The sequence below is a fragment of the Castanea sativa genome, chromosome 6 (assembly GCF_040712315.1).
Source record: "Castanea sativa cultivar Marrone di Chiusa Pesio chromosome 6, ASM4071231v1".
Taxonomy (NCBI): Eukaryota; Viridiplantae; Streptophyta; class Magnoliopsida; order Fagales; family Fagaceae; genus Castanea; species Castanea sativa.
Window position 1 is genome coordinate 36,011,976 of NC_134018.1, and position 131,359 is coordinate 36,143,334.

At 36.9% G+C, this 131,359-nt stretch overlaps 2 protein-coding genes and 2 pseudogenes across 2 annotated transcripts; all 4 read right to left on the reverse strand.

Moving 5' to 3' along the window:
• Positions 1 to 8,580: 8,580 nt before the first annotated feature.
• Positions 8,581 to 14,359, reverse strand: LOC142639869 (xanthohumol 4-O-methyltransferase-like; annotated as a pseudogene).
• A 44,904-nt stretch (positions 14,360 to 59,263) lies between these two features.
• On the reverse strand, positions 59,264 to 61,635 carry LOC142639870 (xanthohumol 4-O-methyltransferase-like). The gene is made up of 2 exons (XM_075814007.1): positions 60,877 to 61,635; positions 59,264 to 59,569 (listed from the first exon to the last, which is right to left on the reverse strand). The coding sequence occupies exons 1-2, from the start codon at positions 61,633 to 61,635 to the stop codon at positions 59,264 to 59,266; spliced, it is 1,065 nt and encodes a 354-aa protein (XP_075670122.1).
• A 1,508-nt stretch (positions 61,636 to 63,143) lies between these two features.
• Positions 63,144 to 120,868, reverse strand: LOC142641706 ((R,S)-reticuline 7-O-methyltransferase-like; annotated as a pseudogene).
• Positions 120,869 to 122,490: 1,622 nt separating this feature from the next.
• LOC142638368 (xanthohumol 4-O-methyltransferase-like) lies at positions 122,491 to 125,886 on the reverse strand. The gene is made up of 2 exons (XM_075812389.1): positions 124,938 to 125,886; positions 122,491 to 122,899 (listed from the first exon to the last, which is right to left on the reverse strand). The coding sequence occupies exons 1-2, from the start codon at positions 125,703 to 125,705 to the stop codon at positions 122,600 to 122,602; spliced, it is 1,068 nt and encodes a 355-aa protein (XP_075668504.1). The 5' UTR covers positions 125,706 to 125,886; the 3' UTR covers positions 122,491 to 122,599.
• Positions 125,887 to 131,359: the final 5,473 nt, after the last annotated feature.

Consider the following 131,359-nt stretch of genomic DNA (forward strand, 5'->3'; position numbering starts at 1 on the left):
GGGATATTGAATATGAGATTGGGTTGTCGTTACATATTTTATATTATGGTTTTATTAAGGTTCCATACTATATGTTTATATGCTAAATTAATAATGTCTAGTTTACTAATTATATTCATGTTTATTATTTTTAGATTTAAAATCATGGCATCATTTAGCCCACCTGTTGCTATTCTTAATCAAAACAAACTGACTAGATCCAACTATGTTGACTGGAAAAGAAATTTAGACATTGTTCTTACTGTTGAAGAGCACAAATATGTGCTTACTCAACCATATCCTAGCTTTCCATCATTAGATGCCCCTTTTGAGGAAAAACAACGATATGATCGTTGGCAGAAATCTAATGAGATGGCTAAGTGCTATATCCTAGCATCTATTTTAAATGTTCTACAACATTAAATGCACGATGTAGAACTAGCTTTGGACATAATGCTAAGTTTGAAGGAGATGTTTGATGAGCAAGGACGTTCTGCAAGGCAAGAAACTATAAGGCAGATTTATAATACCAAAATGGCTAAAGGTACTTTAGTGAGGGAGCATTGTCTTAGGATGATCTCTAATTTGAATACATTGGAAGTTTTAGGTGCCGACATTAATGGAGAATCCCAAGTGGATATGATACTCCAGTCACTACCAGAATCATTCAAGAAATTCACACTTAACTATAATATGAATTAAAAGGTTTATTCATTATCTGAATTGATGAATGAGTTGGTAGCGGCAGAAAGCATCCTTGGTACTTCTAATGTTGATGCCAATATGGCTGAAGCTTCTACTTCTCAACCTAAGTCGAAAGATAAGGGTAAAAAGAAAAAGAAGAAGAACTTTGCAAAGCAAGATGGTAAACAAGTTGCCTTAGGAGTTGCTAACAAAGGAAAGTAACCAAAGGAAAGTGTTTCCATTGAGGAATTCTCCAATATTTAAGACTGCCAAGAATAAAGGTATGAAAAGAACATTCTTTCTTGAAACATGTTTGGTACAGAATCCCACAGATTCTTGGTGTGTGGATTCAAGTTGTACTAATCATATCTGCAAATCTTTGTAGAGGTTTCAGGAGACCAGATAGCTGAACGAAGGGCAAATGTTTCTTACCTTGGCTGATGGAAGCATGATTCTAGTTGTAGCTATTAGAGTGTTTAATTTATGTTTTGAATCAAGATTTTTAATATTGGAAGACTGTTTGTATGTACCTAATGTTCGTAGGAATTTAATTTTTTCAACTTATTTAGGTAAACATGTATATTATATTATCTTAAAAGACAATGTTGTAATAAAAAAGGATAAAATGTTTATCTGTTCTGGCAATAGTGTAGATGTTCTTAATATTTTAACTCCTGATAAGCATGAATTATATAATTCTGAACTAGATAATAACTCTCATGAAAATCATTAAAGAGAAAGTTTCCTTCTACAAGTGATGCATATCTTTGGCACTTGCATTTGGGTTATATTAATTTAAACAGAATTTAAAGACTAATCAAAGATGGACTCTTAGGGCCTATGGACTTTAATGGTTTTCCAGTTTGTGAATCTTGTTTAGAGGGTAAATTGACCAAACGATCTTTTAATGCAAAAGGTAGAAGAGCTTAAGAGTTGCTAGAACTAGTACATTCAGATGTATGTGGTCCTATGTCAATCCAAGCAAGAGGTGGCTATGAGTATTTCATTACCTTCACTGATGATTACTCTAGATTTGGTTATGTGTACCAAATGAAATGGAAGTCCGAAGCTTTTGAAAATTTCAAAGAGTTTAGGGCTGAAGTTGAGAATCAATTAGGTAAGCGCATAAAGGTCATTCAATCTGATCGAGGTGGCGAATACCTTCTTGGGGATTTCAAGAATTACTTGACCGAAAATGGGATTATATCCCAGTTGACTGCACGTGGAAATCCACAACAAAATGGTGTAACAAAAAGAAGGAATATGACTCTTTTAGATATGGTTAGATCCATGTTGAATTATTCGACTCTACCAATTTCTTTTTGGGGATATACCTTAAGTACTGCAATGTATTTTTTGAATTTAGTACCTTCGAAGTTTGGTCCTAAAACACCTGTAGAGTTGTGGATTGGGCGTAAGCCTAGTATAAGAGATTTCCATATTTGAGGTTGTCCAGCACATGTGTTGAAAGGAAATTCTGACAAGTTACAGTCTAAAATAGAAGTGGTATTCTTTATAGGGTATGTAAAAGGAACTGTTGGAGGTTTATTCTATAGTTATAAGGATAATAAAGTGTTTGTTAGCACAAATGCCAAATTTTTGGAAAATGACTATATGAATGATTATACTCCTAGAAGTAGAGTTTTTTTTGCTGAAATGAATGAACCTGTAGTTGAACAACCAATAGATGAAACTAGGGATGATGTGGGTGTATTAGATACAACACAAGACATTACTCATGAGATGTCTAATACACAAATGCCTTGTCGTAGTGGGAGAATTTTTTGGCCTCCTATAAGATTTATAGGTTTGGGAGAAACTTATGAAGCTATCCCAGAAGAGGCTGAATCGGATCTCTACACTTATGAAGAGGTGATGAATGATCTAGATGCACATCATTGGGTCCAAGCTATGAAATTTGAATTGGATTCTATGTATTCCAATCAACTATGGGTACTTGTAAAGGTGCCGAACGACATTAAACCTGTTGAATGCAAATGGATTTACAAGAGGAAGAGAGGGATAGACGGAAAGGTTGAAACTTTTAAAGCAAGATTAGTGGCGAAAGGGTATACACAAAAAGAAGGTATTGACTATGATGAAACTTTTTCGCCAGTAGCCATGCTTAATTAAATCTATCAGAATTCTCTTATCCATTGCTACTCATTATAATTATAAAATTTGACAAATGAATGTTAAGACTGCATTTCTTAATGGAAATCTTGAAGAAGAAATCTATATGATGCAACCAGAAGGTTTCATAGGAAAGAACCAGGAGCATATAGTATGCAAGTTGAAAAGGTCCATTTATGGACTTAAGCAAGCATCTAGGTCATGGAACATCGGATTCGATCAAGAAATCAAAGCATTTAGTTTTGAACAAAATCTTAATGAACCATGTGTGTACAAAAGACATCAAGACAAAATTGTAATGTTCCTAGTGCTTTATGTTGATGATATTCTACTCATTAGAAATGATGTAAGGGTAATGTCATCAGTAAAGGTTTGGTTGTCAAGTCAATTTGAAATGAAGGACTTGAGTGAAGCTAACTTTATTCTAGGGATCAAGCTTCGGCGGGATCGCAAGAATAAGATGTTAGGTTTATCACAAACTGGATATATAGATTAGGTTCTAGTACGGTTTAGCATGCAAAACTCCAAGAAAGGATTACTTCCTTTTAGACATGGAGTTCCTCTGTTTGATGACTAAAGGCCTAAGACTCTTGAGGAAGAAAACATAATGAGACAAGTTTCTTATGCTTCTGCAATAGGAAGTCTCATGTATGCCATGCTATGTATTAGAGCAGATATCTGTTATTCAGTTGGCATGGTCAGCTGATATCAATCCAATCCAGGACTTAAACATTGACAACTTGTAAAGCATATTCTTAAGTATCTACGGAGAATGAGAGATTATATGCTTGTTTACCATAGTGAGGATTTGATTCCTATTGATTATACAGATTCATATTTTTAGTCAGATCTTGATTTCAGAATGTCCACTTCAAGTTATGTGTTCACCTTGGGAGGTGGAGCCATAAGTTGGAGGAGTGTTAAGAAATCTTGTATTGCGGACTCCACCATGGAAGCTGAATATGTTGCTGCTTGTGAGGCGGTAAAGGAAGCTGTTTGCTTAAGAAATTCCTTTCTGATCTTGGTGTTGTGAGAATGGAGCAAATTCCTATCATATTGTTTTGTGACAATAATGGAGCTATTGCACAATCCAAAGATCCAAGCAATCATAAGAAAGGAAAACACATTGAGAGAAAGTACCACATTATTCGAGACATTGTTACTCGAGGAGATGTAATAGTAGCAAAGATTGATAGTACAAGTAATCTAGCGGATCCCTTTACCAAAACCTTGCCCCAAAGGACTTTTGAGTCACATTTGGAGGGAATGGGAGTTAGATTAGTGCACAATAGTCTTTAGGGCAAATGGGAGATTGTTAGGATCTGTGTCCTTAAATCCTATTGTATGATGCTATGTATGACATTATGTATGACTTAATGATATGATTAATAAAGTTGTTTTATTATTATCTAAAATAATGGTAAGACGAATATTTGGACATTGTCATATAGTCCATGAGATGCATAGTATGTGATTTATGTGAAAAGTCACAGAAGATATAAATCACAAGTTCTTTGTAAACTCAGAATTATAGTTTGTAGTCGATGATGAAATTGGGCATTTCATCTGTGAAGATTATAACGTATCAACTAAGATGATTTGTCTTGATCATGGAAGTGGAGACTTCTAGTTGGTACGTTGATATGTTTTAAGAGTTAAGACATATTGAATTGGATCGCTGTGAGATTTATTATTCTCTTAACGACTGTCAAATGAATAATAAATCTCACAACTTCTATTTGCATGAACTCTTAATCCTGAGAAAATAATGGACCTGATCATGAGGTGTAGGTTGCTTTGATATATTAGGAGTGAGATCTAAAGTTACGATCAAAATCTCAGTATGTTAGGCAGCCACATTTAGTGTAGATGGAACATATATTCCCAAGATGGAATTCATAATCTCTTAACGGAGATATAAAATATTCCCTTGAGATAAGTTTAATGGATTTCGTTTTTCAGAGTGTTCGGCCTAATCACTTTAGTAAGGAGATACTAAAGTATATATTTATGAAATTGGATTTCATAAATATATGATGAATAACTTAGAGAATTAAACCGGGTACTCAAAGATTAAGATGTAGTAATCTTCAAAGTGGCAGTCTAAATTCATAACTTTGTATTACTACAAATATTTTATGAAGGGGTTACATGTATAAAATACCCAGTAAACCATACAGGAGGCAGAAGATTCTTCCCTAGTGGATCACACAGCTATACTACTCCTCAGCGAGTCCATCCATGCTACTCCTCAGCGAGTTTTTCACCCAAAGCAAGTTGTGAAAGGTAGAAGATTCCTCCTCATGCACATCCACTCCTCAACGAGTTCTTTACTGTCCCTAGTGGATCCAAATCGTGCACATATCCTCCAGAAATTGAACATGCAAGCACGGTAGAAAAAGGTAGAAATAGAGATAGAGAAAGGGGCTTAGGCCAACTCGAGGCAAGAGCCTCACCAGAAAAGGTAGAGAAAGAAGTGAAAAAGACAAAAGGAACATGTTATCTGTAGAAGTTTGAGGCAAGAGCCCCGGATGGACACCACAGAGACTATATCCTTTTGTTATTTGTTGGGTTCGCTCATAAGAGCACCCTTTGTTTTCTTTTTTCTTTTTAGTGACTCTAGGATAATGAGTCACTCGCCATTTTCTTGCAAGTGGAAAAACAAGTTTTGGGATAACAAACCTGTTGTTGCTCATTTCCCGAGCTACAGAGGTGGGAATTCAGACATACAACTCCCATACAGCTCTTCGAAGTTGCACCCCGCCCCATGTATGTGTGATTTGTGTCATATGCATGGGTTGGGCCTGAGCTGTACGTCAAAAAAAAAATGTTTTGTCTCTTATTCTTTTGATTTCGTTAGTGAAGCTCAGGAATCAAAAGAGGGGCATTTGTAGGCACCACATTTTGTACCCTTTACGACTTGAGCCCTTGTTCTCTAATGATACTCGAACTCTAAGGCCCAATGCAGGTTTAGAGCCCAATAAGATATTAAATTGACTTGAAGAGTGTTAAAATGGAAAATATAACCTTTTAAATGAGCAAAAATTCATTTTTGAAAATAAAATGACCAAAGAGACCCTTGACCTGCGTACGCAAACTAAAGCATGCGTACATAGGCACATTCTTGCGTACATAGTTAGGGTTTTAGAAGCATAAGAAATGCAAGTTTTCTGAAATAATGACTAAGGTTTGGAATGAATCCCACATCATTTGGGAGCCGTTCCAAATCCCATTTTTTCAACTATAAAAAGCCTCTCATGGTGCATTTTCAAAACACACAAAAACCCCACTAGAAAAGCCTAAGATCACTAGAAAATAGTGAATCAAAAGGGAGTTTTTCACAAAACACCCTCAAGTAAATTTTATTTGATCGGGACCTTTTTTGGCCCTAAATCCTTTAGTTTAACGTTACTAATCACTTTCTTTTGCGTTTTAGTTTTGTTTCTTGCGTAGTTTATGTTTGCATAATGTCTATTTAGGTTAGTTTTTTAATCCTTTTCATATTCTATATATGTTAGGTTGCTAGAATTGTTGTTTTAAAGTTTTGATTTGTTTATGCATTTTTAGGTTTTTTGGGCAAAGATCTGCATACACATGATCTAGCCTGCGCACGCAGGCTCGATTATGCAAACGCAAGCCTGTTCTAGCATGCGTGATGCCATTGCCCAGAAACCCTAAATTTTTTGTTGTTTTGTTTCTGCCTTCATATCATTGTTCTGTTTAGCCTCTTTTTCATATGTTTTAAACCCCATAAGTTCTTGTTCACCATTTAACATGCTTGTTTGTTATCATATGTTTATATTAGGGTTTGTCTTAGGGTTTCTTAGTTTTAATGTCATTCATTCACATGCCCATGCATTGATGTCATAGGTGTTGTGTTGCTGCAAGGTAAGAAAAAGTTAAGTCACGCATTGGAAATGTTCCTACACTTGTGATATGACCTTGTGTTGATGATAGAGATGAACGTGAGTACTTGGACCTTTCCTTATACTTGTGTTTCTGCTTTGATTTGATTATATATGTTGCTGCCTTGAATGCCATGATAAATGCATGCCAGGGTTCGTGATGAAATGCTATGATTATATGTATGGTTAGGGTTTGGGATGAATGATGCCATGTTGTATGCTTAAATGTATGCTAGTGTGTGTGTGAATTAGAATACAAGTATTGAACATAATTTTAATAAGTTTAAGATATAAGACACAATGATGGGAGGCCAAACTTAGGGTTAGGCAATTTTAGGTGCCTAAAACCTTCCCAAGAGTGTACCTAAACTCCAAACTCATATCTCTGGTAGTAAGATCAAAAGGTCCTTCCTCGAAGAGACGCTATATATATGGTTCCTAGACCATTGCAAAAACTAGGTGGCGACTTCCCACTTGTGCCCACTGGTAACTGTTTTTTAATTAGGCAATTATCAAACTTGTGCACTCTTGTTTCTACCATGTTTCTTGTGGAGGGATAGGATGGTATCACAAGCCTAAAGGCCCAAGGCAGATTAGAATAGAGAAGAAAAAAGGGGACAAAGGGAACACTAGGCCAAGCCCAATAAGATCACAATATGAAATGAAAGGGATGGTAGAGCTTAGGCACTAGAGAGAACAAGGTGTAACCCACTGAGGTGTCTCCATTCCTTGGAATGTAGCCAAGGAACCGAGTCATCACTAGGAAGGATAAGGATAACAACATGACTAATGAAAGAGGACAGCCAAGGAACAAGAGAAGGTAGAACCTTAAATCGGCAACAAACCCCTCCGCATTAAATGGTTGTACTTACCAGACAAAGGTTATTTTAAATGCCTAATGACCCCGTTAGAACAATATCCTCCACCAAAGAATCCACTTATTCCTTGAAAAAGGAGGAAGAAACCCCTGATGGGATAAGTATCTCCCTTCCCTAGAACTCAAATCTATAAGGAAAGAGTTGGGAGTCACTGATTCACCTCCATCATTTCAATCACTAACTCCAGCAACTCGTCTCCATCACTAATTTGCCTCCAGTCTCTCAGGTTCAATCTCTCTATTCCTTCTCTCAAATTCGATTATATGAGAAATTGGTGTCTATTAGTGATTTTGTTCTTTGGATTTGTAGATCCATTCTTTGGGTTTGTAGATTTGTAGATTTTGTTATTCAAGAATCAGACTTTAGTGTTTGATCTTTGTATTTTGGTCGAAATTGAAGCCGATCGCTATCCACCCAAGTCCGATCCAACTCGACCCGTGGTTATTTGTGGTCGACGGTATGTCTGGACCTTCTCCACCCAATTTGATCAAGTCAGTTGCAGATTAGTCACAAACTCAGCCTAGACCAACACATGGACAACCCTATTTAGAGGTTTAAATATGTCTCATATTCTAATCCATATCCATAACTATATATACTAATGTAATAATATAAAATGAAAACTATTAACTTTTTGTTTACTTCTTCAAAGTTGCCATACAAAATTTTCAAATCTCAATTTTAAAGTTTAAACTAATTGTTTCCTAAATATGTTTAAACTAATTAGAATTTACAACCTTTTTAGATAAAGCAACGCAACACAACACTAAACAAATTCAAATAAATTGGGTTTGATCTTCTATAGAGAAATTCTAATTAAATTAGTTATATTATTTTCCAAAAGTTTTGTAATTAAAATTTTTATTCTTTAATACTTATTAATATAATATATTTTTATTGATACTTATTAAAATAAAATAAAAATTACCAAACTTCCTCATTTATTGCATAAGATAAAACTACTAAGATTACTATAATAAAAACACTACATTGTAATCAAATCACTTAGGGTACGCTTCAATAATGGATGGTAAAGCTGGAATTTTGATGAGATTGCAGCGAGGAAAGCCTGCTCCTTCCAATAGTTTTTTCCACTCAAGTTCAGTCCTTTCCCTACCACCTGAGGTGTGTGCAAGCATAAGCAAATCGAATACAAAGCCTGTGTCATCAAATAGACCATCACCATCTGGCTGTAGCACAATACCTACAATAATGACCTTTTCAGTCTCTTTCGGTATTGCTTTTCCGTAATTTTTCAAAATCTTAACAGAATTTTCGTCGCTCCAATCATGTAGGATCCACTGCATTATTGTTGAGAAGGGCAATGTCATTAATTTTTAAATATGACTTATTTGTCCACATTATAGTGAGTTTGGAGTTTGGGAAAAAAAAATATTTAATTTACACATTAATTATAAAAAGGATAAGGTTTCAAGTAAAATGTACTTTGAAACATTAGCCATATTTTCTACTCATTATACTTGTAAATATTTTTTCCTTTTTTTTAAGGGGTTCATAACACGAGGCAGCAATTTCGACCCAATATGATATTCCAAAAACTTGAGGTTTAAAGAAAGAGTAAACATAATCTTTTTATTTATTTAAATAATTCGATAGGTATAATAGAGAAGGGAAATTTTAACCTTTGTCATTTTCGTTGGTAACATCAAGTGGTGCTAGTTAAGTTAGAAGATTCTTGATAGTAAAATTAATCATTTAATCATTATTCTAACACTACTCCTCACAAATAGATCGAAAGTTATTTTCTATGTGTCTCTGATAATAATTAGGATCTAATTGAGATTTTTAACCTTTTAATTAGGAGTTAGAGAAAAGGGTACAAAGTACAAGCATAAGTCAAACTGATTGTTAACTAGCTGGCTCCAAAACCTATCAATTGATACTGAAATTTTAGTTGTTATGAAATGGGTGACTTTACGGTTATACCGGATTAAGCGAGAACTGGCCATCAATCCGGGTTTTTAAACATAAAAAACAAGAACTCTTTGTTTTGCAGCAAACTGTTTGAACCCCGATCAAACTGTCTGGTTTGTGGAATCGGGCATGGGTTTTCTGGTTTTCTTCCCCACATAATATTGCTAAAAATCTCTGCCTTTCATCTCATTTGTCAACCACATCACTAGATTTCACCGTTTAATGAAAGACCAAGAGAGGGGAGGGAGAGAGAGAAAGGCGAGAGTGATAGAGATTAGAGAGAATGAAGTAATATAGTAATGGAAAATGGAGAGCAAACTTACACTAGCATTAGATTTCCTGGAATAGAAGTTGAATCATGCATTTTTGAAGAGATGTTTTGTAGGCATTCTTGGAGCTAACCAAAACGAAGAAAGAGAAGAGAAAGGAACAAAGTATCAGACTATTAGGAAGACTAGAATAGAAAAGATAGAAAGCTAAAGAGATCATTTTGAATTGACAGCGAGGATGAAGTTTTGAATGCGAGAATATTGGGATTTGTTAATTGATAAGACTAGAGAGAACAGTTTATAAAATAAAATAAAATAAAATAAAACTAGAGAGAATAAGGCAAGACAGGGGAACACATGAATGAGATAAGAATGAGAAGAAAAAATATTGGGGAGTGGGGCCGGGTAGAGAAAATGAATGAAAATTGAAAACAAGTAAAAGGAAGTTAAAAAATTCATTATGTTGTCCAAATTTTAAAAAATATAAGACATATTTTTTCATTTTTGTAATAAATTACAAAAAATATAATCTTTTCTTTAATTAAAATACATTTAACCTCTTTTATATTATTTTAATTAAAATTGTTAAATTTCTTTACATGTATTTTATTATTTTTATATTAAGAAATTATTAAAATAATTATTACGTCATTACGGTCCAATCTTGATCTAACCTCGGTCGGACTTCAAAAACCTTGAACCTTTCTTCTTTACGGTTCATTGAACAGTCTGGGTCTGAAAACCATGGTAAAACCTTCTCTCCGAGACAAAAAGATTAGTGTTGATGATGCTGGTTATCCGCTTCAAATTTGTGGTAGATATAATAACGTGAAGGTTTTGGTTTTAGTAAATGCTAAAGAGTTGATTTGATCATCCAAATTTCTTCAAGCCTAACATAGACTTCCACTCACTTGAAGTATTGGTTCTCTCTCTCTCTCTCTCTCTCTCTCTCTCTCTCTCTCTCTCTCTCTCTCTCTCTCTCTCTCTCTCTCTCTCTCTCTCTCTCTCTCTCTCTCTCAAATGACCAATACTCACCCAAAGTATTGGCTTATTCTAACATATTGCGAGATTTTATCGAACTATACATTCTAGTTTCTAAGCACTTTATCCTAGATGCATGCTAGACTCACTGTGAGTCAAAATATCATGCAAAAGTCTTATAACTTAATTAACAATTTTTTTGTGATTTATCATGGACAGCAATCATTCAAGCAAAGAGCCTTATAACCTAATTAACATTTTTTTATTCGAATAAAGACATCTAAGGTTCAAGTCTCTCATCACTCAATTATTGAATTGTAATATATATATATATAAAAACACACACGCACACACACACAATTATCATGCAAGTTTTAATTTTCCTTAGTGAGCAAAGGAAAACGACAATAAAAAAAATGGCTTATCAAAAGAAGAAGAAAAGACATGAATCTCTTATGCATTCGAGTAATACTAGGGACAATAACTTTGTGCCAACATGGTGAGTTGTGATTGGTAAGAGTGTGTCCCCACATGGCCCATTGACACACCTTATCAATCACAACTCGCCATGTGAAGAGTTGTGGTATAAAATTGTGCCAAAGTTGGTGTCCCACCATTACTCTAGGAAAATTTTTAGGTACTCCCAGAGCACAGAGAAATAGTGTTTCCTCTTCTCACATTCATGGTGGAATCCACCATGAATTTAATAAGTGAACCCTACCATGAATGTGAGAAGAAAAAACATAATTTTTCGTACTCCAAAAATACTTGAGAATTATTCGTTACTCTATACATATACGTACCTTCATGAAAATTGAGTCAACATTTGGAATGGCGTGAAACATGTCACCTCCAACGTGTGTGATTCCATCATAAATGGGTGTCATAGCAGCAGCATGTGGTAGATGAAAGTTGATACCTTTGATGTGTGGATAGGATTTCTCAATCTCAGCTAGCCCACTACTAGTCCCACCTCCCACGTCCACCAATGATTCCACAGAGTCAAACCCATGTTTATACTCAGAGAGAATAGTATTCATCCCAACACTAGCAGTACAAGCCATGGCATCATTGAACAACTTGTTGAATTTAGGATTTTCAAAAGCAAAGTCCCAAATCTCACGCCCATTAATCTTCTCAAAGCATATGCCACCGTCTTTGATACAGTGGCTAAGAGCACTCACTATAAGGATTTTAAAATAACTCAAAAGTTATTTTAGAGTTATTCTAGCATCTCAACCACACAAAAAAGGCCCTACAACAAAGTTGCTATAGCAAAAAGTTATAGTTATATTTTAGTTTCGTGCTACAGTAAGCTGTTATCAATAACAGCTCAATGTAGTAGGAAGGTAAACATTTAAAAACATTTTTTTTATTCCTCCTCTCTCATTTTTTTTTTTCATTTCTTCCTCCCTCTCTCCTCTCTCACTTCTCTGTTATCTAGGTTTGATTGTGCTCTGGTTCGTGCGTCTATGAGATCGTGGGTCTATGCTCCGGTTGTGGATCGTGGGTCGTGAATCGTGGATTCGTGATATGGGTTCATGGGTCTGTGCTCCAGTTGTGATATGGGTTTTTGTTGGTTATGCTCTAGTGGGTTTTTGTTGGTTGTGGTGGTCAAATTTGTGGATTTGGCCATGCTCGATGGCATTGCCATCAGTTTGGCCATGGGTCATGGGTGTCACTGTCGGTTCGGCCATGGGCCATGTGTCGTGGTTGTGGTGCTGGGTAGCGATGGTGGTTCGATGGTCGGTTGTACTTGTGTCGTGGGTTGCCGTCTGACTTGTGGTGCTGGGTTGGTTATGCTGTGGGTTATGGTCTGAATTTTAGGTTCAGTGGTTAGTTGTGCTATGGTTTGAGGCGGAGAGAGGATGAGAGGGAGAAGAGGAGCCACAGTGTGCCGTGGGTTGAGGCTGTGGGTTTATGCAAGCTTGTGGTGGTTGGTTGTGGAGGAGGTGAGTGTTGGGGTGTGGCCTTTGGGTTTGTGAATGTGGTGAGTGACATTGTGACAAAAAGGGAGAGAAAAATGATTTTAAAAAATGAATAGTTTTTAGCTGATGTGAAAAATAAAAGCTTTGATGTTAGTTATATTGTGAAGTAAGATGTTAAAATAGATAAAGTAGCTTTTTAGATTGTCAAATGCAAAAAAAAAAAAAAATTATCTCTTTTACTATGAATGGTCTAAGAGCATCCGCAACCCATAATCCTATCCTATTCCATTTTACCATCCCAAAAAGTTAATTTATCAATTATACAATACCATTTTACAATTCTCCAGCATCCCAACTTTTATTTTACAATATAACACATTAAAATAATATTTGTCCACAATAAAATAATATATCCAAAACCCAAATAAAAACAAAAACCCAAAATCCAAAACAACTTTGCAACCACCTGCTACCACCACCACCATGAAGAACATACCCAAATGGTTGTTTTTCTTAAAATCCCAAATTAGTAAGCAACTGGCGCACGATCACACCGTACGTCAAGGTAAACAGCTCTGCTCATTACCGCCGGAGGTCGGTTCTTTGGCCTCTAGCAGTGCGGTTCCTGGACTCGGTTCGATGCGGTGCATCAGTAGATCGACATTCACAGCCACAAATTGATACCCACAACCACAGATCGACACCCTTAAATCCAAAAAAAGCAGGTCAACAATCATACATCCAAATATCTACACCCACAAATTGAAACCTAGTAACCCACAAAGATCAAAACCCATAAAACACAGAAAACTTAATTGAGAGTTGAAGCATATGAGTGTTGGGTAACGAAGATCCGAGTTTGAGGAGAGAGAAGAGATCGATGGTGGCGGCGGTTTGGGTTTGGTGAGAAAATGGATCGGTTCGGTGGCTTGGTCAGGTGGTTTGCAGTGGGGCCTGTGACAGTGGGTCCAGCCATGGTGGCTTGGTGATGGCGTTCATGTCCACCATGGTTTTGGGTCCGAAGAGGAGATAACAAACAAGAGAGAAGAAGACAAGAGAGAGAGGGAAATGAAAGAAAGAGAAAGGAAGAGAGAGAAGAATCAGATAATATAATAATAATTTTTTATTATACAATCTTGCTACAGTAGCATCCTAGAAATAGGATGGTACCGTAGCAGTATTGTAAAATTTTTTACAATTGGCACGTTTGGCAAGTTGGGCTGGACCAACATTTTAAGCCTGGAATGGTAAAATATATCAAGATATCCCATATACCATTTGGGCTGCGAATGCTTTAATAGTTTGCCAGGGAGTCATTAGCCTAGGATGGGTCTCCATGAGTAGCATAGGAGCTAGGCTCATCTATGAATCTTGCAATAGCTATCTTGATGGGTCATGCCATACTTAGTGTCTCCACCTTCTGATGGGTGATGTTCGGTGAAGATCTTTCTGCGTACTAGCAATCTCATGATGCGTTTGAGGTAGCTGACATTTGGAGAGAGTACATCAGGAATATCAGCTACTATCTATGATAATGTAATTGGACAACCATGCATGTTTATAATGTCAGCTATGCGGAGCTCCACTGTACATTTCACTGCCATGGAGTTCCATATATCAGCTTGTGCTTGTAGCTCTGCCCCAGCTTCCTTTGGCACCACTTCCTCTCTCTCTTTTTTCTTTTTCTCTCTCTCTCTCTCTCTCTCTCTCTCTCTCTCTCTCTCTCTCTCATGTAATGTGAAATGGAACCTTAAGGCCTTAAGGGGGTGAAGGTGGGTATAATTTGCTGAATGAGTGAAAGTAGGAGAGGTTTAGACGAAGTTTGTTAATCAATTTTTCTACAACCACAAAACAAAGTAATTAAAATTTTATTTGACACGTGTATAAGTTGTGTCAAAATATGTTGCAAGAATGTGTTGTTAAACTTTTCCTTTGTCAAGGGTACTCCTAGATCCTATAAAATAGAGATACGATCCTATAGATTCGATTATCTTCAACTAGGCTAGGAAACATCTATCAGGGAAGGCGCAAGAGCGAGCCATCAAGTTTATTAATGAAATTACTGCTTTAGACGATGATAAAGATATTTCAAACTTCTCAGATTCAAGCAATGATGATTTCCAAAAATTCCTACCTATGAAGATTAGACGTTGTTGTTAATGTCTAGACATTCTGTGTAAGACGTAGTGTTGTTGTCAATGTCTGACAATGATGATTATGTACGTTCAACTAAAGTATGGAGTGCATTAATGAATGATATGTGAGTCCCACCACCTATGGACGCATATTAACAAATAATAGATAGGGAGACCAGCATACAATCTCGTCTATTGTAACCACTTTTATTGTTTTTGCATTGTTGATTTGTTAATAAAAGCCTTCTAGAGTTATCAACATGACCATAAATGCTACTTATTATTATTATTATTATTATTATTATTATTATTATTATTATTATTATTATTATTATTATTATTATTATTATTTTTGCATCATATTCTTATAATTATGTGTTATCCTTCATTTCACTAACCATCTTATAGCAATCTAAGAAAAATAAGGTATATAGTTGATTACTTCTTGCTATGCTAAAGATTCTCATTCTCTTGTGATTAAAATTTACTACAACAAACAGCCGAAATCACACCAATGTACTCACCTAACACTCATTCAACCAAAAAAAAAATTAGTACAATATCAAATGAAAATACCATTGCCATAAAATTTTGGTATGGGTTTTTTACCTGAGGTGATAGAAATTTCAGTTCAGTCTGGAAGCAGCTGTAGATCTATGGAGTAGCAGTGGAATTCAGTTCAAACTGAAAGGAAGACAGTTTGAATGGGAGCAGATGTAATGCTATAACACGAGTATAACTCGATTTTGTACAAGTCGATTTTGCTTTATAACTCGATAATTTTATAGTCAATTATATAACCAAATTTTATAGTAATCGAGATATCTATGGATTCAAAAAAATGAAAATGCCACGTTGGCAAGGTAGTGTGGAAAAAAACTCGTACAAACTCGATTATAATATCATCGAGTTTTACAAAGAACTCGATTATCGTAATGTCGAGTTTTAAAACAGGGCATATCTCTATATAGTTTGAGAAAATGGGCAAAATGCTGTAAAGTTTTGCAAAAAGGGGTTAAACCCCATTTTGGCTGTCATATATTTTGTAAGAAGATCTCTGTTTTTTCAATGGAAATCAAGAGAGTTTCATTTTAATAGAAATCAGGATCTCTATTTTCTTTTTGGACAGAGTCTGCTCCACTAGAAATTACTTATGTCCTTTGAGCTAATTTACTAGCATTTCAAATAACTAGCATGTCCGGTTTGTTTCTTAAAAAAAAAAAATATAGAGTTTCATTTCATAGTTAAAAATTGATTTTCTAAAGCTAACAATATAGTAAATATACTGAATACTATGTCATTTAAAATTTTAAATGATGTACCACTCTTTATGCCCCTTATTTGAAATATTTAATTTGAATTCACGCCTAAATTGGAATTCTCATAGAAATAGATATTAATCCGGTATTCTTTATTATGTAGGAGTAATGGTTTAACTTAACCAATCATGTTATATTTATTTTATTTTTTTGAATCCAAATCCAAACTTTATTAATCCTCATAAATTGTCAAAATACAAAGCTTCCAAAGCCACCGGAGGGGAGTCCTCCAGCCATACAATTTCATCGTCAATATTGTTTGCAAAACAGGCTAGAGAATGAGCAACAGAGTTGGCCGTACGGCTCAAACAGCTCCCTGTGAGATTACTTATCCCTGCTGCCATACACTTGACATCAACATACAGGTGTCCCAGCCGAGAATATGCAGTCCCCGAACTTAAGATGGCATTCATGACCACAGTATTGTCTCCCTCCACAAGTATATCTATGAACCCCGTGTCCACTACAAACTCTAATGCTTTTCTGCATGCGAGAAGTTCAGCCTTACTATCAGCGACAGTTGGTCCTCTAACTGAGAATGATGCCATAACTTCCCCTCTCTCATTCCAGATTATAGCTCCAAATCCCGACGCTGGAATTTCCTGGAAAATAGCTGCATCGAAGTTAAGTTTGAACCGGTGTCCAGGCGATGGTACCCATCTCGAACTCTTCTCCACCACATTCGGTACAGCTAGGTGGTCCTGGGATGCTCTGTTTTCCTTCAGAAAAACAGAGGCGCGCTTCACTAGTTGAGACGGATCTTGTATAGCCCCTCCTGTTCTAACCATATTTTGCTGTGTCCATAACATCCAAGCTTTATTTCACATGCAAACAGTGATATTAGATTGCTTAGATAGTTTAGGATTCTTTGCTTTTATGGAATTCGGTTAATGTTAAGAATTACCTAAGAATGAAATTTGGAAACTAAGTTAATAAAGCCAAATCATGGGTGTAGTACTAGTGCTAGAGCAATTAGATTTATGTTGACTGCTATAATTCCTGTTTTACTTAGCTAACTGAAATAAAGCACGGAAAATTATTATATACTCTCGGACTGTCATAAATGCGTACTCTCTCCTCTCACATGAATGGTGGGTCTCACTAATTAAATTTATAGTGAGACCCACTATTCATGTGAGAGAGGGGGACTACGCATTTATGGTACTCCGAAAGTACTTAATAATTTCCATAAAGCACTAGGTAGAAAGCAACTCACTCACTAACATATCATTACAGATCTTCATATTGCCCCCCCTTAAAATGGAGTCCAAATCTTCTGTTCCACTTTTCCTGCTCCACTCTATACTCCATCAATAAAAACTTGCCACTTGTTCACCTAATTAATTAAATACTACTATTAATTAATAACGGTAGCATTAATAAGTCAATAATGATAGTATTTAATTAATTAGGTGAACACGTGACAAATTTTTATTAATGGAGTATAGAGTGAAACAGGAAAAGTGGGACAAAAGATTTGAACTCCTTAAAATGAGTCTAAATATTCTATCCCATTTTTCCTGTTCTACTATATACTCTACAAATAAAAATATGTCACATGTCCATCTATTTTATTAAATGCTAAATTTATGACTTCTATTATTTCAATTTCCTAAAATAAATAAATAAACAACCCGTCATATTTAGGTAATTGAGATAATAGAAACATAAATTGAGCATTTAATAAATTAGATGGACATATGACATGTTTTTATTTGTGGGGTATATAGTGGAGTAGAAAGAGTGTGATAGAAGATTTGGATTCCCTTAAAACACATTGCCCACAAGGTGAGGAAATTGGTTTTGAGAAGTCTGTGAATTCTACAAAGTTTCACCTTCTGGTGAGAAGCCATGCCAACTGAACTAGGACTTCAGTAACTGTCATGCTCCTAAGCTGGTGTGACCTCTCCTACTACGTACATAGCAGCTGGTTAAGGCGAGAGGATACCAACTTGGTCCATTTCTGGAAGAGTAGGTTAATTAAGAAGTCAAATGCTGGCCTAGGTTAATAATTTACAAAACTCTTTGCAAAGTATGTACTTATTTAAGATCCATTATGTTTATACTAATTACAATATATATATATATATATATATATATATATGTGTGTGTGTGTGTGTGTAAAAATGTCTGTGTCACTAAATTTATTCAACTTGCTACTATTCTAAATTCTGACTAAACAAAATATGAATTTATCATATGTGTAAAAGATATTTTAAATAAATAGTAGATGATTTTAAGACACGTAGATTTTATGAACTATCATATAATAGGTGAGATATTCCTCCAATTTTAAAAAAAACCTTTGTACATTTTTTTTTTTGAAAAAGGATCATTCATATTTGGCCGACTCTACTCTCCCTTACTCCCCTTCCCTCATTCTCAATCCAAACATGCCATTTGAGTCCCTTAAATAGTAGTATAAAGTATAGATATATACAAAATTGTATTTTTTATAAAGTACAATTTTAACCCTTTTTTCTTATCATTTCAATTAAGATAAAATATAAAACAAATTATCAATATATTTTTTCTTATCTTTATCTTTTCCCGCCAAAAAAACATAAACAGTATAACTATCGTTTCATATTTGTCATAATTTATAATTTATATATTTTTTTCATTATTTATTTAGAGGAAGAATTTTTTTTTTTTTTTAAGGACTTGGTAGTTCACATTCAAATCTAAAGGATAGAATGAGAAAAATAAATAATTCATTGAAGATTCCTGGGAATAAACCAAATATTATCATCTCACATTTCTAAGAATCTTATTAGATTCCCAATTAAACCAAACATAGGAATAGCTATATTCATAGGTATCGAGATTGCAAGGAATCACAATCCCAAGAATCTGGATGCTAAGAGTAATGTAAATTCTCATGTACCAAACGTCACATAGTGTATGCCTTAATAACTATAACATTTTTAACAACTTATTAAAAGAATATGTAATATAGATAACAATTTATTTGTTAAACTTTTTTGTTCATTACATAGGTTATCAACTATAGTGACATTACAATAACAACAACTACATTATAATCATCTCATTTCCGTTTGGGAGTTTATAAGGGAATGAAATGGAATGAAATGTATTTGAGTAAGGGAAAGGAATAGAAAAGAATGGAATGGAATTGTGTAACCTTGATTGGATGTTTTAAAATAAAGGAATGGAAATGAATGAAAATGAATGGAATGTAAGTAATCTTGTTTGGGAGCAACGTGGAGGGAATGGAATGGAATCATTTTATGACAATATTACTATTAGACCCATATTTTAAAATAAAGGGTATATAGGGGTATTTTGGAAGTTTTAGCCAAAAAATCATTAAATCTAATTTTATTCCCTCCTATTCCTCCTAATTTCGGGAGGAATGAAAATTTGAGGTTTTAAGGGAATAGAGAGGAATGAGTGTTCCCTCTTACCAATTTCATTTCCCCCCACTTAAACTTCCAAACAAGGGAATGGGCTTTCTATTTCCTCCATTAAAACTCTCAAACAAAGGTAGGGAAGAATATTCTAAAATTATTCTTTTCATTCCATTCCATTCCATTCCCTCCTCCCAAACGAGGTCTTAGGGAACACCTTAATAATGGATGGTGAAGCTGGAATTTTGATGACATTGTAGCGTGTGAGGAAAGCCTCCTGCTTCCAATACTTTCTTCCACTCGAGTTCAGTCCTTTTCTTGCCCCTTGAGATGTGTTCAATCATAAGCAAATCAAATGATATACCTGTGTCATCAAATATAGCATTACCCTCTGGCTATAGCAAAACATCTACAATAATAACTTTTTCAGTCTCTTTTGGAATTGCTTTTCCACAATTTTTCAAAATCTTAACACAACTTTCATCATCCCAATAATGAATGATAATGATATACCTATGTCACCAAATATAGCAGTACCCTCTGGCTGCAGCACAACATCTACAATAATAACTTTTTCAGTCTCTTTCAGAATTGCTTTTTGGCAATTTTTGAAAATCTTGACACAACATTCATCGTCCCAATCATGCATGATCCACTGCATGATTCAAAAGTGGCAATGTCACAATTAAGGGTCGTCAATGGGCCGGGTCAGGCCGGCCTAACCCATTTTTACTTGGCCCATGGGCACAATAGGCTGGGTATAATGGACTATTAACTAGTTAACGGTCCGGGTCGGGCTGAGCCGAAAGAGAAAACCCCAACCCGTGACCTTGCCTATGGGCAATGCCCATTTTGTCTTTAACGAGCTGGGCTAACGGGTTGGACCTAATGGGCTACCCATGGGTTTGTGTTAGCATATTATTTTATTATTTTTATAAGGAAAGAATCAATTTTTTATAAGGGAATAATCAATCTATTTTTTAAAAGGAAAGAATTAAAGAATTTAATACTTAATTACAATTTTTTTTTTTACAGTCAATTCTATATAATTTTTTGTTTTGTTGACAAAAACCTATTTAATTTTTTTTATTAAGGCTTTAAATATTTTTTTTTATTATCAACATTCATCGTCCCAATCATGCATGATCCACTGCATGATTCAAAAGTGGCAATGTCACAATTAAGGGTCGTCAATGGGCCGGGTCAGGCCGGCCTAACCCATTTTTACTTGGCCCATGGGCACAATAGGCTGGGTATAATGGACTATTAACTAGTTAACGGTCCGAGTCGGGCTGAGCCGAAAGAGAAAACCCCAACCCGTGACCTTGCCTATGGGCAATGCCCATTTTGTCTTTAACGAGCTGGGCTAACAGGTTGGACCTAATGGGCTACCCATGGGTTTGTGTTAGCATATTATTTTATTATTTTTATAAGGAAAGAATCAATTTTTTATAAGGGAATAATCAATCTATTTTTTAAAAGGAAAGAATTAAAGAATTTAATACTTAATTACAATTTTTTTTTTTACAGTCAATTCTATATAATTTTTTGTTTTGTTGACAAAAACCTATTTAATTTTTTTTATTAAGGCTTTAAATATTTTTTCTTTTTATCTTTAATAAAAAAAAATGTCAAATGATTAATTCAAATTTGCTAGACTACTAAATCTTTAACACTAATAGAGCACGGTGTGGTAGGGCAAGGGTATATTGTCATCCTAGTTATTAACTCTTAATAGGCACAAAGTTATCAATCCTATTCTGATCACTATTCCAGTTTATCTATTGAAACGAGATATTTTGATATCAGTCTATTTTGATATCATTTTAACAATAAAGTTATTACATATAAAATAAATATACCTAAGTTTTCATTACATAATACTAGCTTGTAATCCTATGCATATGCATGGATGCGCTTAAATATATATATAATAACATGCATAATATAATTCATATATGTGTGTGTGTGTGTATATATATATATATATATATTTTAAATACTATTGATAGTCATTTTTAAATTTTGTGAACTCTTTAAAAACTTTTGTAAGGATTATATTAGGTATAAAATGTAAATTGTCCATTTTTTTTAATTATTGTGAAGCACTTTATTTTTTTACAATTCATTTATTCTAGACTCTTTGATTTTTGTACTTTATAACTCACTTGGATGAATATTTATGATATGGTCCCACATTTGATTCTAAAATTAAGAAATAAAACTCTTTAAGAATAAATAATTTATGACACAACGCAAAATTGGAAGTCTAATTTGGAATTCTCTCAGCTTCACATATATATATATATATATATATATATATATATATAGATAATACCATATCAAATTATTAATTTAAAATAATGTACATTCTTAATATCATCTACATAACTGACATCACTTTTTTACCCATCAAAAGCTTGTCATGTAGAATTTGTTATAAAATTATTATAGACATAAAGTTACTCATAAAATTAGCCAACATAACAACAAAAATATTCCAAACGACAACCATATTAGGCCAAACAACCACAAAACATTTAATAAAAAATCCCATTTTAGGCATTTCAAAAACAAAAAACAAAAACAAAAAAAATCCTTTAATAATTCAATGATTACATCAACCCATTCCGATAAAAAAAATCTCTAATTTTCTATTGAAGTTTTTTTAATGGCTATCCTAAATTAATAATAATAATCCTAATGCCACCACCAGCACCAACAACAATAATGGCTTAAAGAAAAGAAAACAAAAATGATAGGCCAAGAAAGTATTGACCTCTTGTGATAAATAAACCAATTAATTAGCCAAGTTAATTCATTAATTCAATTAACATGTAATACGCGTGGTAGCACACACAAATCACCAACTAAGTTAAATGCAACGGAAAATGAAGTTGACACAGTAATTTGTTTACGAATGGGGAAAATCTCCAAGGCAAAAACCTTACTGGGTGATTTTAAGGTCACCACTCCTAAGAATTCACTATTATCACAACAAGCGGTTACAAGTAAAGAAATCCCAGTACCTTATATCAACCTACAGTTGAACCCTTACCCCAATACACAATTGGACGTGTTCTGTAGTGACAATCTCTCATTTTCAATGCACGGCTCCTAGTACTTGACTAACCAATTGATGCACGGATCCAAGTATATGACTAACCACAAACTTGAGAATGATATTGGCTAAAAATTTCTTCAATTCATCAACACGATGAAGATCTCGAAACTCCTTGGTTACAAAACCATACGGTGTACAAACGCAGCAACTTCTTCAAGAGAAAGATGAATTAGGGCAAATTGTCTCCAGTCATAATATGCTTGCAACAACAAGTGCAACAACCTTATGACGGCCATTCAAATAATCCTTATATATGTTTAGGGTTGTGAGAAAAGAAAGCCTAAACACATACATATGAATATGCGTGAAATCATATTTGAAAAAATGATTTTCGTAAATCTCAATAAATAGGTTATCTGTCGAGCAGCTGTCGAGCATCGGGCTAAAACTGCCTTTTAAACCTCAATAGATGCTATCTGTCGAGCTAGCTATCGAGTTTTAAAATATAACACTTCTTCACTTGTTTCTAGAAAAGATTTGCATGGCTTTAACTCTTGACTTGAACAACATGTTTCTTGAAGACTTAAACTATTCTAGATCTACCCAATTATAAGTAAAGTGTGTTTTGTCAAAGGATTGGCCAATTCTAAATGACATATGTTCTTAACATAATTCACATATGTCCTAACAATCTCCCCCTTTGGTAATTTGTGACAAAACCACAACAAACTAATAAACATATGAAAGAAGTCATAAATCACTCAATTCATACTCACTTGTTGAATACAATAAAATCTATCCTAACACAAACTCTTGAAAAACTTTACAAGAAGCGAGTTCATGGCAAGAAAGACTTTGACAACCTGTATTTTTGAAACACCCAAACAAAACTCATCACGGCATCTTAGTGTGAAATAGAAATAAAAGATTGCATACAATAAATAAGTGAAACTATAATAACAACCTCAATATATATAACAATAAGAGTAAAAGGTTTGCTATCACAATGTAAGAACAATGTATCTAAAACAGAAAGAAAAGAAAAGATACAAAAAGTCCTCACTACATCCCTAAAAAAAAAAACACTCCCCCTAACAAAAATATCTCCTATACTAACTTATCCCTGAAGTACATGACTACTCTCATACCCAAAACTACTCCCCCTTTTTATCATGAATGACAAAGGGTAAGTGACTGAGAAGCAGTCATCTCATCGTCACCAGAAGAGCTAGAAGCCTCATCCTCATTAGCTGTTAGGATTAGTGCCCTTAAATCCTATTGTATAATGTTATGTATGATATTATGTATGCCATGATGTATGACTTAATATTGTGATTAATAAAGTTATTTTATTATTATCTAAATAATGTTAATATGAATATGGGACATTATCATATAGTCCATGAGATGCATTGTATGTGATTTATGTGAAAAGTCACAGAAGATGTAAATCACAAATTCTTTGTAAACTTAGAATTTATAGTTCGTAGTCGGTGATGAAATTGGGCATTTCATCTGCGAAGACTATAATGTATCAACTAAGACGATTTGTCTTGATCATAGAATTGGAGACTTCTAGTTGATATGTTGATATGTTTTAAGAGTTAAGACATATTAAACAGGACTGCTGTGAGATTTATTATTCTCCTAACGACTGTCAAATGAATAATAAATCTCACGACTTCAATTTGCATGAACTCTTAATCCTGAGAGAATAATGAACCTGATCATGAGGTGTAGGTTGCTTTGATGTATCAGGAGTGAGATCTAAAGTGACGGTCAAAACCTCAGTATGTTGGGCAGTCACATTTAGTGTTGATGGAACATATATTCTCAAGATGGAATTCATAGTCTCTTGATGGAGATATAAAATATTCCATTGAGATAAGTTTAATGGGTTCAGTTATTCAGAGAGTTAGGCCTAACTACTTTAGTAAGAAATTACTAAAGTATATATTTATGAAATTGGATTCCATAAATATATAATAAATAACTTTAAATAATTAAACCGGGTACTCAAAGATAAGATGAAGTAATTTACAAAGTGGCAGTCTACATTTTTGACTTTGTGTTACTACGAATATTTTATGAAGGGGTTGCATGTATAATAAAATCTTGGGATATAATTTATTAATAAGGCCTAGAGTGCAATTATATTTTTATAGTGGTATTAAATATAATTAATGGTAACTTTGGACTTGTCAAGAGTTGACGGAAAAGCCCAAGGCCCATTAGAGCTAGTGTCTTATTGGTCCATTTTGGTCCCACTCCAAGCCACACACTAAAGCCCAATTGGAAAGGCCCATTAGGCCAGCCCAATTAGATAATCAGTTAGTTATAAAGGGAGAAACATATAGAATTTTTATAAGTGGAATAAAAAAACGGTGTGTGAGAAAGTATGAGACACACTTTCATTCTCCCTTTGAAAACTGATTGAGAGACCACACATCTTGGACGTAAAGTGGAATTGGAGTGAAGATTAAAAGTGTTCCCAAGTGCTTCTAATCTTTGTTTTGAATTTCCCCACACCAAGGTACGCCATCTTGTTCTTAATTTCTGAAATTTACATAGTGCACGTTATCAATCATGAATGAAATAGATCCTTGTTTGTTGCTTCCGCTATGTGTTTTGTATGAGATACAAAACCAGAATTTTTCCTTCATTAGCATCACCATTAGAGTCACCACCATCGTCCTCATCCTCAAAAGCCTTTGGAGAAAGAGAGGGAGACTTGACAAAGCCACCAGGGTAAGCCTTTTGTCGTGCAATACGACTGACACGGGTGTTCACCTGACACAACTCATCACTAAGAGTGTCAAGGTGAGCATCCATGGTTAAAACTGCACCATGGCCGCCTTGAGGGTCACACCACCCACAGAAGAAGAAGGGGTGGATGAAGATGGAGCAAAAGAAGTCGGAGGAGTCTCCGTCTCGGTCCGTGGCCGCTTCGGTCGAAGTTGGGCCTCGCTCGATCTAATGGTCGTCACATCAATGGCACACATGACAGGCAAGTGATCAGACTCGGGATAAGAGACAGACACATGGTGAAATATCCGTGTGATAGTAGAAGGGAAAATAAGCTTATCATGGGTCTCAGTATCTTTATAGACATCTATAAGGGAGAGTATGAAGTGAGAGGGAAAGTCTATGGTAAGCCTCTCAAGGAGGGCCTTAAAAATTGAGCACGAGGCTCAATAATCAAATTATAGTAAGACAAGGGATGTAAAATAAATGTCATCACCATATTGAGGAACCTCGGACCTTTAGCAAAGGCTGAGCAAGGGGTGTTTTAACGGTCACCCCAAGATGAAGGTGTCTCACAGAATAGAGACATAAGCTCGTCTTTAAACACAGTCTTAAGAAGACGGCAGCCGGGGTAGTCAGGATGTGCTACCCTCGGAATGTGTAGCACCTCGGATATAAGATCTAGAGTGACTACAATGAACGTACCTCGAACGTGAGTGATGAAATAAGGTTCAGAATAATCAAATCCGTGCATATTGGAGAAAAACTCCTGTATGATCACGGAGGGACAAGTGACTGGGATGTCACAAAGGGACTCCCAACACCTACTTTAGATGATAGTGGGAAGGTCAAATCGGAAAAATCCGAAAAGATGACTTAGCGTTCCGGATGAATGCTGCATCGAGAAAAGTTCTCCGAAAAGTCCTTATGGGCTTTATCATCACGGAACTTGACATGAGAGGGGGTAGGATCAACAGAGGAAGAAGATGATGCACCAGAACGAAAAGAGTTCTAGGACGGAGTAGACTTGAGCTTAGGTGCCATTGCGTAGACTACCCGAGAGAGAGAGACGCAGAAAAGTACCAAACATAGTTAATATCAATAAGAAGGAATGAAATGGTACGTATGCATGAAAAATGCATGAACGTGTGACATGCAACAATAAAAACATCATGGGCTCAGCCCAATCCAATCCTACCAGCACACATGAGTTCAACATAGTAAGCACACATCTATAAGGCATGAAACATTATTAAAATGAAAATGTGATGCAATGCATGAGCATATGGGATCATTTAAGCAAAACCTATCCCAAAAATTTTGCAAAAACCTCATCATTTCTGAAAAACCCCAAAATTTTTCAAAAACCCCAAAAACCTAGATCTATATGAATGAAATGCATAAAAAAGAGTAAAAACAAGATCATACCAAAGATAGGAAGATCAATCTAGGTGGAAGATCCACTGGGTAAGAGGTTTAGAGAGAGAGAAAAGTGTTTGGGGAGGTGAAGGGTCAAAAACTATTGAGAAAGATCGGAGAAAATGAGAGAAAAAAAATCGCACTAAGCTATATATAGAAAACACAAAACTCGATGGATCAAGAGGTGTCGAGAAGCTATCGAGCACTAAATCCCAACAGATGAAGCTATCGAGGTGCTATCGAGAGCTGTCCAATGCAAAGTGACCTCGATGGATCGAACTGCTATCGAGCAGACATAAACTTTCTTGATGGATTGAGAATCTGTCGAGAAGCTATCGAGACAGATTCTCAAAAACTTTGATGGATCGATATTGTGATAATAGCTGTTGAGAAAGAAAGATCAAGAGGCTCGATAGATAGCTTAGCTATCGAGAAACTGTCAAGATGAGCAAAAATAGTTTTTCAAAGAAGAGAAAAACACAAAAATGAATGCAATCAAGCATGCTACTCAACCACAGATCCAATCAACATTTAAGCTCTCAAAAACATCTCTCAACAAGAAAAATGACAGGCATTAAGATCCAAAACACACACACACACACACACACTAAACAAGTCTAACTAATTTTATATTTCAAAAACAAGACAAGACAGTTTAGTGAGCATACATTAACACATGTATCTCTTGTGATTGCCAAGTCACATTGTACTTGCACATGTATCAAAAGTAGTAAAGAATATTGCGTATTGTGTGTGAAAAATATCGCAAGATTGCATAAGTGTCTACATGTTATGACAATTTGAGATATGAGAAAATCAGTTTAACTCACACATAATCATAACTGCTTGATGGGGACTATTACCTTCGAGGTACATCCTATAACTCTCACATCTCCTAGAAGACACGCTTGCAATCATATATAAAGCATTTTGATTCTTTTTGCTTTTATTTTTCTTTGCATATTTTCTTTTAAGCATACCATACATGGGTATATAAGAGAGAGAGAGAGAGAGAGAGAGAGAGAGAAGAAATTCCCAATGATGTTAAGCTTTTGGCATTGCACTTTTGCTATGCCGAAGCATACAGATGTCATTTCATGATTGGCAGGCAACAATTGTGAGATGGTTATTTATGCCTTTCTCTTAGGATTTTTATTCCTTCCTGTCAAAAAGAGTGATACGAGTGTTAAGTACAAAAGATTACTTAATCTTATTCATCACAAACATGAGCCACAAAGCTCACTTGCTTAGTCTTTATGCACAACTAAGCAAGTGAGCTTTGTGGCTCATAGAGATGCTCGTCTAAGCTACAAAAGAAACAAAGTTTAGAAAACTTTGTTTCAATGGTCATCTAAGGTACATAAGTACCAATGTACATAAAGCACACGCTGTTTTTATTTTTATTTTTTATTTTTCAACTTTTTTTTTATGAAAAAAAATAAAATAAAGCAAAACTGAAAACAAGCAAACAAAAACATGTTAAACAAAGCAAATGATAAAACTAGACTGGCTCAAAACAAGAAAGCAAAACACATAAGTAATGCATAATCAAAAAGAGAGGGAGGGAGAAAAGTGACTAAATCACTTAGAGCCTTTTTCCTTCGACACCTTGGAAGAACCTTTCCGTTTAGCAAACCCTTGTCTGGGGGTGAGGGGGAAGAATTGAAATCATTTAAGTTCAAAAGGAACATGAGGGCTTTGAGTAGATCTCCAAAAGGAGCAAAAGAGGATGGAAACTGATTTTGGTTTTCAGATGCTGTTGCTCTATTGAGTGGCTATTCACTTATAGCAATTAAGTCGAGTATGTCTAGTTGCTCCACAGTAATAATAGAGATGTTGCTTCATCTGTTTAGACTTTTGGGTATTGCCCTTCTTAACCCTAGGGTTTTTAGTCTCTTTCTTATCAAGCTTAGGGGGCGCTCTTAAGATAGATTTACCCTTGTTTATGTTCTAACTGGCCAAAATAGTTTTCACATCATTATTGTCATATTCAACATTATTAGCAGGAGAAACAAATACAATAGTACTTGAAGAAGCAATATTAGGAAAAGAGAAATCATACCCCAAACCAGTTCGATCGGAAGCAGATTTCTAAAGGTTAAGCATCTTATCAAGTTTTGCACTTGAAGTCCTCTCCAACTGACCTCTGACTGGGAACAGTTCTGCCTCAAGCTTCTTCGTCTTCTCATCCAAGAAATTGTTCTCAAACCACAGTGCTCCAATAGTCTGATTAGCTTCATCAAACTTTGTGAAGATTTCTTCTCGTTTAAGCTCCACATCATTGAGCTTCTTGGTGACCAACCTATACAATTTCTCATGCCTTTCAAAGACCTTATACAATTTGGCATAGGCTGTATGGATGTCATCTTGTTCATCCATCTTCTCAAATTTAGACTTCACCAAGTCCTTCTCTTCATCCACTTCTTCAACAATCCCCTCAGTAGGATTTACAGTGGTAGTGAAGGCATTCGGGATTCCATCTTCCTCACTATCCGAATCATCCTCAAGCTCGATGTCACACATGGTAGCAGCAAGGTCCTTGCTATTCCCAATGGTCTTGAGATACATTGGACATTCTTGTTTCATGTGACCAAATCCTTGACACCCATTGCACTTTGGTCCTAAGAGAACAGTGTACTGACCACCATTCCTAGCATCCTTCTTCCCTTTACCTTGGCTCTTGAATTGTGAAGAACTAGATTGCTTTCAGTCCTTGCCAATTCCTTTAACATTGGCAATCTTCATAAACTTTTTGAACTACCTCGTGATGTAGGATTTCATTTTAACATCTTCATCGTCAGAAGACTCATCCGTGTCACTACTCTTGACCTTCAATGCCATGCTCTTACCCTTACTCGATTTTCCAATCCTTGTCAATCCCAACTCATAGGTCTGCAGATTGCCAACCAACTCTGTCAAAGGAATTTTGTCAATGTCCTTTGATTCTAAAATTACGGTGATCACGGTGATCTTGGCATGAAATATCTCAGGTAGAGATCTAAGCACATTTCTAACAATCTTGGGTTCGGGAATGGTTTCCCCAAGATTAAAGGCTGAGTTTACTATGTCCTTGAGCTAGGTATAGAACTCATTGAATGACTCATCCTCCTCCATCTTAATCTCTTCAAAGCTTGTGGTAAGCCTCTGAAGCTTTGAATCCTTTATAGCCTTAGTTCCTTCATAGGTTGTCTAGAGGATGGTCCATGCTTCCTTTGTAGTTTCAGTAGAGGATATCTTCTTGAATTGCTTATTTGTGACCGCACTGAACAAAGCATTTAATGCCCTACTATTGAAGTTAGCTGCTTTGATCATAGCATCATCACAGTCAACTGAAGCTTCCTTAGGCTTAGTCTAGCCTATCTCCACAACTTGCCACACTTTCTCGTCTAGAGACTGCAAGAAAACTCTCATGCATACTTTCCAGTATGCATAGTTAGTGTTATCAAATAAAGGAAGTATAATCAAAGATTGTCCTCTATCCATGACAAACAGGGGTCAATGGATCACACAGCAAAGATTAACCATAATCAGAGTGTGCCTACTCTAATACCACTTAATAGGCCAGGAATGTATTAAACCCTTGTGATAAATTAACCAATTAATTAACCAAGTTAATTAATTAATTCAATTAACATGCAATATGCGTGGTAGCACAAACAAATAACCAACTAGATTAAATGTAGCAAAAAATAAAGTTGACATGGTGATTTGTTTACAAATGGAAAAAACCTCTAAGGCAAAAAACCCACCGAGTGATTTTAAGGTCACCACTCTCGAGAATCCACTATTATCACAACAAGCGGTTACAAGTAAAGGATTCCCAGTATCTTCTACCAACCTACAATTGAACCCTTAGCCCAATACACAATTGAACTTGTTCTGTAGTGACAATCTCTCCTTTTCAATGCATAACTATCGGTACGTGACTAACCAATCGATGCACAGATGCAAGTACGTGACTAACCACCAACTTGAGAAAGATGTTGGCTGCAAAGTTCTTCAGTTCATCAACACAATGAAGATCACGAAGCTCCTTGGTTACAAAACCCTATAGCGTCCAAACGCAGCAGCTTCTTCAAGAGAAAGATAAACTAGGGCAAATTGTCTCTAGTCACAATATGCTTGTAACAACAAGTGCAATAACCTTATGACGGCCCTTAAAATAATCCTTATATATGTTTAGAGTTGTGAGAAAATAAAGCCTAAACACATACACATGGATATGCGTGAAATTAGATCTGAAAAATAGATTTTCATAAATCTCGATAGATGGGTTATTTGTTGAGCAGCTATCGAGCATTGGGCTAAAACTACCTTTTAATCCTTGATAGATGCTATCTATCGAGCTAGCTATCAAGCTTTAAAATACAACACTTCTTTACTTGTTTCTGGAACAGATTTGCATGGTTTTAACTCTTGACTTGAACAACATGTTTCTTGAAGACTTAAACCATCCCAGATCTACCCAATTACAAGTAAAGTGTGTTTTGTCAAAGGATTAGCCAATTCTAAATGACAAATGTTCTTAACATGATTCACATATGTCCTAACAAAAAACAAAAACAAAAGCATACAACTTTTAAAAGATTCGGTTAATGTATGCCCTTAGGATACAACAACAGCAACAACAACAACACCAACAACAACAACAATAACGGCTTAAAGAAAACAAAACAAAAACATACAAATTTTAAAAGGTTCGGTTAATGTATGCCCTTAGGGTATCCATTAACCATCCATTTTTGAAAAACTTTTAATGAGAATTGAAAAAACTGTCAAAACAATTAATCACTTTTTCATTTTTCCATTAAAAAAATTGCCTAAAATGGTTTACTAATGTATGCCCTAAGAGCACACATTAGTAAAACCCCTTAAACAATATCCTTATAAATGTACCTTCATGAAAACTGCATCAGCATTTGGAATGGCTTGAAACATGTCACTTCCAACATGTGTGACTCCATCATAAATGGGTGCCGTAGAAAAGCAATTTGATTCTTTTAGCTTTTCATGTTCTTTGCATATTTTTCTTTTAAGTACAAAACGACATATCATGCATGGGTATACAAGAGAAAAAAGAAATACCCATTTATGTTAGCCAAACATCTTATTCTTGCTGTGCAAGTGCTACGTCTTACCGAGCACAGCTTTTATGAATTGCACACAAATGTTATATGATTGACGAGTTTTAGTGGTGAGATAATTATTTATGCATTTCTCTTAGGATTTTTTAGTCCTTCCCATCAAAAAGAGTGATAAAGATATGAACAATAAAAGCTTAACCACATCATACAAATCACACAACGAGCCATAAAGCTCACATTACTTAGTTGTGCATGAAGATGCTCATCTAAGCAACAAGAGATACAAATTTAAGAAACCTTGTTTCAATGGTCATCCAAAGATACACAAGTACCAATATACATGAACACAATGTTTTTGTATTTTTCAAATTTTTTTTTTATTAAAAGCAATAAACAAAACAAAAAACAAGCATATCTAAAAGGAAATAAAACTAGACTAACTCAGAACAACAGAAAAACACAAGAGGTGTAAGATAGGTGAATGAATCACTTAAATGAGTCTTTTTCCTTCCAAACAATAGATTTGGTAGGAGAAGCGGCGTTCCTTTTTTTGAGACCTCTACTTAGGTGGATAAGAAGTTGATTCCCCAAGAGGAGCCAACGAGTTTTGAAGTTGATTTTAGCTTCCAAAAGTTGACACACTATTGCTTTATTGAGTAGCAAACCACTTATAGCAATTTGAACGAGTGTGTCCTGGTGCTCTACGATGATGACAGAAGTGAGGTTTCTTCTGTTGAGACTTCTTATTAGTGGAGCGATGATTGTTCTACTTAGTTTCTTTCTTAACAAACTTAGGGAGTGCTCCTAGAATTAATTTACCCTTATCATGTTTATCCTCACTAAAAATTTCAATTTTAGGCTCAGTTATCTTAGCTTTAGCATTAGAGGCAGGAGGAACAAATACAACATTATTTAAAGCACTAGAGGAAGTACTACAAGAAGAGAGAGTGATCATAACTAAGACTAGTCAACCGTTTGGAAATTTAATATTTTATCTAGCTAAGCACTTGAAGTCTTTTCTAATCAAGCTCTTACTTGAAACAGCTCAGCATCCAGTTTCTTAGTCTTTTCAGCCAGAAAGTTGCTTTCAAACCGCAGTGCTCCGATGGTTTGATTTACTTCATCAACTTTAGTGGAGAGTTCCTCTCATTCCAACTCCACTTCACTCAGCTTCCTTGTGGCTAGCCTATAAAACTTTTCATGCTTCTCAAAATTCTTATAGAGCTTTGAGTAGGCAGTATGGATATCATCTTTTTCATCCATCTCTTCAAACTTGGACTTCATCGGATCCTCTTCCTTATCAACCAGTTCTTCAAATTCCTTGGAACAATCAATAGTGGTTATGAATAAGCTGATTATTCCTTCTTGATCACTATCCTTTGAATCTACTTCTGGTTCAGTATCACTCAAAGTGGCAGCTAGGGCTTTGCTCTTGCCAATTTATTTGAGATAAATTGGACATTCTTTGATAGGCCAAGAATGTATTGACCCCTTGTGATTAGTTAATTGATTAATTACCCAAGTTTATTAATTAATCAAATTAACATGCAATGTATGTGGTAGCACAAACAAATCACCAACTAAAGTATAATGCAGCGGAAAATAAAGTTGACACGGTGATTTTTTTATTAATGGGGAATACCTCCAAGATAAAAACCCCACCGAGTGATTTTAAGGTCACTACTACCGAGAATCCACTATTATCAAAACAAGCGGTTACAAGTAAAGGAATTCTAGTACCTTATACCAACCTACAGGTGAACCCTTACCCCAATACCCAATTGGACTTGTTCTGTAGTGACAGTCTCTCTTTGTATTGCACGGCTCCCAATACGTGACAAATCAAAAGATGCGCGAATCCTAGTATGCGACTTGATCACCAACTTAAGAAGGATGTTGGCAATAAAGTTCTTCAGTTCATCACACGATAAAGATCATGAAGTTTCTTGGTCACAAAACCTTACGGTGTACAAACACAGCAGCTTCTTCAAGATGAACTAGGGCAAACTAGGTTTCTGATCACACTATTCTTCATAGTTGTGGAATAGTGCTCTTGTGCAACTGTGCTACCTTTTATAGCTCTTAAAATAATCCTTATATATGTTTAGGGTTGTGAGAAAAGAAAGCCCAAACATACACTCATGGATTGGATGAAAATTAGATACCCTATCTATCGAGCAACTGTTGAGCCTCGGGCTGGAACAACTTTTTAAACCTCAATAGATACTAGCTGTCAAGCTTTAATGAATAGCACTTCTTCACTTGATTCTTGGACAGACTTGAATGGCTTTAACACTTGAACTTGAAACCTTGTTTCTTGAAGCATTAAACACATCCTAGATCTACCCAATTACAAGTAAAGTGCGTTTTGTCAAAGGATTAGCCAATTACATAAAACATTGATATATGTTCCTAACATGAATCACATATGTCTTAACATTCTTGCTTCATGTGTCCATACCCTTGACACCCATATAGCATTTTGGACTAGCCGAAGGGTTGCTACTTTGTCCAACTTTTTTGGATTCTCTCTTGAATTTATCTTAAGACTTAAATTAATTGAATCCAGATTGTTTGCGATCCTTGTCATTTGCCTTGATATTCGCATTCTTGATGAACTTATTGAATTGTCTAGTAATGTAAGATTTAAACTTTGAGTTCTCATCTTTAGACGACTTGTCTTCTTCATCATTCTTGGCTTTTAGAGCCATATTCTTGCTCTTGCTTCCCTTGCCAGTCCTTACTAAACCTAATCTGTAAGTTTGTAGATTCCCAATCAACTCCATCAAAGGAATGGGGTTAATATCCTTTCTATGGCGGTGATCTTAGCATGGAATTGCTCTAGAAGAGATCTTTTCACCTACAATCTTAGGCTCTAGAATCTTTTCACTCAAGTTGAATGGTGAATTCACTATGTCCTTTAGGTTGAAATAAAATTCATCAAATGACTCATCGTCATCCATCCTTATTTCTTCAAAGCTAGTAGTGAGGCTTTGAAACTTAGAATCTTTCATAGCTTTAGTGCCTTCATAAGTGTTTTGAAGAATTGTCCATGCTTCCTTGGCACTATTAGTGGATGAGATCTTCTTAAATTCCTAATTAGTTATAGCACTAAACAAAGTATTCAATGCTCAACTATTGAAATTTGTAGCTTTGATCTTGTCATCATCCCAAGACGCTAGTGGATCAATAGGTTTGGTTCACCAACCTTGACAGCCAGCCATACATTTTCATCGAAAGACTGCAAAAAAGCTTTCATGCATACCCTCCAGTATGCATAGTTAGTACCATCAAATAAAGGAGGTATAATCAATGATTCTCCATAATCCATAACAACAGAGGTCAACAGAATACATAGCAAAGATTAAAACTTAATCAGAGTGTGCTCGTTCTAATACCACTTGTTGGGTTAAGATAGATTGACCCTGGTTAATTAATTCAATTACTCAAGTTGATTAACTAGGTCAAATTTCATGCAAATCATGGAGGCACCAACAACTCACCAAATAACTAATATGCAGCGAAAAATAAATTAACATGGTGATTTGTTGAAAAATAGGAAAAACCTCTCGTAAGGGAAAAACCTCTCGTAAGGGAAAAACCTCTCGTAAGGGAAAAACCTCACCTGATGAATTTAAGGTCACCACTCTCTAGAATCCACTCATCAATAATCTATCAGTTACAAGTATGAGGAATCTTACCACTACCTTGGCCTATCCCAAAATACCAACTTACAGTTGAACCATTGCTCCAATACCCAATTGGACTTGATCTTGTAGTAACATTCTTTCCTTTGTTCCACAAATCTCCAATCTATGACCAACTCTAGCAACTTGATTGATTGTTGTTGGTTGCAAAATTCTTCACTTCATAAATGATAAAGATCAGGAAGCACTTGGTTACAAAACCCTAAGATGTACAAACGCAGTAGCTTCACACAGAGTATATGAGTTCTAGGTCTCTGTTTCTATGAACGATGATTTTTAAAATAATCTTTATATATAACTAGGGTTGTGAGAAAAGAAACCCTAATCATCCAAGTCATCATGGGTGGAATTTCAGATCTGAAAATTCTAAAATCGTAGATTTTGATAGATCGAGTTTATGTCAAGCTTCTCCATTAAACTTTGATAGAAGCTTTTGTCAAGCTTGCGTAGAGACTAAATGATACAGTTTTTCTTCACTTGTTTCTTAGATCAACCTTCATGTATTTAATGATATCACTTGATATGTTTGAACAACATGTTAGGATGTGTGCCCTTAAATCCTATTGTATGATACTATGTATGTTATTATGTATGACATTATGTATGACTGAATGTTGTATTTAATAAAGTTGTTTTGTTATTATCTAAAAATAATGGTAACATGAATATTAGTACATTATCATATAGTCCTTGAGATGCATAATATGTGATTTATGTAAAAAGTCACAAAAGATATAAATCACAAGTTCTTTGTAAACTCAGAATTTTAGTTCATAGTCGGGGATGAAATTGGGCATTTCATCTGCGAAGACTATAACATATCAACTAAAAGATGATTTGTCTTGATCATGGAAATGGAGATTTCTAGTTGATATGTTTTAAAAGTTAAAACATATTGAACTGGACCGGTGTGAGATTTATTATTCTCCTAACGACTGTCAAATGAATAATAAACTCACGACTTGTATTTGCATGAACTCTTAATCCTGAGAGAATAATAGACTTGATCATGAGATATAGGTTGCTTTGATATATCAGGAGTGAGATCTAGAGTTACGGTCAAAACCTCAGTCTGTTGGGTAGCCACATTTAATGTTGATGGAACATATATTCTCAAGATGGAATTCATAGTCTCTTAACGGAGATACAAAATATTCCCTTGAGATAAGTTTAATGGGTTTGTTATTCAAAATGTTAGGCCTAACTACTTTAGTAAATTGTTGCTAGAGTATATATTTATGAAATATGATGAATAACTTATAAGATTAAACCGAGTACTCAAGGATAGGATATAGTAATTTACAAAGTGGCAGTCTACATTCATGACTTTGTGTTACGACGAATATTTTATAAAGGGGTTGCATATACAATAAAGTCTTGGGATATAATTTATAAATAAGGCCTAGAGTGCAATTATATTTATATAGTGATATTAAATATAGTTAATGGTAACTTTGGACTTGTCAAGAGTTGACAGAAAAGCCCAAGGCCCATTAGAGCTAGTATTTTATTGGTCCCTTTTGGTCCCTTTTGGTCCCACTCCAAGCCACACACTTGAGCCCAATTGGAAAGGTCCAAAAGGTCAGCCCAATTAGATAATTAGTTAGATACAAAGGGAGAAACATACAGAATTTTCTAGAGAGAATTGTAAGAACACTATTGTGAAGTGGTGTAAGAAGTGTTAGATACTTTGACATTCTCCCTTTGGAACTGATTGAGAGACCACACATCTTGGGCGTTAGTGGAATTGGAGTGAAGATTGAAAGTGTTCCCAAGTGCTTCTAATCTTCGGTTTTGAAATTCACCGCTCCAAGGTACACTCTCTTGTTCTCAAATTCTGAAACTTACATAGTGCATGTTAACATTTATGAATGAAGTAGATCCGTTATTTTTCTGCTGTGTATGTTTTGTATGCGATACAAACATGTTATTTTCCATCACAACATACTTCTTGATACATTAAACCAAACTTAGATCTACCTAATTACAAGTAAAGTGCATTTTGTCAAAGGATTAGCCAATTATATACAAAATATGACCTTAACATCTATGTTAGAAAGTATGGGGATATTTTCCATCTAGCATAATTTTCAGAGACTATTTTGTTAGTAAGCACAGTTTTGAAACCGTTTAGGAAACTAGCATCTTGAGTCTATGAAGCTCAAGTTTAGTACAAACTCGAGCCTCAAAGACTTGAGTTCTAGTGCTAAAGCGGAACAATTTATCTATGTGGAACTTAACTTTCTCAGACTCGATTTCTATAGAAGTATCTAAAGAACGAAGATGAAGATGAAGAAGAAGAACTAGAACTATAGGAAGAAGAACAAGATCCGAAAGAGGAAGAATAGAAAATATGATCTAGAAAAAGAAAATCCGAAGAAGAAGAACAAGATCTGAAAGAGGAAGAATAGAAAATACGATCTAGAAAAAGAAAATCCGAAGAAGAAGAACATAGATCTAGAGAATGTAGATCCAAAGAAGCAAAAGTGGAAGACAAAGATCAAAGGAAGAATCCCTAAAAGCAGATGAGAAAGAAGAAGAACATATGAGAAAGAAAAAGTACAGGGGAAGAAGGAGAATGATCTGGAATGATGGAACTTAAGTATTATAACTCGAGTTCTATGTGGGTTCCTTGTGGATAATTTTGTTGCTAGCTTAGGACCTTGAGCATTTAAAACTTGAGTTCTATCATCAAACTCAAGTCTTGGAAACTCAAGATGTTATTTTTCGATATTGTTTTGGAAATGTGACCACTAATGAAATTGTTACAAATTTAAGACTAAATGGAAAATAAATTCCAAAAAGTATGGCTTAATATTCAATTAAGCCAAATATTGACATCCACAGATAGCATGCGTGAAGAAATACAACAAGCTTGCATTATTTTCAACAGAAGTTCAGAATTTGTTAACTTCTTTGTCAACAGAAGTCTTGCATTATTTTCATGTGCTGAACTATTAATAATTTGGCTAGGCCTTTAGCTATAAATAGAGGTGGAGCAAGAGAGCTCATATGTGAGATAGCAAAAAGCTTCTTTTATGTGTGTGCACCAGAGAGGAAGCTAGATTGTCCTGCAACTCTTGTCTAAATACAATAAGATGTTCTCTATTTATTTGTGAGAGAACAAATGATGTATTTAAGGTTTGGGTTTGTGAGAGTGTCTTCAAGTTATTGTTGTAATCTCCAAAGTTATAGTGAAACTTTATTCTATCGTCTCCCACGGACATAGGCATATTACTGAACCATGTAAATTCCTTGTCATATTTTCTCTTCTCTTTACACCCTTTAACCTTATGTAAACTGATTATTTCACAGTTTTTTGACAACGACTTGTACTAGAGCTCTAGGTTGATATATTCAATGGAGATTAACGCTTCTATTGGCAAGGTAGACGTAGTTAAGTTCGACGAAACTAGTAACTTCAGGTTATGCAAAGAAGGGTGAAAGATATGTTGATACAACAAGGTTTGATGAAGGCTTTGTATGGGAAAGTAAAGAAACCAGAGATGATGACAAATGACGAATGGGAAGAACTCGATATGAAGGAGATAAGTACAATTCAACTATGCCTAGTAGATGAGCTTATGTATGATGCCATGGATGATGCGTCAACTGCGGCTGTATGGTTGAAGTTAGAGAGCCAATATATGTCCAAGTCCCTTAAAAATAAACTAAATCTGAAGTAAAAATTGTACGAGCTTAAGATGGCAGAGGGTGCGGATTTGGTTCTGCACAACCATAAATTCAATCAAATTATCAGTGATTTGTTGTGGATCAAAATAAAATTCGATGATGAGAACAAGGCAATGATGCTTTTGTCATCTCTCCCCACTTCCTATGAGCATTTAGTTACAACTCTACTTTGGGGGAAAGAGACTTTAATATTTGAAGAGATCTTAGGAGCCCTATTGGATCACTACCAATGGAAATAGAATTCGAGTGAAAGGGCTTATGGTAAAGGTAATCAAGATTGTGGAAGGAAGAAAGACAAAGATCATAATTTTTCCAAGGAACATAGTAGATCCAAATCCAAAAGCAGGATAGTGAAGTGTTAAAAATGCCAAAAGAAATGGCATATTGAGCGAGACTGTCGAGAGCAGAAAAGAGGCAAGGACAAAGACAAGGAAGGGTCCTTAAGATATGCAAATGTTGTGGTAGCAGATTCAAATTCAAATGGAGATATGCTTTATGTTTCCTCTAGTGCCAACTAACTAATCGATTCTTGGATTCTAGATTCAGCATGTTCTTTCCACATGATCACAGAGATTGGTTTGACACTTATAAGTCGATTAACTGTGGTTTTGTGCTAATGGAAAACGGTGATGCTTGCAAAGTTGTTGGAATAGGAAAAATTAAGATAAAGATGTTTAATAATGTGGTAAGGACATTAGGAAAGGTACAACATGTTCCAATGTGCAAAAGAATTTAATTTCAATCAAAATCCTAGACTCTAATGATATTTAACTATAAGTCTGAGAATGGGTTAATGAAGGTCTCAAGGGGTGCAATGATTGTAATGAAGGGGCAAAAAGTAGAAGGCAATATCTACAAGATGTTCGGCAATACCATTGTTGGTGGAGCTGTTGCGGTTATTGAATTTGATTATGATGATACACTCCTATGGCATGTGCGACTAGGGTATATGAGTGAGCGTGGTATAAGAGAATTCCAAAAAAGAAATCTGTTAGCTGGAGCTAAGTCATGTAAGTTAGATTTCTGCAAATACTGTGTCATGGGAAAGCAGTGTAGGATGCGATTCAAAATAGCCACGCACAAGGCAAAGGGTATATTGGATTATGTACACTCTGATATCTAAGGACCGGTGATAGTGGTCTCTAAAGGTGGAGCTCGGTATTTTATGAGTTTCTTTGATGATTATTCCAAAAGGGTTTAGGTTTACTTCTTGAAGAACAAGTCTGGGGCATTTGCAAAGAGAAGTGGAGAGCCTAAGTGGAAAACCAGACTAGAATGAAGATCAAGTTCAAAATCATTGTTAATGTCTATGTTGGTAACTATTTTTTAATTAGGCCATTATCAAACTTGGGCACTCTTGTTTCTACCATGTGTCTTGTGGGGGAATAAGATGACATCACAAGCTCAAAAGCCAAAGGCCCATTAGAATAGAGAATAAAAAAGGGGACAAAGGGAACACTGGACCAGGCCTAATAAAATCACAAGATGAAAAGAAAGGGACAAGTTTGGTTGCTATTAGAGCTCAGCCATTGGAGAAAAGAAGGATTAACCCGCCGAGGTGTCTCTCTTCCTCGGAATGTAGCCAAGGGACCGGGTCATCACTAGGAAGGATAAGGAAAACAAAAAGAGTGATGAAAGAGGACAGCCATGGAACAAGAGAAGTGTTAGGAAATATGTGAATCATGTTAGGAACATATGTCAATATTTTATGTAATTAGCTAATACTTTGACAAAATGCACTTTACTTGTAATTGGGTAGATCTAGGATGTGTTTAATGCTTCAAGAAACAAGATTTCAAGTTCAAATATTAAAGCCATGCAAGTCTGTCCAAGAAACAATTGAAGAAGTGTTGTTCATTAAAGCTCGACTGCTAGTATCTATTGAGGCTTAAAAAGCTGTTTCAGCTCGAAGCACAATAGCTGCTCGATAGATAAGGTATCTGTTGAGATTTAAGAAAATCAGATTTTTAGTTCTAATTTCATTCCAATCTATGAGTATGTGTTTGGGCTTTCTTTTCTCACAACCCTAAATATATATAAGAATTATTTTAAGGGCCATCACAGAAAGCACAATTGCACAAGTGTGAAGCAATGTGTTGTTCATGCAAATTGTGACCGAAAACCTAGTTTGCCCTAGTTCATCTTGACGAAGCTGCTATGTTTGTACACCGTAGGGTTTTGTGACCAAGCAACTTCGTGATCTTCATCGTGTTATGAACTGAAGAACTTTACAACCAACATCCTTCTCAATTTGGTAATCAAGTCACGTACTAGAATCCGTACATCTATTGGTTAGTCACATACTGAGAACCGTGCATTAAAAAGAGAGATTGTCACTACAGAATAAGTCCAATTGTGTATTGGGATAAGGGTTCAACTGTAGGTTGGTATAAGGTACTGGGATTCCTTTACTTATAACCACTTGTTGTAATAATAGTAAATTCTCGAGAGTGGTGACCTTAAAACCACCCGGTGGGCTTTTTGCCTTGGAGGTTTTTCCCATTCGTAAAAAAATCACCATGTCAACTTTATCTTCCGTTGTATTATATTTTAGTTGGTGATTTGTTTGTGTTGCCACATACATTGCATGTTAATTTGATTAATTAATAAACTTGGGTATTTAATCAATTAATTCATCACAAGAGGGTCAATACATTTTTGGCCTATCAAGTGGTATCAAAGCGGGCACACTCTGATTAGGTTTTAATCTTTGTTGTGTGATCCATTGACCCCTGTTGTCATGGATAGAGGACAGTCTCTTATTGTACCTCCTCTATTTGATGGTACTAGCCATGCATATTGGAAAGTACGCTTGAGAGCTTTCTAGCAGTCTGTAGAAGAGAAAGTGTGGCAAGCTATGGAGATAGGCTGGACCAAGCCGAAGGAAGCGCTAGCTGACTGGGATGATGCTAAGATAAAGGAGGCAAACTTTAACAGCAGGGCATTGAATGCCTTATTTAGTGCGGTCACCAATAAGGAGTTCAAGAAGATATCCTCCACTAAAACTGCAAAGGAAGCATGGATCATTCTCCAAACAACCTATGAAGGAACAAAGGCTGTCAATGACTTGAAGTTTCAGAGGCTCACTACTAGCTTCGAAGAGATTAAGATGGAGGAGGATCAGTCGTTTGATGAGTTTTATGCCAAGTTCAAGGACATAGTAAACTCAGCCTTTAATCTTGGGGAAACCATTTCTGAGCCCAAGATTGTTAGAAATGTGCTTAGATCTCTACCTGAGAGATTCTATGCCAAGATCACCGCTATTGAGGAATCAAAAGACATTGACAAAATTCCTTTGATAGAGCTGGTTGGCAATCTGCAGACCTATGAGTTGGGCTTGACAAGGATAGGGAAATTTGGTAAGGGAAAGAGCATGGCACTGAAGGCCAAGAGCAGTGACACGAATGAGTCTTCTGATGATTAAGATTCTAAAATGAAGTCCTACATCACTAGGCAATTGAAGAAGTTCATGAAGAATGCCAATGCAAAGGGCTTCAACAAGGACCGTTGGTAGTCGAGCTCTTCTTAGTCTAAGAGCCAAGACAAAGAGAAGAATGATACTAGGGATGGCGATCAGTACATTGTTCCCTCAAGACCCAAGTGTTTCGGGTGTCAAGGCTTCGGTCACATGAAACAAGAGTGCCCTACTTATCTCAAGTCCATTGGGAAAATCAAGACAATTGCTACAACTTTGAGTGACACCAAACCTGAGGATGATTCTGAAAATGAAGATGACGGAATCCTAAATGCCTTCACCGCCATTATCAATCCTACTGAAGGGATTGTAAAAGATGTGGATGAAGAAGAAGAAGGCTTGGTGGAGTTAAAGTTTGAGAAGATGAATGAACAAGATGACATCCACACTGCCTATGTAACGTTATACAAGGTCTCGAAAAAGCATGAGAAATTGTATAGGTTGGCCACCAAAAAGCTCAGTGATGTGGAGCTTGAACGAGAAGAACTCTCCATAAAGTTTGATGAAGCCAATCAAACTATAGAAGTACTGAGGTTTGAAAATAATTTCTTGGCTGAGAAGACCAAAAAGCTTGAAGCGGAGCTGTTTCAAGGAGCTGTTTCAAGTCAGAGCTTAGTTGGAGAGGACTTCAAGTGCAAAGCTTGTTGAGATTCTCTTCTCCTAATGTTGCTTCTTCCAGTACTATTATTTTTTATTGTCCTACTTATAATGTTGAATCTAAGAACAATAATGTGAAAAATGTGATAGCTAGCGAGAACATAGATAAGGGAAAATCTATCTTAGGAGCACCCCCTAAGCTTACTAAGAAAGAAACTAAAACCCTAGGGCTAAGAAGAGTAATACTCAAAAGTCTAAAGAGAAGAAGTAGCATCTCTGTCATCACTATGGAGCAGCTAGACATACTCGACCTAATTGCTACAAGTGGCAAGCTACTCAACAGAGTAACAGCATGGTCTCATCTGGAAACCTGAGTCAGTTTTCATCCTCTCTTGCTCCTCTTGGAGATCTCCTCAAGTCCCTCATGTTCCTTTCGAACTTGAACTGTTGCAATTCTCCCCCTTCAACGCTGGTTCAAGGATTCGCCAAAAGGAAAGGTTTTTCCAAAGTGTGGAAGGAAAAAGACTCAAAGTGATTTAGTCACTTTTTCTCTTTCTCTCCTTCTTGTTTTTGTGTTTGCATTACTTGTGTGTTTTGCTTTCTTATTTTGAGTCAGTCTAGTTTTTATGCATTACTTTGCTTAACATGTTTTTGTTTGTTTATTTTCAGTTTTGTTTTATTTTGTTTTCCTCTATAAAAATAAAAAAAATTGAAAAATCAGAAAAATACAAAAATAGTGTGTTTGTATGCATTGGTACTTGTGTACTTTGAATGGCCATTGAAACAAAGTTTTCTAAACTTTGTATCTCTTGTAGCTTAGATGAGCATCTCCCAACTAAGCAAGTGAGCTTTGTGGCTTTTATTTGTGATGAGTAAGATTAAGTTATCTCTTATACTTAACACTCGTATTATTCATTTTGACGGGAAGGACTAAAAAATCCTAAGAGAAAGGCATAAATAACCATCTCACCACTGTTGCCCGCCAATCATGCAATGACATCGGTATGTTTCGGCATAGCAAAAGTGCAATGTCAAAAAACTTAACATAAGTGGGTATTTCTTTCCTCTCTTATATGCCCATGCATGATATGCTTAATAAAATAAAATATGCAAAGAAAAATTAAAGCAAAAAGAATCAAAATGCTTTAAAATATGATTGTAAGCATGTATTCTAGGAGATGTGGGAGTTATAGGATGTACTTCGAAGGTGATAATCTCCATCAAACAGTTATGATTATGTGTGAGTTAGAGTGATTTTCTCATATCTCAAATCGTCATAACATATAGACACTTATGCAATCTTGCGATGGTTTTCACACGCAACACGCAATATTCTTTACTACTTTTGATACATATGTAGGTACAATGTGATTTGGCCATCACAAGGAATACATGTGTTAATGTATGCTCACTAAACTATCTTGACTTATTTTTGAAATATAAAATGGGTTAGACTTGTATAATGTGTGTGTGTGTGTGTGTTTTGGATCTAAATGCTTATCATCTTTTGGTTGAGAGATGATTTTGAGAGTTTAAAATGTTGTTTGGATCCTTGGTTGAGTAGCATGCTTGATTGCATTCATATTTTTATTTTTCTCTTCTTAAAAAACTGTTTTTAAGCAATCTCGACAGCTTCTTGATGCCTCTCAACAGCTAGGCTATCTATCGAGCTCTTCAGCTTCTTTTTATCGCAATCTCAATAGCTTCTCAATAGATCCTCGATCCATTGAAAAAGCTTATGTCTCCTCAATAGATTCTCGATAGCTTCTCGATCCATCGAGACCCTTGTGTTATGGACACCTCTCAACAGATCCTCGATAGCTCATCTACAGCTGATTCATGCATTTTAAATCTTGACACCTTTCGATCTGTTGAGATTTATGTTTTTCTATATATACGGTCAGCGTGAAAATTCTATCATTTTCTCTGATCTCTCTAGATAGATTCTCTCTTCTCTCACTCCAAAACTCCTCAAACTCAACCCTTTCACATTCCTCACTTGATCTTCGGCCTAAATCAAGTGTTTCTCATCTAGTATGATCCTTTTTCTCTCTTGTATCATGCATTTCATTCTTTTTGACCTAAGTTTTGGGTTTTTGAAAAGTTTTTGGGGTTTTTCAAAATTAATGAGGTTTTTGCAAAAATTTTAGGTTGGGTTTTGCTTAAATGAGTTTGAAAACATCATGTATTACATTACATCTGCATTATAATAATGTATCATGCATTTTAGATGTGTGATTACTATGTTAAATTGTTGTGTGCTCGTAGGTTTGGATTGGGCTGAGCCCATGATGTTTTTAAGTTTGCATGTCACATATTCATGCATACATACCTTCTTTTATCTTTATAATGATATTGATATTGTTGGTGCTTTTACGCGTCTCTCTCTCTCTCTCTCTCTCTCTCTCTCTCTCTCTTGCGTTAGTCTGCTCTATGGCACCCAAACGCAAATCCACTCCATCCTAGAAACCTCTTTGTTCTGGGGCATCCTCTTCTTCTGATCCTACTCCTTCCCACATTCAATTCCGTGATGATAAAGCCCGAAAGGACTTTTCGGAGAACTTCTCTAGATGAGGCATTCATTCGAAATGCCAAGTCATCTTATCGGACTTCTTTGATACTTACCTACCCACAGTCATTCATAGTAGGGGTTGGGAGTCACTGTGTGACGTCCTGGTCACATGCCCTTCCATGATCATTCAAGAGTTCTACTCCAACATGCACGGGTTTGACACTTCAGTACCTCATTTCTTCACTCGCGTTTGAGGTGTGCACATTGTGGTCACCCTGGATATTGTATCCGAGGTGCTCCATGTCCCGAGGGTAGCGCACCCTGACTACCCCTGCTGTGATCGTGTTAAGACTGTGTCTAAAGACGAGCTCATGTCTTTTTTTTTATGAGCGACCTTCATCTTGGGGTGATAGTTAAAACACCCGATGCTCGGCCTTTGCTAAAGGTCTGAGATTCCTTAACATGATGATGACATTCGTTCTCCATCCATTGTCTGACTATAACTCTATTATAAAGCCTAGTGCTTGGTTTTTGTTATCTTTCATTGAGGACATTTCTATTGACTTCTCTTCTCACTTCATCCTATCTCCCATAGATGTTTATAGGGATACGACGACTCGTGATAAGCTCATTTTTCCTTCAGCTATCACACAGATCATTCGCCATTTTTCCGTCTCCTTTCCTTCGTCTGACCCCTTTTTCGTCATGGGTGCCATTGATGCTGCTACCGTTAGACGGAGTGATGCTCAGCTTCATTCGAGGCGGACTTAGTGATAAGTTGTGCCAGGTGAACACCCATGTTGGTTGTATCGCACGACGACAAGCTGTCATGGGTGGTTTCACTGCGACTTCTTCTCCATCCCCACCGGCTTCAGAGGATGAGAGTGATGATCGCTTCGGCAGTGATGATGTTGATGAGGACGATGGTGCTAGCTCGCCCAGTGATGATGAAATCTCTACTTGATGTACTTACCCTTTGTCACTCGTGACAAAAAGGGGAAGTAGTTTTGGATATGAGAGTAGTCATACTCATATGGGGAGAGTTACTATAAGAGATTTTTGTTAGGGGGAGTGTCTATATTTTGAGAGATGTACTGAGGACTTATGTATCTTTTTCTTTTCTTTCTATTTTTAGATACATTGTTCATGTACCTTTGGTCTTGTGATCACTTTGTGATAGCAAACCTTGTACTTGTTGATGATATATATACATTTGAGGTTGTTATTACAATTCTTTCACCTATCTCTTCATGTGTTGTTTCTTTTCTCGCTTTATGCACATGCTTCTTATATATTGTATGCAATCTTTTATTTCTGTCTCACACTAAGATGCCTTGATGAGTTTTGTTTAAAGTGTTTCAGAAATACAAGTTGTCAAAGTCTTCCTTGCCATGAACTCTCTTCTTGCAAAGTTTTTCAAGAGTTTGTGTTAGGATAGATTTTATTGTATTCAACAAGTGAGTATGAGTTGAATGATTTATAACTTCTCTCATATGTTCATTTGTTTGATGTGATTTTGTCACGGATTGCCAAAGGGGGAGATTGTTAGGACATATGTGAATCATGTTAGGAACATATGTCAATATTTTATGTAATTGGCTAATCCTTTGACAAAATGCACTTTACTTGTAATTGGGTAGATCTAGGATGTGTTTAATGCTTCAAGAAACAAGGTTTCAAGTTCAAGTGTTAAAACCATGAAAGTCTGTCCAAGAAACAAGTGAAGAAGTGTTGTTCATTAAAGCTTGACAACTAGTATCTATCGAGGCTTACAAAGCTGTTTCAGCTTGAAGCTCAACAGCTGCTCGATAGAAAATCAGATTTTCAGTTCTAATTTCATTTCAATCTGTGAGTATGTGTTTGAGCTTTCTTTTCTCACAACCCTAAACATATATAAGGATTATTTTAAGGGCCGTCACAGAGAGCACAATTGCACAAGTGTGAAGCAAAGTGTTGTTCATGCAAATTGTGACCGGAAACCTAGTTTGCGCTAGTTCATCTTGACGAAGCTGTTGTGTTTGTACACCGTAGGGTTTTGTGACCAAGCAAATTCGTGATCTTCATCGTGTGATGAACTAAAGAACTTTGCAGCTAACATCCTTCCCAAGTTGGTGATCAAGTCACGTATTGGGATCCACACATCTATTGGTTTAGTCACGTACTAGGAGCCGTGCATTAAAAGGAGAGATTGTCACCACAGAACAAGTCCAATTGTGTATTGGGGTAAGGGCTCAACTGTAGGTTGGTATAAGGTACTAGGATTCCTTTATTTGTAACAGCTTGTTGTGATAATAGTAAATTCTCGGGAGTGGTAACCTTAAAATCACCCGGTGGGGTTTTTGCCTTGGAGGTTTTCCCCATTCGTAAACAAATCATCGTGTCAACTTTATTTTCCGCTGCATTATAGTTTAGTTTGTAATTTTTTTATGCTGCCACGTACATTGCATGTTAATTTGATTAATTAATAAACTTGGGTAATTAATCAATTAATTCATCACAATGAGTCAATACATTTTTGGCCTATCAAGAAGGTAGCAACTAAAATTGGTGACAAGCCCCTCCGCATTAAATGGTTGTACTTTCCAAACAAAGGTTATATTAAATGCCGAATGACCCATTAGAACAGTGTCCACCACCAAAGAACCCATGTATTCCATGAAAAAGGGGGAAGAAACTCCTGATGGGATAAGTATCTCCCTCCCCTAGAACTCAAATCTACGAGGAAAGAGTTGGCTGTCACCTATTCACCTCCATCATTTCCATCACTAACGTCACCAACTCGTCTCCATTATTGACTTGCCTCCATCTCTGTCAGGTTCAATCTCTCTATTCCTTCTCTCATATTCGATTATATGTGAAATTGGTGCCTATTGGTGTTTTTGTTCTTTGGATTTGTAGATCCATTTTTTGTGTTTGTAGATTTGTAGATTTTGTTATTTAGGAATCAGACTTTAGAGTTTGATCTCTATATTTTGGTCGAAATTGATGCCGATTGACAAGCCAAACACGTATTGACCCCTTGTGATGAATTAACCAATTAATTAGCCAAGTAAATTAATTAGGTTCAATTACTTGCAATGAGAGTGGTAGCACAAATAAATCACCAAATAACTAAATATGCAGCGGAAATTATTTGACACAGTGATTTGTTTACAAATGGGGAAAACCTACACCGCAAAAATTCCACTGGGTGATTTTAAGGTCACTACTCCTGAGAATCTACTATTATCAAAACAAGCGGTTACAAGTAAAGGAATTCCAGTACCTTATACCAACCTACAGTTGAACCCTTACCCCAATACCCAATTGGACTTGTTCTGTAGTAACAATCTCTTCTTTTCAATGCACGACTCCTAGTACGTGACTAACCAATATATGCATGGATCCCAGTACGCGACTTGATCACTAACTTAAGAAGGATGTTGGATGCAAAGTTCTTCAGTTCATCACACAATGAAGATCATGAAGTTGCTTGGTCACAAAACCCTATGGTGTACAAACATAGCTGCTTCTTCAAGATGAACTTGGGCAAATATTGTCTCTGGGCACAATTTCATGAACAAGACTTTGCTCAATACTTGCGCCACCCTAGACGACCCTTAAAATAATCCTTATATATGTTTAGGGTTGTGAGAAAAGAAAGCTCAAACACATACTCACGGATTGGATGAAAAACAGTCTTGAAAAACTGAGTTTCATAAATCTCAACAGATACCCTAGCTGTCGAGCTGCTGTCGAGCCTCGAGCTGAACAACTCTTTTAAACCTCGATTATTACTAGTTGTCGAGCTAGCTGTCGAGATTTAATGAACCGCACTTCTTCACTTGATTCTTGGACAGACTTGCATGGCTTTAACACTTGAACTTGAAACCTTGTTTCTTGAAGTATTAAACATATCCTAGTTCTACCCAAATACAAGTAAAGTGCGTTTTGTCAAAAGATTAGCCAATTACATAAAATGTTGACATATGTTCCTAAAATCAATCACATATGTCCTAACATCGATCACTATCCACCCAAGTCTAATCCAACTCGACCCATGGTTATTTGTGGTTAATGGCGGGTTTGGGAGTTCTCCACCCAATTTGATTAGGTTAGTTGCAGGCTAAGCACAAACTCAACCCAGACCAACATATGGACAAACCTTATCTAGAGGTTTAATAATATAAATTGAAAACTATTAACTTTGTGTTTACTTCTTCAAAGTTGCCATACAAAATTTTCAAATCTCAATTTTAAAGTTTAAACTAATTTGTTTCCTAAATATGTTTAAACTAATTAGAATTTACAATTTTTTTAGATAAAGCAATGCAACACAACACAACACTAATAAACAAATTCGAATAAATTAGGTTTGATCTTCTATAAAGAAATTCTAATTAAATTAGGCATATTATTTTCCAAAATTTTTTTAATTAAAATTTTTATTCTTTAATACATATTAATATAATATATTTTATTAATACCTATTAATATATATAAATTACCAAATTTCCTCATGTATTGCCTGAGATAAAAACACTAAGATTACTATAATAAAAAGACTACATTGTTCTTTGGATTTGTAGATCCATTCTTTGGGTTTGTAGATTTTGTTATTTGGGAATCAGACTTTAGTGCTTTATCTTTGTATTTTGGTCAAAATCAATGCCGATCGCTATCCACCCAAGTCCGATCCGACTTGACCCCGTGGTTATTTGTGGTCAACGGCAGGTCTAGGACTTCTCCCAATGGGCGGCTAGCACTGGTGTATCTTGATACACTAATGCTAGCCTCCCATTTTCTTCATTCCTCTATAATAGCCCCCCCCCCCCCCCCTCCCCCCATTTTTTAGAAAAATCATGGAGAAAAATAGGAAGAAATAGTTGAAATAGAGAGAAAAAAGGTGAAAAAAAATTAGAAAATAGTAAGAAAATTATGGAAAATACCTTTAGAAATTCAAAAAAAAAGTTTCTCTTTCCTCTCTCTCTCTCTCTCTCTCTCTCTCTCTCTCTCTCTCTCTCTCTCTCTCTCTAAGAAACCCATACAAAATAAGCTCCATCCATTTTTGTTGTAATTTTAGTGGGAAAGGCTATAGGGATGGATTAGTTTCTTAATAACTAAACCCAACCAATCCTTTTATTATCCATAACTATATATACTAATGTAATAATATAAAATGAAAACTATTAACTTTTTGTTTACATCTTCAAAGTTGCCATACAAAATTTTCAAATCTCAATTTTAAAGTTTAAACTAATTTTTTTTCTTAAATATGTTTAAACTAATTAGAATTTATTAGAATTGTAAAGTTGTTATTTACAACTATTTTGTGTTGGCCTTAATTCTATGCCAAATTTGATTGTAATTTTGTTATTTAATGAAACTATTTGATTATTTACAACTATTTTTTTAGTTTACCCTGCATTTTATGTGGGATTTCATTGTATGGGTTGTGTGTGAGAGAGAGTGTGAAAACTCAAGCTTGCATTGAAGAATGATTGGTTTTTGTGGGAATCTCTCATGTAAACTTCTCGAGAAGTAAGCCACTTGCAGAGCACTTGACTAGAATATGAAGAGTCGTGGCAATCTGGTGACAGCTAGCTTTTGCAAGTAGCTCCAGGTAAGGCCTTCCTACGAGATACTCGCGAAAGATTTTGTTTTGCTATTTTGGCTTATCTCGACACCATGTCTTCACCCACACTATATATAGCAACATTACCCACATATTGTAAGGAGTGCTTTTTAGAGAGAAAACCTTAGCAAACACACTTGAGAGTTAGAGATTGTATACCAACAATCATCTACACAATTCTTTATGATTTTCCTCATACTCCTACCTCTCCATATTCATATTCTTGAGAGTTTGATAGCCCAAACACTTACCACACCCAATCTAAGTGTCAAGTGAGGTTTTGGTGCTAGTGGGAAGCATTGGAAGAAGCCAAGCTTTGGCGGATGCAATCAGGCATATTGCGGTATCCGGAAAGCTAGATAAGACACGGTTCCGAGAAGCCTTGTTGGAGTAGGAGCTTGGAGGGCTTAGGTGCACTGGGTAGATTAGGCTTGAAAGGTCTCTTGCTATTCGTGTATCCCAACTTATTGTCTAGTGGATCGATTTACCGCTTGGAGGGCGGCAGAGAGGTTTTTCGGCGAGTTCTTCGGTTTCCTCTTCGATAACACATCGGCGTGTTATCTTATGTTACATTTCTCTTCCCTACTCTTTTAGCTTTCATTTTACTACATGTTTTGATGAATATGGCTTAGAGTAGTTTTATTGTTTATTCACTTGCATTTACTCTATTCCACACTTAGTTTAAGTTAGAGTAAAATAAACCAAGTCATAATCTTTTAGTTTGGGGTCAGAACAACTCTTGTATTTTTAACACAAATCTGAGCTCTCAATTGGTATCAGAGCGGGTGCACTTGCTGTGGTTTCATTACCTTAAGTGTGATCCTAGACTCCTTTTGTGATGGATCGATCACAATCTTTTAATGCTCCACCATACTTTGATGGGAGCAAATATGCGTTTTAGAAAGTCCGTATGAGGGCATTCCTTTGTGCTATAGATGAGTCCATGTGGGATTCTGTTGAGAATGGGTATGTTAGACCCACGACAGCCAAGTCCAAATGGGACAAGGCAGCTCTTGCTTTGGCAAATGTTAATAGTAAAGTAATTAATGCTATCTTTTGTGGTGTGTCTACAGATGAATTTCACAGGATATCTCATGTGAAGACCGCCAAGGAAACGTTAACAATTCTTGAGACTACTTATGAAGGTACTAAGAAAGTCAAGGACACAAAGCTCTAAATGCTTACCACCTAAATTGAAGAGCTCAAGATGAGTGGCGATGAGTCATTTGATTCATTCTATGGGAAGCTCAATGAAATCGTGATTGCTAAGCTCAATCTCAGTGAAAAGATTAAGGATGCTAAGTTGGTGAGAAAATTTTTGAGGTCCTTACTGGAGAGCTACTGTGCAAAGGTTACAGCTATAGAAAAAAGAAAAGATTTGGATGAGATCAAGATTCAAGAGCTCATTGGATCTCTCCAAACATATGAGCTTGGACTGCCTTCCCACAAGCCAAGCAAATCATTTGCTCTTAAAACCATCAAAGAGAGAGTGGATGACTTCTCCAAAGAAGATGATGTGGGGAAGGAGTTAGCATCCCTTGCAAAGAACTTCTGAAAATTTCTGAAGATGAAGAACAGTGGGAAGTCTTTCAGCATAGGAAATTTTTCATCCTCCAAAGGTAGTAGAAAGAAGTTCAAGAAGAAAGATGGGAAGGACTCTCGACCCCTTCAAGGAATTGTGTGCTACGAATGCAATAGCCATGGACACCTTAAGAAGGAATGTCCCAACTATTTGAGAGGGAAGGGTAAGGTGTTTGCCACTACTCTTAGTGACTCCGAAAGCTCAAATTCAAACACAGAAGGAAAGTGTGATAGTGACGGAAATTATAAGGCCTTCATCGCAATTACCTCTGTTGACTCTAAGGGTGATTTGAGCAATTTGGTTAATGAACTTGGTGAGCATTCCAAGGGTGAGGAAGTTGAAGAATCGAAAGATGAAGATGTATGCCAAAATAAAGGTGAGAACAACTTTCATGAAGCATATGATTCTTTGCTAGAAGATTGTGGCAAATACGCCAAGGTTGCGAACCATGCTTTGAGAAAAATGAGGAAGATTGAAGAAGAGCATAGGTGTACCCTTGTGCAACTTAAGGAAGCAAAATGTGAAGTAGAAGGACTCAAAGGAGAGCTAGTTGAAACTTATTCTAAGATCAAGTTTCTTTAACTTGAAATAATCCAAGCTAATGTCAAGGTTGAGCGTATTTCCACCAAGAAACTTGACAACGTGCTGTCCTCACAAAAATCTTCACATGATAAGATTGGTTTGGACCTACAACAGAGAAGGAAGATCCAACAGCGAACCCAAGAAGGAAGTGAGGTTCGTATCAGCCAAGAATGTTGAGAAACTCAAAGAAGTGAAGCCTAAGATTGAGACCCATGCTACTGTAAAGAGAACCATTGGTGTAAAACCGAAGGATAAAGGGAAGTCATTACTTAAAAACCAAAGGGGGCCTCAAGTAAAGCATATGTGTCGTACCCTTCTTCACCCACACTTTATTAGTATGTTGGTTATACCCATCCATCTAAGGATCTCACCCAAAACACTCGTAAAGTGTGGGTGAAGAAGGGTACTCATGCATGATCACTCTCTATGCCTATGCATTAATTCTTCCAATGTGTAGGGTCATAGGTTCATGCATCGTGACAGGCATAATCATCTTGTGTCATTGCTTTTGGTTTATAGCATGTTTATTTTACAAGTTTTGTTTTGTACTTGTTTTTGTTGATCTTACTTTACTTGTTCTGTTTTTTAGTGTGTTGAAAATTTAAAAAACCCATAAAAATTTGAAAAATCTTCAAAAAGTTTGATCGCTTGTGTTGTGGTTATCACATGTGAGTTTGGCCTAGTACCTTCGTACTAATAGCGTAATGCATTTACGAGCTTAGCTTGTTTTGTATGCACATCTATTTGTGTGGGAAAAATCTTGAAATATATATGTGATTATTGTAAATCGATCTTCAAGCTTGTCATGAATGATTAGTCAATAGTCTTGTTGATCTTGATACTTACATAGACTTGTGCCTATATATCTTCCCACGTTTTTATGTTTTTGCTCTATAACTCAACAAATGTAAAATCTCGAAAAGAGATAATGAGCTGCAAAAACCGTCACACATACTAGTATTTGACTAGGAAAAAGGGAAAGTGACTTGTATTGAAATGTATGGTGCCTCAAAAAAAAAAAAAAAAAGGCCAAATGCTTACTCACAAAATTGAAATATTAAAAATTTCAGGCATTGATCTCAAAATGAGATATAATGTTTTTATATGATCAAAGGTTATAAGTTGTTAGAAGCTAAAAAGTAAATCTTCAAAGTTTTATGATCATTTTCTTGTGGGAGGTCATATATGCTCATTTCTATAATTGAGATAGACCATTTCACTTAGTACTAGTTGTGTATGACTTGATTAAATTGATTATTAAAGCTTCACTCTAGACTGGGGACTATTCCACACTTGATACACACACAAGTCTATTGTTCAATGAATGCTTATTTCATTTGTGTTAATGTACATGTTCAAATGTGATGTGTATACTCAATTGCTTGTCGATCAAACCTAAATTTTTTTTTGAGTATTTTATATGTTTTTGAAAGTGTTTTTATACTTTTGTGTTTTGAGTTATTGTTCATAATGCATTTTCTATGTTTTCATCAAAAACTCCTTCAGAGGCATTTTCGCGAGAAGCTCGCGACAAAGCTCTTCTTGCGAAAATGAGATAGGCAAAAAATGAAAACACCTGAAATTTAGATAGAAACTTTCACGACTGTCTCACGACTAAGCTCTTCCCACGAAAAGTTTTGTGCTTCAGTGGCATTTTTCGTGAGTAACTTCATGAGAAGATATCTCACAAAAAACACGTGTTTTCAGTTTTTAAAGACGTGAACATGACAGTTTTTCAAACTCACACCCTTTGCCTCCCTCGAGCCTCTCTCAACCCAAAACCAATTTTTTCTCAAAAACCCAACTAAATTTCAAGAGAAATCACCTTCAAATCATATATGAGGTATGACATTCAATCTTTTCTCTCTATTTCATTAGATCATGCCTTAGTTGATAGATTTTGCATGTGTTGGGATATTTTTGAAAAAGGGTTGGGAAACTTCTATTTTGTGAAAAAAAAAAAATCAATTTCTTGTTTGGTCTCTGTCCCATTTGTTTTTTTTTTTTTTTTTGTGTTTGTGTTAGCCCTTTGTGGCATTTTAACTTGTATTTAGGCAAGATTCACACATGTTCAGACATTGTTTACATCTTAGTTGTGTGGGTGCATATCAAGTGTTTGATAAAATGTCCAAATGGCATTTTGGTGTTGTTTTGGACTCCGATGAGTACCAAACTTTGGGGATTATCATGATTATGCATGTTTATCATGTTTTGATCATTGGTTGTGTGTTTTACACACTTTGACCCATATGTGTTTTGTCATGCCTTGATCATGCATCACAGATGCACACCACATGCACACTCTTGTTCACTTGTCATGTTTTACATATCACTCATGCTAGATATTTGTTATAATATATTTAGCACTTGTGACATGAGCTTGTGACCGTGTTTACATTCTATTTAGGACTTTGTAGTTGTTTTATGGACTAACTTGGTACTAATCAAGTTTGTGTTCGTGTGTTTATGTTTTTGCACTTGTCTTGTTGTGTTTTGTCTCTGTATTTGCAGAGGTCTCCCTTCAAAAAATCAGCTGTGAAAGGGGGTAGTAGCAAAGGGAAAGAACCTGTGATTGATCTTGATAGCTTTTCCTCGAAGCCAAAAAGGACACGATCATCAACAGGGTTCTATGATGTTGACAAGTTCCGATCATACGCCACATTTCAAGTCTATGAAAAATATTTCGAAGATGCTCCCTTGTTGGTTGGAAGGGCAGCTAAGCAAGCAATTCTTCTCAATACGAGCATTCCAAAATGGTTTGCCACCAAGGGTTGGAATTTTCTTCTATCAAGCTTTGATGAACCGAACGAGAATACGGTGAAGGAATTCTATGCGAATGCCATTTCCAAGGGAGATGAGCTGAAATGTTGGGTTAGAGGAAAGAGCTTCACATTGACACCCACCTATCTTGCTTACATACTGTGTATCAACCAGCCTATGTTTGCAAAGCCACCGGTATATGATGACTTAGATCCGGAGCAAGATTTACTTCGGGAAACTCTAGGATAGAACTTGGAATTCTCTTCCAATGGAAAAGCGGTGAGTGTTGCATCACTATCATCCGAATTGAGGCTACTCACAATAATCATGTTCCACAACCTTTATCCTCTCTCAAGCACAAGTTACATGAATCTCGGTTGGGCCTTATTTCTTCATAACCTGGTTAATGGTGAGGAGATTGATGTTTGCTCTCATATCTTCCACATCTTGAGCAAAACAGCTGAAAGGACTGCCTCAAGGAACTGCCTTCCCTTCAATTGCCTTATCTCAAAAATTCTGAAGCTCAAAGGCGTTCATCTGTTGGAAGATGAAAGACCATACCCATGGTCAAATCCAATTAACATTCGCACTCTCAATGCTAGCATTAGTCACACCCAGAAGGGGACCAAGCAAGAGAGTCATGCTCCCCATGCTAGTTCAAGCTCTAGCTCTCATTCCTATGATGAGAAGTTAGATAACATCATGTCATCTATCCAAGACATCAGCACTAAGTTATCCGGACTTGCATCTATCATGCACTCCCAACACATTTGTTTTGACACGAAGTTCACATCTCTCCAAACTCAATTGGATAAAATTCAAAGGAAGTTAGAGGAAGATGAAGACTAGCTATTCCATGACAAAAAGGGGGAGATGGTCCATGATAGGGGGAGTGTAATGATAGGGGAAGAAAGAGCTAGATTGAAGGGGAAGCACTGGACATCAAGATCAAAAGCACAATATTTTGTTCTCTTAGTTATTTACATTGCTTTCTTTTAAAGCTTTAAAGTACTCTAGTTTAAAACTTCAGTTTATATTTAGTACTTTATTTTATGTATCTTTGCTTTTGTAGCTTTTTAAAGTACTTTTAGATTAATGCATACATTATATTTAGTACTACACACTTGTGCCCTTGTTGGATCTTGTATCCTTAATGCAAATACTTTGATGTTTTGCATTGGTTGTGTGGTTAGATATGCAATTGATTATTGCATTGCTCTTAATTGCATTGCATGTCCAGATGATCTTTTACTAGTTAAATGATCATTGTAGTCGTTCTTTAATGACTGTTCATGTATGATCAAGTTATGCTTCATAGTTTATATCTTGCTTTTTACGTTGATCGCATTGTACTTGTTCCTATACGTACCTTGTATTCAACTTGTCATAAGCTTAATGAAAGTTTTGTTTGTGTGCGAGTGTTTCAGGATATAGGTGTATACATGCAAGTGCTTCACAGCTTCTAGAATAGGTGTGAGTGAGTTTTGCCATTGTTCCCTAACTCATGTCTAAGTCTAGTGTCTGTTTTAGGGGTTTTGTCATGGAATAGCCAAAGGGGGAGATTGTAAAGTTGTTATTTATAACTATTTTGTGTTGGCTTTAATTCTGTGCCAAATTTTATTGTAATTTTGTTCCATCATGTTTACCCTGTATTTTATGTGAGATTTCATTGTTTGGGTTGTGTGTGGGAGAGAGTGTGTAGACTCAAGCTTGCATTGAAGAATGAGTGGTTTTTGCGGGTATCTCACAAGTAAACTTCCCACGAAGTAAGCCACATTAAAAGCACATGACTGGAATATGAAGAGTCGTGACAATTTGGTGACAGCTAGTTTTCGTGAGTATCTCGCGGGAAGGGTAGCTCATGGGTAAGGTCTTCCCGCGAGATACTCGCGAAACATTCTGTTTTGCTATTTTGGCTTATCTGATCCACCATGTCTTCACCCACACTATATATACTCACATTACCCACATATTGTAAGGAGTGATTTTTAGAAAGAAAACCCTAGCAAACACACTTGAAAGTTAGAGATTGTATACCCACGATCATCTACACAATCATTTGTGGTTTTCCTCATTCTCCTACCTCTCCATATATATATTCTTGAAAGGTTGATAGCCCAAACACTTACCACACCCAATCTGAGTGTCAAGTGAGGTTTTGGTGCTGGTGGGAAGCATTGGAAGAAGCCATACTTTGGCTGATGCAATCGAGCACATTGCGGGATCCGAAAAGCTAGAAGAGACATGGTTCCGAGAAGCCTTATTGGAGTAGGAGCTTGGAGGGCTTAGGTACACTGGATAAATTAGACTTGGAGGGTCTCTTGCTATTCGTGTATCCCAACTTATTGTCGAGTGGATCGATTTACCTCTTGGAGGGTGGCGGAGAGGTTTTTCGCCGAGTTCTTCGGTGTCCTCTTCGATAACACATCTTCTGTTTGGATTCCTCTTCCCTACCATTTTAGCTTTCATTTTACCGCTGTATTTTAATGAATATGACTTAGAGTAGTTTTATTACTTGTTCGCTCGCATTTACTTTATTCCGCACTTGGTTTAAATTAGAGTAAAATCAACCGAACCGTAATATTTTATTTTGGGGTTTGAACAGTTGTTGTGTTTTTAACACAAATCCGAGTTCTCAAGAATTTACAACCTTTTTAGATAATGCAATGCATCGCAACACAACACTAAACAAATTCGAATAAATTGAGTTTGATCTTCTGTAAAGGAATTCTAATTAAATTAGGCATATTATTTTCCAAAAGTTTTGTAATTGAAATTTTTATTCTTTAATACTTATTAATATAATATATTTTATTAATACTTATTGAAATAAAAAAATTATCAAACTTCCTCATGTATTGCATGAGATAAAAACTACCATGATTACTATAATAAAAAAAGCTACATTGTAATCAAATCACTTTAGGGTATGCCTCAATAATGGATGGTAAAGCTGGAATTTTAATGACATTGTAGCGAGGAAAGCCTGCTCCTTCCAATACTTTTTTCCACTCAAGTTCGGTCCTTTCCCTGCCACCTGAGGTGTGGGCAAGCATAAGCACATCGAATACAAAGCCTGTGTCATCAAATAGACCATCACCATCTGGCTGTAGCACAACACCTACAATAATGACCTTTCCAGTCTCTTTCGGTATTGCTTTTCGACAGTTTTTCAAAATCTTAACACAATCTTCGTCGCTCCAATCATGTAGGATCCACTGTATTATTGTTGAGAAGGGCAATGTCATTAATTTTTAAATATGACTTATTTGTCCACATTATAGTGAGTTTAGAGTGTGGGAAAAAAATATTTAACTTACACATTAATTATAAAAAAGATAAGATGTCAAGTAAAAAGTACTTTGAAACATTAGCCATATTTTCTACTCATTATACTAGTAAATATTTTTTCGTTTTTTTTAGGGGTTCATAACATGAGGTAGCAATTATTTATTGGATATTTCAAAAACTTGAGGTATAAAGAAAGAGTAAACATAATCTTTTTTATTTATTTAAATAATTCGATAGGTACAATAAGGAAGGGCAATCTTAACCCTGGTCATTTCCGTCAAAAACGTCAAGTGATGCTAGTTAAGTTAGTAGGTTCTTGATAGTAAAATTAATTATTAAATCATTATTCTAACACTACTCCTCACAAGTAGGTGACAAGTTCTTTTCTATGTGTCTCTTATAATAATTAGAATCTAACTAAGATTTTTAACCTTTTAATTAGGAGTTAGAGTAAAGAGTACAAACATGATTCAAACTGAGTGTTAACTAGCTGGCTCCAAAACCTATCAATTGATTCCAAAATTTTAGTTGTTATGAAATGGGTGACTTTAATCATTATTATAATAAAACCTTCTCTCCGAGACAAAAAGAACAGTGTCTATAATGTTGGTCATCCGCTTCGAATATGTGCCAATTTGAATAACTGGAAGGTTTTGGTTTTAGTAAATGCTAAAGAGTTGATTTGATCATCCAAATTTCTTCAAAGCCTAACATAGACTTCCACTCACCCGAAGTTTTGGCTCCCAAATGACCAATACTCACCTGAAGTATTGGCTTATTCTAACGTATTGCGAGAATTCAGCGAACTATACATGCTGGTTTTTGAGCAGTTTATCCTAAATGCATGCTGGACTCACTTGCTGGTTTTTGAGCAGTTTATTCTAAATGCATGCTGGACTTACTATGAGTAAAAAAATCATGCAACAGTCTTATAACTTAATTAAGATTTTTTTTGTAATTTATAGTAGAAAACAATCATGCAAACAAAGAGTCTTGTAACTTAATTAACGTTTTTTTTGTAATTCGAATAAAGACATAAGATTTAAGTCTCTAATCACTGAACTATCAATTGTAATAATAATAAAAAGTATATATACACAATTATCATTTATCATGCAAGGTTTAATTTTTCTTAGTGAGCAAAGGAAAACAACGATTTAAAAAAAAAAAAAAAAGGCTTATAAAAAAAAAATAAAAAGAAGAAAAGACATGAATCTCTTATACATATACATACCTTCATGAAAATTGCGTCAGCATTTGGAATGGAGTGAAACATGTCACCTCCAACGTGTGTGATTCCATCATAAATGGGTGCCGTAGCAGCAACATGTGGTAGATCAAAGTTGATACCTTTGATGTGTGGATAGGATTTCACAATCTCAGCTAGCCCACTACCTATCCCACCTCCCACATCCACCAATGATCCCACAGAATCAAACCCATGTTTATACTCAGAGAGAATAGTATTCATCACAATCCTGGCCGAACAAGCCATGGCATCATTGAACAACTTGTTGAATTCAGGATTTTCAGAAGCAAAGTCCCAAATCTCACGCCCATTAATCTTCTCAAAGCATATGCCACCGTCTTTGATACAATGGCTAATAGCGTGCAAGGGAGTCATTAGCCTAGGATGGGTCTCCATGAGTAGCATAGGAGTTAGGCTCATCTGTGAATCTTGCAATAGCCATCTTGATAAGTGGGTCATGCCGTACTTAGTGTCTCCACCTTCCGATGGATGATGTTCGGTGAAGATCTTTCTGCGGACTAGCAATCTCATGATGCGTTTGAGATAGCTGACATTTGGAGAGAGTGCATCAGGAATATCAGCTACTATCTGTGATAATGAAATTGGACAACCATGCATGTTTATAATGTCAGCTATGCGGAGCTCCACTGCACATTTCACTGCCATGGAGTCTACATGGCTCAACATGTATTTCCATATATCAGCTTGCGCTTGTAGCTCTGCTTCAGCTTCCTTTGGCCCCATTCTCTCTCTCTCTCTCTCTCTATTTCTCATGTAATGTGAAATGGAACCTGAAGGGGGTGAAGGTGGGTATAATTTGCTGAATGAGTGAAAGTAGGAGAGGTTTAGACGAAGTTTGTTAATCAATTCTTCTACAGCCACAAAACAAAGTAATTCAAATTTTATTTGACACGTGTTTAAGTTGTGTCAAAATATGTTGCAAGAATGTGTTGTTAAACTTTTCCTTTGTCAGGGGTACTCTTAGATCCTATAGAATAGAGAGATATGATCCTATAGATTCGATTATCTTCCATTAGGTTTTATTTATTTATTTTTTTTTTTTTTTTGACAAAGGTAAGTGAAGTATTATTAAGAAAGATCCAAACAAAAAAGCAATATAAGTTCAAGGCAAATCCGAATGGAAAACATCTTCCATATCCTTAGGTAAAGATTCTACTTATACATCAGTGTTTGCAGATAAAACTGTTTTTTTAGTTAAACAATGAGCTAACATATTTCCCTCTCGCTGAACATGCAAGAACAAACGGCTCCTCAACGTTCCTCCAAGTCTCTTAGATTCACCAATGATGTGACCAAACAAAGTAAGGCAACGACCAAAGCCCTTCAAAGCATAAAGAACCCGACTACAATCACCTTTAAAAATCACTCTAAACAAACACAACTCCTTAACAAACATCACAGCCCTTCGAGCCTATAACTAGCTTTTTCTTTTTTCTTTTTTTTTTTTAGCACATGTTTTTATTATGATATAGGACAAGGATCACTTTTTTTTAATAGATTAATTACCGTTAATTCTTTAACGAGAATTTTCTGATTCAATGTAATTCGTGAATGACAATGCACATGTGGCTCTCTAAGCATTTCTCCTCTAATTATTGCTAGTCTGATGCATAACACCCAGCAAAAGAGTACGCTAAACAAATTGATGATCATTATCATCTATTGAATTTAAAATGTCATTGTTGTTGGACTTAATTTTTTTTTTTTTTTTTGTTGAGAAAAACTCAATAGTTAATACATCATATGGCAAAAATAAATAAATAAGTTTTTAAGTTGTACAAAGTTTTTTTTTCAAAAAAAATTGAAGGAATATCTCACCTATTATATGATAGTTTATAAAATCATTTAAGTGTCTTAAAATCATCTACTGTTTATTTAAAATATCTTTCACACGCATGATAAATTCATATTTTGTTTAGTTAGAATTTAGAATACTAGCAAGTTGAATAAATTTAGTGACACAAACATTTTTACACATATTTATATAACTATTGTAATTAGTATAAATATAATGGATCTTAAATAAGTACATACCTTGCAATAACAATAATGACTACATCATAACCATATCACTTAGGGTATGCCTTAATAACTATAACATTCAAGTTCTTAACAACTTATTAAAAGAATATGTAATATAGATAACAATTTATTTGTTAAACTTTTCTGTTCATTACATGGGTTATCAACTATAGTGACATTACAATAACAGCAACTACATTCTAATCATATCACTTAGGGAACGCCTCAATAAAGGATGGTAAAACTGGAATTTTGTTGATATTGTAGCGAGAAAAGATTCCTGCTTCCAATACTTTCTTCCACTTGTTGATGCTCATTTTGGGAAAGCACAGTAGGAAGAAGAAGCCCAACAATGTGGCCAAAAGAGAGTTAGTAATTGGATAAAGCCATTAAGCCCAAGCGGTAGGAATAATGGATCATAGGTCAATAAAACAAAAAAAATGGACTTTGAGGAAGCAAACGGGCCTAAAAAGGCCTGAAAAGAGAGAAGTAGCAAACTCATGGGCAGTATGTGATGTAAAAAAGTAAGAATTGGCCACAGCAACCATAGCAGGCCCGAAGTAATGCAAGTAAAGAAAGTAAGGGGTAATGGAGAGTCCATAAGCCCTAAGGATGAAGGATAGAGTAATTGGGCCAGGGAAGTCCAAGGAGTTAGTAAAAGCCCAAGGGAAACATAAAATTAGAAAAGGCCAAGGATGCCCAAGGAAAGTAAATGAGCCAAAGATGCCCAAAAGGAAATAAATGGGACACATGAGCCCGCAAGTAATGTAGTAAAAAACCCAATGATCATATTGGGTCATCAAAAAAAAAAAAGCAGCAGGCCCAAAGAGGCCCAACAAGTTTGGGCCAAATAACATCACAACAGGAATAGCAGAATGATGCGGCAGGAAAATGATAACAAGACCGCAAGAAGAAGCAAAAGAGTGGCCTGAGGGAAGGAAAGCCCACAATCAAGCAACGCCCAGCCCCCTAAAGGAAGCAAGCCAATAAAGAACGAGAAAATGGGAAAATAGCTCACGCTGCAAGAAGTCAAGGATGGATGGCAGAATGTGCAGACGGGCCTTCAGACCACGGTGAATGCATGAGCAGCAAGCAGGTTTTGGACGAACATAAAAGTGAAGCACGCACAAGGCCCAGACACCACTAGCCTGTACCCAGCCAATACAAGAAGTAGTGGGTCATGGGTCAGAGATAAAAGGGCATGGTCTAGCAATGGGGAGAGGGCAAAACCTATTCCGTGGTTCTTGCTCAAGCTATTTTAGGGGAAGTGTCCTGCTAGGATGACATACTGCCCAAAAGAAGTAAGGATGAGTTGGAACCACTAGGTGCATGCCATGAGGGATGGAGAGAGAGAGCACCCACGTCGTGGTAGGTAAGAATGCCACAACAAGCAAACAAACAAAATAATCCTCTTCCTCTGGTGATGTGAAGTGGTGTGGCCAACACAGGTTAGTGATGCTGGCTATGCAACTAACTAATCAGTAATGGTCAGCAAGGACACCCACACCAGAAAAAGGTGGTTAAAAGCTAAAATAGTAAAAGCCAACCGCGGTAGACATTATATAAAGGAGGAGGAAGAGCAAGAACAGGGCAATGGTAACCTCTAGGAAAGAATCACAACAAAGAAGCAAGCATTGAAAAAGAAAACGGAAAGAAAAGAAAATGAGAATTAGAAAGAATAAAAATGAGAGAACATAGAATGGCAGGCATGCATCAAATAGGATAATCCCCTCTCTCCCTCTAAGCTCCTACTCTCTGCCAAAAAATAAGAAACTCTTCTGGGCACAAACCACTTAGCCCCGTTCCCTCAAAGCAATGAATTTCTTTTTTGAGAGAGATTCTTTGCATTGAGAAAATGGTTCCCTTCTTAGTTCCGGCCCTGTAAGATACTTTGGCATGGCAGACTAATGTTCTACTCTTTAATTCAATAAAACTTATTACTATCATTTCCCCATTTAGTTCTGTTGTTTTATGTATGGGGAGTCTTTTGTTACCCCCTTTATTTATTATGTCTAAATAGTGAACGCATTTCTTTTGTTATCTTTATTATATCTGTCTGCCATAATTTCCCATAGCAGCCCTGGCTGCCATGGGCATGTGATAAAAAATATTGACAAATAGGGCATATTTTGTGCACAAGCCGGACCAAGGTAGGTTGCAATTGGACTGGTCCCAACTCCCTAGTCCAGAACATTTTGGGCCTAGTACAGCAGGAGGCAGCCCAGCCTAACATTACAAAAAAGGCCCACCAAAATTTTTACAAAGGTTACGCCATTATTTCTTGGCTTACGAGGTGTGGCTAATGACTAAGTCCCATGCCATCAAAGCCTTGTTCTGACAACTGATTCTCTCCGGCAGAATATCCTAGCGATTATTACAATTGTCACAGTATGATTTGAAGGCGGGAACGCCCAAGGTGGTGAAGAGCCAGGCTATAGCAAATCTGTTGGCACAGTTCCCAAGAGAAGAGGAATTCCCATTGGATGATGAAGTCCCAAGAGAAGTAGCCATGGCAGAAGAAGTTAAAGAGCAATGGGTAATGAAATTTGATGGGTCTTCTACCACTCAATCAAGGGGAGTGGGAGTAGTTTTGTATCATGAAGAAGACAAGGCTATGGCATTATCATTCAAATTAGAATTCTCCTGTTCAAACAACACGATCGAATATGAAGCCTATCTAATCGGGCTAGCCACGGCCCTCGAAATAAGAATCAAGCACTTAAGAGTTTAATGGGTGATTAGAACCTAGTGGTTTGCCAGACCAAAGGGAGCTTCTCCCTAAAGGAAGTCAGTCTAGCCCCGTACAGAGCAATGGCCCTGAAGATGGAGGAAGAGTTTTCAACCTTCGAAATAGAGTATACTCCAAGGAGCGAAAACCGGTTTGCGGATGCGCTGGCCGCATTAGGCTTATAAATAGTTTTCAAAGGGGATAGCACCAGGATAGAAGTCAGCAAGAGGAAAGAGTCTATTATTGAAATGTTGAAGGAAAGGTTCTAGGAGGAACAGTGTGAAGGAGATTGGCAAATTCCCATAAGGGAGGCCTTGATGAAAGAAGGAGGCTTTGCAGAGTTAAAGGTGCTAAAAGACTACACCCTGGTAAGAGGAGAGCTATACCGTAGGATGCTAGGTGGGGTCTTGTCTAGATGCGTTGGGCAGGAGGAGGCCCAAAGAAAGTTGAAGGAAGTGGATAACAAGACTTGCGGATCCTGTGGAGAGATCAACCTTTACTGCAGACTTCAAAGGGCAAGCTTTTATTGGCCAAGTATGGGCAAAGACATGGACCAAGTCCAAACCTAACGCGAGACCTGCCAGCTTGCGGCAAACAGAGAAGAAAGTTACCCTGTATTTGTCAGCAAAGACTGGAGAAGTCCATTCACACAGTACTTAGTAGAAGGCATCCTGCCACAAAAGCACAGTGAACGATAAAACTTAAAAGATTGGCAACACGTTACTTTCTACACAACGGGGTACTCTTCAAGAAAGGGTATGATGGGGACCCATTACGATATGATAAAAGAAGTGCACGCGGGAGAATGTAGGGAACACCAGGGGGAGAAGAAGTTATACAGATGCCTGCTACAAATGGGTTACTACTAGCCCACCATGAAAAGGATACGACAAAATTTATAAAAAGATGCCACAGCTGCCAAGTACAAGCCAACTTAATTCACACCCACCCATAGAACTTACATAGTATGGTTACCCCATGGCCCTTCCATACTTGCGGGCTTGATTTGGTGGGGCCAGTTAACCCACCATCACGTGGATACATATGGATCCTAGTGGCTACAGAGTATTTCACTAAGTGGGCAAAGGCAGTGCCACTTCATAAAGCCATGGGAGGAGCAGTAGCAAACTTCATCAAAGAAAACATAATTGTGAGGTTTGGGGTACCTCATAGGATTATCAGCAACAATGGCACGCCATTTGTCAACAGTGACATAAGGAAGATGTTGGAATTTTTCCAAGTCAAACACCATCGTTCATCGCCCTACTACCCACAAGGAAATGAGCAAGCAGAGGTGACAAACAAAACTCTCATAAAGATCATCAGCAAAATGAGCTAAAAGTATACAGGAGAATGGGCAATGCATCTGCCAGACACCTTCTGGGCCTATAGAAATTCGCCAAAGTCGGCCACAGGGTTCTCACTTATTTCCTTAGTCTACGGGACAAAGGTAATGAGCCTAGCAGAAGTAATGACTCCGTCCTTGGGGGTTATGCAGATGTAGAAAAAGGAAAGAGAAAAGGAGGTTTTGCAGCAAAAATGTATGAAGACCTAGAAGGGCTTGATGAAAGAAGAGAAGAGGCTCAAGAGCGCAGCCACAGATATAGACAAAGGATGACATAAACCTATGGTGGAATGACTAAAGAGAGAGTATTTGCAGGAAGGCAACTTATGTTAAAGGTAGCAGACTACGTCAGGCGAGGCATGGCAGGACCATCTAAGTTTGCACCAAAATGTGAGGGACCCTTTGTGATAAGAAAGGCACATCCCAGTGGGTATTACCGTTTGATCCAGATGGATGGCAAGGACTTGATGGATCCCATCAATGGAAAGTGGCTGAAGCGTTATTATGCGTAAAAAAAAATTAAAAATAAAAAGAAGGAGAGGTTATGAAGTTATCCCTTTTGTTTAATGAGTTTTATGTTTCCCTTTGTTTTCTTTTCAAGTGACTATGTCACAAAACAAAATTGTAACGTGCTTTCATGAAGTATGCAATGAAAAGTTTCGAAGTATTATAAATGCACTCTATGTCATAGCAATAGCAAAAGCGGTAACAAAGTGTAGTGTTTTACAGTTACAAACCCAAACTGTGGCAGTCATATCAAATCTGCCAGATGAGTGCTAAAAAAAAGGAAAGACAAAGTGTACTAGATTAAAAAAGGGAACCACATCATCATCAACGAAGCCCAGAGATAAGGGACTAGTCTCCAAAACGGCTAGATCCACCAATACAGGAAAGAAGGCGCTCACGAAGACCCTTAAAGTCTACCACCTCCTTCCTCAGAGCCTCAAGGCGTGTATCAATGGCATCAACAGCAAGCTGAACCCTCCTTAAGAAGAAGGCTTGAGCGATCTCACGAAGATGATCCAGGATGAACTCCATAGCAAACCCCATGCTAACAAGCTCCTGAATTGTAGCCCTCCACTATAAGATCCTCTCAGTAGAAACGGTGTCAACAAAATTATGCTCAATGTCATTCATCACGCTGCCCAGCAATTTCAGAAAGTGTTCCCTAGCAGAATGGCCAAATCAGAATCCCTGCATAAAGTCACCATAACTGCTGTAGATTGCCACTAGATGAGAAGCACAATCCTCAGGTACCCTAAAGCCATGAAAGTCAATGTAGGGAGGCCCAGAACCCCAGAAGTCTGCAGGATCGAGGTCATTGACCTCATGCTGGTCAAAACGAGTAAAGAAGGCTGCAGCCTCACTCATCGAATCCGAAACTGTGGTAGAACTGCTGCCCACCTCAAACTAAGGAGGAACGGTGGAAAGCGGACCTGGTTGGAGATGTGAAGAGTGGTATAAGAAATCATGAAGCAAACAAATTCAATTTTTTATGAAAGAATGAGGAAGAGAAGGGAAGGCAGCGGACTCACTAGGGCCTGTGAGGAATGGGGGTTGTGGGAATGGCAGAAACTGGAGTCGTAGTAGCGGCAGAAATAGGTACTACTGGTGCAGCAGGAGAAGTGACAGTAGGCATCGTTGTGTCTGCTGCAACCCCTGGCTCCTTAGGGGTCTCTACAATCAGAGGAACAGATATACGAAGTAAAAGGGGATCACATCAAAGGGATATATAGGTGCATATACATATAAGAAAAAAAAAAGGAGGGCAAAAGAAAAAAAAACATATAAAGGGGAAAAAGGGAACTTAAACAAAATAGAGAAGCATACCTATCATTTTAATCTCATGGTCCACGCTCTCCTCTTCCTCGGATTCAAAAATCCTCTTCTTCATGATAGGTTCGTCGTCAGGGTCCTCAAGAACATCCTTAGATCCCTCAAAAGACAAGTCCACATTAGGCCCACGTGTGGCAAAGCTAGGGATGGAAGAAAGAGTAACCACCAAGGAAGAACCATCCTTCGCAGCCTGAGATAGAGCCGCGAAGGGATCACTGGTAGAGATAACAAGAGGTGTGGCAGGAGAGACAACCTCGGTCTAGGCAGCAGCAGAAGGAACGGCCTCCTCCTGGGGAGTAAGTGGTTCAGCAGGAATGGGAGCAGTCTCACTAACCCTCTCGATAGGAACTCCCTGTGCGGTAGCAGGAGCGGCAGAAGCCGTGCCAGGGAACACCACATCAACCCCATCAAAGAAACCCTCCATAAGTGTGCCCACGGAGGCAGAAATCTCCTTAACTGTGGGGTGATACATAGAGATAGGCTCAGGCTCGGCCTAGGAAACAAGGAGGAAGGTTAATGACATTTAAAAAAAAAAAAAAAAAAAAAGTGAAAGAACAAAGAAGGAAAAAATACCTTGAACTCGGGCTCGTCAAGTGAAATAGGATGGGTGGCAGACGAATCTTCCTTGTACTTAGATTGTAAAAAAAAAAAAAAAAAAAAAAAAAAAAAAAAGGGACAAGAAGAAGGAAACAAGCCAACAAGTACACGGCATTAGCCGCAAGAAGAGCCTTATACAAAAATAATAAAGAAAAAGAAAAGGTAGAGATAACATACTCTCTGCTCAGTAGTAGTGGGTGCAAGAGGAGGAGAAGTCTTCCTTTTGCTGCCTCAGGTCCTGTTGGAAGGAAGAGCATCAGTAGATGGCCGTAGAATAATAGGCCTAGACTTACCTGTGCAGGGCGCCTGTTGGAACGGGTACGAGCAAAGAGGGGAGTAGAGCTCTCTAAAACTATGTTGCCCATGGGAGGAAGATCACTCTCAAAGGGTACAATTTCTGAACAGGTCTCAGAAGAATCATCACCTTTCTTCTTCTTCGCAGACTTAGACTTGGTAAAACTCTTCTTCACGGGCACAGAAATGTTGGTCACCTTTACCCTTTTCTCCCAGCCCGTGGGATAATCACCGACATGCCAAAACCACCCTTTCTCTTCCTCAACCCACTCAAATATGGTGGACTGACTCTACTTCCTAGCACACTCCAATACAGACTTAGTAGGCAAAAGTAATCGAGGATTGGTAGAAACAACTATGCCAAGCCCATCAGGAGGAATAAGAGAAAATCCATGACTGCTTAACAACTCTTTCTCAAATGAAGTCATCACTACCTGCCAATACCCGTCAATAGCAGTGGTACAAACACCCTCCCTCTATGAACCTGGAATAGTAACTGCAGTAAAGCGCTTGCTCCAAAACTCAAGGGCTGTCTGCCGCAGGAATGGCCAAATGGAAGTAGGGGACTCCATGAGAAAAGAAATATCATCAGGAATATCCTGATCCAGCCCAAACTACCTCCTTACTCTGTTAGCAGGATAGTGCACAAATCTGACACCCTTATCAGCCAAGTAAGGCAACCACCCAACATTGGTGGTTGCCAAGTAAGTGATACCCCTCTTCTCAAAACCAATCAACAGGGTAGTGGTACTAGCAGTATCAACAAACGGACCCATCACAGAATCCGCACATGTGTAACCCGTGCCAAAGTTCCTATATGCCCTCCACATAAACCCAACTCCCTTATCAAATAACTCAATAGCAAGATGGTCAATTGGTTTCAAGCCAACCCAACAAAAAACCAATAGAAAATCATAGTCAAACCTGCCACAGAAACTAGTGATAACCCTTGAGCACGAACAGTACTTCTCTTTAGCAAAACAGGTAGGCCTACACTTTGCCAAATGCCTGGCACAATGCTCATACAACAAGTGCTGTAGAATAGTATTATGAACAGAGGTAGTGACTATATGGTAGGAACCCGCTTGATTCTCATCGCTCCGCAGGATATCTAACTGGACATACAAAAGTCCCAAGAACATGGGAGCCAATTGCATACTTATCCCTGCAGATATCTTAATAGCTAATCGACAATATAAAGGCTTCACAGCATAGTGGGGATGAGAGCCAAAGACAAACTTACAAAGCCAGAACGTGATAAAGGCCGCACGGCAAGTAGCAACGGAGAGCTTGGAATGGGAACCAATCTAAAATAACAACTTTGCATTGCCACTCATTCTTTTCTTCAACTTGGCCTCCACGGCCTCTTCTTCCAGAGAAAGCTCTAAAGCACCAGGATCAACATCACCAAGGATAGGCAAAAGTAATTAGTTCACCATATCTTCCAAAGTCACAGTAATCTCACCGCAGGAAAGAAAGAAAGTGTGAGTAGCGGTGCACCACCGATGGACCAAATGGCAGAGATTGAACAAATCTCTGAAGTTAGATAAACAGCGGGATCTATAAGAGGAGCGCACTCACTATTGGGATCACATTGTTCCTCTTCCTCGTCGGAATGGTCCTATTCAGAATAGGTGGCCTCTTCGCCTATCTTGCGCACAACAGGATCATCGACAACCTCTTTTCCCTTACGGTGGGAAGAAACTTGGCTTTTCACCGACGTCATAAGGTATTGGTTGATCGGAGTAGATGGTTGGTGGTGTTTAAGAAGGAAGACACGGAGAAGAAAAGGGAAGGAGAGAATGTTTGTGCTTGAAATGTGAAAAGACATTTTCTTATAAACCAACGCCATTAAGAGTGGCACAAAGAGATGAAATGGGTCAATCATCAAATAAGGGAAGGAATTAATGAAGTGGAGCCTATGTTTCAGAATAACTCTAAACTAAGAAATTTGAAGAGACAACATTGTTCATGGCAGGAAAAGAAAAGAAAAGAAAAATGTGTATATATATATATATATATATATATATATATATATATATATATATATAGACGAGTTAGGGTCCACTATTCGAAAAAAACCCGCGAAGGAAAAGAGGAAGAAGAAAACACGAGGGATGGGAAAGTCTTTATTTGCATATGAACCGCAGGAGCATTTCATATGCTTAGGGGGCTTAATGTTGATGCTCAATTTGGGAAAGCCCAGTAAGAAGAAGAAGAAGTCTAACAATGTGGGCAGAAAAGAGTTAGTAATTGGATAGAAAAGCCATTAAGCCCAAGCGGCAGGAATAATGGATCATAGGTCCATAAAACAAATAAATGGACTTTGATGAAGCAAACAGACCCAAAAAGGCCCAATAAGAGAGAAGTAGCAAACCCATGGGCAGTATGTGATGTAGAAAAGTGAGAATGAGCCACAGTAGCCACAGTAGGCCCGAAGTAATGCAAGTCAAGAAAGTAAGGGGTAAGTCCATAAACCCCAAGGATGAAGGATAGAGTAATTGGGCCAAGAAAGCCCATAGAAAACGCAGAATTAGAAAAGGCCAAGGATGCCCAAAAGGAAATAAATGGGACACAGGAGCCCGCAAGTAATGTAGTAAAAAACCCAATGATCATACTTGTTCATCAAAAAAGAAATAAGCAGCAGGCCCAAAGAGGCCCAGCAGGTTTGGGTCAAATAACATCACAACAGGAATAGCAGAATAATGCAGCAAAAAATGATAGCAAGATCGTAGGAAGAAGCAAAAGAGTAGCTTGAGGGAAGGAAAGCCCACAATCAAGCAACGCCCAACCCCCTAAAGGAAGCAAGCCAATAAAGAACAAGAAAACATGAAAACAACTCACGCTACAAGAAGTCAAGGATAGACGGCAAAATGTGCAGATGGGCCTTCAGACTGCAGCGAACACATGAGCAGCAGGCAGGTTTTGGAAGAACATAAAAATGAAGCACGCGTAAGGCCAAGACACCACCAACCTATACCCAGCCAATACAAGAAGTGGTGGGTCATGGGTCAGAGATAAGAGGGCATGGTCTAGCGGTGGGGAGAGGGCAAAGCCTATTCCGTGGTTCCTGCTCAGGCTCTTTTGGGGAGAAATGTCCTGCTGGGATGACATACCGCCCAAAAGAAGCAAGGATGAGTTGGAACCACTAGGTGCATGCCATGAGGGATGGAGAGAGAGCACCCATGCTGTGGCAGGTAAAATGCCACGACAAGCAAACAAACAAACAAACAAAATAATTCTCTTCGTCTGGTGATGTGGAGTGGGGCGACCAGCACAGGTAAGTGGTGCTGGCTAGGTAATTGACTAACTAGTAATGGTCGGCAAGAACACCCACACCAGATAGAGGTGGTTAAAGGCTAAAATAGTAAAAGCTAATAGCGACAGACATTATATAAAGGGGGAGGAAGAGCACGAACAGGGCAATGGTAACCTCTAGGAAAGAATCACAACAAAGAAGCAAGCATTGAAAAAGAAAATGGAAAGAAAAGAAAAGGAGAATTAGAAAGAATAAAAAGGAGAGAACATAGAATGGCTGGCATACACCAAATAGGCTAATCCCCTCTCTCCATCTAAGCCTCTGTTCTCTACTAAAAAATAAGAAACTCTTCTGGGCACAAACCATTTAGCCCCGTTCCCTCAAAGCAATTAATTTCTTTTTTGAGGGAGATTATTTGCATTGAGGAAATGGTTCCCTTCTTGGCTCCGGCCCTGCAAGATAGTTTGGCACGGCAGACTAATGTTCTACTCTTTGATTCAATTAAACTTATTACTATCCTTTCCCCATTTAGTTCTGCTGTCTTATGTATGGGGAGACTTTTGTTACCCCCTTTATCTATTATGTCTAAAAAGTGAACACATTTCCTTTGTTATCTTTATTATATCTGTCTACCGTAATTTCCCATAGCAGCTCTGCTTGTTATGGGCATGTGATTAAAAATCTTGACAAACAGGGCATAGTTTGTGCACAAGCCGGACCAAGGTGTATTGCAATTGGACCGGTCCCAACTCCCTAATCCAAAACATTTTGGGCCTAGTACAGTAAGAGGTAGCCCAACCCAACATTACAAAAAAGTCCCACCACACCACTCAAGTTTAGTCCTTTCCTTGCCACCTGAGACATGAACAATCATAAGCAAATCAAATGCTATACCTGTGTCATCAAATATAGCATTAACCTCTGGATGTAGAACAACATCTACAATAATAACTTTTCCAGTCTTTTTCGGAATTGCTTTTCAGCAATTTTTCAAAATCTTGACACCACTTTCATCGTCCCAATCATGCATAATTCAAAAGTGACAATGTCACAATCAGAAACCATATCCAATACAAATCAACTTCAAATTGTAATGTATTTTTGTTCCAATTTTTCATTTTCATTTTCTTAATTTTAGTACGAAGTGGTCCATTTATAATACTCAGTATGAAAGCTCAGATGACCATCCCAATCACCTAGATAAGTTCACCTCATCATCAGTATTGTTGAATGCTTTCGTGTATAAAAACGTGCTATAAACTAGTTATTCATTGAAAGGATAATGTTTCAATTAAAAGTCTTTGGAAACATCGGCCATATTTTCTATGCATTCTATTCCACCATCTCTTTTTCTTTTCTGTTTCTTTTTCTCTTTAGCCATGGGGAATGGGGGCTTGAGTTAAAAAGAATTAACATAGAATCGTAACAACAAAATAATTTGTATAATACCCAATAATATAATATATTATATAGTTTTTGAGAAGTAGTAACATGAGGTTGCAACTATAGCCAAACATGACAAACTAACAATATCACAATAAAACAAAAAGTCTCAATATTTATGCATTGAAATATTAATAATACAAACTAAGTCTTTAACATTAATAGAGCACGGTGGGGTAGGGCAAGGATAAATTGTCATCCTAGTTATTAACTCTTAATAGGCACAAAGCTATCAATTCTATTCTGACGGCTATTCTAGTTTATCTATTGAAATGAGATATTTTAATACCAGTCTATTTTAGTATTCCATTTTGAGGTTAACACTAAAGTTATTATATATAAAATAAATAAATCTAAGTTTTCATTACATAATATAATACCATATCAAATTATTAATTAAAAAAAATGTTCATTCTTAATATCATCTACATAATTGATATCACTTTTTTACCCATCAAACATTTGTCACGTAGAATTTGTTGTAAAATTATTATGAAATTATTATTGGCATAAAGTTACTCATAAAATTAGACAACATAACAACAAAAATAATCCAAAAAACAGCCATATTAGGTCAAACAACCACAAAATATTTAATAAAAGCCCATTTTTAGGCATTTCAAAAACAAAAAAGCAAAAAAAAAAAAAAATCCTATAATAATTCAATGATTACTTCAACCCATTCCGAAAAAAAAAATCTCTAATTTTATATTTAAGTTTTTTAGTAGCTATCCTAAAAAAAAATTAATAATCCTAATGCCACCAGTGTGAGCAAAGGAAATAATAATACTAATAATAATAATAATAATAAGGATTTTATTAACGTGTGCCCTAAGGGCACACAATAGTATACAATTTTTGAAAAAAGTTTTATCGGGAATTGAAAAAGTTTTGACAGTTTTTTCAATTCCCAATAAAATTTTTCCAAAAACGGATTTGTTAATGTATGCCACCGGACCCTAATAATAATAACAATGGCTTAAAGAAAAGAAAAGAAAACTGATGATGCCGAAAATCGTCAATAAGCCACTCGGTCCTCACGTGCCCTAGAAAAGATCCTGCACAACACAAAAGCTAAAGACCTTAAGAGGGGTACAGGCGTGGTACTGGCCAAATACCCTCCGACGGTCAAGTTAGAGAATTTCGCACAACTCTAGAGTGCCAGAGCTGGGGTGAATTATGCGTATCTTGGCTTGTGAGGGTTTTGGGGTATTTATAGTAGCGTAAAGTTGAAACCCATGCCTTGGTTAAGAAGTTCTTTCTTTATAGGAGAGAACCTCTTTAATTTGCGTATCTCCCAAAGTTCTTTCCTTGTAGGAGTCTTCTTGATTAGAGTTAAGCGTGAAGCACAAGATGTTTCCTTGTTTACGCATGCGTGGAGATCAAGTAAGGCCATGTCAGATCCGGCGAAGGCTTGCTTATCCCCTTCAGCTTCTCCTCATCAGTTTTCGATGTCATCATCAAGGTAGGGTCGTCAGCTTCATTATGGAGCCGTCCAAGATGCAGTTGTCAACTTTAGGGTGGAGCTGTAGACTTTACACCAATGTTGTCTCTAATGAGTGAAGCTGACGACTTTATTTATGACCGTCGCCTTCTCATGTTAATATCAATATTACAAAATTACCCTCATCAGCTGCCCCTTACTCCATTGATGGAAAAATGTATGTGCGCAGCGAAAAATAAACAGATCTACTTCATTCATAAAAGTTAACATGTACTATATAAGTTTCAGAATTTAAGAACAAGATAGTGTACCTTGGAGCGATGAATTTCAAAACCGAAAATCAAAATCGCTTGGGAACACTTTCAATCTTCACTCCAATTCCACTAACGCCCAAGATGTGTGGTCTCTCAATCAGTTCCAAAAGAAGAATGTCAAGGTATCTAACTTTTTCATACACCACTTCACAATGGTGTTCTTACAAAATTCACTACAGAAAAATCTGTATCTTTCTCCCTTTGTATCTAACTGATTATCTAATTGGGTTGGCCTTTTGGACCTTTCCAATTGGGCTTAAGTGTGTGGCTTGGAGTGGGACCAAAAGGGACCAATAAGACACTAGCTTCAATGGGTCTTGGGCTTTTCTGTCAACTCTTGACAAGTCCAAAGTTACCATTAACTATATTTAATACCACTATATAAATATAGTTGCACTCTAGGCCTTATCTATAAATTATATCCCAAGAATTTATTGTACATGCAACTCCTTCATAAAATATTCGTAGTAACACAAAGTCATAAATGTAAACTGTCACTTTGTAAATTACTACATCTTATCCTTGAGTACCCAGTTTAATCCTTTAAAGTTATTTATTATATATTTATGAAATCCAATTTCATATATATATATATATATATACACTTTAGTAACTCCTTACTAAAGTGGTTAGGCCTAACTCTCTGAATAACAATCCCATTAAACTTATCTCAAGAGAATATTTTGTATCTCCGTTAAGAGACTATGAATTCCATCTTGAGAATATATGTTTCATCAATACTAAATGTGGTTACCCAACATACTGAGGTTTTGACCGTTACTCTAGATCTCACTCCTGATATATCAAAATAACCTACACCTCATGATCAAGTCCATTATTCTCTCAAGATTAAGAGTTCATGCAAATATAAGTCGTAAGTTTATTATTCATTTGACATTCGTTAAGAGAATAATAAATCTCACACGGTCTAGTTCAATATGTTTTAACTCTTAAAACATATCAACATACCAACTAGAAATCTCCATTTCCATGATCAAGACAAATCATCTTAGTTGATATGTTATAGTCTTTGCAGATGAAATGCCCAATTTTCATCACCGACTACGAACTACATTTTGAGTTTACAAGAAACTTGTGATTTACATTTTCTGTGACTAAATCACATACAATGTATCTTATAGACTATTTGATAATGTCCCAATATTCATGTTACCATTATTTCAGATAAAATAAAACTACTTTATTAATCACAACATTAAGTCATACATAATGTCATACATAATAACATACATAGCATCATAAAATAGGATTTAAGGGCACACATCCTAACATCCATAGCCTCGTTAGCTTTAGCTGATGGGTTATGGAGTTAGCTTTGTGGTCTTTATTATTTAATTATTATTTTTTTAGAGGAAAGAAAGGTCATTTATGAGTGATTCCTCGAGTAGCCCTTATTAAATGATTAGGTACATGGCATGAACTAATTGGCCTCGTTTCTGGACAAGCGTTCGCTTTGTCTTCCATGCCTTCTTTGCCTATATATATCTCCCTTCCTCCTCTCATTTTTCCCATTTCATCTTTGCTAATTATAAGAGTGAACTCGTCCTTTTTATTTTTCTTGCGCCCGTCAACTTGTTGATTTCCTCAATTGTATCGGCGTCTGTTTACTAAGACCGTCACCCCTCAAAGAGCCGTCCACTAATCAAGTAAGCCCTTTTACCTTTGTTTTTGTTATTCTAGTTAGCTATTAATCTTAGAGAGACCGTCAACTTAGATTCTTAGAATACCTCCGTTGCTTGTAGATAAATAGATGTCCATAGAAGCGACGAGTGAGCAGTCGTCAGTCGGTGATGGAGCAGGCAACGACGAAGTTTTCCTGTCAGGTCATGAGCCCGTGGAGGGCTTCTCAGGGTTGTCAGAGAGGGAGCCGTCCACCCATTCTCTTAACGACCAAGTGGAGAGTCAAGTTGGAGAGAAGGGTGAGGAAGTAGAGGGCAATAACGGTGATGGTGATGAAGGAGAGGTTGAAGCTATCGTGAATGAAGATGAAGGGGTGAGGGTAATGGCGATGAGGGAGTTCCTGAGGAAGGAAGCTGTGGGAGCCCTAGTGATAGTCACATTCGTCCCTTTATCCTCCCCAAAATCTTGACAGTGAATGACTTTTATCCGACGATGACGACCAAAATATTCAATGGCTTGAGGGACCGCTTCCAAATTCCTGATAATATCCCAATCCGTCTACGTGGGAAGTATGAGAAATGCTACTCTGGTAAGACCGTGGATGTCGGCATGTATCTTGCCATGTTCACGGCTGGATTGAGGCTTCCTTTGACGACACTACACCGTCAGCTAGCCACTTACCTTGGTCTGTCTGTCAGCCAAATTGCCCCAAACGCTTGGAGAATATTTATAGGGGTTGAAGTCCTCTGGGGTCATCTTAGTGGAGGAAACCGTTAGTTAACCTTGGACGAGTTCTTTTGGTGCTATAAGCCACAACGTATCTCCTCGTCCAAGGGTATATATCATTTTGCAGAGAGGCAGAAGACACTTAGGCTTATGTTAGATATGCCCAACTCGAATAGAAATTGGAAGAGTAGATACTTTTTTGTTCAAGGGACATATTGGGTGTGTTGTCGGGATGAGTGGGTGACGGTGCCTCATGGTTTTGACAATACCTAGGGCATCGTTAAAGATTCAGGTTTAATACTGTCTACATCTTTTAATGTCATTTATTTTGTACTTAGCTAATGATGATTCATGATTTTAATGTCATCACCTTTTATTTATTGTGCAGCAAGCGTTCGCCCTCACATTACAGACGAGCAAGAAACTTTCATCTGACGGGTTTTGCAGATCCCTCTTGACGAACGCAGGTATAGGGACATAATAACCCTTGACACTTTACATGCCTTCTACAGTGGTCCCGAACCGACACCTACAGCTCGCAGATTGGACAATTACTCTCGTCAGCGTAAGTAATATTACCTTTTTCTTTCGTCCCATCATTTTTATCGACGTCTGCCTTCCTAACATTGGTTTCTTGTCCTTCATAGAAATGGAGGCAGCAAGACAAAGGGCCTTAGTGAGGGCAGCCACTGCGAACAAGAAGAAGAAGGAAAAGGACGGAGCTTCGTCATCTGCTCTCAAGGACGTTAACAAGGGGGTTCCCAAAAGGAAGAGTGAAGGGAAAGATGACCATCCTCTTAAGAAAGGGATAGGCATTTCCATTGGTGACGTGAAGCAAAAGAGGCCGTCGCCTCCTAAGCCCACTCATGGAGCTGGCAAAGGTTTGATGATAGGAATCGGCCCCGTTGGTGAGGGAACCCATCGTCTTCTCACACACAAAGGCTATGCCACCAAAATGGTTGAATCAATCATCAAGGAGACGGACGTGGAATCGTGTGCTGACAAAGAGACAGAGGAGTTGGGGGCGTCAGGCCTTTTTGACCTTTCAAGGGTATGTTTTAACTATCTTATCCCTTTGCCTTATTTGTTGGCTGACGGTTATAATTCCTTTTTAGGCCTTGGTTCGCATGAAAGCCTTGCAAGATAGGTGCGTGGCTGAGGAAGGGATTATCACTTGTCTTAGGAAGCGTAATGAAATGCTAACTAACAAACAGCATCAATACAAGAACGCCATTCGCACTCTCAAAGAGAAGGTGACAAAGCTAGAAGAGAAACTGAAGGAAGAGAATTGTCGGTGGGAAGAAGAGCAAGAGGCTAAGGCGGTTATGCAGAAGGAGCTGACGGATTTAGTGGAACAGGTGAAGACGGCCAGGGCTGACGCGGTAATGGAATTCAAGGCTTCCCAGCCTTTTATTGATGCTTGCACCGTCTACTATGGTGACGGGTTTGAGGATTTCCTAAAACAGGTCAAGTCCGTCTACCCAAACTTGGATTTATTGAAGGTCACCATGGACGACCCTCTGCTGTCTACTCCAGCTAGCGACACCACTCTTGAAGAAAGTAACAACTCCACTCAGTCAGAGCAGGACCAAAAAATGACGGCGTCATTTTGGTTTAGCCTATTTTGGAGAACCCTGTTACTCCTCTAATCACGTCTACAAAGGCTAAGGATGCTGAGAACCCTTCTGCCCAGGACCCTTCACCTAAAGTTGATGACTAGGACCCCTATCTTTTTATTATTTATGTACTTCATCTATTTTCTAGATGATGTTAAGGCCCTTTTGTTTTTTGGGCTTTTTATTGTAAACACTTTATGTTGTTTCATTTTTTCTACACGTTGTTTTAATTGATCTTCTTTGACGAGTATATGTGTCTTGATTGTATGTGAATGTGTCCATAAGGATTGTGTATATTTTCGAATACTAGGACTATCCCATCGGCTTATGGACTTAGCCTCGTCCACTTTGTAGACTGATTAATAGGTTCGTCCACTTAGTGTTCTTAGTATAAGCTCGTCCACTTAGTGTTCTTAGTATAAGCTCGTCCACTTTGTGGACTTAGCAATAAACTCATTCACTTTGTGGACTTATATTAAATTCGTCCACTTTGTGGACTTAGTGATAGACTCATCCACTTTGTGGACTTAGTAGTAGACTCGTCCACTTTGTGGACTTAGTAATAGACTCGTCCACTTTGTGGACTTAGTATTAAATTCGTCCACTTTGTGGACTTAGTAGTAGACTCGTCCACTTTGTGGACTTAGTAATAAATTCATCCACTTTGTGGACTTGATAATAAACTTGTCAACTTTGTGGACTTTATAACAAGGTCGTCCACTTCTGGACGTAATTATGAATCCGTTCACTTAAGGACTAACTAATTCCATCCATTTATGGACTTGGTAGGTACATAGAATAAACATGTAGGAACAAGACAAATACGCTAGTCATTTCTAAATAAACTCCTCTTATTATGACAAGTGCATATAGAAAAATTGTTCTTTTAAAGAAAAAGGCCAGCCCTATGGGCTTCAAAAGTACTGTAGCAAAAATTAGCTAAAATAAATTGGAGAATGAGGAATGTCGCTTTTCATGTTATCATGTCTACTGGTAGTATTTTCGGAGATGCTCGGTGTTCCACGGGTGATGCAACTTCTATCTGTCTAGTGTTTCTAGGTGATAAGTGACTTTCCTAAGCCACGACGTGATTCTGTAGGGTCCTTCCTAGTTTGGGCCGAGCTTTCCTTGTGTGCAGTCTCTGGCGGTGCCCATTACTTTCCTCAAGACGAGGTCATCAACTTTGAAGTCTCGGTGTTTGACTCGGGAGTTGTAGTGTTTGGCCATGAGGTCCTAGTATCGTGCGAGTCTTTATTCAGGTGTCGCCCTGACTTTGTCAACTAGGTCAAGTTGTAGACGTATGGCCTCATCGTTCCTCCCCTCGTCATGATTTTCCACCCTGTAGCTCGTGAGCCCGAACTCAACTAGGATGACTGCCTTACTTTCGTATGTCAGTCGAAACGGCGTTTCTCCTATGGGGGTTCTAACTGCTATCCTGTACACTCATAGTACGCTGGACAACTCCTCTAGCCATACACCCTTTGCCCCCTCAAGCCGAGGCTTAGTGATTCAAAGTAAGGATCAGTTCGTGACCTCAACTTGTCTGTTGGCTTAAGGATGGGCAGGGGAGGAGTAGTGGTTCCTGATCCCTAACTGTGAGCAAAAGTCCCTGAAGGAGTCGTTGTCGAACTGCTTCCCATTGTCTGAGACCAAGACCCTAGGGATCCTGTACCTGCAAATGATGTTCTTCCAAACAAAGTTTCGTATATCCTTCTCGGTGATGGTTGCCAGGGCTTTAGCTTCTACCCACTTGGTGAAGTAGTCTATGCCGACTATTAGGAACTTTAGCTATCTCACTGTTATCAGGAATGGTCCCATGATGTCCAGTCCCTATTAGGCAAATGGCCACGGAGCTGTTATTGGGGTCAATTCTTCTATCGGCTGTCTGAGGATGTTGCTAAACCTTTGGCATTTGTCGCAGGCTCTGACATAAATCTGGGCATCCTTCTGCATGGTCGGCCAGTAATATCCAGCATTGATCAATTTATGCACCAACAACCGCGACCCTGAGTGGTTGTCGCAGATCCCTTCGTGTACTTCTCTCATGACGTAATCCGGGGCCTAAACATCTTAGGTACAGTCGGGAGGAACCTCTCTTATATAGGACGTCCTTTATCAAGATGAACCGTGCTACCTAAACTTTCAGCTTTCTAGCGGCTTCCTTATCATCAGGTAGTATGTCGTCCTTTAAGTAGATGGCTAAAGGTGTGGTCCAATTGCTCTCGAAACTCATTTCTTGCACGTCGACGATACCTATCAATGGCGAAAGCTGAATAAAGGAAAGTACCTTGTCGGGGATGACCATGTGTTCTGCTGATACGGCCTTGGCAAAACAGTCGGCTTGCTCATTTTCTCCCCTAGGGATTTGAACAACTTTGGCCTGTAGGTTGTTCACCCTTCTCTTTTCTTACTCTAGGTACTTCTGTTGGAAAATTTGGCTTTGTATCTCACACAAAACACAAAGCGAAAGCAACAAACATGGATCTATTTCATTCATGATTGATAACATGCACAATGTAAATTTCAGAATTTAAGAACAAGATAGCATACCTTGGTACGGTGAAATTCAAAACAAAAGATTAGAAGTGCTTAGAAACACTTTTAATCTTCACTCCAATTCCACTTTACGCCCAAGAAGTGTGGTCTCTCAATCAGTTTCCAAGGGAGAATAATTGAATGGCTTCTAACCACACATACACACCATTTCACAATGATGTATCTTTTTTTCTAATAAAAAATTTTGTATGTTTTTCCCTTTATAACTAACTAATTAACTAATTGGGCTAGCCTATTGGGCCTTTCCAATTGGGCTTTAGTGTATGGCTTGGAGTGGGACCAAAAAGGATCAAAAAGGACCAATAAGACACTAGCTCTAATGGGCCTTGGGTTTTTCTGTCAACTCTTGACAAGTCCAAAGTAACGATTAATTATATTTAATACCACTATATAAATATAATTGCACTCTAGGCCTTATTAATAAATTATATCCCAAAACTATAATAATATCATTTGACCACTCCATGAAATATCCATAATGAACAAAGTCATAATAAACTGTCACTTTGTAAACAACTATTCCATCCTTGAGTACCCAGTTTAATCTTTTAGCTTTTCACATTTATTGAAATTGGTGAAATCCAATTTCAATAAATATAAGCGTTAGTAACTCCTCACTAAAGTGGATGCCCTGAATAACCAGTTCCCATTAAACTTATCTCAAGGGGATATTTTGTGTCTCTATAAAAAAATATTATGGATTACATCTTGAGAATATGTGTTCCCTCAACACTACATGTGCTTACCCAACATACTGATATTTTGACCATGAATATCAAATCTCACTCCTGATATATCAAAGTAACATACATTTTATGATCGGGTTCACTACCGTCTCAGGATTAAGAGTCTATGAAATTAGAAGTCGTGAGATTAATTATTCAGGTGACAGTTGTTGATTGAATAATTAATCTGACAGTGGTCTAGTTCAATATATCTTAACTCTTAAGACACATCAACAAGAAGTCTCCACTTCTATGATCAAGACAAATCATCTTAGTTAATATGTTATAGTCTTCACAGATGAAAGGCCTAATTTCATCACCAACTACGAACTACATTTTGAGTTTACAAGGAACTTGTGATTTACATCTTCTGTGACTAAATCACATACAATGCATCTCATGGACTATGATAATATCCCATTAGTTCATTTATAAATAGTTTCATATAATTAAACAATTTAATTATTTATAACATGCCAATAAATTGGATTTTTAGGGGATAAACCCCAACAATCTCCCACTTGCCCTCAAAGACAATTTACCATATATCCAACACTTATTTCCCTTTGGAGTAATTCATAATCACTCTAAGGCAAGGTTTGGAAACAAGTTTTAGCCAGATTTATTGTATAAATTGTCTGTTCCACTACTATATCTCACGTACTCATTTCTCTTTAATGAGATAATAATTACGCTTAATGTATATCTTCACCACCTAGGATGAACACATATCCTGAAGTCCAACTTCATGAATCATAATCAAACTATAAGTCAATATTTGTACAACTAGTAACCATCAAATCCCCACTTTGGTGGACAAGCATATAATCCCTCATTCTCCTAAGATATTTGAGTATATGCTTTACTCCAACTAAAATAAGTGATCTTTGATTCAATTGATATTTGCTTACCATGTTCACCGCAAAATAGATATTTAGCCTAGTATATAGCATAGCATAAAGACTTCTTCTTGATATGGTATAAAAAACCGTCTTAACATGTTTTTCCTTTTATATGTCTTAGGACTATATTCCTATATAAAGGAATTTCAAACTTAAAAGGAAAGAATCCTTTCTTGAAGTATTACATGCTATACTTGGCTAAAATCTAATCTATTTAAGTAGTATGAGATAGACCCAACATCCTAATTTCTGAATTTTAACAAAGTTTAATTCTTAGGATGTGACTAGTCTTTCCCAAGTACTTTATATCAAACTGGACTAGACAACAAAAAACCTCCATTGATGACAATAACTCTGTATCATTCTAAATGATTAAAATGTCATCAACATACATTAAGAAATTTATTATTCTATATAGCTTTTACACACATAAGGCCTTTTAATACTTGATCAAAATCAAACAATTTGATTGCTTGATCAAAGATGATATTTTATGATTCATATGGTTGCTTTAGTTCATAAATGGACTTTAAGCAACTTGCATACTAAACACTACAGGTTCTTTGCATACATTAAGAAGCTTTCTTGATATCCATTGCCATATTTCATCCAAATGAAATATAATGAATAAGAGAATCTAGATATAGTCAAACTTGATATTGGTGAAAAAATCTTTTCATAGTCGAACCATTGCTTTTTGAATAAATTTTTTCGCCACTAATCTTGACTTTGAAGGTTTGTACCTTCAAATCTATCAATCTCATTTTCTTATAGACCTATTTGAAAACAATAGGCTTAATGCCAGTAGGTGTCTCTACAAGCTCTAGACTTTAAATAGAATCCAATTCTATTCACATAACCTTGATCTAGTAATCTATATTTATATCATCTATTGCCTTTACGTAAGACCGAGGATCAAATTCATATCCTTATGTAATGACTTCAAAAGTTTATTCCAAAAGTATGAATCTATTTGATAATCCTCCCACTGCGATATTGTACCGGTGTAATAGTTATTTACAGAATAATGTCTTGTGGTATATCAAATACAACAATCTCATTTCTAAATGTATTTTATAGTTTTCCTACAACAAATACTGACATTTTTCTTCTAGAACAATCTACCTTTAAAAGAGCCCTATTCCTCCTTTATGTATGCACTGACTTAAAGAAGTCATTGGAACTTTATTCCTTTACAAAAAGGATCCCTAGATCATATTATCCTCTAAATAGAATTCATAGACTGGGAATATAACAAAATAATGGTTCTAAAAGCTCATCTTTTACCAATCTTTGAATATCATTTAGATTAATAAGATCTAGAAATAAGTGCCAAAACATAGAATACCAAAGGATGAAACTTTCTCTTTAAAAAGTAAAACATGTAAATTTCCATCTAGAAAACAATCATGGACAATGCTTAGCCTTACCAAAACGGAAAACACTTTCCTTTTGGTCATACTTTTGAGTCTAATTCCCTTTTGGCAACTACTAGGGCAACTAGCTTGTCCAACTGCTTGGTATTTTAATTCCTCTTCTTACCACCCTTACCTTTCGGTTCAGGCTAAAAATGTGAATTAAATCATATTGATCCTAGTCTTAGCTTTTAGGATGTCTTCCGTTGTATAAAACTCATTCATCAATTCAGATAATATAAAAAGAATTTATTTTCAAAACAATCAGAATTGATCAAATGATTCTAACAAGGACTTATGGATCATATCCATATGAGATTAACAATTAATATTTACATCCAAGAATTACAATTCATTTTTAAAAATAAAATATATTCATAAAATGATATAGAATTAGAACTCCTTAAGCCTTTCTTAGCACTCAATATGATTTATACCAAACATCTCATTTAGACTTAATATAAAGTCTAAGTCTAGTACTAACTCTTGCATCTCATGCTATAGTACAATTGAGATAGAAGCCAATGTAACATTTTAGCATTTCAATGGAGACTATGATCACATCATAAGCTATCTTCCATAAATGCATCATGTATAGGAAATTATGACAATGTTGAATCGAAACGTAAATATGTACTCCAGCTCCTTTAAGTACCATGTCCAAAATTATTTCTTAGTTAATGTGATTCCATAAAAATAGTAGTTAGAGAACAAAACTTTATGACAACTTTAATTTGAGACTACGAACTTAATTATAAGGACATTATATTTTACAATTTATAACCATATAATATGGAACCCTAAAACCATATTATATTAGGTGCAACGACAACCCAATCCCGCAATTAATATTCCTCGGTAGCGAGTTTATACCAATCACTATGATCAAGTGAGAAATATTCTCATTATTAATGCTATTATGGTAACTCTTGCCAAACAAAAATAATTTGCCGCTTTTCCTTCAGCCTCTAAGTAATAATGACATAGCTCCTTTGAGAGGTTAACATTACACTTAGTCTAGTGTACACCATTATCTAGAATCATGTGTAGTCACATTTCATCTCCCTTTCTAGTGTTTAAACTTGTAGTACCATGAAAACAAAACACCCTTCTTTGGGATCGCGAGGCATATACACCAAGACGAGGTGTTTGTTCACACTACTTTAAACGGGTAAGTTCAATCTTGTAGTACTATTGTAATACCCCACATAATTTTTATTTAAGAGTTTTCTTTAAAATATAATTGTTGGGCTATAGGTTTTCTTTTAATTGTTATTACAGCCCACTACCCACTAAGTCCACATCTTATAATACAAGCTACAGAATAGAGGAAGAGATAGTCAGGGTTTATTCTAAGAGGCTAAGAGGCTAAGAGGTGTTTTCCTTGGAGTTAGAGCACGTACAATTGAAGAGACAATCAGATTGTTCAAGGTAAGATTTCTCTCAATTAGAAACAAGAAAAAATTAGAATTTTATTAGGTTATTTAGAAATTTGATTTTGATCCTAAGATTTATATTCTAACATTTAGATTTTTCCGCTAGATTAGATATTAGATTTGAGTCATTGGGATTTCACGAATCATTATTTCAGTTTAAGTCTTCCATTGGATTTATACATATAATCCTGGATTGAAGTCAAACAATTCGGCCATTCTTCTTCCATTGAATTGGTATATATATATATAATGGTTAAAGAAGAAGTCAAAGAAGGGGCTACCGTCCTTCTGTTGGATTTGTGTGTATATATATATATATATATATATATATATATATATATATATATATAAAGGTTAAAGAAGAAGTCAAAGAAAGTTGCTATTGTTATTCGATTGGATTTGTGTGTGTATATATATATATATATATATAATGGTTGAAGAAGAAGTCAAAGAAGGTGGCTATTATGCTTTAGTTGGATTTGTGTGTGTGTATATATATATATATATATATATATATATATATATATATATATATATATATATATATATATATATATATAATGGTTGAAGAATAAGTCAAAGAAGGTGGCTATTATGCTTTAGTTGGATTTGTGTGTGTATATATATATATATAATGAATAGAAGAAGTCAAATAATTCGGCTGTGGTTTCTTTGCCTCTGGGACTTATGCTATGCCAGTGTGGTGTTATATATATACATATTAGGATATTAGGATAGTTGTAAAGTTTTCTATGGTGGATATATATAATATGGCTTGTTTGGGGTTATGTATATCAAATTAAACTCTAAGGCATTAGCTGCTGCCTCTGCGTTCTGATAAATTCAAGGAAAACACATATTTGTTTTGGGTAGAGATACTTTGCATTAGTGCTATCATGTAGTTCAGCAAAGTATTTTACTAGTGAGTCAGTTTTTGTAGTTTAGTAAAATTTATATTTTGTAGAGGATATTGAGTAATTTTCATAATTGATTATAAGTCCGATTTAAGAGTGTCTTGAGGCTCTTGGGAGATTATTTTGGCTGGATTTTCAGAGTGATTCGAGTGCGGTAAGTAATTATGCATAATATGCACAAGTTTTGCTCTTTAGGTTCTTAGAAGTTAAAGATTTTCAAAGTTATATTTTTAAGCTTACATTTTTTAAAAAGTTTATCAAAAAGCATTTTTACACTATTGAAAGAGAAATTTTAATTGGCTTTTAAATAATGTTTTAAAAGAAATTTCGAATTTTGAATAACGTTTTGAATGTCTAAATCCCATTTAAAAGATGATTTTTAACTAAACTATTTTCTGAAAATAATTGAGTTTCAAAGTAAGTTTTCTAGAAAGATTTTTGTTCTTTAAATTGTTTCAAACTAAAGTGATTTCGAAATCATATTCTTGTTTTTTTTTCAAATGGTATTTAAGACGTTCCTTTTAGCAAACTGGATTTTCAAACTTATTCAAGAATTGTAAAAATACTTATATAAACTCTTCAGTTCCTATTCGTTCCCTAAGAGAGTCAAGCATCTTTGATTTATGTTTCAATTTGATATTGTGATATTCAATATATCTTTATTGTTGGAACAATTGTTAATATTGAGAAAATTATTATATGTATAAACTTTATTGTTTGTGATATGTGACTCAAAATGAGTGTTTTTAGAATTGATCAGATGTATATGTGTAAATCCGCTCACAGGATTGTATGTGAGAATATGTGTTGATCCCTCACCAGCAGGGGTTAGATGTTGGTATCCGCTCACAGGATTGTATGTGAGAATATGTGATGTGTATATGTGACACTGTGCTCTGATCAATTATTTGTATGTGTTTCCAAAAGATTTTAAGATATGATTATATGTGTATTAAGTGATTCTTTACATGTTTTGAAAACTATATTGGATATCTTGAGTGTAATTGTGAAATTAAACTCGTGCCTTGCTTGACTCTATTCCGTTGTGTATTCTGTATAAGTACTTACTAGATGTGTGGCTCACCCCATCAATTAATATTTTCAGATTAAAGTATAGTTGAGAATTAGAACCTTTGGACCGCTTGTGAGGTGCAAGGTAGAGCGCGGAAGTTGTAGGCGGCTTCAGTGTTACTTGAAGACTCATAAAATTTTAGTTACCTTTGTTTTGTAGTTCGTATTTTATATAGTGGAGTTTATTTTCAATTTGGGGAGTTTTGAAAAGATTATTAGTTATTATTATTTTTATTTTCCGCTTAGACTTTACAACTTTTTGGAGATTATTATAAATTGTGGATTTTAGTTATTATAAGAGGTTTATCAGAAGCATTGTTTATTTGGAGTTTTATTGAATTAAGTTTAAATAAATTGTGTTTATTGAGCTAAGTAAGGTTAGCAAGTTAGTCAGGTATCTAAATTCATGTTTCATGGATTTGGGTCCTGACAGTGTAAATCTCACACGTCTCCCCATATAAGTAGTGCCTCCATATCTTTAATGCAAAGACCACTGCTGCTAACTCCAAGTCATGAGTAGGGTAATTCTGTTCATACCTTTTTAGCTGCCTAGAAGCATATGCTATCACCTTTCCATGCTGCATAAGCACACAACCAAGACCTTTCTGTGAAGCATCACTGTAAATTACAAACCCTCCTGAACCCGTTGGCAATGTCAAAACTGGAGCGGAAACCAACCGGTCTTTCAATTCTTGGAAGCTCTTTTCACAATCATCTTTCCACAAGAATTTAGCATTCTTTTGGGTCAACCTAGTCAAGGGACCTGCTATACTTGAAAAACCTTCAACAAACCTCCTATAGTAACCTGCAAGACCCAAGAAACTACGAACTTCAGATACATTTGTTGGTCTAGGCCAATTTACCACAGCTTCCACCTTTTTAGGATCCACAAAAATGCCATCCTTAGATATTACATGCCCCAAAAACTTTACCTCATCTAACCAAAACTCACACTTCTTAAACTTGGCATATAATTTCTGCTCCCTCAAGACCTGCAACACCATCCTCAAGTGTTCTACATGCTCCTCCCGAGTTTTAGAATAAACTAAAATATCATCAATAAAAACAATAACAAACCGATCCAAATAAGGCTTGAACACACGGTTCATTAAATCCATGAAGGCAGCAGGGGCATTGGTCAATCCAAATGGCATCACTAGAAACTCGTAGTGTCCATAGCGAGTACGGAAGGCAGTCTTAGGTATATCTTCTTGCTTAACCTTGAGTTGATGATAACCTGATCTAAGGTCAATCTTTGAAAAGACTTTAGCACCTTGCAACTAATCAAACAAATCATCAATCCTAGGTAAAGGATATTTATTCCTCACAGTGACCTTATTCAACTGCCTATAGTCAATGCATAATCTCATAGACCCATCCTTTCTCTTTACAAAAAGAACAGGAGCACCCCAAGGAGATACACTAGGTCTAATAAATCCCTTTTCTAAAAGCTCTTGCAATTGCAATTTAAGCTCCTTCAACTCTGCAGGTGCCATACGATATGGTGCCATAGAAATAGGTGCAGGGGTTTTTGGGGCAGTATAAATCCAAGGAACTTTACCTCACCAGCAGGGGTTAGATGTTATGTAACGACCCAAGGAAAAACGCTAGCCACATCTGCGCTATACCTCAAAAGGACTAGTCACAATTGAGGCTCCTTGCAGTTGTTAATAAAGCCCAGTTCAACCCAGTAAATACTCGATGTGGAACTCATCACACACCCACACACATCACACAATCAATCAAATTGGGGTATCACAATCTCACCCACTTGAATCCTTAACGTCCTCGTTAGGGCCCACTTTGTGGGGGAGTGTATTCGAGCCCACACGAGATTACCGGGCCGGCTCTGATACCATATGTAACGACCCAAGGAAAAACGCTAGCCACATCTGCGCTATACCTCAAAAGGACTAGTCACAATTGAGGCTCCTTGCAGTTGTTAATAAAGCCCAGTTCAACCCAGTAAATACTCGATGTGGAACTCATCACACACCCACACACATCACACAATCAATCAAATTGGGGTATCACAACTATGAAGTAAACACCCTCCTTTGGGATCGTGAGGCATATATGCCAAGATGAGGTGCTTACCCACACTACTATGAACCGATAATGGAGGCTGTGAGATCCAACCCTTGTATCTCTCTCCCACTAGAAATTTTAAAACAAGTAGATTGTCTTGAAATCATTGTGATCTCATCACAATTTTAGCCCTACACATTTATGTGTTTAATTGTTTAAATTCGATGTGATATTACTAAGTCACGTCACAATAGCGTAACGAACATTCGCGTAATCACAAAGAAGTTTAATCATGTAATCCGTGAAGTAAATACCTTCCGCTTGGAATGCAAGACTCGAAGTCAAGACAAGGTATCTATTCACATTACAATAAACTTAACAAAAGTGTTATTTCAACACTCCCACTTGTTATTTGGGTTTTTCTTTAAATAATTGTGATCCCATCACAACTAATAACCTTGCACTTGATAAAGACTCTAATCTCATTAGAATCACTAACTAAAATGGAAGTCCTAAACTATTTAGGATTCCTTAAATACTAACGAATCAAATATTAGTTATATAGAACTCTATCCTTAACTTACTAGATAAAGTGTTCATATCTCATTAGAAACTATATAACTTTAATAGGTATTTTAATCTTATTAAAAACTTCTAATTAAAATAAATTAGGACTAAGAGTTCTATTTAACTAACTTCTTTGATCTCATTAGGTCTTTTAGTTAGATAATGATTAACGTATGTCCTTAACTTTATAGGACTATAAAATTAATCACACAACCTTGCTTTTTATCAAAGTACCCGTTTGTTTTAGCGTTTGAAGCCCAAAAGTTGCGTTTTCAAAAAAGTCAGCCCAAAAATAGTGTTTGGTTAGTATAAAACGCAACTTTTTGGAAAAATTTGCGTTTTATATTTATGAAGAGAACGCGTGTTTGATATTTGGAGCTCTAATGGTCCATTTTGTTAAAATTTCATGGGCGTTTGATAGATCCGTTGGGGGTGAGTTAGCAACTGTCCACCCATTGATTTGGTCACAATAACCCATCACTGCCCTTTGTGCTCACAGTAACCCATCACCCACACCTCCAAAATCAATGAGAATAGTACAATATTTTCTTATAATATTTAAGAGAAAAGAGAATCACTCAGTAGAATCACACAAGAAGAAGAGCAAAAAAAAAAAAAAAAAAGCTCTGCAGAATGAAACTGGAATGTTCTGGAGGAAGATCAAGCACAGTAGAATCACGCAGCAAAGATCAAGCACAGTAGAACTTGCAGACGAAGTGGTAAGAGAAAAGAGAAAAAGGAAGAAGAAGAAAAAAAAAAAAAAAAAAAAAAAAAGAGCTCTGCGGAATGAAAAGAGAGAAAGGAAGAAGAAGAAGAAGAAAAAAAAAAAAAAAAGGAAGAAAGAAAGAGCTCTGTCAAATGAAGGTTCTGGAGGAAGTGGTAGGGAAAAGGGGAAAGAAGGACAAAAAATAGAAAAGAGAAGGGTACATGTGTGGAGGGGAAAAAAAGAGGGAAAAAAAAAAGAAAAAAAAAAGAAGGGTATGTGTGTGGAGGAGAAAAAAAAGAGGGAAAGAAAAAGGAAAAAAAATAAGGAAATGCTATCACAATATTTTCACAATATTTTCACAATAAATTTTAAGTGGTAAGTTATTATTAGCTAATATTGGTAAGAAAAAAATAATTTTTTTAGAGAGAGAAAAAAAATAATTTTAATAGTACGTTCAAATTAAAATCAGTATCAATTTTTATCACAATATTTTCACAATACTTTCACAATAAATCTTAAGTGGTAAGTTATTATTAGCTAATATTGATGAGAAAAAAATAATTTTTTTAGAAAGAGAAAAAAAAAATATTTTAATAGTACGTTCAAATTAAAATCAATATCAATTATTATCACAATATATTCATAGTACTTTCACAATAAATTTTAACGGGTAGGTTATTATTAGCTAATATTAGTGAGAAAAAAATAATTTTTTTAGAAAGAGAAAAAAATATATAATTTTAATAGTACGTTCAAATTAAAATCAGTTTCAATTTTTATCACAATATTTTCACAATACTTTCACAATAAATCTTAAGTAGTAAGTTATTATTAGCTAATATTAGTGAGAAAAAAATAATTTTTTTGGAAAGAGAAAAAAATAATTGTAATAGTACGTTCAAATTAAAATTAATATCAATTATCACAATAATTTCACAATAAATCTTAAGTGGTAGGTTATTATTAGCTAATATTGATGAGAAAAAAATATTTTTTTTAGAAAGAGAAAAATTGATTTAAGTATACATTGTCCTTTTTGGTAATTTATCCCTCAAACTGTAACTTTTATAAGTGCTAGCCAAACACTCAGCTTTTTCAAAAAGTACTTTTTAACAGTTTTTACCAAACGCTCAGTTTTTTGAAAAAGCACTTTTTCAATATGGACTTTTTGAAAACTCCACTTTTTCATTATGCACTTTTTCAAAAAGCCCAACCAAACTCACCCAAAGTCTTAGTAAAAAACAAGTGAAAATTTAAAATTTAGTGCCTTCGATCGGTCGAACCCATTTTTCGATCAATCGAAAAAAAAAGAATTCATCACAAAGGTTCTGCCTCGTTCGATTGATTCTCAATTCCTGTTCGATCAATCGAAAAGTACATTCAATCGATCGAAACTCGCAAAACTGAATTTTTTCAGTATTTTCAGGTAACCGTTTTTGGCATCTTCATTGTTCTTCCATCAAAACGCTTTTTGATTTTATCAACGAATATTTACAGATCAATCTTTAAGGTTTTCAAGATCAAGAATTATAATAATGCTAGAAACCCCTGAAAACATAATCCTAATCTCATTAGGAATAAATTTCATTAAACGAATACCTTAATCCTAGCATTAATAAATATAAATATATATAATCATGAAATGATGCCATGGTTTATACATTAGCACATTAATATATAAAAATATATATTAATCAATTCATGAAGTTAGGCCTTGGTTTCTTGATAACATACAATTATATCAAGCAAGACTAATAGTAGTACATGTTTACCATACAATCATACATGTATCATTAGCCAAAAGTCAAATGCCACTTGATACAATATAATAACCAACATTACATTCATCCTTGGTGTGAAATAATATACGGATTCAACATCTAAAGCAATTAATACATCCAAGGCAAAACGTCCAAGAGGTGCAATGAAGAAATTCAACCGGGGGCCATCAAGGCAATTAATGTTAAATAGTCCTTTTATAGCCAAACGGTGCAAACAATTGCTTCACACACATGATAGTTATTGCCTTGATGAAATTCCAATAAAATGTCTTTTTAGAGAGTACCTTTTTCCATCGGCCATTAACATACTTTCAATTTTATATGTGGGTTTATATGCATGTTCTTGATGGCCATCTTATAAGCATGAAATAATTGCCTTGAAAGTATTGAATCCGTATATAACTTTTTGTCATATCAAACTTATGACATACGGATGAACTCGATATCATCAAGAAACCGTTTTTCTTTTATTCTAAAATCCAATCACATGTTATACAAGCATGAGATGAAAATCTGGCTCTGATACTAATTGTTGGAAAATCTGGTTTTGTATCTCATACAAAATACAAAGCGGAAGCAACAAATATGAATCTATTTCATTCATGATTGATAACATGCACAATGTAAATTTCAGAATTTAAGAACAAGATAGCGTACCTTGGTGCTATGAAATTCAAAACAAAAGATTAGAAGTACTTGGAAACACTTTTAATTTTTACTCCAATTCCACTTTACATTCAAGAAGTGTAGTCTCTCAATCAGTTTCCAAAGGAGAATAATTGAATGGCTTCTAACCACACATACACACCATTTCACAATGATGTATCTTTTTTTCTAATAAAAAATTTTGTATGTTTCTCCTTTTATAATTAACTAATTATCTAATTGGGCTGGCCTATTGGGCATTTCCAAGTGGGCTTTAGTGTATGGCTTGGAGTGGGACCAAAAGGGACCAATAAGACACTAGCTCCAATGAGCCTTGGGCTTTTCTATCAACTATTGACAAGTCCAAAATTACTATTAATTATATTTAATACCACTATATAAATATAATTGCACTCTAGGCCTTATTAATAAATTATATCCCAAGACTCTAATAATATCATTTGACCCTTTCATGAAATATTCATAGTGAACAAAGTCATAATAAACTGTCACTTTGTAAACAAATATTTTATCCTTGACTACCCGGTTTAATCTTTTAGTTATTCACATTTATTGAAATCCAATTTTAATAAATATAAGCTTTAGTAACTTCATACTAAAGTGGGCGCCCTGAATAACCAGTTTCCATTAAATTTATCTCAAGGGGATATTTCATGTCTTTATTAAAAGAGATTATGGATTTCATCTTGAGAATATGTGTTCCCTCAACACTACGAGTGCTTACCCAACATACTGAGGTTTTGACCGTGAATATTAGATCTCACTCCTGATATGTCAAAGTAACCTACATTTTATAATCGGGTTCATTACCCTCTCAGGATTAAGAGTCTATGAAATTAGAAGTCTTGAGATTAATTATTCAGGTGACAGTTGTTGATTGAATAATTAATCTCACAGCATTCCAGTTCAATATGTCTTAACTCTTAAGACATATCAACACATCAACTAGAAGCCTCCACTTCCATGATCAAGACAAATCATCTTAGTTGATGTGTTATAGTCTTTACAGATGAAACGCCCAATTTCATCATCGACTACGAACTACATTTTGAGTTTACAAGGAACTTGTGATTTACATCTTCTGTGATTAAATCACATAAATCACATACAATACATCTCATGGACTATGATAATGTCTCATTAGTTCATTTATAAATAGTTTCATATAATTAAATAATTTAATTATTTATGACATGCCAATAAATTGTATTTTTAGGGCATAAACCCCAACAACTTCTTCATCCTCTCACCTTTACATTCATAATCACTATTTACTTGGTTTGTGACGACCTGAGAGTCACAATGGATAATCATACTCGCAGCTCTTGCTGCCTTGGCGAGGTCTAGTCCCATTATTAGAGCTTCGTACTCCGCTTCATTGTTGGTCGTAGGGAATTCGAGACGAACCATGCATTCGATCTCGTTCCCTTTGGGGGAACGAAGCACGATGCCTGCTCCACCAGCCTGTCTATTGGACGACCCATCAGTGTGTATACTCCAGTGAGGAAGCTCTTCTGCCCCCTGGTCTTCAATACTGGTGAACTCCGAGATGAAGTAGGTGACCACTTGTCCCTTTATGGCAGTACGCTGGCAATATTGCACGTCAAACTCACTTAGTTCTATCGCCCACAGCGCCATACGCCTAGCAGCTTCAGGACTACTCATTGCTCGTCGTAGAGGTTTGTCAGTCAAGACGACTATGGTGTGGGCCTGGAAGTACGGCTTTAGCTTGCCGGCTATTGTAACCAAAGCGAAGGTGAGTTTCTCCATTGGCGGATACCTCTCTTCTGCTCCCTAAGGTGCTCGGCTGGTGTAGTACACGTGTTTTTGCACCTTGTCTTCTTCTCTGATTAAGGCCGCGCTGACAACAGCTGGAGATACAGCTAAATAGAGGAATAATTCTTCCCCTAGCTTTGACGGGCTCAGTAATGGTGGGGATGAGAGGTAGGCCTTGAAGTCTTCGAATGCTTGCTAGCACTCAGTCGTCCATTCGAAGGCTTTCTTCAACGTATGGAAGAAAGGTAGAAACTTATCCGTTGCCCTGGACACGAACCCGTTAAGCGCGGCTACATTGCCTTTGAGGCTTTGTACTTCTTTTACATTTTTAGGAGGCGCCAACTCTACTATGGTTCGAATCTTGCCCGAGTTAGCCTTATTGCCTCTCTGGGATACCATTTATACAAGGAATTTTCCTGCCATCACTCCGAAGGCACACTTACCTGGATTAAGCTTCATGTTGTAGGAACGAAGGGTGTCGAACATTTCCCTAAGATCCTTCAAGTGATCATCCTCCCTTCGGCTTTTCACTAACATGTCGTCGACATAGATCTGGACGTTTCTCCTAATCTGCTGTACAAACATCTTATTCATAAGCCTTTAGTACGCCGCGCCTGTGTTTTTTAGGCCAAACAACATCACCTTATAGCAAAAGAGGCCCTAACTAGTAACGAACGAAGTCTTCTCCTGATCTGCTTCGTCCATTGTGATCTGCTTCATCCATTCTAATCTGCTTATAACCCGAAAAGGCATACATGAAGCTTAACAACTAGTGTTGAGCCGTATAGTCAACCAAGACATCGACCTGCGGGAGGAGGTAGCTATCTTTGAGGCATACTTTTGTTCAGGTCTGTGAAATCTACGAACATCCTCCATTTCCCACTAGCTTTCTTGACCATTACTACATTTGCCAACCAATCGAGGTAGTAGACTTCCCTGATGAAGTTCGCCTCCTGTAGCTTGTGAACTTCTTTAGCTATAGCTTGGTCCCGTTCCGAGGTGAACACCCGCTTCTTCTGTCGGATGGGTGGAAAGGAGGGCGACACATTCAGCCTGTGCACCATGACCGATGGGTCTATTCCTGGCATGTCTTCATGGCTCTAAGAGAATACATCCCGGTTATCTTTGAGAAAAACTGCGATCTCTTGAAGGACCAACGGGTTGGTGAGGGTACCAATCCTGGTTGTTCGGTCAAGCTTGGAGTCGTCGAGATGTATTTCTTCAAGTCTTTCAACGGGCTCTGTCATTATTCAACACTCTTCTATATTCATGGCTTGGAGGTGGTCGTCCATCTCCATTATAGCTACGTAGCATTCGCGTACGACCACTTGGTTTCCACGCACCTCTCCTATTCCATAATCAGCAGGGAACTTGATCATTAAGTGGTAGGTCGAGGTTACAACTTTCCACGAATTGAGGGTAGGTGGTCCGAGGATGTCATTATAAGCGGATGAGCGGTCGACCATGAGGAACATCACGTCTTTGGTGATCTGTTGGGGGAAATCTCCCACCGTCACGGATAGTGTGACCGTACCAAAGGGAAACACCTTTATCCCTCCAAAACCAAAGAGTGGAGCCTTCGTCGGAACCAGTCGCTCTCTACCAATCCCCATCTGCTGGAATGTGGGGTAGTAGAGGATGTCAGCCGATATGCCACTGTCAACCAGAACCCAGTGCATGTTGTAATCTCCTACTCGTATGCTAACGATAAGTGCATCGTCATGCGGGTGGTGAAGACGTCGTGCATCTTCTTCCAAGAACCCGATGATGGGGTTGTCGATCCGCGCCATCTTTGGTACAGAGCCCGTCAACTAGACGTTCTGAACCATCCTGAGGTAAGTCTTGCAGGCCTTTTTGGATGACCCAGCAATAGCGGTGCCCCCTACAATCATTCTTATATCTCCTATGGGCGGTTTGGGGCACTTGATCTCCCATCGGTGAGCCTGTTCCCGTGGTGGATCCGTTTTCTCCTTGCTGACGAACCTCTGCAGCTTTCCTTGCCTGATAAGAGCTTCAATTTGTTGCTTCAAGTCATAGCAGTTAGCTGTGTCATAGTTGTGATCACGATGGAAGCGGCAATATTTTTCCCTTGACCTCTTGTTTGGATCTCCCTTCAGCTTGCCGAGAAAAGTTAGGGCTCCTTCATCCTTAATTTGCATCAGCACTTGGTCAATCGGGGTAGTCAACGGGGTGAAGCTTGTGAACTTCCCCGCAGGTGGCTTGGAGCGACTATCCTCCCGTCGTTCTCCGGTTCTAGCCATCTTCCACCCCTTGTCCGGCCGTATGTCTTCCAATCTTTCCCTCTTCTTAGGTTTCTCTTCTCGGGCCAGTAGTACATCTTCCGTGTTCATATACTTGGTCGCCTTGTAAAACACCTCTGACATGGTCTTTGGGTCGTTCTTATACAGAGAAAATAGGAACTTACCCTTCCGTAGCCCATTGGTGAATGCCACCACGAGTATCTTATCGTCCGCTTCATCGATTGAGAGGGCCTCCTTGTTAAAGTGAGTTATGTAAGATCTTAGCGCCTCGTCTTATCGCTGCTTAATGTTCATCAAACATGTGGTGGATTTCTTATAGTTGTGCCCCCCCGATAAAGTGTGTGGCGAATTGGGCACTTAACTCCTTGAAAGTACCAATGGAGTTGGGTTTTAGCCTGCAGAACCAGATCCTTGCGGGTCCCTTCAGCGTGGTAGGGAAGGCTCTGCACATGATCTCATCCAGCACCCCTTAAAGGTGTATCAGGGTCTTGAAAGTCTCCAAGTGATGTAAGGGGTCCTTGGATCCATCATAACTTTCCACCTGTAGCATACGAAACTTCAATGGAAGAGGGAAGAAAGTGGCGGACGTTGTGAATGGCGAGTCAGTTTGCTGAACTAGGTTATCGAGGTCACTAGACACCCATCCTCTGAGGGCGTTCATCATAAAGTCCATCCGCTCCTTCATCATCTGCATTTCAACAACTATGTGAGGTGGGATGGTATCGGTGACAGATGGTTGGCTCGTATCCTGTCGTTCTAGCCTGCTTGGGGCGTTGCTACCTTCCAGCCAATCCTGGTTCCTTCTCTCAACGCTGGTTCCTTATTAGTCTCCTCCTGAGTATTAATTCCTGCATTCTTTTGCCACAATTGTTCTTCAAGGTCATGGTTTTGTTTGGTGAGGAGTTCCACCACAATAGCGAGAGTTTGAACTTGTCTCTTGAAGGCAATCGTGCATGGTTCGTCATTAGTGGTTGTCATCGAGCGAGTGAGTACCATGCAACTTTTTGTCTGTGAAGTAGTAATAAGGCTTACAAGTCGTACGTTCTTTCCCACAGATGGCGCCAACTGATGATGCTGAAAATCGTCAGTAAGCCACACGGTCCTCACATGCCCTAGACAAGATCCTGCACAACACAAAATCTGAAAACCTTAAGAGGGGTACCAGCGTGGTACTAGCTAAATACCCTCCGACAATCAAGTTATAGAATTTCTCACAACTCTAGAGTGCCAGAGTTGGGGTGAATTATGTGTACCTTGGCTTGTGAGGGTTTTAGGGCATTTATAGTAGTGTAGGGTTGACACCCGTGACTTGGTTAAGAAGTTCTTTCCTTATAGGAGAGAACCTCTTTAATTCGCGTATCTCCTGGAGTTCTTTCCTTGTAGGAGTCTTATTGATTAGGGTTAAGCGTGAAGCACAAGATATTTCCTTATTTACGCATGCGCGGAGATCAAGTAAGGCCACGTCAGATCCAACGGAGGTTTGCTTATCCCCTTCAGCTTCTCCCAGTCAATTTCCAATGTCGTCATCAAGGTAAGGTCGTCAGCTTTAGTATGGAGCCGTCCAAGATGCAGTCGTCAACTTCAGGGTGGAGCCGTAGACTTTACACCAATGCTATCTCTAATGAGTGAAGCTAATGACTTTATTCATGACCGTTGCCTTGTCATGTTAATATCAATATTACAAAATTAGCCTCATAAAAAACAAAAACAAAAACATACAACTTTTAAAGGTTCAGTTAATATATGCCCATAAAGTACACATTAACCATCTATTTTGGGAAAATTTTTATGAAAAATTGAAAAAATTGTCAAATCAGTTAAATCACTTTTTCTTTTTGGCAAAAACACCATTTTGGTCCCTACATTTTAGAATCATAGTCAATTTGATCCCTACATTTTAGTAGCAGTCAATTTAGTCTCTATTATTTTTAATTTGTCATCAATTTGCTCCCTACCGTTAACTTACTAACGAAAAATACCTATATGGTTAATAGTGAGCACTATTGGTACACTTAAATCATACGTGACAAATAAAAATAATAATAATAATAATAAATTTAAATAGACCCTAAAAATTTCAACATCATCATTTAAAAATATATATATTAAAATCTTATTTTCTTTTGTTTATATTCTCTTTTTAATCTTTCTAACCGTTTCTTATTAACCAAAAAATCAATACATTCTCTTTTTCCTTTTAATCTCTACAGCCCTTTCTTATTACTAACCAAAAAAATAAACACAGGTCTATTCATTGTCTCATCTTCATCTCACACCAGAGAATCCCTCACTTTCTTCTTATATTATTATTATTATTATTATTATTATTATTTTGCTTTGTCTCCTGGCTTGCGGATCTCTCTCTCTCTCTCTCTCTCTCTCTGCTTTGGAATCTCCAATGGGCTAGCACAACAAATCACAGCCCAATTTACTTTAAATTTGGATCTCGGTTCTTAAAAAAAATAAATGGATCTCGGTTATGAGCAATTTTCGTTTCAATTTTCTTGCCAGAGGCAAAGGGAGTCCCTTTCGAGTCAATGCATGAAGTGGTGGAGCGGCATTGGTATTGGCGCCGCTTTGTCTAGGAGCAGCCATGTGCAAAATATCTATGAGACCATGGCTGACTTGTGACTGCGAATCTTTAACAGGTGGGTTTCAATGAATGACATACAATTGCAAGGTACCGTTTGGTTCCCAAGAAAATACAATAAAGTAAATAAGAAAATTGAGAAAATAAAAATAAAATCTGTTTGGTTACCGTAAAAACATAAAGAAAAGGTAAAATTAGTAATATATTCTAGCCTCTGAGCACGCGCTTTAAAGACTCTTTTATTTTTTTAGTTCAATTTAATAATTTGCATCAATTATAATTTGGTATTATTATATTTTCTAATCACAAAAAAAACATAGGAATATGATAAAAAAAAAAATTAATGTTTTGGCTTAAATATAAAAAAATTCATCATGAATAAATTGAATCTAAAATTAAAGCTCTAAATAATTTAATGGATTTGTTCACTTTTTATAACACTCAAAATTACATAGTAGAAAAACAAACCCCCCATGTATTAAATTAAAATTAATATTTAAATTTCTTTTTTTAAAACAGATGAGGGTAGTTTTAACAAAAGCAATTGTTAAGGAAGTTTTTTTTTTTTTTTTTTTTGAAGGAAACGTGGGAAGCAACTTTTATAGTATTTTCTTTTACGGAATATTTTTAAACTTTGAAAAACTAATAGATATTTTAAAAAAAAATTATTAACAGTTATGTTTATCCAAAAACTATTTGAATGTATTTGAAAGACCATGCCCATGATTTCCACAATTCTCTGTTGAAGGGTGTGGTAGTGTCATAGTGGCCAGTCGGTTTGTAATTGTAAGTGGGATTTGATTTTTTTGAGATTGTTTCAGATTTTTTTTTTCTATTTCCATTTCTTAATGAATTTAATTTAGAAATTTTCTTGCTTATTGACTCTACCCCACCATTTCTTATTAGTATAGGAATGAAGATAAAATTAGCATTCCCACCCTTTAAAAAAGACTCAAAAATTAGAGAAAATATTAAACACTCATCAAACTGACCAAATAAAATAAAAGAAAATATTAAAAAAGAAAAGAAAGAAAAGATAATGATATGAAAAGAATAATGATAACAAAGTAAAGAAATCAAATATAAACCAAATGCAGGAAAATAAATACTTACATTTTTGTCATTGACTACACTTCAAGTCTAAAGTTCAAACTGTCCATCAGAGTTGGAGGAAAGAGTACAGAATTGAGAAAATTGGAGAATTGAAGAAGAAACAATTTGAGTTTAAAAATCAATGTGAGTGTACTGGGAGTGTGGTCCTATTTTATAGATAGTGTTTTATGTGGAAATTAAAGAATCATTTTTACTAAGCTTTACCCCTATATAGTTTTTTTTTTTTTTTTGATATTTAATTTTGTTATTAAATATACGTTGCTGGGTTGTTTAACTTATTTTTATATTAAAAAAAACTATAAACGTATAGTTGCTTTAAAGAAGTGGATTAATGGAAGAGTGTTCATATTTTATAGGCAATGTTTTAGTACAAGTTAGACATGTATTTTTACTTTTAGTTTTGTCTCTACTTAAACTTAGGGGTGTAGGGGTGTTTTGGAACAAAAAAAAAATCTGGTCCAAACAGAGAAAGCCCCTTAAATAGTAGTATAGATAAAATGTTGACGTGACTTTCTTTTTGGTAAAATGTAAAACTGACTTTCAAATTTCATTTCATTCCTCTAACTTTGTATTTGTTCATTTTAGTTCTCTAACTTTCAAGTTTATTCAATTAAGACTTTTCCATCAATTTTTGTTATATGTTGTGGTTAATTTTTCAATTTTATAAATTTTTCTTCAAATTTTTTAAATTAAAAAAATTCAATTAATAATTGAAAAATATTTTCCAAATTTTTTTTTCAAAAAATTTTAACAAAAATTAACGGAAATACCTTAATTGAATAAATCTGAAACTTAGAGGTCTGAAATAAACGAACGCAAAGTTAAAAAACTAAAATGAAATCTAAAGAAACTTAAAGGTTCAATTTTGCATTTTAGCCTTTTTTTTTTTTTTTTTCATTTTGAGCACTGACAGGGCTGTTAAAATTTAGACATGTCAACATTAGACATGCCAACAGTGCACACCGTTAGCCATATAGGCATTTTTGGTTAGTGAATTAACGGTAAGGACTAAATTGATTGCAAGTTGAAAATAACATGAACCAAATTAACTGCTACCAAAATGTTTGAAACAAATTGACTATGATCCCAAAATGTAGGGATCAAAACGGTGTTTTCACCTTCCTATTTTTCAAAAAAAATTTCCTAAAATAGTTTACCCTAAGAACACACATCAATAAAAACCCCTAAACAATATCCCCCATAAACGTACCTTCATGAAACCTGCATCAGCGTTTGAAATGGCTTGAAACATGTCACCTCCAACATGTGTGACTCCATCATAAATGGGTGCCATAGAATTAGGGACGGACCCAGGTGGGGGCCTAAGGGGGCTCGGGCCCCCCCTGCGCCCAAATTTTTTTTTAACAAGTTCAATTTTTCAAAAACAAAAAAAAAAAAATATATATATATATATATAGGCTTGGCCCCCCCCCCCTTTGTTTTTAGCTCAGGCCCCCCTTCCAGAATTCCAAGCCCAGCCGGGCAGCCCAAGATGCAAGAGCCCATGACCCATGTAAAAAAAAAAAAAAAAAAAAAACTAAACTCAGCAGTAAACTAACGGAGAAAGTGGAAGGAAGAAGGAAAAATAAAAAGAAAGGAAACAAAGATAGAGAGGCGAGACAGAGACTGAGAGAGATAGAGAGGCGAGACTACCCACGCCACGCCGACGCCGACACGAGACAGTGAGAGTCTACCCAGACCCAGTACAGACTGCCCCACACCGACGCCGCCATCATCACGCTCAGCTGTCGCCACCACCCACGCGAGCCCCATCTTGCCGCTGTCGCTGGTTGTTTGAGCCTTCATAGGTATTTAATCTATGATCCTTTCCTAATTTCCTTCAAAACCTAAAAAATAAATAAAATGTTTGTGCTTGCTTGTGGAGCGTTTGTGTTTTAAATTTTTAATTGAACTGATGATGAGTGATGAAGATGAACTGTGAATTGAATCTTTGAATTGAACTGATGATTTTTTTATTGCCTGTCGTGTTTTTTTTTTTTTTTGGATTTTTGGCTTTGACTCTCTGTCAGTTTGTGTGTGTTTGTGACTCTCTTTTGTATTATATAGATAAGAGAGATAGAGAGAGAGTAGAGTTTGTAGAGAAGTGTTTGTTTGACTGGTGGTTGGACATAATAGGGACAAGGGATACTGTGACAAAAAAAAAAATAAAGTAAAGAAAATTTGTTGTTAGTAGGGCTACGTGCAGAATCTATTTGTAGTGTCGGTAGTGTCGTAGTGGGATTGGATTAGTGGGTTAATGTTAGAGACAAAGATAAATAAAGGCAGACCAAAGATAAAAAGAAAAAAACAAATCTTATAATACAGAAAATTGTCAAACAAATTTAAGAAAATTGTCAACAAACAGATTTAAGAAAATTGTCACACAAATTTTGTAGATCATGAAAAAATCAACTACAATGCTTGATTTTTTCATTTTTTTCAAAAGAAAAGATTCAAATTCTTCCAAAGTCAACGTGAGATTGCCAAAAATCATTGTATCTTAATATATTAAGAAACAATGATTTTTGGGTATTTGTTTTGGTTAATAGTTTATTAATACTATATGGATGCGTATTTGAAAATTTTTTTCCCGCTTATTTCCGACCCCCCAACTTGAAATCCTGAGTCCGTCCCTGCGTAGAAACAACATATGGTAGATCAAAGTTGATGCCTTTGATGTGTGGATAGGATTTCACAATCTCAGCTATGGCAGTATCAGTACCACCTCCCACATCCACTAATGATGCCACAAAACCAAGACCATCTTTATACTCAGAGACAAAAGTATTCATCACAATTTTGGCCGTACAAGCCATGCCATCATTGAACAATTTGTTGAATTCAGGATTTACAGAAGCATAGTCCCAAATCATACGCCCACGAGCCTTCTCAATGGCTAGGCCACCTTCTTTGACACATTGGCCAAAATAGTGCCATGGTGTCATTAGCTAAGGATGGTCCTCCATGATTAGCATAGGAGCTAGGGTCAACTTGGAATCATGCAATAGCCATCTTGATGAGTGGGTCAGGCCGTACTTAGTTTCTCCACCTTCTGATGTCTGATGTGCAGCGAAGATCTTTCTGCGGACTAGCAATCTCATGATGCGTGAGGTAGTTGATATCTGGGGAGTGTGCATCAGGAATACCAGCTACTATCTGGTATAAGGTCATTGGTTTTTTTTTTTTTTTAATGAGATATACGTGAATTTTATTAAGAATGAGAAAGATACATAGCATCCTGAAACACGGAATGTTCAATACATGATGGGGTTTACTCTAACCAAGTAACAAAAGTGTCAATCTCTTTGGCGTGTTGTGCCAAAGTGTGTGCTGGTACGTTGCCATGCTGCCTAACATGCAATATCTGAGTTCCTCGGAAGTCACGTAGGGTGTGGTGAGTGCCTCTAATGATGTCCTCAACAGTAACCGGTGCTGTGGATGAGTCGGTGAGAACACTTGAGATGGTTGATGAGTCGGTCTCAAAGATAACATCCTGTAGTCCGATATCTCTAGCGAAGTAAGCTACTTCTACCACGACACTGATTCCCACGGCCTTTGTGTTTGAGAAGACAGCTGCATCCACGTTGATCTTATACCATGGATAATCTAGTGGGGTCCACCGTGTGTCTGCATGTTCCTTATGACGAGGCTTTTGGAGGTGGGCAAGCTTGTAGTCTTCAAGTATGAGTCAGGCTTTATGGATTATTTCTCTGCTAGATTGGCGTGGGGCTCCATGCCTTGTTTTGTTTTTATTGTACCACATGCACCATACAATGGTGACAATGAATGTGTTTGGATCTAACTGATTGTGGCTGTGTTTTCATTGCTTGCGTTTTCTTCTTCTTCTTCTTTTTTTTTTTTTTTTTCATTTCTGCTGCTAGGGACAAAGTGCGTAGTGTGCGCACTGTGCGCGTACTGTTCATATACTTTTTCAGCAATTTTTTATTAAAAATAAGTCTCGCAATACTATTCACACATTTAAAAATTATTTTGTTACAGTGTTTTCAGTTTTTAATTTTCAGCAATAAGTTCTATCCAAACGAGCCCAATGAGTTCAAGCAGTTCTTTCCCCACTTGTTGGACAAAAATGAGATATAAGGTCAAAAAATTCCCTATAGCATATGCCTTTAACATCTAGTGGCAGTCCAGATACTTCCCAGATCTTGCGAGCCGCTGTGTAGTCCCAGAAGAGATGTCCGCTGGTTTCCTCACTCAAGCCAGGCTTCATCCAGGACCCCACGATGGCAGAGGTTTATTTTAATGGGTAGAATATTGCGGCTAGCCTTCCATGCAAATGTTTTTATTTTGTTTGGAAGGCTAAGACCCCAGATGGTGCTCCAGAAGTGAGTATGGTCAGGCTCATTTGATGTCGTGCATGAGCTTGCATGGGAGGATAGGGATAAGGCCACCTTATACGCATTGTTTACTGTGAACAAGCCTCTTGGAGTGTAGGCCCAGATTAGACAATCTTTGGCTCGAGTTCGGCTTCTTGGGATGGCCAAAATGGCATCGGCGCCTGCTGGCAGAAAAATTTGATGTGTCATGTCCTCTTGCCACTCCCCAATTTCTGCTTTTATGAGGGTGCAGACCCGTGAATCAGCAGGTATTGTACGTGGTGGGGAGATGACTCGAAATGTGGTTTGTTTTAGGAGCCACTTATCATGCCAAATCTAGAAAGAAGAGCCATCACCTACTTGCCATATGCTTCCACTCTTAACAACATCTTGGGCAGCCATGAAGCTTCGCCATGCAAGTACCGAGTGTAGAGAGGGAAAATTCCCGACCTATCACAAGCTGACACATCATACTACCAAGTCCACAAAATACAACCAATTACAAAGTGCCACGTACTGCTGCTAGGTTTTGCCATCACTATTCAGAAACTAATGGAAATTTGCCAAGTGTCATTAAAATAAAGGCATGAAACTGCATCAACATGCGTCAGCGATGACACAAGCAGCCCTGCACATGTAAGCAATGACACAAGCAATCTAGCACGTGTAAGCGATGACATAAGCGGACCAATCAGGCTGCGACAAGTGTCACCAATTAGACTCTGCCACGTGTCGCTCACCCACCCCTAAACTCCTATAAATAGAAGCCTTCCCAGGACAGAAGGAGAGGACGGACAAAAGAAAGAAGATATCTTGAGTTCAGAAATCCAGAAGCTCTGCCGGAATCAAACCCCGAAGCCTCCAAGAATTTCAAGAACTTCAACCTCAAATACAAACAACATTCGAAGCAAAGTCATCCAAACTACTTGCCTAAATCTCAAAGTTCATTGGAATCAAGCTCAAAAGCCTCCAAGAACCTCAACACGCCATAGATCAACGAAACTCTATGGAATCAAGCCTCTAAAGCACCGAAGAACTTCCACTGCAAACCTTCAAACACGAAGAACACACGAAGAACACACGAAGAACAAGAAGAACACACGAAGAACACGAAGAACAAAGAATTCCTAACAAGCTCATAGCCAGAGATTCGTTGTAATTCCGTTTCAAAGATCTTCGATCCATTCCTCAGCTAAATTGAAGGATATCTTGTGTTCAAATCAAAATCACATTACCACAATTCCAATCAACAAATCTTTCAAGGAGATCGAATCAGAGGATCACTCTTTTGTAATTACGGAGAATTGTACCACATATTCATCAATACAAATTCGCATTTGTGAAACTATTTTACTTGTTTGATTTATTTCGAACTAAGAAATTTAGTCGTCTACAAATTCTAGCATGCCCGGTGGGACTTTTCTGCCTTTCATCTCATTCTCCTTCAAAGAAAAAAATCTTCATCATCTTGCTACCAACTTCAATGGCCTCTAGCAAGAACATTCAAGCTTCAACAATAGCTACTTCAATTAAACTTGGTACGGCTACCACCAACGGTTGCATTGGAGCAATCAATTGTAGCCAACCTAAAGCTCACAATCAACTTCAACCTCAATCAACCAAGGAAGCCAAGGTCCAAAAAATCATCTCCTTAAACCCTCTTAAAAGAAACAAGGTCATCAACAAGGACAACTCCACCTTGGAACACCACAAGTATGGGGGCAAATCCCCTTCTTCCTTCACAAGAAGTTGGTTGCACGATTTCTCTCTCATCAAAGGGAACCCAAAAGATGAGATTTCACGTGCTCACTTCAATTCACTTCCTTCTCCATCATCTGTGGAAGTTGTGTCAGTCATGATGACTAACACTTCTACCATGGAAGAAAAGATGGCTGAAATGGAACAAAGGGTTGTCCTTCTCACAAAAGCACTTGAAGATAAGGACCTCCAAATTGCAACTTTAATGAACAAACTCGAAGTACAAGATCTTGGTGAATCAAGCCATGGTCATAAATTCACATCTACAAAGGATGATGAAGGGAAAGAAATTGAAAACACTCCCCGACAAGAACAATCCACCTCAATGGCCTCAATATCTGTCCAACAACTGCAGGACATGATAACAAATACCATACGAGCACAATATGGAGGTTCTTCTACAAATTCTCTCATATATTCAAAACCCTATACGAAGCGCATTGACAATATGAGAATGCCAAATGGGTATCAACCCCCTAAGTTCTTGCAATTTGATGGAAAGGGAAACCCTAAGCAACACGTTGCTCACTTTGTAGAAACTTGCGAGAACGCAGGGACTCAAGGAAGCCTCTTTGTAAAGCAGTTCGTTCGTTCACTAAAAGGGAATGCCTTTGATTGGTATACAGACTTAGAACCCGAGTCAATCGATAGTTGGGAACAACTTGAAAGGGAGTTCCTCAACCGGTTCTACAGCACACGCCGTACGGTAAGCATGATGGAGCTTACCAATACTAAGCAGTGGAAAGACGAGCCCGTTGTTGACTATATCAATCGATGGCGTTCTTTGAGTCTAGACTGTAAGGATAGACTTTCTGAAATATCTGCTGTAGAAATGTGCATCCAAGGCATGCATTGGGGACTTCTGTACATCCTGCAAGGGATAAAACCCCGAACATTCGAAGAAATGGCAACTCGTGCACACGACATTGAATTGAGTATCTCTAGCCATGGAAATACAAAACCTCCCATACCTGAGGAAAGCAGAAAGGAAGTAAAGATGAATGACAAGAATGCAAAAGGCAATCTCAAAGACCCAATAACTGTTAACACTGCCATAATTAAGGTTCCAAGGAGAGAAGCAAAGGCAAATGAAAAACAACTTGAAGGATGGCAAAAGAACGAAGTGCGTCATCTGACCTTTAAGGAACGTGAGCAAAAAGCATATCCGTTCCCGGATGAAGATGTGCCAAACATCTTAGAACAACTATTGCAATTGAAGCTGGTTGAATTGCCAGAATGCAAGCGACCAGAAGACATAGGGAAAGTTGATGACCCTAACTACTGCAAATATCATCGCATCATTGGTCACCCAATTCAAAAATGTTTCATCTTCAAAGAACAAATCATGAAGCTTGCCAAAGAAAATAAGATTGATCTAGACCTTGATGAAGTTGTCGGGTCAAACCATGTGACCGTTGCTTGTCATGTACTGCCAACTCTCAAGCAGGGGGCAAACACCAATAAGGCTGACAAATTGATTGACAATGATGGCGTAAGGATCGGCCCCATCAATGGGAAGTTCCTCAAACACTTCTCTGCTTGAAAATCGAGAATTGCTCCTCGGTAAGAGCTTAAACTACCCACTGCAGCACTACAAGGGTACATGATGTATTCCCATTACCTTTGAAAGTGTACAAATAAGGAGAAATTAATCCCACTCTATGTCACCATTTGTGAGTGTGGCGTAGTGGCTGGATGCCCATGTCGCCCTTAAGGCCAAGGTCTCGGGTTCGATTAGAGGTGATACCCACTATTGCGCAATTGGTACCCATGAAATGCCGTGGGGTGTAGGGCGAGGATTACACACGTGAGCCCTCCTTTTTAAAAAAAAAAAAACAAAAAACAAAAAAAACAAAAACAAAAACAAAACAAAAAAAAAAAAGAAAAACAAAGAAAAAAAAATCATCAAAACCATGAAAAAAAAGAATCATAAAAAAAAAAAAAATTTTGTTGAACTACGTGATGACTTGATCCCTCTCCGAGATACGTAGGCAGCTTAGTACTTTTCACTAAGTTTAGTCACATGAAAAAAAAATGGCATCCCCCATCTTCTATGGACATTCTCCAACGTGTATGAAGTATGCTTTGCATCACTTATCTTCTGGAGGCATCTTCTTGTACCTTGCAAGTCTAAGTTACACCATCTCTCTTCTAGGTTGTGCCACTTCATAGTTCTGAAATTTGAACCACATCATCTCCCTTCTGAGTGGTGTTGTTTCATATCATGTCTCTGAAATCTAGACAATGTCACCTTCCTCCAACATCTTAAGTTGGTGTTGCATCATCTCTCCTCTAAGGGCATGTTCGTGCAATGTCAAAATCATGGCGGCATTCTTCTTGAAACTTCAACGTCTTGTTGGAATCTCTTTGCATCCTCAAAGTCTTAATGGGAGCTTCTTGAAACTTCAAGCTTTATTATAAAGGCCAATATTAGTGCAACTTCAATGCGAATGCAAGTGCCAATGTGGAATGTTGACGTGGTTTCATGGCAACGATAAATATCGGCATGGCTTTGGTGCAAAGGAAGTGTTGATGTAGCTTCATGGCAAAGATGAATGTTGTCATGGCTTCTGTGCAGATGAAGTGCTAACGTAGTTTCATGGCAAAGATGAATGTTGTCATGGCTTCTGTGCAGATGAAGTGTTAACATAGCTTCATGGCAAATATGAATGTTGGCCCAGCTTCGATGCGAATAAAGTGTTGATGTAGCTTCATGGTAAAAATGAATGTCGACACAGCTTCGATGCAAATGAAGTGTTGACGTTGCTTCATAGTATAGACAGATGTCCGTATGGCATTGATGCAAATGAACTGTTGACGTGGTTTCATGCCAATGATAAATATTGGCACGGCTTCGATGCAAATGAAGTGTTGACGTGGTTTCATGGCAACAATAAATATCGGCATGGCCATGCAAATAAAGTGTCGAGGCAGCTTTATGGCAAAAAAAAGAAAGAAAGAAAGAGCGTTAGTGCAGCTTCAGTACAAGGACAAATGCTGATGCGACTTCAATGGCCAAGACTCGTGATGTGGCTACTTTGCAAAGATTATTGATATTGCTGCAAAACAAAAACAAGCAACAACAACAACAAAATTGTCAGGGAAAAGATTTACAAAAAAAAAAAAAAAAAAGAAGCAAAAAAAAAAAAAGAGAAGCAAATAGGTACAAATAAATGAGATTTAAAAAAAAAAAATCTTTAAAGCTGGAGAAGAAGATTGAAGACTAAGAATGCCCAAATAAACGAAGCCAATCTCACATCTTATATAGAGAACTTCTGCTAAACTAGCAGACAAGAAAAATGAAGAAAGTCAGCAAACCATTAAATAGTTTTACCAACCCGCCAGTGGAAAAAACTTATATTCACGTTTCAGAAATGTGAAAACAATTGGAGCTCAAAGTTAGATTTTGCAGACTCAAATGCACTCAAAATCAAAGAAGTCTGCGCTGAATTTTGAAATGAAAGAGCATATTCAGCCATGGAGACAGAAGTTGATGGCTCATTACCTACTTGGCAAGTCTGAATCCTGGCACCATCCTGTCAGGGCGGCCACCACAAAATTAGACCAAAAGGCCATAAGTCCAACAAAGACCTGCGACTTTCTCATATAAATTTGTGAAAATCCAGACCTTATTTCACAAAACTGACACCACAGTAGTCTTCTACGGCCCTCGACGTCCAAAACCCAGAAAATTCAATCTCATCGAAGCTGCCACGCGCCGCCACACGCCTCCATAGGCTTCGAAGATCGTGGCCTACTCCCTCAAAACTTTACAAATCCAGACTTTATTTCACAAAAATAACACTACCACTCGATCCAGCGACCCCAGATCGACAAAACCCAAAATTCTCAAGTCCAAAACATGAGCCATGTGCCGCCACGCGCCGCCAGCAGCTCCGACAAACGAGCATGAGCTCCCACGCGCCATCCTCACGCCTTCCACGCGCCGGCTCTCTCCTTCCACGCGCTCACATACGCCGGATACTCTCATGCGCGTGCACGCGCCAAGCGCTGATGCGCACTCCAGCTCTATGACATCATAGATGATGTCATCCTCCACGACCCGGACCAAACCGAACCGGACCGACCCGCCTGAAAAAAAAAAAAAAAAAAAAAAAAAAAAAAAAAAAAGCTTTGGTTAGTTGGAACTTTGACTTTGACAAAAAAAAAAAAAACAAACAAAACAAGGCTGTCCCACTCGGTTTTTCGTGTACTTTCCAATTTTGGGATCTGTTTTTTTCAACCGAGACTTGAGAATTGCACAACAATCCAATTTCTAAAAAGTTGACTTTGGCACAAATCTTGACCAAAAGTCAAAATTTTTGAGATGGACCTGTCCCACTCAATTTTTCGCGTACTTTCCAATTTTAGGATCTGTTTCTTCAACCGAGACTTGAGAATTGCACAACAGTCCAATTTCTAAAAAGTTGACTTTTGCACAAATCTTGACCAAAAGTCAAAATTTTTGAGATAGACCTGTCTTGCTCAATTTTTCGTGCACGTTCCAATTTTGGGGTCTATTTATTCATTTGAGAATCCAAAATTGCTCAAATAGTGTGATTCTACAACTATTGGCTTTGATGTAAACTTTGACCGAAAATCAAGATGTTCGAGCAAAGCTTGTCCTAGCAGGTTTTCGCAATGATTTTGATTTTGAAATCTGCATATTTGTTTTGGACTTAGAAACCACCAATCTGACCCACTTCTCAGAAGTACTAGCAGTGTCTAAAATTTAAGCTCTCAAGATCATAATTTGAGATCCATCCATTTGGTTTGGATTCCCTCAAAATTATCCTCCAGACTTGATCAAGGCTCCCCTTTTAAAGAACAAACGAACTCTCACAAGTATGTCTCAAAATTGAAATTACATTGAGTCACTACTTTAGCCTACCATTTCCGTCGGTGCCTACCAGTCTCCAACCTAACATTCTCATTCGGCGCCTACCGTTCTCATCCACCATTCTCACCAAAAGGTCTCGTCCGCCGTTCTTAACTACCTAACTACCGTTCTTCATCTCTTCACTATAAATAGAAGGGCCGGATCCACTAAAACCCATCAAGAAAAAAAAAACACACATACACTGAATCATGAAATGAAGATTTGCTTCTTTCAAATTTTCAAATCCTCCTTCTCATAGCCAGTTCTCACTATGGCCTCGTCATTCTCAATACCTAGCAACCAAAATCGCTTCATAATCAGTTTGAAATCAACCCTCTCATGGTTCAGTAGAAACCCTTCTCACAACATCATCGCTGTTTTAGGATTCAAACAAATTTTGTTTCCCTACTTAACGACCACATTTGTTCATAAAGTTACTCATAACAAGGTCGGCATCGTTGTTCCATGCTTTCTTGGATTTGGTTCACCAGGAAATCCAAGTCCAGCAGAGACACCTGTTCCTAAAATCAGGGCTTCCGTAGTCTCTCTCCAACTGTTTGGTCTCCCATTAGAAGCAGCGGTTCGGAACAAATAGCAGCTTGGCTAGTTTCTAAAACCAGGATCACAAGTTAGCACCATCTTTCATTTGTTGTGCTTTCCCAACAAAGTTGCATCAGGTGAAGGTGGTAAAAAATGTTGGGGTATCCTACAAATTGTCTCCCATCCAACACTTATGATGACCTCCAAGGTACCAGCTCATCAGAAATTAGCCTTTGGTGTCGGCAAATGGTCGCCAAAGCCTCATTCCATGTTTCCACCAACGTGGAGCCCAAAGGTCATCGTTGCTGGTACCACAAAACACACTTTCTGGAATTACTCCAACTTAAGATCAGCTTGAAGAATTTCAGAAAATATACTTCTGAAATTACTTCAACTTAATGTCCGTCAGTATGGTCCAGTTACACATGCGCATTCAACGACTTGCTGTTGGACCTCATTCAGCATGCAGCCAGTCCCACATCCGAAGGTGTACTTCCCAGAGACATCTACGCCAGAGAATCCCCAACATACAGGGTCAGTACCATGGTGTCATATGTTTCACCCATTCGCTTTGCTTCATCACTATCTTCTTCACCATCAACATCAACAAACCCAAAATACTTTCCTGAAATTACCTCAACTTAACCTGAGTGATGCGATAACACAAGCACATTCAACCACACTCCCACATGTTCTCTCTGTTATCCGAAGTATACCCTTCAGATATAACTTCACCAGAAGCTCTTAAAAATAAGAGGCCAGCTCCAGAGCTCTGCATGCTGTACCCAGCCAATATCCTCACCTCTTCTCCATCTTCAACACCCTGTGATCGCCACCAACAATCCAAAATACTCTTCTGAAATTACCTCAACTTAACCTCTACCGAAATGTTTCAATCTTGCAAGTACATCCAACTTCTTACAAATAACTTTCAGCCCCACCAACCAACTCCAAGTACCATTGAACACTCTTTTGAAATTACTTCGACTTAACCTCTGCTGAGAAAACTCGATCACGTGAGTACATTCAAATACTTGCAGACCCCTTCTCGATCTCATCAAAGCCTTTCATATGGGTGGGTCTACTTTTCTGAAATTACTTCATCCTGTTAAAAGCTCCACCACCTTCAGCTATTTCACTAGAAGAGTCAAGTATAAAAATTCATTTTTTTTTCAAGACTCATTCACTCACCACACTCCAAAACTGTATGCATGAACGAGTCTCGAGGGGGCATTTGTAGAGAGGGAAAATTCCCGACCTATCACAAGCTGACACATCATACTACCAAGTCCACAAAATACAACCAATTACAAAGTGCCACGTACTGCTGCTAAGTTTTGCCATCACTATTCAGAAACCAATGGAAATTTGCCGAGTGTCATTAAAATAAAGGCATGAAACTGCATCAGCATGCGTCAGCGATGACATAAGCAGCCCTGCACGTGTAAGCGATGACATAAGCAATCTAGCATGTGTAAGCGATGACATAAGCGGACCAATCAGGCTGTGACAAGTGTCACCAATCAGACTCTGCCACGTGTCACTCACCCACCCCTAAACTCCTATAAATAGAAGCCTTCCCAGGACAGAAGGAGAGGACGGACAGAAGAAAGAAGATATCTTGAGTTCAGAAATCCGAAAGCTTTGCCGGAATCAAACCCCGAAGTCTCCAGGAATTTCAAGAACTTCAACCTCAAATACAAACAACATTCGAAGCAAAGTCATCCAAACTACTTGCCTAAATCTCAAAGTTCACTAGAATCAAGCTCAAAAGCCTCCAAGAACCTCAACACGCCATAGATCAACGAAACTCTACGGAATCAAGCCTCTAAAGCATCGAAGAACTTCCACTGCAAACCTTCAAACACGAAGAACACACGAAGAACACGAAGAACAAAGAATTCCTAACAAGCTCATAGCCAGAGATTCATTGTAATTCTGTTTCAAAGATCTTCGATCCATTCCTCAGCTAAATTGAAGGATATCTTGTGTTCAAATCAAAATCACATTACCACAATTCCAATCAACAAATCTTTCAAGGAGATCGAATCAGAAGATCACTCTTTTGTAATTACGGAGAATTGTACCACATATTCATTAATACAAATTCGCATTTGTGAAACTATTTTACTTGTTTGATTTATTTCGAACTAAGAAATTTACTCGTCTACAGCGAGCTTTGAGGACACAGTATTCTAGAGAGTAGGTATTAGTTTGTAGTCTCCAACCTTGCTTGGCAAGAAGTGCCAAGTTGAAAGCTTTTAGATTTCGGAAACCCAATCCACCCTCTTTTTTTGGAACACAAACTTTATCCCATGATAGCCAAGCCATTTTATTTTTTCCATTGGATTGACCTCACCAAAAAGCGCGAACCATGCTAGTCATCTCAGCACAAAGGGTATCTGGGAGTTTGAAAACACTCATTGTGTATGTTGAAATTGCTTGAGCTATTGCTTTAATGAGTATTTCCTTTCCTGCTTGTGAGAGCATTTTCTCCTTCCAACTTGAAAGTTTGTTGTCTAGTGTTTCTTTTAGAGCTCAGAAAGTATTCTTCTTCAATCTACCCACCAAAGAAGGTAGGCCAAGATAAGTTTCATGTTGTTGTATAACCTCAGCACCAAAATGTTGTTTGATCTCTTCCTGTAGGTCCTGTGAGGTGTTGTGGTTGAAGGATAAAGATGTCTTCTCCCAATTTATTTTTTGGCCCAATGCATGTTCATAGGTTTCCAAGATCTGTTCAAGGTGGCTACAGTCCTCGTGGGTGGCTCAACAAAAAATGATATTGTCATCTACAAAAAAGAGATGTGAGATATGTGGGCCATGTGGGCAAGCTGCTACTCCTTTGAGTGAACCTGTTTATGTGGCCTGCTTAAGAAGAGATGAGAGTCCTTCTACACAAAAAAAGAAAAGGAATGGAGAAATTGGGTCCCCTTGCTTCAAACCCCGAAAGGGTATGATGTGGCCCCAAGGCTTGCCATTTAACCTGACAGAGTATGTAACAATGGTAACACATTGCATCATAAGGTTTACCCATTTATTATCAAAGCCCATCTTATGCATTATATCATGAAGACAACCTCATTCTACTCTATCAAAAACTTTACTCATGTCAAGTTTCAAAGCCATCTCTCCTATTTTACCACTTTGCTTTTGGTTTAGGTAGTGCATGGTTTCAAAAGCAACCAAGATATTATTAGTGATAAGGCGGTCAGCCATAAAGGCACTCTGGTTTTCATTGATTATTTTTGGTAGGAAACGTTTGAGCCTGTTTGCAATAACTTTGGATGCTAGTCTAGAGATGACATTGCTTAAACATATAGGCCTATATTGTGTTATCTTTGTTGGGTTCTTGACTTTAGGGATGAGAATAATATGAGTTTCATTAAACTTTAGGGGAATAATGCTCAAATTTAAAAATTCAAGTACAACTTTGGTAACACAATTGCCAGATAAAGACCATAAGTGTTGGTAAAATAAAGGAGGCATACTATCTGGACTGGGTGACTTCTTTGGGTGCATCTGTTTTAAAGCTCGGTGGACCTCATTTGCTTGAAAAGGTTGGTACAAGAAACTGTTCATGGAGTCGGTTACCACTGGGTTTATTGCTTCAACAATGGTTGAGGTGTCAGTGGGACCATTGGATTGGAAAATAGTAGAGAAGTAGTTTAAAATAATCCTTTCCATGGAGTAATCATCCTCCCGCCATACTCCACAGTCATCAGTCAAGCCTTCAATAGAATTTCTTTGCTTGCGGTTGGATGCTTTTTGGTGGAAGAAAGATGTGTTTCGGTCTCCATCTGTGATCCACAATTGTTTTGCTCATTGGTGCCACATGGTATTTTCTGCATCGAGCCAATAGTCAAGGGCTTTACGTACTTCTTGGATTCATTTAGAGTGTTGCTGTGGGTGTTGATCAAGAGCTTGTAGTTCCTTTTCTAACCGTGTAATCTGGCGGCCGACATGGCCAAATTCAAATTTGTTCCATGATGTTAACCGGGTTCTGCAAGTTTCAAGGCATTTCGTGATCAGTGTACCTTCCGATTTAGAAAGCCCTTCCATCCACACATCTTGTACAACTTTTGCACAACGGGGGTCCCATAAACACATTGCTTCAAAGTGGAAAGGGCATTGGGGCCTTGGTTGTGGAGACCGTTTTGAAGGGAGGTTTACTGCAAGCATTGAGTGATCCGAGGTGGACATGGGTATGTGCTATACTGTGGTACCTTGGAAGAGTGATTTCCATGCCATTGTAGCAAGTGCTCTGCCTAGGCGGATGTAGGTTTGGCCTTCAATAGGGTGGTTACAAGACCAAGCATATGGAGATCCTGTATAGCTCAAGCCAATGAAACCAAAATGGTGAATCACGCTGCGAAAGTGGTCCATTTGTCAGGCCGGCCGCAAACCTCCACCACTTTTCTCTCTTTGACTAATGATTTCATTATAGTCGCCGAGGCAAAGCCATGGAAGGTTGTTTGAGCGCTTGAGAGATTCAAGTATGGCCTAAGTTTCCTCCCTTCTACTCGTATCCGGTTGGCCATAGAAACCAATGAGCCTTCATTTGGAACCTATGACATTGCAAAATAGATGGGCGTCAATAAACCATCTTGAAAAATTTTGAACGTGTACCTGTGTAGTGGGCTTCCACAGAAGAGCCAGGCCACCTTTGAGGCCATCACTTGAGACCACAAGTCCTTGGTTATATTCCCAGTTCTGTTTCATGTCGTTCAATTGCTCGGTGGTGAGCTTTGTCTCCATTAAGAAGACATAAATGAGAGCTTTCTTCTTCAATGCTCTTTTGAGAGCATTAACTGTTCGGGGATTCCCAAGCCTCCGACAGTTCCAACTCAGTATACTCATTGTGTCCAACAGTGTTGCATAGCAGTTACTGCCAATCCCAAGTTGTCAGCCATGAGTTTTCCCCAGGCCTTTGTTTCTTCATCCAGTTGTTTCTGTTTTTTGTCAATGAAAATGGCACTCTGTGTTTCTATTTCCTCACATTTACGTTTTAGGCCCAAGAGTTGACTTGTTTCAGTAGTTTCCATTGCATGGGCTGGTGGCCCAATTCTGTGCCATGTACCGGTTTTGCAGGCCAACAGAGGATTCGGTGTGGCAGGTTGGTGTGCTAGCAGTGGGGTGCGTGCCGGAAGTGTTTGGTGCAAGTATGATGGGCGCAAGGTTCTGTTGGAGCGTTCCCACCAAATCTGCGGTTTCCTTTAATGGAGCAGTTGACTTGGATGTATCAGGTAAGGGAGTACTCTTGGGATTATTGATGTGGGAATCTGCCAGCTGTATACGTGGAGGAGTGATGGTTGTATTTGGAAAATAATTCGAATCGTGGTCAATTTCCGTGATATGCGTACGGAAAAGATCATGGTTTGATGATATTTCCATATTTGTTGGGGTAGTGGTGGGGGATTGAGCATGAGTCGCGGTGGAGTCAGATGATGGCCATAGCGGTGGTGGGTTCGGATTGTGTTGCTCTGGTGGAGTGGGTTTTACAGATGGTGAAGGTGTTGGGCGGTGGGTGGGAGGTGGTGGTGTGGGCTGTATGGTTTTGGTGTTCACCACTTGTGGTTGTTGGATATTATGTGTGCTTGCTCTCAGCCAGGGCCTATACTGCTACTCCTCTTTGTTCAGAGTGCTGCCATTGTTAGTCCAGGCCTTGCAGTCTTTCTCGTCATGGTTTAAGAGGCCACACCAATAGCAGTGGATGGACAACCTCTCATATTGGAGAGAAATCCAGACTGGTTCTGAGTTCCCCATGTCCACGAAACGGCCCTGAGAGAGAGGTAGACTGATATCAACGTTGACACGAACTCTGATATAGCGACCACGACAATCTCCGGTTGGCAACGCGTCAACTTGTTCAAGCTTGCCCAAAGAACGCCCAATAGCTTCGACGTTTGCTTTGTTCATCCGACTGAAAGGGAGGTTGTGTATTTGTATCCAAAAAGGAACGGAGGTGAACTTTGCATCTTCAACGAATTCCTCCTCAGTTGGTTTATAAAGACCGATCAAGTATTTGTCGAAGGACCGCGATTGTTGGGATAGGATCTTAAGAGATTCGGCCTCGCTGGAAAATAGTATTAAAACCGTGTTGGAGCCGAGGTCTTGAAGTTCAAAGTCTTCTATTGAGCGCCACATACTTTTAAGGGTCCTTGGTAGTGCTTCCATGTTAACCCTACGCTTGGTGAAGAGTTTTGCAATAAGGACCCTGCTGTTATTTTCAACATCCAAGGCTAGAGCAACTGTCTGGCTTTCTTGTGTGTTAAGTGATAGTCGGGCCCACTTTCCAGTGAGGTCATCCATGGTAAGGGAAAGAAGGGATGTGTATGGTAGGGGAGGTAAGGGTGGGGATAAGGGGAAGAGAAGAGGTTCCACCGGTGATGGGGAAAGGAGAGGCCTATGCAAGAATAGGCGTTAGTGTTTCATCATCACAAGCTTTCTCAGCAGAGAGAGCCAAAGAGAGAAAACTTTGCATATTAATTTTTTATAAGGTCATTGGTTCACCATGCGTGTTTATAATGTTAGGTATGCGAAGCTCAACAGCGCATTTCACAACCATGGTGTCTGCAAAGCTAAACATGTATTTCCATATATTAGCTTGCCCTTGTAGTTGTAGCTCTGCTTCAGCTTCTTTTGTCCCCATTCTCAACTCTCTCTCTTGCAAATGAAGTGGAACAAAGGTGGTGAGAGCCTTATATAATTTTCTGAAGGGCTTGATCATCTAGTATCTCAAAGTCAAGAGTCAAAATATTATCTGTCTACATATGTTAAATCTCTTTTTTTGTAAAATACACATCAAATCTCATCATGAATGAAAGTAAAATATGAAATTCACTAACTATTTAAAGAAAATGCTAATTTTCTGAAGGGCTTTGATCATCCAGTATCTCAAAGTCAAGAGTCAAAATATTATCTGTCTGCATATGTTCAATCTCTTTTTTTGTAAAATACACATCAAATCTCATCATGAATGAAAGTAAAATATGAAATTCACTAACTATTTAAAGAAAGTGCTAAATATTTATCAAAGATTCATCGAATAAAAGTGATAGCCTCGAATAAAAGTATATTACTAAATATGGATATGGTTAGACCTTGAGCTATGTCATTCCACTTCAAAACCAATTGGTGATGAGGAGGACACACTCAAATCATAACATTCGACATCACACCACATGAGCCTGCTTTTAGAGTGGTTGTAGGGAGTCAAATTGTGGTCTCCCCAACAATCCCTCCCTCACAATGACACACTCGTGACTCGAACTCATGACCATTGCTTTGATACCATTTGTCGGACCGTGAGCTGTGTCATTCCACCTCAAAACCAATTGGTGATGAGGAAGACACACTCAAATCTTTTATGGCATTCAACATCACACCACGTGGGTCTATTTTTAGAGTAGTTATAGGGAGTCAAATTGTGGCCCCCCCAACAGATATCATCACATGTAGGCTGAAAGGTTCACTTCAAAGATTCATCCTTACTTCAAAAGTGTACGTATTACTAATGGTTTCATACATTTATTTAAATGACTGTTGAGCCAGTTGGGGACCATAACTTGACTCCTTACAACTACTCTTAAAATAAGCTCACGTGGTGTGATGTCAAAAGCAATAAAATATTTGAGTGTGTTTTCCTTATCACCAATTAATTTTGAGATAGAATGGCATAGATCATGGTCCGAAAAATGGTATCAGAGTCGAAGTCATGGTTTTGAGTCATGAGAGCGTCATTGTGAATGAGGGATTGTTGGGGGATCACAATTTGACTCCCTACAACCACTCTAAAAAAGGCCTGCGTGGTGTGATGTCGAAAGTCATAAAATATTTGAGTGTATCTTCCTCATCACCAATTAGTTTTGAGGTGGAATGGCACAGCCCACGGTCCGACAGAACCAATCAACCACTTAGAACCTCTTACAAAAATTTCTTCACCCTTCTTAATGCCAAACCAGCTGGTCCGAGAGCAAGCTTTTCCACAAGTTGCACACTTGCTTCGAAGAACTCTAGCCCAGGCTTGGTCATTCTCCCCATATAATCTCCAATTAAGCTTAGCAAGCAAAGCTATGTTCTTTGGTCTAGCAGCTGATAAACCCGGTCTCCTTCATTTTTTGGTACCAAGGCAATTGGAATTTTAATTCTGGTTCCTTTATTTTCCCACTGGAGTTAAGACTAAAAATCAAAGCTATTTCAATACCTTACTGAGTCTAGGACTAATTCAATTAGTTGAACAACAGCTCCTTAAGGGTTAAAGGAAGGAGTACTTAGAAGGTTGGACTTTGGAGGTAGTTATGCCAACGGGTATTAAGTAGTTGCTAGAGCAATTAAGTATATTAGAAACACCAGCCACCATTCAAGTTTTTTAACAACTTACAATAATGACTACATCATAACCATATCACTTAGGGTATGCCTCAATAATGGATGGTAAAGCTGAAATTTTGATGATATTGTAGCGAGGAAATCCTCCTGCTTCCAATACTTTCTTCCACTCGAGTTCAGTCCTTTCCTTGCCACCTGAGGAGTGTGCAATCATAAGCAAATCAAATACTAAACATGTGTCATCAAATAGACCATCACCCTCTGGCTGTAGCACAACATCTACAATAATAACTTTTCCAGTCTCTTCTGGTATTGCTTTTCGACAATTTTTCAAAATCTTGACACAACTTTCATCATTCCAATCATGCATGATCCACTGCATAATTCAAAGAGGCAATGTCACAATCAGAATCCAAATCGAATATAAATTAACTTCTAATTGTAGTACATTTTAGTGCCAAGTGTTTTCATTTTAATTTTCTTAATTTTAGTTGCAAATGGCCTATTTATAATACGCAGCATGAAAGTGAAAATATCATCCCACTCACCTAAATAAGTCCACCTCATCATCATTACCATCGAATGATTTGTGCATAAATACGTGCTATAAACTTGTTATTCGTAGAAATGATAAAACTTCAACTAAAAGTCTTTGGAAAAACATCTGCCATATTTTTCTATGCAGTCCATTCCACAATCACTTTTTCTTTCATTATTATTTTTAATGGTTGAGTTAAAAAATTATAATAAAATAAAATAGTAATTAACAACACAATAATTTGTATAATGCCCAATAATATAATATATTATATAGTTCATGGGAAGTAGTAACATGAGTAGTAACGGTAGCCAAACATGACAAACTAACACTTAATGACATGTCAAATGCTTTGTAATTGAATTGACACCTCCTCATGTACAAAGTGCTTAGAAGTTTAGGAAGGAAATGGTCCAATCTGTGGGGTTAACAGCATATTGTAATTATTTCTAAAAAAATAAACACTTAATGACATGTTTTGTATGTTGTAATAGATCAGTAATAATTATTTGGTTATATCTTTATTACATAAAATAATAATTTCTTAAAGCATGTTTGGTACGATGCAATAAATCTTATATGTAATGGAATTTTTATTTATGTGGAATAGATTTGGTTGAGTTTTCCTTTAGTGGAATAGTTATTCATAGCAATTCCATAAAATTGATTCATCTCTAAAAGAGATGTAAGAGTTATTCCAATTATCAAACAATGTGATAGTTATTCTTTAATACACATAACAATTTTAGAAATTATTATATTTCCAAAATACTCACTATCTATATATGCATAATAGTTATAAAATTTTGATTAAATTACAAAATTAGATTTTTTACTTTATATATCAATTTGGTTCCTAACCTTTCAAATTCAATTATATCAATTTGATCTCTAACATTTTCAATATTGTGTCAATTTGGTTTCTGCCATACTGAAATGGATAAAAGCCCGAATAAAATATTATTTTTGCCATGTCAACTAACCTATACTTCCACGTCATATTATATTAAAAAAACCGTAATGTTCCACTGCTACTATTATACAAGCATTAATCAATTTTGCATTTCTTTCTTTTTCATCAAAAAAAGAAAATTGCATTTCTTTTTTATTTATTTATTACAAAGAGAGTTCATCACAGAAGCCTTACAAAAACGCTGGGCTAACTCATCAATTTTGCTTTCCGAATTGTAAGAATTTTTTAAAGTAGAAGGAATAACTGAAGTACACAGTAAGCGTATTTGTTTCCGCTCAAAAGTAACAAATTACAAAGACAAAAAGTTCAAAACTTTTTACAAAGAAGAAGGCATACTGCCATCTGCAAATGTCCACTGAACCAAAGAACTAAAAGAATAGGTATTTTTGCCTATCAAGGAGGAGCTTAATCCTATCAAATTTCATTTCACACCAAATCCTTTACGAGAGACAAAACAACATTACATCAACTCTTCATTGACATCATTTTTTTAACCTCTATAGCTTGTCATATAGAATTTGATATGAAATTGTTACGAAAACATTACTCGTAAAAAATAAATCAATTAACAGAAAAATAATCCAAACAACAACCATATGAGATCAAACAACCCCAAAATATTTAATAAAAAGCCCATTTTTATCATTTGAAAAACAAATAATAGAAAACTCCTTTACTAATTCAATAATTACTTCAACCCAATCCGTTTTAAAAAAAAAAAAAACCCTCTAATTTTCTATTAATTTTAGTTTTTCAATTGCTATCCTTATAAAAAAATAAAAATAAAAATAAAAATCTAAAGTCGCAACTGTGAGCTAAGGAAAACAACGATAATAATTAATAATAATAATAATAATGGCTTTAAAAAAAAAAATTGCATCTCAAAACAATATATATACGTACCTTCATGAAAACTGCATCAGCGTTTGGAATGGCTTCGAACATGTCTCCTCCGACATGTGTGATTCCATCATAAATGGGTGCAGTAGCAACAACATGCGGTAGATCAAAGTTAATACCTTTGATGTGGGGATAGGATTTCACAATCTCAGCTAGCACACTACCGGTCCCACCTCCCACATCAACCAATGATCCCACAGAACCAAAACCATCTTTATACTCAGAGACAATAGCATTCATCACAATATTGGCCGTACAAGCCATGCCATCATTGAACAATTTGTTGAATTCAGGATTTACAGAACCAAAATCCCATAACTCACGGCCATGAGCCTTTTTAAAGGCTATGCCACCTTCTTTGACACATTGGCTGAAACAGTGCCACGGCGCCATTAGCAAAGGATGGTCCTCCATGAGTAGCATAGGAGCTAGGGTCATCTTGGAATCATGCAACAGCCATCTTGATGAGTGGGTCAGGCCGTACAGAGTGTCTCCACCTTCTGATGGATGATGATGTGATTGTGTGGTGAAGATCTTTCTGCGGACTAGCAATCTCATGATGCGCGTGAGGTAGCCGATATCTGGGGATTGTGCATCAGGAATACCAGCTACTATCTGGGACAAGGTCATTGGGCCACCATGCATGTTTATAATGTCAGCTATGCGGAGCTCCACAGCGCATTTCACTGCCATGGAATCTGCAAAGCTCAACATGTATTTCCATATATCGGCTTGACCTTGTAACTCTGCTTCAGCTTCTTTTGCTTCCATTCTCAAATACACACACACAGTACTCTCTCTCTCTCTCTCTCTCAAATGAAGTGGAACCAGGGCTAAGAGCAGTATATAAATTGTCTGACTTGGCTTTGATTGACTCTTACTTAAATTAAAAGTTAAAACATCAAATCTCCTTTTCGGTAAAAGTCTCACTGAAAAAATGGATTACTGTGTGAATAGTGAGGGCCGAACCCAGCGGTACTCGGCGGACAATGGATACAATTTCCATCCAAAATAAATAAAAATAATAATTTTACTTTTTATGAATAATTTTAGACAAAACAACTTAAAATTTAAATATTTTATTTATAACATAATTATTAATATTTGATTTTTAAAAAATTTTGCAAACATGGAACATATAAAAAAAAATGTAATCCAATGATGAATTTATTAAAGTTCACATTCAATAAAAAAATATTGAGTAGAATTGTAATTTTTTACTACAATCAAGTTTGTACCCAAACTTTTTCCTATAATCAAATAGTATTATTCATTATTTAATTTTTTTCCGGCTGATTTTTAAATTTGAATTACATCTTCTATATATGTATATATTTTGAGTATTATATCTACATTAATTGAGTATAGTATTAATTATGGCATTTTTAAATTAAAAGTGTAGTAAAAGGAATGTGTTGATAACTCGCATGATTACTGCCAAACACACATCTATTATAAAAATTACTACAGCTCTCTATCATTTTTTTATATTCATCCCTTTTATATGCTAAGTCTAAGCATGCACAACAAAAAACGTTGGCTATAACAGTGTTTCTGTTAGCGGTGTTTTTAAAAAAATGCCACTATACGTGCTCGATAGCAGCGCTTTAAAAGCACTGCAAAAAGGGAGATCCAGGGAAAAAAAAATTGAATGGATCTATAGCGACGCTTGACAACTACCGCAACAAGTCCTAGTCTTACAAGGGCTTGTAGCTAATAATTTATCGGCCATGGATTTTGATCAAAAGCTCCAATTTGTAGAGAGAGGGGTGAGAGAGGCTAGGGTTTCAAACATGCAATTTGATGAGAGAGAGCTAGAGTGAGAAATTGATGAGAGAGAGAGAGGCTACGCTTTAAATTTTATGAGAGAGAGAGAGAGAGACAAGGGTTTAAAAATATATTTGGAAAATTTTATAAATAAAATTTATAATTGTGAGAAATTTTGTCAATTGAATAAATTATATATTCTTCACCAATAGGCAATGTAAGATTAGCTCAATTTAATAAGGTGATGAAATTACGGTAAGGTAAAATATTTTGAACACTCTATTTGTTTCGCTGGAAAACTTTCTGTAAAGTTATGATTTACAACTATGTTTTATGTTGGTTATATTCTATTGCAAAAAGTGTTGTAATTGCTTTAATTTTGTTCCTTATATTTTATGGGATTTTATTGTATTAGTTTAATATTAAGTTGGTGAATAATCAAGCATGAATTGAAGAACAAGTGAATTTCGCAAGAAGCTCGCAAGAAGCTAACTCGCGAAAAAGTCACATGAGAAGCACATGCTGAAAGCTGAAGAGTCATGTTAGCCTAAAGGATTTTGTGAGTGTCTCGCGGGTAAGGCATTCTCGCGAGATACCTGCAAAACTCTCTACTTAGAGGAGTTTAAGTGTGACTTTCTTACCCTTCACTTATACTATATATACCATCATTACTCACAAATGTGTAAGAGGCCATTCAAAGAGAAAAAACCCTAGATAGGTTGTCAACAACACACACACCCATCCTTTTAGAGAGAGAGATACTTATCCTTAGTGAGAAATCATTATAGCCTCTTCTCCTTCCCTCTCCCATTGTCACACTTTGAGAGAAGATTTGTACTTAAACACAACTCACACATTTTCAAAGTGTAAAGAGTGTTTTAGAGCTTGGAAAGCTTTAGGGTTTTGCCAAAAGAAGCCAGTGAGACTTGGCGGATGCAATCGAGCGTATTACGGAATCCGGAAAGCTAGACAAGACACAGTTCCGAGAAGCCTTATTAGAGTAGGAGCTTGGAGGGCTTAGATGCATTGGGTAGATTGGGCTTGGAGGGTCTCTTGCTATTCATATATCCCAACTTATTATCTAGTGGATCGATTTACCGCTTAGAGGACGGCGGAGAGATTTTTCGCAAAGTTCTTCGATTTTCTCTTCGATAACACAATGATGATATATTATGTAGATACATTATGTAAATACATATTTAGCTGAATATTGAAAAATTGTGGTTGACCATAGTAGACAATTAGTGTACCAGCAAAAAAAATAGACAATTAACATTTTTTGTTCTTTGTACTTATTGAAGATGTATTCCCCTGTCAATTATATATATATATATATATATATGTATGTATGTATGTATGTATGTATGTATGTATGTACTTACTATCCATATATATGACTAAGATGAGTGGTAGAGATCATGAAAATTGACAACTAATTTTAATTGTATTTATATGTTGTCAAAATTTTAGTATGAAAACCAAATCATTCTAGGTTTTTATTTATTTATATTGATTACATTAGTTGGCTTACATAATACACATGTTTTAAACTATACAAGAAATATAGATAAAAAAAAAAAAAAAAAAAAAAAGCTTACCAAACACTAGATTACATTCTCAAGCTCATTTTCGATGTCATTACGAAACACAGAAAAATGAGATAGTTTTCTAGAAAATACTCTTTGAAAAATGAACCATTTTCCAAAAAATATTAATGTTAAAACAAACAAAGCCGTAATCTTAAATTATCGTAATCTTGTAACAACAAGATAACCAAACACCGTAATGTTTGCATTACGATGATGTGGCTTAGATGTGATTCAAATCATGGCCAACAAAATGATCCTTTAGTATGTGTTTGGTTGGGGTGATTTGTGAGGAGATAAAAATTGAGAAGAAATAGAAGTGGTTTTCACCAAAATGCAAACATTACGGTGTTTGGTCATCTTGTTTAAAAAACATGTTCAGCAAGATGATTAAACATGATTTTGATGTGACAATTGTAATGACAACCGTAATAATTTCTTGTGACAACCGTAATTATGTTTCATTTTTTTGTGTGTTTGATAGGGAATGGGTGATTTTGGTGGGAGTCGTGGGACCCAAGTTTTTTTTTTTTTTTTTTTTCTTTTTGTGCGTATCATTTATGGTGATTTTGGAGTCTTTTTGAATTTGGGGGAAATTTTGGAGATAGAAGGACTTAAATGAAAATTTACCTATCTGCCTCTCTCCTTCTTACAAGGCTTTGGTTTATTTTATTTATTTATTTTGCTTACAAACTTGTTATTTATTTATTTATTTATGTAATTAGGGCATGGGACTAAGTTTATTCAAATTACATTTCAATCATTTCATTTGTTTTTCTTAACCAAACAAAAAAGATTTTTCATCTCTCCACTTTGCCATTCTCCCAATCAAACATTTATAAAGGAAAATTAAAATTTTTTTTTCTATCCCCCAACTAAATAAATCCTTAGGGTTTGTTTGGTTGAATAGATTTTAGGGAGAGTGGATTAAAAAAAAAAAAGAGAGAGAGAGAAAATGGTTTTTGTGGGTATTTAGTTGGAGAGTATAAAATATTGAAAATTTGGTGTGACCCAGGTGTTTTAGACACAATTGCCCTTCCCAACATTCATATTTATTGAACTTTTTTTACTTTTTTTTTTTTGGGTCCATTGATCCTTTATTTGTCTTTGTTGAGGACTCTTTTTTCACCCCACATGGCACTATTACCTTGGCAACTCATGCCACATCAACATATTATTGATTTTTTGGGTAAATCTCTTTAAAGCCCAAAATAAGCTCATATCTCATTTAACTACATGGATTAGGCTCACATGGCCCATAAGATCCTTACTTTAAGAGGCGGATTCATAGTCCATATTTCCTCTTCATCAATTGGTATCATTACTCCATAACATCATCAACATCAATGTATGGATCAAGCTCAAGTAATGAATCAAAGCTCACGGCCCATATTAACTCTCTCATATTCATGGAAAGCGGCTTCTCCAACAAAGTCATATTTACACAAAATGACAACAAAGCCCAAGGTACGTCATCTCATCTTCGACTTATGATCCAAGCCTATAAGTCTCTTTGGGGAAATTTTAGGAGTCGCGATTTGGAGGGCCAAGAGGTATGTTTAGTAAAGCTCCAGTGGTTTAGAGTTGATAAAAGAAACATGTTGCTTAGTGTATCTTCTCCAACTCCCTGAACTCAAATAAGTCTGTGTATAGCAGGTAACATATGGTAAGCCTCTCTTATCACATTGCACTTAAAATGATAAAACTCTTCATTGTTCTTTTCCTAAGACTTAATATTTATCATATGACAAATACTCAATATCTCCAACTATCTAAATGCTGACAAAATAACTATTCATTTTATCTCCAGTTGTTCCTATACAAATTTAGAAACTTAATTATGTTATTCCACATAATCTTATTACTACTTTCAGCTAAAATTCAACTCAAACACATGGCTAAATCTAATTGGCTATCTTCAATCTCCAAATATATAAAATAGTCATGATATCTTATATACCCAGCTGTCATCTGCCATAATCAGACCAAATATTCCCCTACCAGTTGCTAGAGCAGAGCATTAAATGCACTTTTTGCTCACCAAGATTAAGTCACAACACAATGAGACCTTAATTAGATCTCTAAAGTTTCATTAACTATCAATCAATCATTCTATTTCTTACTAAAAATGTATTGTAATAGACTCTTGAACCAAAAAATATAAACACCCAAAAAAGGAAACATTTCCAGCAGAACACCAGTAGTGTGTTCAGCACTTGACACCTGAATGAAATTGACATCACCAGCTATCTAGTGCTTAAATCCCAGCAGTTAACTACTATACTCAAAATAGCAAGACATCCTTAAAAGAGATGTTACCATTTTTAGCCAAACCCATGAAATAAATGTTGAATATTTTCTCCAGCAGCCTACATCATCCAGTTGACCTCATCTACTTCAACCCCAAGCAACAACTGCCTTATCACAGTTGTGACAGTTTTTTCTAACAGTTGGGACAACTTTCTCAGAATAGCTGTGACAACTAATCCAGCAGCCTTAACATTACTGAAATTTCTCATTTGGCTAAAACCTAAAACCAACCAAAGAAAATATCTTTTTTATTGCTAAAATTCTTTTCTTTTCTGCTTATCTTTCCTCTAGCAGCTACTACCCAAAACAGCAAGAACACTTTAAAGTTGAACATACCATTTTTTGCCAAATCGTAGGATAGATTTTCTGAAGATTTATTGTTGATTGGGACATATTTTAGCTGAGATTATTTGCTAAATACCCCTTTAAACTTAGTTATAAATAGAACCCCTCATCAACACACCAAAACACACCAATAAAGAAGAACAACTCTCTCATAAACTTCTTTATTCTCACTTCCTCTAATTATCTTCTGAAGCTCTTAATAAAGTTTTGAACTTTTGAGTTTTTAATTTCCAAATTAGGAACTGAACTCTTTAGCCCTTAGCTCATAACTGCCCTTTATAAGCCCTTATCAATCTTCCAGCAGAAAATCTCAGCAACATTGCTAAACACACCACAACACTATTACTCCTATTATACTCATTCTCTCACTCTCCATATTCAGAAAAAACATCTATCTTGTTGCCCATATCTCTAAAC

Excerpts from the sequence above, each read along its gene's own strand:
- LOC142639870 (XM_075814007.1), bottom strand. The coding sequence starts at position 61,635 with ATGGGGCCAAAGGAAGCTGAAGCAGAGCTACAAGCGCAAGCTGATATA. Across the intron at positions 59,570-60,876 it reads CTGACGCAATTTTCATGAAG|TGGATCCTACATGATTGGAG; the intron begins GTATGTATATGT and ends ACAATAATACAG.
- LOC142638368 (XM_075812389.1), bottom strand. The coding sequence starts at position 125,705 with ATGGAAGCAAAAGAAGCTGAAGCAGAGTTACAAGGTCAAGCCGATATA. Across the intron at positions 122,900-124,937 it reads CTGATGCAGTTTTCATGAAG|TGGATCATGCATGATTGGAA; the intron begins GTACGTATATAT and ends TGAATTATGCAG.